This window comes from Schistocerca gregaria, chromosome 4 (genome assembly GCF_023897955.1).
Source record: "Schistocerca gregaria isolate iqSchGreg1 chromosome 4, iqSchGreg1.2, whole genome shotgun sequence".
In the NCBI taxonomy this organism is placed as follows: Eukaryota; Metazoa; Arthropoda; class Insecta; order Orthoptera; family Acrididae; genus Schistocerca; species Schistocerca gregaria.
The window spans coordinates 71443334-71587512 of NC_064923.1; the positions used below are offsets into that span (position 1 = coordinate 71443334).

Here is a 144179-nt window from a genome sequence, read left to right on the forward strand (position 1 = left end):
TAATGACTGTGACTGGCAACAATAAACTTGAAACTTCCTGGCAGATTAAAACTGTGTGCCGGACCGAGACTCGAACTCGGGACCTTTGCCTTTCACGGGCAAGTGCTCTATCGACTGAGCTACCCAAGCATGACTCACACCCCGTCCTCACAGCTTTAATTCCGCCAGTGCCTCGTCTCCCACCTTCCAAACTTCACAGAAGCTCTCCTGTGAACCTTGCACAACTAGTACTCCTGGAAGAAAGGATATTGGGGAGACATGGCTTAGCCACAGCCTGGGGGATATTTCTAGAATGAAATTTTCACTCTGCAGCAGAGTGTACGCTGATACGAAACTTCCTGGCAGATTAAAACTGTGTGCCGGACTGACACTCGAACTCGTGACCTGTTAGTTCTGCAAGGTTCGCAGGAGAGCTTCTGTGAAGTTTGGAAGGTAGGAGACGAGGTACTGGCGGAATTAAAGCTGTCAGGACGGGGCGTGAGTCGTGCTTGGGTAGCTCAGTCAGTAGAGCACTTGCCCACGAAAGGCAAAGGTCCCGAGTTCGAGTCTCGGTCCAGCACACAGTTTTAATATGCCACGAAGTTTCATATCAGCGCACACTCGACTGTAGAGTGAAAATGTCAGTCTAGAAATAATAAACTTGTTGTTTCAATTGACACCAGTAAGTCACAACAAAGGTTAAGCAAAAATGCTGGGATTAAAAGGTGATTCCATCAGATATACCTCATTTTGCTTGGACTCACAACATGTGCTGAGATTCTACAACAGATCGACATCTGTTACATTGGATGATAGTTTTGTGAATCATTTGTGTAACCCTCGTTATTGGTAAGTGTGACACAAGCTTTCTTCCAATCAGTAGGGACTGTTTTTTGTTTGAGGGATGTTCAGTATATTACTGTATAGAATCTGACAGGGGTTCCATAAATATGTCATTGTAGGTTTAGTATTTACAAAGAAATGTGAAGCAACTGTTAGAGTGATTCTGCCAGCTGACCATTATTTATTTTGTTTTTATTTACTTAACTACTAGGTTCTGTGGGACCACAAAAACTAGAACTACTTGGTCATGGAATGAGTCAGTACATGGTTTACAGAATGTTGACTAGAAAATTTAAGAATTAATAAAATATGAGAAAACTGAGTGTATAGGAATAAAAAATGCATTACATAAAACAGGTCTCAAGTGCTGCAAGGAACCCCTGTACAGAATAGGAGTGTACTGCAACGAAACCTTTCAACTTCAGTTTGAATACTTGGCGTTTCTCACCAAATTTTTTCAGTTCTGCTGGAAGCCTGTTGAACATCAAAACTACTGAATAGTGCACATCTCTCTGTACAATGCTTAAAGAAATGTTATAAAAATGTATTTTGTTTTCCTGTCTAATGTTCACTGAATGAATGTAGCAGTTTCTACTGAATGAGTCAGTACTGTCAACAAACAACAAATCCCATTATGGAACATATGTATAAGGACAGCAAAGTTCGAATTCTGAGATACCTGAACAATGGCCTACAGGCAGTTCATGAACTGACACTGCAGATCAGTCTGGGCAGAGTTACTCTAAAATAGAACCTCATAAACGGCAATGGAGTGTAAGCAAGGAAAGTAAACAAGCCTTAATCTTTCAGTGTTAGAAACTGTGGAGATCATTCATATAGTGGAGACAGTAGCATTTAGTTTCTGCACAGGTTTTGAATGTAACACTTCCAAGAAAGCATTTCATCTACCTTCAGTCCTAATAATTTAAAACTGTTGACTTCACTGACTGTTTGACCAACACTATAGCTTGTTTTTACACTGGAAACGCATTATGCACTGGAAGAACAGAATGTGGCTAAAACCATTACTAGCTTTTGGATGAATCCTTTTTCAAGCTGCAGCGTGCACACGCACACACGCATGGTGGCTGATAGCTCGCAGAGAGGCACAGCAAGTGTATGGGGTAGGAAAGCAATACATGGACACTAGCATCAGTTAGTTTATGCAGTGCATGATGACAGTGATGTGGGGGAATGGATTGGGAGTGGTGACAGAACAGATGAAGAGGAGACTGTGGGGAACAGGGTCATTGAGGTGAGAACGGAGATGGATTTAAGGGAATGATTCTGGGATGGGCCTACGAATTTGTTACCCTCCTCATCACAATGGCACTTGCATATCCATCTTCTATATATGTCCCAAAATCCATAAACCTAACAATTTTGGATTCCCCACCGTAGCTGGTTACTGTGCTCCCATTGAAAGAATCTCCACTCCTGTAGACAACACCTTCAACCAACTGCCTGTACCTTAGCCTCTCATATTAAAGATAAGAAGCACTTCCTCCTACCACCTGGATCACTACTTGCACTGTTGATGCCACCTCCCTATACATCTACATACCCTATGTCCATCACCCTGCTGACATTGAACACTACCTCTTTCAATGCTCTTCCAACTCAAAATCCTTGCCCTTATTTCTTGCAGAACTAACTACAGTAATTACATCCTCACACAACTACTTCTCTACTGAGGGGAACAAATCTGTGGCATGGCAATGGACACCGACATGGCACCCTCCTATGGCAGTCTGGTACTGGGGCATTTAGAGGAAACCTTCCTTACTTGCCAAAACCACAAACCCCTTGTCTTGTCCAGGTTCAATGATATCTTCACAAATTGGACATAGGGCCAGGTCACCCTATCCTCACTGCTCCACAGCCTGAACACCTTTTCCATTCGCTTCTTCATAAGCCCAATGTACCACCTTTCTCAGCACCGCCCTCCATCTCCCTGATGGCTCGATCCATACTGCTGTTCACATCAAGCACACTAACCATCAACAGTACCCGCATTTTTCTAGGTGTCATCACTTCCTCACTAAAAAATCAATCCCATATAGTATGGCCACCCATGGGCTTCTGCAGTGCCGAGAATTCCCTCGCTCAGTACACTGAAGGTCTCAGTAAGGCTTTCCCCCAAGCCTAGTCTCCAGACAGATTTCCTGTGCCATATCCTCACATTCCTCTAATTCTCCCTCCACCTCCAAGAACCAGCCTCACCATCACCCAATATCATCATAGACTGAAAGAACTGAACTACATCCTTCACCAGGGCTTCAGCTATTCATCATCATACCTGTAAATGAGGAACACCCTGCCTACACATCACATCCAATACCTTGACACATTGGTCATATCCAGTCCCATAATAGTCTTATCCTATCCAATCGGAGGCAGGGCCACCTGTGATAGCAACCCTGACATACACCAGTTCTGCTGCAACTTCTGCACACCATTTTACATGGCCATGACCACCAACCAACCACCCAGCCATACAAATGGCCACTACAAAACTGTGGCCAAGAACAGAATTGACTACTCAGTAACAGAACATGCTGGGCTGCTTTCCCTCGGCACCAGCTTTTCAGAGCTACATTCCTTGTAACACGTCGTTCACTCCTAAAATTGTCGTGACCTCAATCTCTGCTAACTACCTGCCCCATAAATCTCCATTTATCCTCCTTTTTATAGGTTTTCTGTGATATCCCTGAACCCTTAAGGTGAGTACCTGGATGTTTTCTTTGAAAGGACACAGCTAATTTCTCTCTCTCTCTCTCTCTCTCTCTCTCTCTCTCTCTCTCTCTCTCTCTCTCTCTCTCTCTCTGTCCCCCATTCAAGCTTGGACTCATTTATTATTACAGCGTCATAAGATATTAAATCATTATTTTATTTCCTTCTGTTCATCTGAAATGATCTTAGAAAACTACAGAATATTCAACAAAAGCTAATAATTACAAAAACAAAATTTTGATACATCATTATTCACGATCAAAAGAATCTTTAAATTCATACAGTACCAAGTGTGTGTCCAGCCTCCAAATGGTTTCTCACTGACAGGCTTCATTTCTAGCAAAGCCCTGTTGCTGAACACTTGCAGCTGCCCCTTTCAAACAAATATGTATACGACCAGTTTCATGAGTTGGTAGATGTTTTATAACAATAGCATGAGACACATTTCGGACTTGCCTGGTGGATATGGTCAAATAAGGCTCTCAGGTCTGTTGCCAGACCACATTTTGTCTCTCCTGTAATATTTCTTTGAGGCAATAGCTAGACATCGCCAAGTGGAGACTGTTGGTTTCTGCTGGCAAGTAGCAATTGCCAGTGTCCACACTGTGGTGGTCTGCTGATTTAAAAGTCAAGTTGCTTGCAGATAGAAGACAGTAGTGTGTTCAGGGCACCTCCTACTGGGAGTCAAGCTGCGGCCTGTACAGGCACCCGTAACCAATGCTTCTAAGTGTTGCAGTGGTTGGAAGCCAAACCAAAACTGATAGAAAAAGACCTCCATAACATTTTCGTGTAACTGTCATTGGGAATTGCTCTTTTCCTTTGTATCTAAGGATGGTAGTTGCAGGACTCCATGGTGCATTTAACTGGAATCTTGTGTCCCTATTTATTAGCTTATCTGCTGTGCAAATATGTATTGCCTCCTTTATCACACAGTCACAGAAAGATGAAACTGAAGGTATAATCTATGTCTTTGTGTATATTATGCAGGCCCCTGTATTAAGACAATGCTCTGCCATTGGTGTTGTATTCAGCTGGTCCAGACTTTTATGACAATGGCGTTCATCAAGTCAGTCTTGTACTGAACGGCATGTCTGTCCAATACATGTCTTTCCACATACATAAGGAATCTCATATATACCATGTTTCCTGAGGTAAAGACAGTCTTTGACAGGTCCAAACCAATTACTGTTTTGCTGGGGGCTGAACAACACATTTAATGTAGTGTCTGCTGCAGACTCTTCCAACACTTGAGGAACTACCACCAGAGAATGGCCAGGAAGTCGTGATGGTGGCTGCTACCAATTCTCACGTTGTACTGCATAATGAATCATCTTTCAGAATAGCCAAAATGTTGGAAAAGCATACACAGGTGTTGAAGCTCACCCGGCAGACTATCAGGATCAGGTGACACTTGCTTTGTAAATCAGAGTGTGGAATACACTGTCGCACTGTAAAGGGTACATATAAGTGTGTGAGAGTAGACTTTAGTTCACTCGGTGTCTGAGCATTCCGTAAGCCTTCCCTTACATAAAAATGTCCAGAAAAGGAAATGTGCCCTTCTATTGCCAAATGAATATTCAGATGGAACGAATTTACATGCTGAAGAAATACGAGTAATGTTTCGGTTCAAAAGTGCTACATCACAAATGTATCATCCAAAAGCAAGTTTTTGACTGTATTGCTTTCTCTTCGAAATCCTCCACAAGATGTTTGGTCTCCACAACAAACAAGGGGCTTCCCATGGTGACTCCATCTACTTTTTCAAAGTTCTCATGACTGAATAAAAAGTATGTTAAAGTTAGCACTTGTTTAAAGCACAACACAGTATCTCCCCCTCACATTTGCCTTTCAGTTTGAAAGAATCCTGTAAAGTAACTTTTGCAAATAACAACACAGTGCCAAATAAAGACACTTTCTCCAAGATATGCTGCATCCAAAATCCAGAGAAAGGTTACCTGATCATGCTCAGACTACAACCAATAGACTTATGTTCGGTGTCAGAATATGCTACTACACTCCGAACTGTAAATAAGGAGGTAAATTCCACATAACATTTATTTTTTGTCTTGTGTTGTATTGTGGTTGTGAGCCGTGTGGCTATGCTTCCTTTGAATTCCCAGAGTCAGTCAGTCCTTTGTTCGCTTCTGGAAAGCTATTGCGTTGCAGTGGCACATCAATTTCAGTGACTGGCCACAAGAGGGCGCAATCGACAGCACGATGGACGGAGTGATCAATGTAAGGCAGTATTGTGGAGCGGCTCTGGCTGGATGGAAGTGGCAGCAGGAGTTAGGATGCAACTGCCAGAATGGACTGGAGGATGCCCCATCAGTTTCCAGAACAAGAGGCTCATAGGTATTTGCATTCGGTTGAAGGGCATCATTGTCTACCCTGGGCGTTTTCCCACTACTTAATGACATCCTTTAACTTCTGTTATTTGGTGGAATGGCTGTAGTGCTGTAATGTCAGACATGAATTTTGATCCTGGTTACAAAATGCTGAGTGATGGCTTAGCTAGTTGTTTGCTTATGTGAATTCCCAAAAGAATGAGCCTGGATAGTGCGTCCTTGATGGCAGTTGTTTCATCTGTATTCAGTTAATCTGGAGGCCAACCTGGTGTTCTATTCACAGTATTTCCTGACATCTTCGAGGTAATGGATGCGTATCCTCTTAAACCCCACCCTTGAACTGTGCAAGTTGCTGTCTCTCCCTCCTCCTCCCTCCCTCCCCCCCCTTATTACACACACACACACACACACACACACACACACACACACACACACAGTGACATAGCGTAGTGGATTCTTCCCACTTGTTATGTTTTCTCTATGCCCAGAAATAACTTTTTTGTACTAATTTTTATCGTGTTTTCAATAAATTTATCTAGTGGCGTGTGACACACAAAAATCTCAAGATTTTATTTATACTTAATTTCACTTTAATTTATTGTTCAGGGCATTATTTTGATTGTTCTTTTTACATTGACATAATCAGTTTTCATTAGGGCATTCAAAATTAGAAAATACAGCTAACTGAAGATAGTACTATAGTTACATACCTGTGAAGCTTTGGGAGATAATCAGCATAATTCCATATAATGACCTACACCATTTGAAAGCTACACACACTGACTTCCCCGTAACATTTCAAATTACCCAGAACTAATTAGCTTCCAAAATCATTTAACTTGTAGATCAAGCAGCCCCATTTTCCATCTCAAATTTCATCACACACACTGTTAGATTCTGACCTTTGACTTTCGTTGTCTTAATTGTTCTGTATGTAATTGCATACAGTAATTTACTATAACTTGCAATATGGTGCTTCTACATGTAAATAAGGGGATCCACACTGCATAATAACAATAGTTTCCATGTATTTTTCAAAATTACTGACCAGCAACCTCCTTATGTTGGCTCTTCACATGTCATGCAAAAATATGCGCACCTACATCTACAAAACTCAAGAACTTTTAATATGTAGTAACTTCTCAATGTTTCTATGACCTAAATTAAGGGACATTTTAATTTAATTTTGTTGTGTTTAACAAGAATATACAAATTAGTGACTGTTGGACACAATGATGCTCATTATGAAATGGGTTAACTTAACTACTGAAGTGTAATCATTTTTTAACAAATTGCTATGGGATGTTGCTAAGTACAAACTGTGACTTTTTCACGTAAATTAAAACTTTCTTTTGTGCCACAACAGATCAATTAACTTCACTACTGTAATTGTAGGGCTGATCAGGTTCAGGCAAACACCATCCCACACTCATTCAGACTTTCAGCTTTGCAGTGATGAAGAGTGGGCACGAGAGCTAGGTCAAGTATTGCAGTGTGTCATGCAAAATTTTTTGATCCTCACACTCAAAGGCTTTGACAGGGTCACTAAATATATAACAGTACACGGTGTTTTATGTTTAGCCCTTTTAACTATTCATTTGTGAGGTCTCATATTGCTCTTTCTGTGAAGCCCTACCCAGAAAACTAAGTATTCTGTCACAGGCCACTTCCAAAAATACTTATTACAAGATTATATGTAGTAGTATAGGTCAAAGTTTACAGATAGTTTTCCTATCTCCAATTTTACTGATGGATACTTTATCTTTCAGGAAATGTGTCTCATATCACTGATGGATTATGAATGTTGCTTATGGTTATCCTATGAAGCTCATACACAATTAATATTCTTATTTAACTGGATAGATAAAAAATCTAGTCACCAAGTGGCAGCAGAACACACACATAAAAGACTGTTGTAATTGGCAAGCTTTCAGAGCTAGTGGCTTCCCCTTCAGGCCTAAAGAAGGAGCCGCTGGCTCTGAAAGCTTGCCAATCACAACAGTCCTATGTGAGTGAGCTGCCGCTGTTTGGTTAGTAGATTTTTTATCTATCCAGTTAAATAATTTGATCACTAATTGGTGGTTTTTTTTTTTTTGTTATACAATTGATATTCTCATAGGAACACTGAAATTGCCAGCAGAATTACTATTTCAATTCAAGAAATCTTATTTCTTCCACTTCACTAGCTATACCACCACATAAGGGATCGACTAACACCCTTCAGACAATTATATATGAGAAATGGTGTTTTATTACAACAGATTCACTATTTGTTGTGATTATGGAAATTAATTTCTCAAATACATTATTTTCTTTATTGTTTAGTTCCTGGTCTGATTCTGAAACAACTGTGCTTATATTACTGCCAAATGAAGCAGCTTTGAACTACTTAACAAAGCTAGTCAGCAGGCTGGTTAACTGGCTATCAGGTCAAGAGTTCTGAGTAACATGCCCCTTATAGTTATATCTGGTACTATATCAGGAGCTCGTGTCCAATTGGAGTCCAGTCACAGCAAACAATGAGAGGGCAGTTATTTGGCTGGAGTAGAGATGTGTTTAACTGGACAGTAAATCACAGCTTCCGATTAATTCCATGACAAAATCATGAAATAAAGTTTAAACATAATATTGTTCATAGTTTTGAACCAATACAATTCAAATTATAGTCACATAAATGCTGTTGTAAGGGGTGATGAAGAAACAGATGAGATTGTCTTTTAATGAAAGAAAGCAGATAAACAGATATGTAGATATGCGGAGGTTTAAAGAGATTAGCAGATTCTTCGTGTGAAAGCGCTTTACCTCAAGTGACTCACAGTGCATTTTTTAGAGTAATCCACCATTAAATCTCAACACACTGACATTGAAGGTTAAAAACTAAATTGAGACAGGTCTGAGGAAAAACAGTGATCCCTCAGGCTGTGGTACTATTTATTATAGTACACAAAATAAAATAAGTACATAAGTAGCAAGTGTAAAGGTAAAGCTGGTCACACTGTATTATTATGGTTCTACGTGAGGAACATTAACTTTGTGTAGTTCTAAACCATGCAGTAATATAAAATAAATATTACAAAAATCAGGTATCCTGCATATTTAGTTTTCCAGAGAGAGGAAAGTCTTAACAGCAAACTCAATTTTATTATATCAAATAGTTACCGCTCATGTTAAAAAGAAATTATGTAAAAGCAAACTCTGAGACCGTCGATTAATTACACACGAGCAACACTCGAGTATGAAGTATTCTAAACAGTGTCCTCATACAACTGTTTGTAAACTTAGTTTAATTTCATCTTTTAATTGGAACGAAAAGAAGTTACAACAGACTCCTGAATCACGTTGCAGTCTCACATTTGTAAACACAGATGTACATTGCTTGTCAACCAGTAACAGTTGTTATCCACAGTAGTGAGTGAAACTGATGACTAGAATTACAAATGGCAAATAAAAGCTCAGTTGGTGTTTTCTTGCATATTTTATTCAAGGGAAAGTACTAAGAATTCCAATTTCCTCAACGTGATCTTTGGTCACTGAAGAACGTGGGGAGCTGAATTTCCTGAAATGCATATTATGCACTATCACACCGTTCTTCTTCCAGAACTCTCATTAAAGAAATACTTCAACAAACAGTAAATCCAAAATTGAAAGCAATTTCAGTTTGGATCAAGTAATGTTAGATAACACAGCAGCTCAGATCTACAAACAGTACTGTCATAAAAATCATAAAACAAAGTTGAAATGTAGTACTTTTCACAGAAGTTAAGGCAGTTTCAAATCTCACTCGCTCACACACACACACACACACACACACACACACACACACACAGGGAAGTGGCAATGGTCTGTATTCAGACTCTCTAAACTTAAGATAAATAAGGAAAAATAAGCACCAAGATTCATAAAAAAATACTTATTCTGAATAAACATGCGTTGATGAAATACCATTACATTATCATTTCAAGATTACAATACTCTTGATAAATCATCTTGAAAACAACAGGCATGATACATATGCAATAAACTTAAAACCAGTTTAAAAGATAACTGACATTTGTGCACAACACAAGTTTACGTAATCTACACATTCGAAAATAAAAATTAATGGCCCTTCAAGTTTAGCAGTGTCCACAATTTCTATCTATGAAAGTTTTGGTTCTGCTGTAAGATAAGAAATTTTAACAGGAAGGATATCACTGCTGATGGCATTAAAAGAATGCCTATTGTCATTATGTGCAAGAACTCCAAAGTATGGCCAATTTACACCATCAAGACCATCAAGAATTGAATGTTAAATGTCACGGACCACTGAATCACACAGCAGTTCTAGCAAACAAGTTTACAATATCTGAAAATCATCTAAATGCCATTTTATGGTATTTAATCCTTTTTGTTTAACATTTCCCATGCATCATCATCCCATTTTGAATTCCAATCAGTGCCATTTTTATCTTCTGCAAAGTCAATGAGGAGACCTTCTTTTGCTCCAGATTTCTTCTTAGTCTTGCGAGTAGATGTTCCATTACTGGTCTGTGATGGTGATTGTGTTGGCGTCTGCTCCTTCACAGGGCTCCAGTTTCCCCAGTCATTTGACGATTTTGAGCTGGTCGGGCTCCTGTTATGATGGTAAGAAAGTAAAATTTTGAGTCACACAGCAGAATTACAAGTTATGTGTCTCAGTGCACACACATCTAAAGTACGAACTAACATTATGCAAAATAATTATTAAAAAAACAATCAATTCAAAACATATTGAAGCACCAATGGTGATATACAAAGTACTATTAACGCTACAGAAAGTACATCGCAAGAAGATTAGTGAAGACGTTTTGGGAATGCCTATTAGAGAAATGTATACTTTGCATATGGCTTATGAAAAATGAAAGAGATTAGGGATGCACATGCATAATCATTCTTGCATTTTAGTGTGATGCAACTCGAATTTTAAATAGTTACCATGGCTTTTTCAACGTAAAATGATGGTATTTATTAAAAGGAAGGGTGTTACTTTTTTGCCTGAGTTTATCTCATGTCTTTTTCTTATATCACAGTTCAATTGAAATCTGTATAGTTATTGCATCAAATCTAGTCTTGGCAAAGCCAGTTCCAGAAAAAAAAAAAAAAAAAAAAAAAATGCTACAAAACTTGTAAATTTAAGACCTGAAGAGTCTTCAAGTGTGTGGTACATACTTGTATGGCATGTTGTGTGCAAATTACTGGTGGTGTCAATAGGTATGCTTTGTCCTCCCTTTCCAATGTCTCAAAATAAGCTCACATATGATCAACTGTGCAAAATTCACTGGAGCCCTCTTTGAATGAAAACTTTTTCTTTTATTCTATATTTCCATTTCAACTATTCTGTCTTAAGAGAGAATCATGTTTTCTTGTTTCTGACATGAATGATGGCAACATTGTATTCTGGTATTCCAAATGAAGGTAGTTCTGGCCCATTCATCTGGGCAGACCCATCGCCTGCTTCTACAGTTGCTGAGATCGCATTTTATTGGAGAACTTGACAGCTAACAGCTTTATTACCCTGTGTAAAACAGTCCAGAAAGGCCATTTCAGTATCCGTAGAATTCTTCTATTATCATGGATTTTTTTTCCTCTCTTTACCAATATACTGTCAAACGCAAATTACAATGACAGCTGGGTGGGTCCTTGTGACAGAGGAGATGACCACGAGTCAGCAAAGTATGGTCAATGGGGAGAAGGCAAAGGACAAGAGTCCTGGCGAGGCCTGCATGGAAGACCTCTGCAGATTTTAGTGAAGCCAGAGTGAGCCTTTCTATATTCCAGGTTCCTAAAAGTTGATAGCATAATACCAATTGGAGGTCTGTTTCCGGAATACCAATCTCAAGAGTTGGTTTACCGCAGGATCCCGACATGGTCCGGGGTCCAGACAAAGGTCACTGATGACCAAGGGATGGCAATGATAACACAGCTGAGAGCTTACAAACTGCTCAAGGAGTCACTGTCAATGAGAAAGGACCCACATGATGCAGGAATGGACATGCGCAAAAGCATAGGAGATGGCTAGCAACCAAGGAACACATTTCAGCACATCCCGTTTGAGTATAAGCCAAGCCCACGTGACCTTCAACCATCAAGTCATCAGTATAGACTACTTCTGAACCCCACCTTGCATTGAGGATCGTGAAAAATTTGTGGCAGAGGGCATCAAGAGGGACTGAGTCTTTCAGACCTGGTGATAGGTCAAGAAAAAGTTGTGGCCAAGGGATGTGCCAAGGACATGTATGTGAATGGGCCCAGAGGAGAGGTGGAGGAGGAAACAACTGGAGTTCAGAGAGGAGTGACCGGATGTGGATTGTGATCATAATCCCCGATCTGGGATGACATGCCTGTGCCTTTCATATGGCACCTTGCACTTAACTTTCAGCAACACCCACACTAAAGGAGCAGAAGTAGAAGCAAAAGCAAAAGTCATCAGCATACAAGGAGGTTGTCAGTCTGCTTTGATCTTTGATGAAACCACTACTCTATCAAATGTGATGAAGAATATGTATAGGCACTAAGGTTGGATTAACCTACTTCATTACCCTATGGAATGCAATGACACCCTGATCAGAGAGATAGGTTTCGATTTCTCCCTTGGTCAGACCATTGAGCAGCCTAGGGTAAACACCATGTGAAGAATTCAGTGTTCAATAGGCCTAGACACAAACAGCACAGCTGCGGAGGAGCAAAGTTACAAGTAATTGTTGGGCTTGAAAATCAGAAATTGTCTCCAAAGGCAAATTGCCATTACACAGACGAGAGTACGATTTCACAGAGCCTGCAACTGAATCAGCACCTTTCTGAATAATACAAGGTATGATTGGAAAGTTTTAAGAATGAGCTTATAATTGTACTACATGCTACTGTGATGCATCTCCTTCAAAGTAGTCCGCTTCAGACTGAACACACTGACTCCAATAGTGTTTCCACTTTTGCAACATTCCTGGCATTTTTTTCCTGAAATGTGTTAAGGACACACTGTGTATTTGCCTGGATGTCTTCAGTCGAGTCAAATCGCTTTCCTTTCAGTGAAATTTTTTTTTAGAAAACAGGTAGAATCCACAGGACCCTATTCAGGTGAATATGGTGGTTGTGGAAGCACAGGAATTTTGAATTTGGTCAAAAATTCAACAATGGAGAAGGCACGATGAGCCAGAGAACTGTCATGGTGTAGCACCCAACTCACGAGTTTGTTAAAATTGACAGAACTGCACAGAAACTTAAACTGAGTTCATCAGCCATCTCCCTAATTCTAAGTCTATGATCAGAGCGCACTAAGTCAGAACTTTCACAACATTTTCATTCGTTTTTGAGGTGGAAGGATGGCCGGACTGTGGTTCATCTTCATATGATTCACGCCCATTTTTAAATCTGAGGAACCAGACAAAAACATTTGACTGGCTAATACAATTTTCTCCAAAAGCTGTTTTTAATAGTTTGAAAGTCTCACAAGCTGATTTCCCAGTTTTAAAACAAAATTTCACACAAACCCTTTGCTCCATTTTTATTCACGCGGACAGAATCTGGCAACAAGCCCTAACAGACCTGCACTTAATCAGCTGCCACAACGAACTGGATAAAGGAAACGCAGTTTCCTGTCTGAGGGCATTCAAAGACAAGGCAATGACTCACTGTCCACCCTCCGTGTACCTGCCCACCAAACCAGTAAGCAGTAGCAGATCCATTCTTAAAACTTTCAAATCACACCTCATGAACGCATTAACCACAGCAAAGGGCAGACCTCCTTCAGTAGATAATACCACGAGGTACTGAGATGCAGCTAGGAGAATCTTGGAATCTTCAGCCCCATTCCGTTTATGTTTAGTAGACAGACTAAGATGGTGATTGGTTCACTTCGGGAAAATCCAACACGATAGTCAGCGTCTCCAATGGCATGCTTCTTCCAACTGGGACCCTCCCTCAGAGGGGAACTCATCTACTTTACATGATTGTTCACACCTCACGTCACTTTTACCGAACTCCTGACAGAGGGACCAATTGGCAATATTGGTAGGTGACAACTCATGCAATCACCCCTCCCTGGGCCTGGCCCTTACCTGTCAATCCGAGGCTAGTAATTACACATTACCCAGTCACCTGCTACGCATCAAGCAGATGGGTTGGCCTTCAGGAGGGCAGAGGAAGAAAGAATAAACAAAGAGAAATGTCAAATACCAAAGCAGAGGACAGATAGGAGATGGAGAACCAAAGAAAGAAGGAACGAGAAAACAGTGGAGGGACTTTCCTGATACCAGGCTACTGAAATTTCAGAACACATTCCCAAAAATATCCAAGACATGTTCCCCAAGGGAGGGGAAAAAGAATAGCAGAAGGATAGACATGCAGCATCGAAAGGAAGAAGGTGCTGCAAAACCTGGGGCTCCATGGAAGCCAAGCACGACTCACCCAAGAGTGGTGAGCCCCCTGGGAGGTTCACCGTGTGGTGTGAACTGGGGCCTCAAAATGCTCTCCTTGTTGGAGAACAATTTCTTGTCTTTCCTCTCATTAGAGGATTTCAATGATTGTGACTGCTTCTATGAATCAGTTTCTAGTGAAGATGATAATCCCAAAGCCCTTTGACCAGCTGCCTGGTGCTCCTTCAGCCAATAGCTGGTATCCTGGCAAGAGAAGCCAGAGGAAGGCGATTTGTCTGCACCTGGGATGTGGGAACCAATGTCCCTGGTGGGTGGGAAGCCACTGATCTCAAATTAGGTGTGTGGGAAGCAGCAAGAGGGAACCTCCCGATCATCAGGGGGCAGGCATGATTGAGCAGCCCTGAGGGCCTACTGTAGGAGGTGTAACGGGCAGGTGTACAATTGCCAAAGAGGGTGACATCATTGCAGTTGCAGCATATGACACTGTTTCACATGCTGAGTGCAAGCACTTATATGTCCTCTTGGTATCGTGGTCTGATGTCTGTTGAGTGTCTAGGCAAAATAATTACAAAACTTGAGAAGACAGGTACCTTAGAGGTGCAATGTGGCAGAGGGAGGAAAGCAGTTGATCCAACATTTGTCAGTGATGCGGCCATGGCACTGCAACGGGTCTAGCCGTGGTGTGAAAACATGCAGTGAACAGGAAATTGCCCGAACATTGTACACACATGCAAGCACGGTACATAAAATTCTACAAGTCACATTGCAACATTGCACTGCTGTCCATACAAAAATCACCTATGTTCAGGAGTTGCTTCCTGCTGACCTGCCAGTAAGACAATGTTCACTCTGGAATTTCTTGCTTGCATGGAAGTGGACAATGAATGACCATGGAATATTCTGTGGAATGATGAAACCCATTTCCATCGCTAACGACATCTCATTACGCACAACTGCAGAATATGGGCAATGGAAAATCACCACACACACCAACCAGTACCACTTTATTCTTCAGAGGTGTCTGTTGGGTGCAGCTTGATGGTATACTTTGCTGCAGGGCTTTTTTTTCTCCGAGGAGATGAGTCCTGCTGGTTCTATTACCTGTACCATCACTGGTACACACTAAGAGTCTTGGGCAGAAACATCATTTCAATCCTCCGGCAGTGTGGTTATGTAGGTACAGTCATTTTTACGCAAGATGGCACCCCTCCGCACATTGCACAACCAGTGAAATGGCTACAAAAGAGGCATTTTGGAAATGCTACAATTATCAGCCATCATTTGCCTGAAGTCTGGTCATCCAGATCACCTGATCTTAATCCATATGATTTCTGGATGTAGGGTTATTTGAAAGATGTTGTGTTTAGTGCTACAATTATGAACACAGCTGAAGGCACGGATTGCACGACACATTCTGAACGTGACCCTGAGCCACTCTGATGTGTTGCGAAATGTGCTGTTTCTCAATTTCAACTTTGGGCTGAACATGGTGGACAGCATATTGAGCATGTCTCACACCAGTCTCACAACAATTAGAAACCAGCCTCATTTTGCTTTTTATATGGTATTTGTCCCCAGGACAATTAAAAACCGATTTTTTCCCATCAATGTCGTACAACAATTGTTGACAGCTGAACTTGCGCAGTCATGCATATTGAACAGTACAGAATGGTATAATGTCCAGCTCAAACCTTATCTGTTGTATTGCAATTCATCTGTCATTTATGGTCAATCCCATTTACGTTAAGACACTTACAGTGCCATCTACTGGTAAAATTTTCATTTTTTTTAATGTCATTTCCCTTGCACCAATAATATGCTGTTCAAATTTGATGTCATTCTGAGCAGTGGTTCTCTCTGTACAGCATTTTGAAATGATCTTTATTTAAGGCAGCCTATACTTAACTGTACATCTTTATGAGACAAAATTTGACCATTTCTCATAATAATTAAAATTAAATTAAAACAATACAGCACAGGAATTCAACTGATTCTTTACCACAAACAGTTACTGGTTCTCAAGCTGACAAAATGGTTTGCAGAAACCATGAGATGTAATGTGGCAAAATTATGCTAATTATGCTATAATCAACAATAAATAATGACCATAGATCTTTTAAGTGTTGACTTACTTTGAAAGCTGTGCCTTCTCTGAACTCCATCCCCAGTCGTCAGGCTCTGCATTTACGGAAGACTGCGTCTCCTGTTCAGATAGCAATCCAGATGCAACATTTCTTGACTGGTTATTCCTGGGAATGAAAGAGGAAAGAAAAGTAGTTTACTACTGCTGTCCTATCTAAGTAAACAAACAAGCAAAAATTTTTAGATAGTTAACAGAATTCTATAACTTTTTCTGTGAAATCATCTAAAGATATATTTTCATTGTCCAATGGGTTGATGCACTTACTTTTCTGCACAACATTTATTACTTGTCTTCATCAGTTGCCACTGTTGTGGCAGTAGTATGAAGTAGCTGGTGTAAAACAGCAGTGACACTTTCAGTAGGAGTGAAGTAGCCAGCTACCATCTATCACCCCAGAGTTTTGTAATCTACGCGTTTTGTGCATAAATTGTATTTCCTTCAGAGTTTGCCAATGAGTCTACCAGCATCCAGCTTTCCTACTCCTTGTTTTATGTGGTCACTGCATTTTAAATCACTCTGGATGCAAAACCTTAGATAGTGTATGGCTGTGACAGTTTCCAGCAACTAATCAAGTGTTTAACCAAGTACGAATAGCTCTTTCTGTCTACTTATGTGTATCATCACAATGTATTTGTTTACATTGAGGTTCACCTGTCAGTCTCTACACCAAGAAACAATATTCTGCATGTCTTCCTGCAATCCACTACAATTTTGTACCATTGTGATTTCCCTACACAATCTGCATCATTCACAAATAGACCTATGGAACTTCCAATTTATCATTATATTTATCATGAATAGTCACTTCGGTGGGGCTGAGAAAATGAGATTGGATCACAAAAGGCAGGAACAGGATACACTGCAGGAGGACGAACATGGCACAGGCCTTCCAAGCCAGAGTGAGAGTGAAGAAGAAAAAATAATCCTATAACTCTGCATTAATGCGCAGAGTTACGCACAAAAGTGTCACCCCTAATGATTTCTCCCTGTTAACAACATCCATCTGCTAAAAAGTTCTGAACCCATCACAAAGCAAATCCAGATATAGATAACTTATTTTCTTACCATTAAATAACAGTGAAAAATTGTGTGCCAGAAGTCAAGGAACATGGCACAGATCTTGTGAACAAAATGTATGATTCAAATTTCACAAGACTGCCATTTGTAGGGACCATTTTGGTGGGGACAAATACCAGAAACAGTTTTTAAAAAATGCTCCCAAGATTATTTAAGAAAGGACTAAAGATCCTGCTGAATACTGGAAATGGATCATCATATACTCGTATGCCTTGAGCACAGCCTCTACCTGCAAGGGAGGATTATTACGCCAGAGGTGGTTTTGAGGTAGTGAATAGTATGACTATTTTCCTCCTTCAGTCATGCAGCTGATGTCATTGGAGAGGGTTTGAGGTTAGCTATGCCTAAATGGTTATTAGGTAACAACAGGAGAGAGTGGTGGACTGGTCATCATTGGACTAAGTCACAGGCAGAGCTAGGTAGAGTTTCTCTCTCTCTCTCTCTCTCTCTCTCTCTCTCTCTCTCTCGCTCACTAATCTGTCCTTGCTTGGCCCAGACTGACATGATTACATGATTTTTTCTGGCTTCTTTTATCCTCTTTTTGTGTATTCTCATTTCACACTTACTCCTTTTGCCTACTTCCCAGGTTAGACAGGAACCCTACATGCCTCCTTCAGGCACTGACTGTGCATGTGCGAGCTTTACACTTGAGGAATGACAATATTCATAAGCAATTTTTCAAATCTTCTTAGTGACTTTTCACTGGTCAGCGAGTATAGGTTTACCATAACAGGCCTAAACACTATCCTGAATTTTCTGTCAGTCCAGTTTTTATTAGTAACACTAAGGCACTTCACTGCTTACCCACACAAGGGGAATTTCATGAATGCTGTTAAGACAACCTTCAGCTACTTAAAAGTTCATGTGTATAAGCAGATGAAATCACTGACAAAGTAAATTTCACCAAAAAGTCTAGCTTTGTCTCAGTATCTAAAGAGACAAACTTAAATGTTTGTCCTAGGCAGCTGAAGCAAAGCAATGTTCTGAACTATTGGAAAAAGGTTTTAAATTTCCAACAACTAAGCATAACTAAGTTTCATACTGCATATGTTCTATGCTTGTGAATTAAAATATACTTCAACAATGACAGCAATCATCTTTTGACAAAATAATTCAATTGGATATATAAAAAATCTGCTCACCAAGCAGCAGCAGAACGCACTCATAAAAGACAGTTGTAATTGGAGAGCTCTCCTTCAGGAAGAACTGAAGGGGAAGGAAGATGGATGAAGGAAAAGAAGTCTGGGAAAAGGGGTAGATTTCAGTAAAGTCACCCAGAGCCGTGGGTCAGGGGAGACTTACTGCATGCATGTTTTCAAATATCATCCAATGCAGTCCCCAACAATCAGTCTTTCCTTCTCATCCCATGTGGAAAGTCTCCCCTGAGCCATGCCTCTGGGTGACACTTCCGAAATCTACCCCTTTCCCTAGACCTCTCCAGTCATTATCCTTCACCCCACTTCTTTCCTTTCAACACTTCTGCTTGAAAAGGAGCCACTAGCTTTGGTAGCTTGTCTAGTTACAACCGTCGTGTGTGTTCTGCTACCACTTGGTGAGTAGTTTTTTTTATCTATCCAACAACATACTTATGAATATGATAGAGGGGAAACATTACACACACACACACACACACACACACACACACACACACTATAAATATGACTTACCAAACGAGAAAGCGCTGGTAGATGGACACTATAAAAAACACACATACACGCACACACACCCAAATTGCAAGCTTTCACAACCCAAAGTTGCTTCATCGGGAAAGAGAGGGAAAGACGAAAGGATGTGGGTTTTAAGGGAGAGGGTAAGGAGTCATTCCAATCCCGGGAGCGGAGAGACTTACCTTAGGGGGAAAAAAGGACAGGTATACGCTCACCCGCGCGCCCACACCCACACACCCACCCACACACAAACACACACACAAACACACACACACACACACACACACACACACACACACACACACACACACACAGATATCCATCCACACACATATACAGACACAGGCAGACATGTGTAGATGCAAAGAGGTTGGGCAGAGATGTCGGTCGAGGCGGAAATACAGAGGCAAAGATGTTATTGAATGACAGGTGATGTACGAGGGGCTGCAACTTCAAATTAGTGGAGGTTGAGGCCTGGTGGGTAATGGGAAGAGAGAGTATATTGGTGGGCAAGTTCCCATCTCCGGAGTTCTGATAGGTTGGTGTCAGTGGGAAATATCCAGATAACCCGGATGGTGTAACACTGTGCCAAGATGTGCTGGCCGTGCACCAAGGCATGTTTAGCCACAGGGTGATCCTCATTACCAACAAACACTGATGCCTGTGTCCGTTCATGCGAATGGACAGTTTGTTGCTGGTCATTCCCACAATGAAGGCTTCACAGTGTAGGCATGTCAGTAAATCACGTGGGTGCTTTCACATGTGGCTATGAGTTTGATCGTGTACACTTTCCGGGTTACAGGACTGGAGTAGGTGGTGGTGGGAGGGTGCATGGGACAGGTTTTACACCAGCAATAGTTACAAGGGTAGGAGCCACACGGTAGAGAAGGTGGTTTGGGGTTTCATAGGGATGTACCAAGAAGTTACGAAGGTTAGGTGGACCGTGGAAAGACACTCTTGGTGGAGTGGGGAGGATTTCATGAAAGATGGATCTAATTTCAGGGCAGGATTTGAGGAAGTCGTATCCCTGCTGGAGAACCACATTCAGAGTCTGATCCAGTCCCAGAAAGTATCCTCTCGTAAGTGGGGCACTTTTGGGGGTCTTCTGTGGGAGGTTCTGGGTTTGAGGGGATGTGGAAGTGGCTCTGGTTATTTGCTTTGTACCAGGTTGGGAGGGTAGTTGCGGGATGTGAAAGCTCTTTTAAGGTTATTGGTGTAATGGTTATGGGATTCAGGACTGGAGCAGATTCGTTTGCCACGAAGACCTAAGCTGTAGGGAAGGGACCGTTGGATATGGAATGGGTGTCAGCTGTCATAATGGAGGTATTGTTGCTTGTTGGTGGGTTTGATGTGGACAGATGTGTGAAGCTGGCCATTGAACAGATGGAGGTCAACGTCATCAGTGTTTGTTGGTAATGAGGATCACCCTGTGGCTAAACATGCCTTGGTGCACGGCCAGCACATCTTGGCACAGTGTTACATCATCCGGGTTATGTGGATACTTCCCACTAACACCAACCTGTCAGAACTCTGGAGATGGGAACTAGCCCTTCAGTATATCCTCTCTTCCCATTACCCACCAGGCCATGTGTGGAATGATATATATCTGTGTGTGTGTGTGTGTGTGTGTGTGTGTGTGTGTGTCCTTTTTTCCCCCCTAAGGTAAGTCTTTCAGCTCCCGGGATTGGAATGACTCCTTACCCTCTCTCTTAAAACCCACATCCTTTCGTCTTTCCCTCTCCTTCCATCTTTCCTGATGAAGCAACCTTGGGTTGTGAAAGCTTGCAATTTGTGTGTGTATATGTGTGTTTTTATTGTGTATCTACCAGCACTTTCTCGTTTGGTAAGTCACAGCATCCTTGTTTTTTATACAACAACATACTTAGATTAAAATGTCTTCCACAGGAATCAATTTGGGTTTTGCAAACGACAAATACTGTGAAACTGTTTGCTTGTTTGGATGTCTGTGAGATCCAGAACACTGTATTTGGCAGTGCAAAGATTGATGCTATGTTCCTTGACTCCCAGGAGGTATTCAATAGTTCCTCACTACTGCTTCCGGACTCAAATACAAGCTCATGGAATATGACACCAGTTTTGTGATTGAGTTCATGATTTCCTCACAAAACTGTTACATGTAAAAGTAACTTAAATAATGGAATCAGGGTCTAGTAAGAATATGAATTGGGACCATTGTTGCTCACCATACAGAGTGACAGGCAGATTTAAATACAGGCTGAGCAATCAGACAAAGTCCTCCACCAGGTATAGACACCCCCCCCCCCCCCCCACACACACACACACACACACACACAAAAATCAGTATAGACCCCCCCCTGCACCCCCCCCCCCACACACACACACACAATCTGTGCATATGTGACAACTGTCATCTCCGAGAAGTAGGACCCTAGGGCTTGGAGAGAGCTGTGCATGTGTGTTTCTTAATCTGTAATCTGATGATTGACTTTGTCTGATAGCTTAATATACTTTAAACTGTGCCTCTCTTCCACTCAATGCCTCCTCTACACAGTGAGTAGCAATTCACCCAATTCATATGGTTGTCAACAATAATTTAAAGTGTATCCCAGAGAGTGTATAGAGTTATTTATGTATGACATCAACATAATAGAAATGTCATATTTGTATCTAGAGTATCGCAGAAATGCTGAGCCAACTCGAATGGCAAACACAATAAGAGAAGCATTGTGCAGGATGCAGACTTTTACTGTTCAAATTCTGACAGGATATATTCCAAGCAGAGTAAGACAACACGTCACTTTCTCTCACACATATGTATTTCAAACTGACCATGACTAGAGCTTACTGATGGTCATTTTCGCTGTGCACTATTTGCAAATGGATCTGGAGAGGGGAAAAATAATTAGTGGGTTCTGAATAACCCTCCACCATGCACCGTAACATGACTTTTGGAATTCTGATGTAGACGTACAATATAACTTGATGTTAAAGTTAAATTACATAAAAAGTAATTGTTAAGCTCTACATAATCTTTTCTTGTGTTTCATCTGCATTTAACTCGTGTTACTGTCTTACTAAATCGATGACAATTATTGGCCAACTTTATCCATAAGTTGCATTTCTCCTGAGGCGTATGGCATACTTCAATTCCAATGCCCTCCTCATATATATACACATTTTTAATGAAAAAACCAATTACAGATAAATTGAGCAAACTGAGATACAGTAAATAAATGCCCAATTACCTAACTGAATTGCTGCCCTCAATTAGTAAGGAAGACTTCTCCGTGGATGGTTCTGGGCTAGATTCATTCTGTGGAGCTGGTGTGTTTGTTCCTGCTATATCCTTCCAACCACGGCGGCCCAGATCTCCTACCTACAACAGTCAGCACTCTCCAGTATCTGCCAGTCATAGAAACAATTCCTTTATGTGTGTATTACAAAAACTTACCTTTGTTGCTAGATTTGACACCTGAGAGCTAACATCTTCAAGCAGCTTGCCTTCCTTTACCTGATGCATAAAACATAATGATCATGCACATCAACTACACATTGTAAACAAATAAAATTGTAAATGTAATGCGCAAAGCATTAACAGCAGTGCTACTGCCCTATAAGAGCAGCTATTTTCCAGGTATGGTCTAACCCTTGCATGCCACCCATGCCCAATGAACTAAAAATATGATATTGTTCCTTACCTTTGATGAATTTCTGAATTACTACTTTTATGTCCAAACGGAAATATTACAAATTTTACATTTAACAACTACAGGTGTAACTACTAAAAAATATGTACATATACCTATAATTACAAATGTGTCCAAAAGTTATAAAAAGAAAATGAAAATCCAAATGGTAGACAACAGCTGAATAACTGCCAAGACTTCCCTCATAGACCAGAACTGTGCACTCTATACAAGAAAGGAGTACTTCATTCTTTTAAAAAGGACTTCACCCAGAAATACTGGGAAGCACCAGTGGGTTACAAGTATCATGTCCCACTCATGCTTGCACTTTTGTAATCAGCAGAGTGTAGGCTCCTGATGAAGTTACAATGTCCAACTGCAGAGATACTATGTGGAGTCAGTTTTGGAGAATAGAAACCCTGTTGACCATGAAGCAAGTCAGACTCAAACTATACTATTAGCAGAGTTGAACATGCCATTTCAAAGTTTTGACAACAATCAGACACAGGAAATGTCCAGCATGGACCAATACAAGCTCAAGCCACTCCACAACAAGACAAATGTCTAGCCTGAATTTATAACAAAATCCAACTGTCTGCAAGACAGGTATCAGTATAGTTTACAACTGCCTCGGGAACCTCAGTTTCCTGAGAAACTGTACTGAAGGCTGGTAACAACTGGTTGGTACACCAGATATTTGGTAGTATCTATCCTGCCCATGCAAGTGCATGGATGGATCTGTATAATGTAGAATCAGCATCTTCAATTAAATGAGTGTGTGGTCTTTACAGATGGAGCACAAGTTTGGATAAAACAATGTCTAGGGAGAAAACTGAGCATGTATTCATCAGAGGAATCATCCTGGAATTTGTGGTAAGCAATTTAGGAGGAATAAGGAAAAAAACAAAATCTTGGTGGCCATATGGCACACTGTACTCCACTCCTCCAAATTTGAGTCCTATGCCTTAACCACCACACTACCTCAGTCAATCATAAACCAGTGTGGACCACAAATAATAGGAAAAATGAATTCTTCGTACTTTAATACTATGGAGCCTGCTAAATGATTCCTTAACCAAATTCATCTAGAGAGAAACCAGTAGCCCCTACAATCACTGAAATGTCATGGAAAGAGACTCACTTTGTTACTATAAAGTCACACAGTGATAAAGTACTGCTGTAGGAAGACATACAGAGCTTAATACTTCCTCTCAACATAGATGAAGTACTTAACCAACCACACAGTCTTTTAGGAAGAGGTGTAGTTGGCTCAGATTTCTTCTCCAAGAATGGTAATACCAGCTGCATTAAGTATTCCTGGTGACTAAATTTCCTTCAGGTGAAGAGCACTCTGAGTAATTTCCTCTGAGTCTTATTAAAGCAAACCTGTGATGCACTGGGGAGATACATTGCAGCCCATCAGCTGTCACCAAGGACTCTGCCAGATTTCCAGACAGTTCCTTCTCAGGAATGTAACTGACTGTTAAAGTTTTTTAATGTTCTTATGGAGATATTACTCATAAGCATATGTGGCAGCTAGGGAGTAGGCAATAACTTTTTTGCTCTAGTCTTTCCATTTAAAATGCTTATATTCAGTTTCAGAATCCTTTACATGTAGTTATAAATATTGTCCAAACTGCCAATTCCCTTTTGGTTAAGCTTTGTTTGCTAATGACTGACGTGCAGCTTTGAAAATATGCCCTCATTTATTAATTGCGTGTAACTTTTGGACACTAATGTATTTTATATGAAGCTCATATTCTCTCAGCATCAGGATTATACACATGGCTTCTGCAAGCAACCATACTCTCTCTTCACATATTTGCTCATAATTTCAGTATATACAAAAATTACAGGTAGAAATTGAAGTTTTAGCAGCACTACAAAAAGTTAAAATGATAAAGTAATGAACAAACAACAAAGAATACTAAAAAAATGAAGAATCTGGCATCACAAAACGTGCACAGTGTGCTACACAGAAAGGTATTTAATAAATATGTATCTTCTTCATAGTGGGGACTACAGCCGTATATTGGCTGAATGAAGACAACATTTTTACATTTGCATTGTATATTTATTTTGAGTTTTGGGAAAATTTTCCCTTGGTTTAATAAATGTAGCCCAACAGCTAAACCCAAACTTTCTAAAGAGTTCTTAAACGTGTTTTCGGAGAGAATATAGTCATCATATTATACAACAGCAGTATAAAATGAAGACAGTATGCTACCCAGTTCCTGGTGCTGACAACTTTCCTATAATCACTGCCATTTTGCCTCTCTTTAAAAGAGAGCATTATATTCCTACATGCTATAGAATGAAAATTTCAGATGCTGCCAGACAGAACATCACTTAATCGTGTGTGGTATAACGTACCAAACAATGGTTTAGAAAAAAAATTGTTAAATATACAACACTAGCAAATTAAAAAGTACAAACCAACAAAAAATAAGAAAAAAGTAACAAAAGAACACCACAACGATTAACTTGTTATCTTAAATTTCTCTCTCAATCACTGAGAAATGAGAAAACTTTCTAATATTTAATGAACAGTCATGGAAGAGCACTTAAGGCCAATCAATATATTAACAAGTAAGAAAACTTATCATTTGTGTGATTTCTTGTAGGTTCAGGTTTTAAAATTAAAGTTAAACAACAGTAAAACACATTTGGGAAAGCATACCAAAATAGACATGAAAATGTTTTTAGGAAAATGGTTTGATTTATATAATACATCCAGCCACCAAAAGGGAGAAAAGCAGGACCAGGTTTAAAACCAAAACACCCATATACCAAACCACTATGCACCAGGATGACTGAGGGATATGCTACTGTACTCCACTGTCCAGAAAAGGAAAAACAGAAAGTCTAATCATTAATGAATAAGTATTTTTTTAGTAATAAAAATGCTTATATACAGAGCAGTTAATTCCAGTACATTTCAGTTACAAAATACATGCCATGCATTGTGCCCTGATTAGTTGATTTAACACATTAAAGAAGTCAAAGACAAGAAGTAGTTTGTAACACTTCTCAGTAGTTGCATTCTTTCTCCTTACACTTCATGTGTTAATCTCTCCTTACGCTTCATGTGTATCTCAACCTAGGTAATAAGAGCAGCCCCACCCACCCACCCCTCTCCCTCCCGTTTTCCCGTTTCCCTTCAATCTTGAAGAAACACACACACACACACACACACACACACACACACACACACACAGTCTAGCCTCGGCAGCCAGAAACAGTGGGCGCGCGGTCTAGCCTCGGCAGCCAGAAACTGTGGTCGCACGCATGTGCGTCCATATTCCCGATGTAGGTCTTACTGGCTGGAAGCTTACTTTCTGACAGTCTTTTTGTTGTGCCTATGTGTGACTCAGCATCTCCACTATATGGTGAGTAGCAACTATCCTTGTCATAATATTCCTTTTTTTAACTGTTGTTTCTGTTTGTAAGTTTCTATTGGCTCTGTGTTCAGCCTCCTTATGACAAGCATTGGCCATCTTGTCTGACTTGCAAGGAGATATCCTCAGCAGTGCAACCAACTTTTTGAAATTGTCTATACGGTATCACACTGTAGCCGTTGACCCTAGTGGGTGCTACTTTGCGAGTAATTGATGAAGAAATTTCAGAATCTTGTGTGATACTCAACAGTGTTACAAAATTTGCATTACATAATCCAGTTGCATGGTGTAATTGATAGAACAACAACTTCATATGTATGAGGTTGTGGGTTTGAATCCTCAAGAGCACAATTATTATTTTATTTTTAAATCTTTATCAAAATTATTTGAATCAAGATTTTTATTCAGTTAATTGGTTTAAATTTAATTTTCTATTTCTATTTCTCTGTCATTTTAATTGCCATATGAACTTCATTTGTTTCATTTCTTTCTTTTTATCATTTTTCCTCCAGTCAGAATTTTTGTGAATATGAATCTAATTATATTTACCTGTTACAATATTCAATTATCTGAAAATTCTGATCTATCTATATTTCTGCGAACTTGTGAAAAATATATTTTTGTTACCAGATGTGCACATTTTTTCTTTGCGCAATAATAGTCATATATACATTTAAAACATAACATAAATACCTACTGCACCTTGGACAAACTCATGCAGATGAAAATTTAAATGAAAGACGGGTTTATAAGCAAAATGAAATTAAAGCAAAATGAGAAATAGATACAATGAACGTAATAATGTGGACAAAAACACAGGATGATAAAATAGATCACATTAAATCAAAGTTAATACTCTAAATTAATTGAAAACACACTAACAGAGATTTCAAGTGGAGAAATATTGACAGGAAGAGAAATGAGAGCAATTGAAGAAGTTGGTATTATGATTATAATTATGTGACAAAAGAATGGAATTAAAAAATTACATTTAAATCAATCAATTGAACAAAATGATGATCATCATCATTTTGATAAAGATTTAAAAATGGAAAAAACTTACTGCACCTGACGAGACTCAATCCCTTACCCTCCTGCAGGTAAAGCTGTTATCTCATCCATTACACCAAGCAACCGACTATGTTTTGTGAATTTTTTTAAAACTATTATCACACAAAATTCCAAATTTTTATTTTGTCAATTACTCACAAACGAGAGCCCAACAGGTCAACAGCAATAATGTAAAGCAGATTCAGTATCTAATCTCCAAAAGAAAGAATTAACTAACTCAAATAGCTGAGGTCCTGACACCAGATGACAAAATGTAGATCCCTCGAGTTCCACGAGAACATGGTGCAGCATAAGGGCATGAACATAGATTTCTCACTTTCAATTTCTTCTCCACAGAGTTACTGAGGCATGTGAAAAAATTTTTGCTAATTTTCACATATCTTAGTAAGCATAAGCCTCAGCTATCCTTGTTATGCACACACTGTTTAAGCCATAGAGCCAATAAAAACATGATCCACTGCTAAATTATAGATCTGATTTCACAGCAAATCTCTCTTAAGGTGATAAATTTTTTTGTTAATATTAGAAATAACTTAAGAGAGGGGGAAATAACCAGATGTGTCACTCTTACTCATATCCATCATTGTAAGGACTTATTGTTGAAGTACTGTGCTTGTATGGGTAGGTGCAATTTCTCAAGCAGTCACGATAGGGAGACACGAGGGTCAAATCAGTAAAAATATATGCTGAGAGCAAGAATTGCCCATGACATATTTATGAGGTCATACACTTTACCAAATGGACTGACAGATGTCTGCATTATGAAATGGAAAATGTTAACCTTGCAGAAAGACCACAGCCATGGTTTATGCACGAGACATTATCCCATTTTCTACAAAGCATGCAACAGCATCTCATACTAATGTTTCATGGGCAATAGATTGCGAAATATGGTAACACAGCCTCACCTTTCATCAGACCTACATTCATTTGAATCTATCTGCAGTGTCATTTAAATACATTGGTAATATCCAACCCACTCACAATGTGTGGACATTACAGGAGCATGTGACACAATCGGGATGGAATCAGATGTATTTTAAAGAGCATGTGATTCACTGCGAAGAAAGCTTGTAGGATGTGTGGTAACCACATTCATTACTGTCTACAATGTTTACTTCCACATATCAGACAGATGGGAATGATAGGACCCATTGGCCATCTCAACCAGTACTGGGTTCTGAGTATATGATTTTAGGAATTTTCTAGTTTTGACAAATACTACCTTGTACAGGAATTTGAGACACTTTTTACAAACATCCTGTAGAACTAATGTAGCTTGTAGAGCTTAAAACTTCAGGCATTTATGCAGGATCATGGTAAATAATTTTAACTGCTCTCATAAAAAAGGAATTAAAGTTTCAAAAAGTGATGAACATGCAAATTGCATTTTGTAAGAGAAATGCGCGCCGTTAAAGATAACACAGGAATGACAGATTAGCTGAAAATGAAGTCTTTTGTATTTTAACCAAAATAGAAAGATTAAGATATGAATAGTATACACTTTCCTCTCTTCCAACAAAATTACAACTGTAGCAAAAATAGATTAACAGAAATAATTTACTGCTAACACACTGACAACTCTAGCAAGGTGTAAAATTAACTGTAAAGATAAAATTTAAATTAACTAAGTTTTCTCAAAATGTTCCCCTATTTATCACGAAAGGTCTAAAATCCATCAACAGCAAGATTCACTTAACAACCTCAAGGTACAATGAACTTGTCAGTGTTCCTTTTTATTATTATTTTGTTGTTGTTGTTGTTGTTGGTGGTGATGGTGGTGGTGGTTGTTGTTGTTGTAGTTTTAATTCTATGGTTTGTAGGACACAGCATGTGTAAGTTAGTTAATAAATAAATAGAAATTTGGAACAATGTATAAATTTACTAAGCATGCTTTTTGGTATAAAGCTGTGGTGCATTAGTGGTGGAGGTGGTGGTATCAAGAGCAGTAAGAACAGCTAACATATGAATGAATTTAATTTTACATATTTTTGTAAGATGGGCCTCTTTTTTCTCCTTTACAAACTTTATAGTAAAAGCTACTTCATACAAAACTGCAGGAACAAAAAATACTCAGATAATGAAATTCACAACCAGCCGAAATAACAATAAGTCTGTCTAAACAAAATAAAGTTCATTCGCCGAAGAGGAGGGTTACACTCAATTTAAGAATATTAGAACATTTTATTCTGAAATTACGACCATAACATTAGAATGTGATGGTATTTTACAAAGGCAACACCTATGATTTGTCCTATGTCTTTTTGTAAGTGGAGTTGGTTCAAACAAAGAACACTCGTGTGTGTGTGTGTCTTACAATGTTGAGTGCTAAAAAATTAGATTATGTTGGCTCTTGATACAAACAAGCCATTGTATAAATTGTAATTTATGCATGTGATTTATAGATCCAACTCGGAAGGTGTCATTCAGTTCATGGATATAAGGCAGTGAAATCAAATCCTTAGAACACTTGTTGTCACCTGCTGTACTATATTCAATTCCATCACACAGAACAATAGTGTAACTAAGTAGTGTTTACTGAAATAATACACAAAAGGCATAAGATATTGGAAAGAAAACATCACAAATGGCATTCTACAACCTTTAAAAAATAGCTTCAGGGTTAAAGAAGACAAACTGCACAATTTTCGAAGAGATATTATGATAAGAAGAAGAAGAAGAATTTCAAAATTAGAAAACAGCCTCTAAATAATGACCATTAAAAATACCCAGCAGAATACAATTATAAGATGGTCAATATCAGGGTTTTTTCCAGGGAGCATGCAAACATATGCAACCCCTTAAACATCTGAAGACTGTTTAAAAAAATATTGGTACACTTGTATCTAGTTTGTAAAATGTAATTTCTGACTTGTAAGTACATTGACAAGCTGGCGTCAATGTGCATATTTTGGGTAATCTTTGATTTGAAATCTACCTACTGAATCAATTTCTATTTGGCACTAAGCACCAGATTATTGTTTGGTCAACTAAAGCTTTGTAACAGCTGCTTTATTTGAATAAATTTTACTTGTTTAGGCAAAAATAAGTATTTTAGAGCCATACAGTGTTCCTCCTCGTCAATCTCTCATAGCACTCAGACCCTGCCTAGCTCACCTTTCCAACTTGTCACATCCCCTAAAACACCTTGCAACACCCCATTAAATCCACAGCCAAAACTATCCCAAAACACTGTTATTAACATTCCACCAAAATCCTCAGCCCCCAGAAGTTTCAGCCCTATCGAAAAGCTTCCCTTCAGCCCTACACCTAAATTTAACCATGTTGACCACCTCCTCTCTGATGACTCCATTCACATCTTTGTCCACATTAAATCCACCAACCACTAACAGCATCTGTATTTTGACAGTTGTCATTCTTTTCACACACAAAAATTCCTCCCATACAGCCTAGTCACCTGGAAATAACTTAACCTGTAGCGACAAGAACTTCCTTGCCCAGTATGTTGAAGGTCTCACAAAGGCCTTCACAGATGGGACTATCCTCCAGACCTAGCCTGCAAACAAATTTCCCATACCATATCCCTACACATCACCGATCCTCCCACTACCCCGAAGTATCAGCTACAAAGGAGTGCCCCCCCCCCCCCCCCTTTCATCACCCAGTACCACCCTGAACTGGCACAACTAAACCACATCCTTTGCCAGGGCTTTGATTATCTATCATCACTGCTGTTAAAGTAGTGTTTGTCACTCACCAACCTCCACAACATCATAGTGCCCATCCTGTGCTATTCCCAAACCCAGCCCCTTGCCACAGGATCGTATCTCTGACAAAGAACCAGGAGCAAGACCACCTCAGCCCACCCAGTCAGGCACTTCCTATTCCAGTAAAGGCTTATTGTACCCCATCAGAGACCGGGACACCTGTGTGAGCTGTTATGTCATCAGCTCAGCTACAATCATTGTGCAACTTTTGACATTGGTATGACCACCAATCAGCTGTCTACCAGGATAAATGGCCACTGCCCAATGTGGCCACACCGAACTATGGCCAACAGTGAAGTGGACCACCCTCTGGCATAACATGCAGCTCGACATAATATGCTTGATTTCAATGGCTGCTTCACAACCTGGGCCATCTGGATCTTTCCCTCCACCACCAGCTTTTTTTAACTATGCAGATGCGAGTTATCCTTACAACATATTCTCTGCTCCTGATGTCATCCCAGGGGCCTCAACCTACAGTATCCTTGTGTCCTCACACCCTTCACCTAACTGTTTCCACCCCCTCTGTCCAATCACCACCCCCTAATTCACATCCCCTCACCCTCATTGTGCTCCACTCTCTGCGCGCGCGCACGCACACACGCGCGCACGCACACACGCACACACGCACACACACGCACACACACACACACCAGTTTCTTTACCCTTCTTTGCTCCTCCCCTTTTCTGCTCCACATCCCTCCACTTCCTCCTTCCCCCACAGCCTCCTGCCACTGTACCTGGCAGCCTCCTCCTACCACCTAGCCCCTGCACACTCTGCCACACAATGCTGACTCCACTCCTCCATCCATACCCTGTTATCCCTCCCCCTTCCCTGCCCCAGTCTAAATTGCTTCTTCTGCTTGACGTGATACAGTTGCATTGTAGCCAGAGCAACTGGATATAGTGATCATGTGGGCCTAATGTGCACTTGTGTGTGTGTGTGTGTGTGTGTGTGTGTGTGTGTGTGTGTGTGTGTGTCCCCCTTTTCGGAAGAAGGCTTTGGCTGACAGATTAACGGGTAACAGTCTATCCGTTGTGCCTATCTGCAACCCAATCTGTCATTTTTAGTTCCAGTAGCAATCTATCATTCATTTACATAATATTATTCAATGAAAGTGTTGGATTGTGTTGGTAATCTGCACAGCTGAACGGAAATTAACTGATAGTCCATACTTCAATAATCATGAAAAAGGAATTTTTGATCTTACAAGCACAAAGGCATGTGTTGGATGGTGATTTAGGCTGTTATTTTGACTGTGTGGTTAGTTTTGAAGGATGAAGATGATAATGAGCCATTTTACATCCAACCTAGCAGTGTAACAATTGAAAGTTACTGATTCAAAAGTAAACAATGATGGGGAAATGGGATCATTGGTGTGTGGCGATGCGAAAGAAAATGACAGCAAAGAGCTTTCAACTGCTTGTAGCAGTGGGACAGAGGATATTCCCAAATGCTGGGATTTGGAGAAAAAACAGAAATTTTGCATTAAGTATGAATGGTTGGTGGTAAAAAGTAAAAGATTTAGCTGCAAAATTTTTAAAGAGGTTGGCAATTTGGGAACTGAAAGCACATCATGAGGGATGAATACTTCACAGCAGTGGATTTCAGTTTCTATTTGTGGAATTAGTGGAGCTGGAAAGAGATCTCGGCAAATGCTTTTTCTCTGCAAGAAAATACTGATACATAAAGACAATTCAACCATCAGCATGCAATTAAAACACTAAAAACTACAAAACTGAGAACTTTGGAAATTTCATGTACTAATGCTTTTGAAAAGGAAAAGGAAGTAATTGACAATGTATTTTGAACAAATAAGTATGTCAACAAAAATCAAGCCTTCCACAATTTTGAAACAAATTGACATGCGGAAGTTTAATGGTTTCAATAAGGGCTGCATTGTTCATTCAGTTAAAGCAGTTCATAAATAATTGCTTCTGATGTTGGAACAAGGTAGCAAAAATTCTAGTGCATGGGAACAGTAAAACTGACCTCCTTATAGTACTGTACTCAGTCAGCTGTCATCACAGATAAAGTATCTGAGAACAAAACTTCCAGATATTGATACACCGGCCAAAAATTTTTTTGGGAATTACTGAATGGCAAGATGTCACTGCTGAAGACATATGTAGTAACTGATGACTTATTAGTGAGCAATGGGGTTCAATGATGAGGTTCTGAAAATCTTGTTACAGTCTCAACTGATAAGACTTGAGTACTGCAAGCAAAGATGAAGGGTGCAATTCCTTAAGGATTCTAGATAAAGATGCTTCTAACTTAAAGAGCAGACTCAGTCATGTGGAAAAATGTTGAAGTTTCAATGATGCATTTCAAAATTGATACCAAGAGATAAAAACTGAGCAAGTCATGTACGAACAACTTAAACACATAACCCATGTTAACTTTATATTAAACCTCACACTGATGTGTGATACCCTTCAACAGTTGGCAGAACTTAGCGTGCTGACTTGCAAGCTCATGCATTACATTTTATTTGGCCCATTAGGAGATACACCAGAAAATTGAGGTATTTCTGAAAGAAAGACAGAACATGGCCCACACTACACTGGAGCCTTGGAAGCAGAAACACTTTAATGTTTAACGGTGTGAATCTCAAAAGGAGCAAGAAATAAAGGGAATCGTGTTGATGCTGTGAAGTTTTGCAAGTGCCTGGACAGGAATACGGAGAATCACCTTTTAATGTTAAAAGACACTGAAATCCCAGAATTAGCTACAGTTTCGCACGCTACCACTTGGCCATAAATACATGATGTAACTTATGGAGAAACAGAAATAAGAAACATGTGTATATGTTTTAAGCTTCATGAAAGACTAATCTTAAGAGATTTCCATGAATATCTTACTCAGAAGAAATGCCCAATGTCTGTCCTGCCCCTTTTAACACTATGGGCAGTATCCCAATTTCAATGTGAATGTGAAACAGGTTTCTCATAAATGAACTTGATCAAGACTAACAAGACCATCATTGCATCTAAATAGAACAGAACATCTTATTTTCATGAAGTTGGTTGGTCCTCCACTAAGAATTTTCAAACCTGATGACCACATGAATTCATGGTTTCAGAAAGGAAGATATCTGGTGCCTGACACGAAAAACAAGAAGCAGTATGAAGACATCAGTGATCAGCTTCTCTTTTACCAATGTGGGACTTACTTTAAGCAGATCAGCAAAATAAGACACTGCCACTGTGCTTATATTTGGGTGTTCACTTATTTTTTAAGATGTAAAATGATCAGAAGTTCTGAGTGCAGTTGACCACAAATAAATTAACCCAATGCAAATTTCATTTAACTGAATTTAAGAACCCTCAATTACAACCAAATAATTTCTGTGTCACTGACCTCTGATAATGAACCCCAGACATCTCAATCATGGCCCATTATTTTGTAACAGTACTGCTATGTCTCCGTTTAGTTCCATGTGAAGCATTTCTGGACTCTACATAATGGAAGAAAATTGTAAGATTGTGATGTTTTGTCGACTGCAACTGAGGGTAGTGCTTAAAAAAGTTTTAGAAAGTAAGCACTGTGTAAGATTAACACTTACAAGAGCATGGGGAACAACCTATTCAAAAAGATGTCTGATGAAACCAAACACAAGGATTCATAACATGTTGGACTGGGAGAACAGCAATGGGAACAAATAAAATCAAATTTTTTTAAAAATAAGAATTTACATAGTCTAAACACTAAAGTGAAGCTACAACAGAAACTTATGTTCAGCGATTATACATTCTAAGAGGGGGAGGAAAGATGCATCATGAAGGAATTACCTGCAGATTGTAATTTGCAGACACTATTTACAAGCTTAGACAAACAAATGACTACAATTTCAGAAAAAAATGGATGATTTACTCAGGAGAAAGAGCTTCACAAATTGATAAACCCAATGAAGTGTTGATCCAGTTCCAACCCTTATGCAAGAAGTTATTTGGCTTGGCATCAACCGATAAAAGTTGTTAGATGTCTACATGGGAGATTTTGTCCAATTGGTGTGACAGTGTCAAAATCCTCATCTGATTGAACGGCACTCCCGCAGAGTGCTTTATTATTTTTTTTCCCTTCAATTTGAGAGACATCTGGTGGCTTGCTGACCAAAGTAAGGTTTGACAATCATGAAGGCAAGCAGTAGAAACTCTCACTGTATGTGGGCAGGCACTATCTTGCTGAAATATGAGCCCAGGATGGCTTGCCATGAAGGGCAACAACATGGGGCATAGAAGATTGTCTATATATCGTTGTGCCGTAAGGGTATTGTGGATGACAACCAAATGGGTCCTGTTACAAAATGATATGACACCCCAAACCAGTTGTCGCGCTGTATGGCAGGTGGCAGTCAGGTCAGTATTCCACTGCTGACTGGGTCATCTCCAGACACATCCTCATTAGTCATTGGGGCCTCTCGAATCTCACTGCCTGGAGTAGAATTGTCTTCAGTGCTGAATTCCACTTCAACTGAGCCCCAATGACCAATGAAGTCTTGTCTGGAGACATCCCGGACAGCAGTGATATTCTAACCAAACTGTTACCCACTACATGGCATGTTGACCAAGGAAGATCGGCTGGGGTGCTGTACCATTTCATAGCAGGACCCCTTTTATTGACATCCACAGCACCCTTACAGCACAGCTGTATGTTTACTATATTCTATGTCCCATTTTGTTGCACTTCAAGGTATGGCATCCTGGGCTTACATTTCCGCAAGACAATGCTCATACACACATGGTGATAGTTCCTGCTGCTTGTCATCTCCTACCATGGTCACCAAGGTCACCACATCTCTCCCCAAGTGAGAATTTTTAGTGTTATGAGCACAGCCCATCAACCAGCTCAGTATTTTGATGATTTAATGTGTCAATTGGACAGAGATTAGCATGATGTCCCTCAGTAGGGCATCGAACAACTCTATCAATCAATGCCAAACTGAATAATTGCTTGCACAGTAGCAAGGGGTGGACCAAAACATTACTGACTTGTCAATTTGTGAAGCTCTTTCTCTTGAATAACTCATCCAATTATTCTTAAACTGAATCTTTTTTATGCTGTACATGTACATCATGACTACCAACTGCCATCCCACTTGGATATTTATTTCATGGAGTGTTTTTGTTTTTGTTTTAAGTCTTGGAGCATATTTCATAATAATGAAAATTCCAGTACTCACTCTGATAGGAAGTGACTCAGGCTATTCCTGGAGAGAACAAAATCATGAACTACCTCTATTAAGTACAACAGCCAGTATTTTATTTTAGCTGAAGACTAATGGAAGTACCACAGCCTGAAAGTCTGGCATAATACACAGGACATTCTATGCAGTATGGGTGTTAAATTGAATATTTTGAGATAAGGAGTCAGTGTTTGGAAATTAATATTTTAGGTAGTAGGATATCTTGAAGGAGCCATGTCGGCGAAGCACATGTTTGTAAACTGCTTGTGTTTTGTTACAAACAGCAGCCTGTTTCATCAGCATTTGTGGCACTACCTCAAAAGACAATATTAATTCATATGTGACGTGTCCACAGTGGAGACCACCACTGTTTACAGTTCATTGCCAATTCTCAAAGAGTGTTACTCATAATAGGAACTTGCAGCCATATATTCATTCTTTCATTCATTTGCAGTGCATAATAATGTTCAAATGGCTCTGAGCACTATGGGACTTAACATCTGAGGTCATCAGTCCCATCACAATGTAGTACCCAGAAATCCAAGCAAATGTCCAGAGAAACGTTTCACAATTGGAACCTAATTGGAACATATTTATCACCAAGAGTGGAAAAATCTGAGAAACTGAGTAGTTCAAGCCACAGAACTGACCGAAGTTCCCAACAGACAACTGTTCGAGTAGCACAACTCGAGGAGATTTATTGATGAGCAACATGCCTGTGAAATGGGTACTCTGCAGAATGCAGCATGGAGAATACTGATTCAGCAGAAATTAAACCTGTATCACAATCATGTGCAAACACAATGGGGCCTAATGACTTCAAAGCTAGAGTTTAGTTTTGTCACAGGATTGGCCAGCACAGCAATAACTTGTTGAACTTTCTACAATATGGATGGGACCATGTTCACCATAATGGGTGGCATTTCAGCTGCCTCAATAACTATGTGTAGAGTTATGAAAATTCAGATGCTCTTCTCATATTATCAGTACCAATTCTCTATCAGCTTGTGGGCTCAAACTGCACAAGATTAACAAAAAGACTTCATTTGTTGCCATCTCAATTTTATGATACATATTACTAGGCATTAAAGTGATGTGTGCTGCCTTACTTGTTAGAGACTGTTTCTGTTGTCTGCGAGAGATTGTGGTTTCAACACAATGGTGAACTGCACCATTTTGATGTTAATGTCTGTTGGTACCTGAATAAAAGATGCTCTTATTGTTTGATTGGTACAGGTGGTCGTATCTCAAGGGAAACATAACTGCCGAATTTCAGTATTGTATGCTTTCTCTCGCACGGTTGCAGGAAACCAAGTAAACTCTGCAAAGAGTTTTTTGGAGGGTTTAGCTGCTTATCTCACTGTACAGCAGTTAACAGGAATATTCGAGAGAATGTGGCAACATTTTATGTGCCACCATAATGATTACATGAAGACAGATAGTGGTCACTTTGAAAAGCAGCTAAAAGGCTTAAGTTATTTATGTCAACAAAAAACTTACTAACTTCCTTGTCTCAAACATCTCAATTCAAGATCCTTTACATTGTGCATAATTTTGACCGTAAAGGTTTGAGACGCCCAGTAAGAAAAACACAAAAGCCCAACAGGCCAAAACTCTACAAATGGAGAATCCAGTTTTAAGTTGCTCTTGAAACCATCAGCTGGGAGAAACTGTATAGCCTATTGGGAAGAAGCATTCTACAGCTCTTACCTTTTCACCAACAGAAACACTAATTTCAGCTACCTTCTGAGATGCAATCCCTCCAATCTTGATGGCTCCCTCCGTTGCTTTGCTTGCAATCTTGCTTGCCGAAGATGAAAATACTGACCATCCCTATAAAATAAAATGTACAGCAGCAGATTAGTAAGGCACATTTCAGCACTTTTTATCTTTACAGTTGATGACAAGTTATGTTATTAAAATTATAATTTTCCTAATCCACTACAGGAGGAGAGTGAGTGAGTGAGTGAGTGAGTGAGTGAGTGAGTGAGTGAGTGAGTGAGTCAGGCAGGCAGGGAGGGAGGGAGGGAGGGAGGGAGGGAGAGCACCAAATGGGTGTGCACACGCGCCATGCACACTGTGTGTTACAATCAACACAGATTTGTACTACTACTTGCTCAGATGACACACACAACACAATCTACAAACACAATATTCACCACGCTTGAAAACAAAATATGTGATGGTCCTTCACAATATCTTTCATTTTTGGGACAATATTTTATCTCATACTTATTTCTGTGAAACAGTTATGTATGTTATTCCTTTACCTCTAGATGCTGTACCATCTTTGAATTATAAACTTTCAGTTGTGGTCATTTTCAGCCCATAATACATTTATGTGCAATTAACATTAGGCCATCTTCTATCTAAAATGTAATACATAGGTGCCACTTCACAATGAGCATGACAATGAGCACAGCTTGAAACAAGCAGTGAAAATAAATATTAAAACTCTAGTATCAATGGTGTCTTTGTTGACCGCATGTGGCGCAATACACCCAGTTATGCAAGAGATGGCAATTTTAAACCTCGTGCCAGCATGCTGTCAGAGAGCACGCTCTTTTGTTGTTCACTGTCTCCAATGGGTGAGCGCAATGCATATATACCACTAGATGATGATGATGATGATGATGATGATGATGATGATGATGATGATGATTTCACTGCCTATGACTGACTGGCTGGTACGTCTTTTTAGCAACCACATGCTGAACTTTGTCCCAGATTCATAGAATCTACAGACTTGTTAATCTTAGTACAGGCAACTGCAGTTAGGACATAACATGGACATAGCATGACAAAATGAAGCATTACTACATGTCAGTGACTTATTGGATTGTATCAGCATTCAAGACTATTTAATTCTGTCAAGGACATTACTCACATTACTTATAGCAAAGAACCACAAAAAGGATCTACAGTAATACAAAAGACTTCTTCAATACTCAAATTCATGTAGCTACTGCCAGTTTCAATTTTTTTCATTACAACTAATCTTAAAAGAAATGGGTTGCCGAACTCAAGAGCATGACTAGGAAATGAATTTAACAGCCCTTGTGGAGCCTTATTAAAAGACAAAATGCTAAAAAAAAGGACAGAAAGAAAGACAGACAGAGACAGAATATGGACTGCAGTTCTAAAGCATCATGACATTGCTCTCACAAGTGTGCTTAAAGTAATTGAATCTCAGGAAGCGCAAATCTTAACTAAATCCGACTTTAATGTGATCTCTGCTGCAATGCTGACTGTGGACTGTTCAAAACAGCCCCAGTCTCTCAAAGCCAACACAGGCAACACATAAAAACAGCACAAGGCTCAGTCACTTCCTCAGCTCATTCAAACCTCCTGAAGTCTAATGTAAAATGTTACACAAAACAATGCTGCAAAAACTAGTTTCTCTGCCACTGAGTCAGTACCCACTCCTCGTGGCAATCCACACAGAACCCATGAATAAAAGTGTCATAATCACACAGCAAAACACATATTTTAACACTTGCATCATTCTAACCGGCTATCCTCAAATAGATGTACATCCAAATGCTTCACCAATCACATTTCACACAAAGACAGTCATCCACAAGTTGGAAGAGATAGTCACATGTAGAGTGCATATTGCAAACTGTTCACCTCTCTGCACATGCTCAACTATGAAAATCATGCCTGTGCCTCATGGCCTACTTCGAACATGCCAAAATATAGAGAGATGACTACATCAGTGTCATTCACAATAGTTCAGTCACATTCTAGTCCCAATATTTTTGGCATGGATGATTTTGATTTATTTTATGTAGATACAGACAATTTGTATGCTATTGATTCACAAATTATCCTTGCACATAATTATCACTTGTGTGAAATACAGACATTTGTTCGATGGGATATGGCCATGCAAAGAAATTTTACAAGTAAATTACTTTCAAGGACAATGAAAAACCTAAGTTTTACTGCATTAGTCTGGTACCCCATGCCATTCATGATGAATCTGCTCCTGAACTCAATAGACAGGTAAAAATCAGAGTTTTGAAAACCATTTCTGTATGTGTACGTCCTTGTGATCACAAGAAAAACCAACAGGAAGATAAGACTTTGTGCCAACTTTAAACTTACAGTTAATACTCAGTGACTGATTATTCCCTGTTTTCAGGTAGTGAGCAAGCAGCTGATTCTTCTGTGAAATTGATTTTGCCAAAGCTTACCTTCAACTTGCCCTGGATGAGGAAGCACAAATATTTATGGTTGTTAACACACAAGTTGGCCTGCATCAATACCAGCACCTTCCCATTGGAAGCGCCTCTGCTGTATTATTTTATGCTTTCTTGAACAAGTGCTGTCAAAAGTTCTGTCCTCTTCAAATCATTTAGATAATATTACTATGCGGACATACAACAGAAGTCCATCTCAAGAATTTGGTGTCTCATTTTCAAGTTTTAGCTGACAAGACTAAAGTGTAATTTACAGGAAAGTTCATTTTTCAATATTGAAATTGAATATTTGGAACACATCATCAGCACCCATGGTGCTCGTACTTTGATTAAGCATAAGCATTCAGAGGCAATACCGATATTATCTTCTCCTACAAATACACAAGAACACCAAGCTGTTCTCAGCAAAGTGACATGCAACATCAGATTCATTTCAAACGCTGTGCACGCAGCCACTCCTTTGCACTGTCTCTGGTGTAGAGATATTACTTTTAATTAGACTGGAGAATGCAAATAGTCTTTTCAGAAACTGAAGCAAACATTTCTTAGTTCTCCATGTCTTCTGCACTTTGGTCTGAAAAACCCATAGTGTTTGCAATTGATGCATTTTTTAGGGGGGGGGGGGGCAGTGTTGACTCTGACAGTTGCCAAATGGAACACATTCAGATTTAATATGTAGAGCAATGCCCAAGTCAACTAGTCAGCTGGAAAAGAAAGCTTTAGCCATAATTTACGGTGTCACAAAATTTTATAAATATCTGCAAGGTAGAAAATTTTTTCTTGTGATTGACCATAAGGCTGATTGTTCTTTTTTATCCAGCAAAAAGTGTCCATGACCATACAGCACAGAGGCTCCAAAGTCTACCAGTACAACTCTCCAATTATCAATATGAGACTCTTGATCACCCCATGGCACAGCTTGCAAAAGCAGACGTACTGTCTCACTTACCTATGGGAATCATCTGGGTTTTGATACATCAAAAGTTTCATGCCTTCAAATTAATTATTCTGATACCAAAGCACTGAAGCTTTTCCAACCAATTCTTGGCAGATCGTACATGCTACCGAACACAACGAACACTATGATTGCTGATTTGGCTAGGTTGCCCTCAATCTGGTTAGAATGCATGCAACAAACAACTGTCTCAGGCAATGGCCTGCAATCTTCTTAGCTGGAGTTTCAACAACCTTTGCCAAGGAAATGGAATTCAACATATCTGAATGGCACCATTCTATCCAGAATCTAACAGTGATGCCGAACGTATATTTGCAATTTCAGGGCTCAGATGCCCAAACTTCGCGCTTCGCACTTGAGGAAAAATACTTTGTTGTTTCCAAGCAGCTACCACATGGTGCCTGCTCAAGAGACTTTACCATCAGAACTCTTACATGGTCACCGCCACCACACACCACTGCATCTCTGTACCTTGCCACTGTCTGTACCTTGCCACTGTTTTCAATGCCAACTTCACAACGAAGTTCCACACGAAAGACAAAGTTTTCTATTGTGTCCATAACAATCCTCACAATCTGGAACACAGCATTATCACTAAGACGACTGGCCATGCTCATTATATCATTCATGGTGCATCGGGCACCCATCATCAACATCAAAGCCAACTTTGTTTTCAGGATTATAGTGAACCTGCCATAAACGTTCATTTTTCAGACACGCTGTCTGCTGTCCCCCAGCAGGCCTTTCTGTTGCCAGATTTCTAGGCACACTAGTCTTCTGGAAACTCTGGCTTGGAGATTGACCCCTGATCTCCCTTCCAGCAGCTGCTGCTGCCTCCACAGCTGCCATGACTGTCGCCATTTGCTGCAATAGTCAGTGATAAACGTGTATCAGCCATATAGGTTTCTACATCCTCAGCAGACCCAGTGCTGCACCCACCTCTGCTTTTGTACAAATGTCCTATGTCTGGTTTTTGGCAGATGTTCCCAGTGTTCGGTGAGTCAAGTGTCGGGACCCAGACTGGTTAGTGGCATCTTCTACTGTGCCACAGCCCACCCTGTCAGCAGCACTATGTCACAGATATCCTCCTTCTTGTTACCCACAACCATACCCACACAATACAACAACAGTGTGCTATTCTGAGGAGGGAGAGAGGAGGTGGGAGAGGAATGCAGTATCAATGGCACCTTTGTTTATCACATGTAGCACACCCTCACAGCTATTTTACAGGAGATAGCACTTAAATCTTCTGCCAGCAAGTTGCCAGTGAGCTTGATCTTCCATCGCTCACTGTCTCTGATAGGTGGGTGCTACACATACATGCCACCACAGGATGCTGAATTCACATGACTTTTCTGCGTGCAACTTAGATTAGCCAGTGCATCTTTTTAAGCTGCTGCACTACCACCTTCAGCCCAGATTCAATAAATCTGGAGACTTATCGACCTTAAGATGGAAGTCGCCACTGAGGAAATTTCAATGAGAAAGAACAATGCTACCAAGGATCATTACACATCAGTTTACAGTTTGATTCTTGCAAACAAGAAGACAGCAACCACCCACTATAGACAACACTATTAATTTGGAAAAATGATGCTATTTGTGTAAATAAATAGCATTATCAATAGTGACTGATGGTTGTTTTCTACTTTGCAAGAATCAACCTGCGTTTTGTACACAGTCAAAGTCTCGAAGTGTCTGTTTTGGACAAAATAACACATCAGTGACTTATCGATTGTGTTGGCATTAAAGGCAATTCCTTTTTGTCAGGAACATTACTCTCATTGTATACAATCCAGCACCACAAAAAGACATATAGCATTCCAAAATTCTGAATATTTCAGTTATTAAGTGCTCATATTATAAATAAAGCAATGGAAAATCCAGGATGGACTGTAACAATATTATGAAAAGTCTAGTTGCTATTCACCATATAGCAGAGCTGCGAAGGACTATCACAAAATGAGCTTTCAGCCAACAGATTGGTCTTTGGTCTGGCTTCAGCTGCCAGAAACTAAACTGTGCACATGTGTGTGTGTGTGTGTGTGTGTGTGTGTGTGTGTGTGTGTGTGTGTGTGTGTGTGGGAGGGGGGGGGTGTCTACTTTCAACAAAGGCCTTGTTGGCCGGAACCTCATTTTATGACAGTCCTTTTGCTGTGCCTATGTGATTCAGCATCTCCACTATATGGTGTGTAGCAACTATCCTTTTCATAATACTGTTACATTTTATAAATAAAGTTATTAAAGTGTTAACTTTCAGTAGCTGTTTTATTGCCTTCATTGACCAGTTCACTACTTAACACACACAAAAACCTGCAGCTTTAGCAGAAATAATATTTATTTCATGCAGTTCTTAATTAAATTTATTAAGAATTTAAAAACAAATGCTTAGAGAAAGGGATAGTTAAGGATGCAAAAGAGAAAAAAAATCAATTCTAAGGATGATTCCGTGATTCATGCCAGCCTACAAATCCAAAGGTTTGGTTCCCTGTAAGTCCTAGAACTTCTGTCATTTATTATTTCTTTCAACTGTGGTAATTATTTGTACAATGATAAAAATGCCTAATTACACAGCATAAGTTTGGTAAAGGTCCAAAAGAAGGCATGTTCACACCACCTCTATTAAGACCCTGCCTAATAAACAACCATAATGTTAGAAAAACACAATATAATTTGTCACTAAATTTAAATTTTTTTAAATTTATCGAGAATTTTGGAGGCTTTGCTTTATGATCAGAAGGCAGGTCTTGTGTTTAGTTAAGATGCATTACTCTTGGGACACTAACATTGTCAAAGTATCTAGAATATTTCAAGTTCATCACTTTGATTGGACGATACTTTAGGTGGATTAGTAAGTAGAAATGTTTTAGAACTGATGTGACACATCTGCAACCCTGCATGTCTTCACTCTGTACTGTACTGCACTGCACTGCACTCAAGGAGAGAAAGGCAATGAAGATGCACATGATGAGAAGTATACCACATTAGTTGAAAAACATTTCTTCTTATTAATCTACCAAAGGCATTTTACAATCAAACTGATAAAACATTCTAGATATTTAACAGTGTTGATTTCCCAGGAGCGATGTACCTGAACTGAACACTAGAACGTGATAATGGAGCCAAGCCTTTGAAGAATGATAATAATAATAACAATAACAATAGTAATAATTTTAAAAAGTTTGAAATTTGGTGACAATAACATTGCATTTTTATTTATATTTTAAATACAGATTCTGGAAACAGCCTGCCAAATATGTACATGTTAAATATTTTCCTATTTAAGTTGCTTCACGAGTCTACATAGTAACAGTATATCAACATGTCAATAATAAGCATATTATTAAAATGAGTGTCTGAAATCCATGACCAATGAAATTTAGTCAAGGAAAAAAATGGCATCATAATTTACTGGATGCTTATTAATCTAAATTAAAGATTAGATTAGATCTGCTTTTTGCTCCATAGATCCACAGGGAGGAGATCCTTAAGGATTAGAACATGCCATATAAAAATGGTGCTGTGATAGGCTTGAATCCTTCATTCACTGACAATGTGGTGAACAGTCTGGTATGGAGCCCTGCAGTCACAGGTTGGATCAGGCAGCTTCTTCTACTTAAAGAGGGCATCCCTGCATCGGCCATGGGCGGTATTCTGTTGAGAGTAGTCCAGGTCTTGTGGGGTAGGTCGAATCCACTTGGAAGTTTAGCACCTGAGAAAATGTTATGCTGGTGCACATCTATCACTGCTTCCCACTGACCTTTCCATTCTTCAAGAGGTTCGAAATCCTTAGTAACCATGTCAGCAGCATTACAGAGAGTTGGATGGCGTGATTTCAGTATTTTACGATTTAAAAGTGGCAGGTCGCTATGCATGGGTAGGTTAGAATTCCTGGAGATCTTGCGGAATTCTCTCATAGGTGCACCATGTCTGTGTAGATCAGGAGGCATTATACCGGTTAACAGTGGAAGCCAAGAAACTGGAGTAGATCTGACTGCGCCAGATATTATGCACACTGTCGTATTCAGCTGAGTATCAACAAGCCTTGCATGATGAATGTTCATCCAAACAGGTGCACAATACTCAACACATGATTACACCAAGCCAAGAACTGAAGATCACAGGAAGGTTGCTGAAGATCCCCGGGTAGTTCCGCTTAGCTTATGGAGGATGTTTTGAGTCCACAACTTTTGAGCTAAGTTAAGAAGGGTTTGTTTGAAGCATAGTGTACAATCCAGGATGACAACAAGATATTTTGGGTTCCAATTATGACGAAGAATTCTGCCTCTGAAACTTACTTCCAGTTTTACAGTCACCAACTGATTATTTAGATGGAAGCAACACACTCCTGTTTTACTCACACTTAGTTGGACTCTCCAGATTTTGAAGTAATTATCTAATGCAGACAGGTCATTGGTTAGAATCTCTTCTGTTGTCTTTCATTTTCTGGTTTTACAGCTAGAGCCAGGTCATTGGCATAGCAGTATTTTCTGGACGAAGTGTCAGGTAGATCAGATATATGTATAGGTTCAACAGTAATGGTGAGAGAACTGATCCATGAGGCAATCCGTTGTTCAGCTTCCTCTCCTTACTTATGTTGCTTCCAGTGATTACCTGGAACTTCCGATTGCTTAGCATGTTGTTAATCAGTCGAGCCATTGTTCTGCAGGGTATGACACAGAAATTTGTAGATAAGGCCTTCCCTCTACACAGTGTCAAAGGTGGCAGTTAGATCAACAAACGCCACAGATGTTTTCTGCTTCATTTGGTATCCTGACTCTATGAAGGATGTGATAGACAATACTTGGCCACAGCAGCTATGCCCTGATCTGAAGCCTGCCTGATCAACTGGAACATTCTCTAGGACAGCTCTACTTATTATGTTTTATATTAGACTTTCAAAAAGCTTGTGGCAGCAGCTAAGTAGGGCAATGGGGCAATAACTTTCTACCATGTTGCTGGGTTTGCCAGGTTTCAGAACAGATATTATCTTCACCTTTTTAAACTTCAATGGAAGTTGACGAGTCAGCAGGATGTCAGTGAAGTATTCTGCTAGCCATTTCTTAGCTTTTCCTTACATATGGATCAGGAATTCTGCATGGATACCATCGAATCCGGGCACCTTAAGAGGTCTGAGGTCCTTCAGTCCAGTGTAAATGTCAAACTGTGAAGGGATGAGTATGCTCAGATGAGAGAGACGCCATCTTTTTCAGGTTACGCAGCTGTCATCTGATATGTCTTGTATGTTTCTTGTCAGGAGGCACTCTTGAGGTAGTAATGATGTGGGAAGCAATTTGGTTTGGTGTTACTTCGGAGTTTTTTCTGCATGCTGGTGCACTTCCTCCCAGTTTTCTCAGAAGACTCCATGCTTTCCTGCTCGAGTGGGTCAAGTCCATATTTTCGACTGTTTCTGCCCATTTCTGCGTCCGAGACATGTCCAAGCTGGACAATAGTTCCATAGCTACCTCTGGGTCACCACTTTGCTGGAAGTGTCAGAACAGTGTTTCACTTTCATCATTTCATCCTGGAACATTCTTTTTGGTATCCTCTTGGCATATACTTTTTAGCTGTTGCTGATACTGCACCAATGAAGTGTTGATAGTTATTATATGATGGAGGTATCCAGTGAATGGTCTTATCAGTTCCATTGAAAACTTCATCCAGTCAGCTTTCTTGAAATTCCATCGAGCATGCAGAGTTGATTGTATGACAGGAATTGCACAGCCAATTCGTATTATTACAGGTATGTGTTGGCTGTGAGGAAAGACATCCATCACTTTCCTTGTGGCGTTGATGGGAAAGCCATTTTAGTTGCAGCTAAAAAGCATAAGTCAGGATTTGAATCCTTGTCCCAAGCAGCTGACCTGAAAGTGCCTTAATCTTTGGCATCAAACACTAGATGAATAATATTCTCTTCAACCCATTCTGCAAGCATGCTCCCATTTTCATCATTTTGAGAGTACTTCCAAAGTTCATGGTGACTATTGAAGTTGCCTATGTAAATTGCAGGATGTTCTGCTGTGTGTAGGGGGGAGGGAATCAAGCCACGTTGTTTTGTGTGGTTTTTTAAAAATTTTGTAACAGTAATACCGTGCAATTGTATTACAACTGTATGTATATCTGTCTCCTCACTTACAGAAATCAGTGGAGCTTCATTTATGTTGTTACGGACATATGTAAGAATTCCATACACCTCGTGGTAAGTTACACCAAGTGCAGAATATCCAGGAATTCGACCTCAGTTTCAGAATATTTCTTCACTGGAAACATGAGTTTCCTGAATGGCGATGACATCGATATTGTTGCCCAGCAAAAATTTTAATAGGTAGTCACACTTGCCCTGCTAATGCTTTCGTCAGTTGAATGAGTCTGATAGTTGCTCCAATGTTTCTTGTTAATGGGCTCTGAAAAGAACTGCTTCTGCTATTTAGTTGATATGTCATTGCAAGGAGATCCTATGAATAGTCTGGCTGCCTGTAATCACTGTTGCTTAATTAGCACCCACCATGAGGCACGTGTAGGGTATTTTAAGGTTAAACCTATGGACGTGAGCAACTTTCCAAGACATACTTCTGTAGTACTTACTCCATAGTGAAGTGTTGGTTTGAAATCAGTATTATGTATGACAAATTTCATTAAGGAATAAATGCACTGAGAAGCAAGAGTTATAATACCCAATTTCTTAAACGGGCCTCTGAAGGACACTCGGGTTCACACCACAATTCATAGTACACGTTTTTTTTTTACATAAATTTTAGCTTGACTTCACGAGCTGCCCCAGAACATGATCCCCCTATAACATTAAGGCATGAAAGTAGGAGAATTGTGCTAGCTTTCTTTATTTTTGTATCACCTACATCTGACAAGATCTGCATGCAAATAAAGATTTGTTTAGATGCTTTACCAGTTCCGTACTATGCTCCTCCCAGTTGAATTTATTGTCAAGCTGTAATTGCAAGAATTTAACACTTTCAACTTCTTCTCTCTGCTTGGTGACATATTTTAGGCATATATTGATGGTTGTTATCTTATGGGTGGAAGACTGCCAGTATCTTATTTTTCTGCACACCCAGTATTCTGCATCTTCACAATGTCCTCCTTTTAGATCAATGTACTGTGTCTTATTTTATATAGGCAATTTCACTTGACACTAAGTCAAACAGGGTAATATGCTGCTGCCAGCTCGCCTTGTCTGAGGTGATTAAAATTACAATAAAGAAAAAAAAACACTAAGTCAAAGGACATTACAAATTTGGTGTAAAGGACACATGTTATACCAACTGCAGTTTTACCAATGTCAAAAGAAGTATGTTGGCTTGTGAAAGGTCTTTAAGAAAGATTACTTTTCATTTTTAGCATCCCAAGTTGCTGCACACTTCTTTCCATGCAGTTCAACCTGAAGACCTTTACATGTTGCGGTCCAACCTTTTTTCAAGATGATCAACTCACACCAGGTTGCAGGTCTAGTTTGTCTCCATATATATCACCTACAATAAACTTTCAACATATTTTCCATCCAGTTCCATTGGTGACAAACAGTCCAAAACATAGTTTTCAGTCATTGACAGTAATCCAATTTCCCAATTTCAACAATACAGATACACAACATGATTATTTTAAAAACATATTAAGAAAACTACAACACACATCAAATTGACAAGACTTGGGTTATTGCACTTGGTGTATCACTGTTAGTAATTTTATTGTTATCAATGGCATCTCTGCGCCAGACCAACAAATCTCCTTTTCTTCATATCACTAATGATTACAGCAGCACAGCATGGCAACAATGTAAAGGGGGAAAAAGAAATTACTTGCATACAAAAAAGAAGAAATCTAAATTTGAGATGAAATTTTCAACCTGTTTATAATTAGCTACTCTATATCCCAATATTCAAGGAATGGCTGTTTACAACAATATAATTATCAATTAAAGATCTTATATGCTACATGCACAAATCTCTGACGACAAGGAATACATTACTCTAAGATGTGTGAGGTACGGAATTATGATATCATTTCAAATGCTGTATGTACCTCTAAAAACCAAATTACTGCAGAGGAAGAATCTGAGGTGGTAACTTTTAACACAGAATGCAAAAATTCTAATAGCCTGAGTAAAACAGAAAATGTGTCAGTTGCAAATGTTTCCCCACTATTTTCTAACTATAATTTAGAACTGTGCCAAACAGAGGTTTCAGATGGAAATTCTCCACAGTCTTCTAATAATTCTTTTATCTTCTTTAATACTGGGTGTTATAACTAACCACTTCTGGAAAATTGTTTGAAGCATTTGAAGATGAAAACCATATGAACAAACAAGTGAAAATAAAAATCAACTTACACTTGCAAGAGAGGAAACTGCAGTATCAAAGAATTCTTGAGAGCTACTACGAGGAGGTGTCTCCATAGTGTATCCAAATCCCGAGTACCGCCCACCTTGGTTTGGAGGTACACCACTGAAAATTAAAGTTAACATATAGAATTATGAATGCTACATAATTTATATGACACCCGAAAGGCCTGAGTGATATACACACAATGAAAATGTGTAGTTGAGATGTTGAGCAATTGACAGGCATGTAAACCACCTCCCTCACCCCCGCTGACACAAACACCAGCCTTCTTACTTGCACACCATTCTTAATACTACACACCTTTTTACTGTCTACTACAGTACAGAATCAAGAGCTGTATGTAAGTCTGTTAAAATGCGATCAGTTTGGCTTTAGGAAAGGCACCAGGAATAAAATAATAATTGGATCCTTTTACCGACCTCCCAGTTTAGATGATACAGTTGCTGAAAGGTTCAAAGAAAACTTGAGTTTGATTTCAAACAAGTACCCGACTCATACGTTAATAGTTGGTGGTGACTGCAAATTACCCTCAATATGTTGGCGAAAATACATGTTTAATTCTGTAGGTACGCATAAAATATCATCCGAAATTGTGCTAAACGCATTCTCTGAAAATTATTTTGAGCAGTTAGTTCATGAGCCCATGCAATAGTAAACGGTTGTGAAAACACACTTGACCTCTTAGCAACAAATAATCCCGAGTTAAAAACGAGCATCAAAAGTGATTTAGGGATTAGTGAACACAGGGTTGTCATAGCGAGACTGAATATTGTAATCCCCAAATTTTCGAAAAAGAAGCGAAAAATATACCTATTCAAAAAGCAGATAAAAATTCACTTGACACCTTCCTGAGAGACAATCTAGACTAATTCCAAATTAGGGGAGCATAAGGGAACAATTGACAGGAATGGGGGAAAGAAATACAGTAGAAGAAAAATGCGTAGCTTTGAGAGATGAAGTAGTGAAGGCAGCAGAGGATCAAGTAGGTAAAAAGACAAGAGCTAGCAGAAATCCTTGGGTAACAGAAGAAATATTAAATTTAATTGATGAAAGGAGAAAATATAAAAATGCAGTAAATGAAGCAGGCAAAAAGGAATACAAACGTCTCAAAAATGAAATCAACAGGAAGTGCAAAATGGCTAAGCAGGGATGGGTAGAGGACAACTGTAAGGATATAGCGGCTTATCTCACTAGGGGTAAGATAGATACTGCCTACAGGAAAATTAAAGAGACCTTTGGAGAATGGAAACCCAGTTCTAAGCAAAGAAGGGAAGGCGGAAAGGTGGAAGGAGTATATAGAGGGTTTATACATGAGCGATGTGCTTGAGGACAATATTATGGAAATGGAAGAGGATGTAGATGAAGATGAAATGGGAGATACGATACTGCATGAAGAGTTTGACAGGGCACTGAAAGACCCGAGTCGAAACAAGGCCCCGGGAGTAGACAACAATCCATTAGAACTACTGACGGCCTTGGGAGAGCCAGTTCTGACAAAACTCTACCAGCTGGTGAGCAAGATGTATGAGAGAGGCGAAATACCCTCAGACTTCAAGGAGAATATAACAATTCCAATTCCAAAGAAAGCATGTGTTGACAGATGCGAAAATTACTGAACAATCAGTTTCATAAGCCACAGCTGCAAAATACTAACACGAATTCTTTACAGACAAATGGAAAAACTGGTAGACGCCAGCCTCGGGAAAGATCAGTTTGGAACACATGAGGCAATACTGACCCTACGACTTATCTTAGAAGCTAGATTAAGGAAAGGCAAACCTACGTTTCTAGCATTTGTAGACTTAAAGAGAGAGCTTTTGACAATGTTGACTGGATACTCTCTTTCAAATTCTGAAGGTGGCAGGGGTAAAATACAGGGTGCGAAAGGCTATTTACAATTTGTACAGAAACCAGAAGGACATGAAAGGGAAGCAGTGGTTGTGAAGGGAGTGAGACAGGTTTGTAGCCTATCCCCGATGTTATTCAATCTGTATATGGAGCAAGCAGTAAAGGAAACAAAAGAAAAATTCGGAGTAGGTATTAAAATCCATGGAGAAGAAATAAAAACTTTGAGGTTCGCCGACGACATTGTAATTCTGTCAGAGACAGCAAAGGACTTTGAAGAGCAGTTGAACGGAATGGATAGTGTCTTGAAAGGAGGATATAAGATGAACATCAACAAAAGCAAAATGAGGATAATGGAATGTAGTCAAATTAAGTTGGGTGATGCTGAGGGAATTAGATTAGGAAATGAGACATTTAAAGTAGTAAAGGAGTTTTGCTATTTGGGGAGCAAAATAACTGATGATGGTCGAAGTAGAGAGGATGCACAATGTAGACTGGCAATGGCAAGGAAAGCGTTTCTGAAGAAGAGAAATTTGTTAACATCGAGTATAAATTTAAGTGTCAGGAAGTCGTTTCTGAAAGTATTTGTATGGAGCGTAGCCATGTATGGAAGTGAAACATGGATGAAAACTAGTTTGGACAAGAAGCGAATAGAAGCTTTTGAAATGTGGTGTTACAAAAGAATGCTGAAGATTAGATGGGTAGATCAAATAACTAATGAGGCGGCATTGAACAGAATTGGGGAGAAGAGAAGTTCGTGGCACAACTTGACTAGAAGAAGGGATCGGTTGGTAGGACATGTTCTGAGGCATTAAGGGATCACAAATTTAGTATTGGAGGGCAGCGTGGAGGGTAAAAATCATAGAGGGAGACCAAGAAATGAATACACTAAGCAGATACAGAAGGATGTAGGTTTCAGTAGGTACTGGGAGATGATGAAGCTTGCACAGGATAGAGTAGCATGGAGAGCTGCATCAAATCAGTCTCAGAACTGAAGTCCACAACAACAATGTAAGTGTAGATCAGATGTGGCTTAAATTCAAATAATTAGAACTGGCAGCAATTGAGAGATTTGTACCAAATAAACTAACAAATGACGGAGCTGATCCTCCTTGGTACACAAAATGGGTTAGAACACTGTTGCAGAAACAACGAAACAAACATGCTAAATTTAAACAGATGCAAAATCCGCAAGATTGGCCTTCTTTTACAGAAGCTCGAAATTTAGTGCCGAGTTCAATGCGAGACGCCTGTAACAGTTTCCACAACGAAACTTTTGTCTCGAAACCTGGCAGAAAAAATGCAAAGAGATTCTGGTCGTATGTGAAGAATATTAATGGCAAGAAACAATCAATGCCTTCTCTGAGCAATAACAATGGAGATACTATGTAAGACAATTCTGCCAAAGCAGAGTTATTAAACACAGCCTTCTGAAGTACCTTCACAAAAGAAAACGAAAACAATATTCCAGAATTCAAATCGAGAGCAGCTGCCAACATGAGTAACAGAAGTAAATATCCTCTGAGTAGTGAAGCAACTCAAATCACTTAATAAAAGCAGTCCTGATCCAGACTGTATACCAATTAGGTTCCTTTCGGAGTATGCTGATGCATTAGCTCAATACTTAACAATCACATACAGCCGTCCACTCGACGAACGATCCGTACCCAAAGACTGGAAAGTTGCACAGGTCACACCAATATTCAAGAAAAGTAGTAGGAGTAATCCACTAAATAACAGGCCCATTTTGTTAACGTTGATATGGAGCAGGATTTTAGAACATATATTGTGTTCGAACATTATGAATTACCTCGAAGGAAACGGTCTATTGACACACACAGTCAACATGGGTTTAGAAAACATCGTTCCTGTGAAACACAACTAGCTCTTTATTCACATGAAGTGCTGAGTGCTATTGACAAGGGATTTCAGATTGTTTCCATATTCCTGGATTTCCAGAAGGCTTTTGACACTGTACCTCAGAAGTGGCTCATAGTGATATTGCCTGCTTATGGAATATCGTCTCAATTATGTGACTGAATTTGTGATTTCCTATCGGAGAGGTCACAGTTTGTAGTAATTGACGGAAAGTCATCGAGTACAACAGAAGTAATTTCAGGCGTTCCCCAAGGTACTGTAAGGTCTTTGCTGTTCATTATCTGTATAAACAATTTGGGAGATAATCTGAGCAGCCGTCTTTGGTTGTTTGCAGATGACGCTGTCATTTATCGACTAAAAAAGTAATCGGAAGATCAAAACAAACTGCAGAATGACTTAGAAAAAATATCTGGTGTGAAAAAATGGTAGTTGACCCTAAATAACGAAAAGTGTGAGGTCATCCACATGTGTGCTAAAAGGAACTTGTTAAACTTCAGTTACACAATAAGTCAGTCTAATCTAAAAGGCATAAATTCAACTAAATACCTAGGTATTACAATTACGAACAACTTAAATTGGAAAGAACACATAGAAAATGTTTTGGGGAAGGCTAAACAAAGGCTGCATTTAATTGGTAGAACACTTAGAAAATGTAACAGACCTACTAAGGAGACTGCCTACACTACACTTGTCCGTCCTCTTTTAGAATACTGCTGTGCGATGTGGGATCCTAACCAGATAGGACTGACAGAGTACACTGAAAAAGTTCAAAGAAAGGCAGCATGTTTTGTATTATCGCAAAATATGGGAGAGAGTGTCACAGAAATGACACTGGATTTGGGCTGGAAATCATTAAAAGAAAGGCGTTTTTCGTTGCGACAGAATCTTCTCACGAAATTCCTATCACCAACTTCCTCCTCCGAATGCAAAAATATTTTGTTGACACCAACCTACATAGGGAGGAACAATCATCACAATAAAGTAAGGGAAATCAGAGCTTGTACGGAAAGATATAGGTGTTCATTCTTTCCACGCACTATATGAGATTGGAATAATATTGAATTGTGAAGGTGGTTCAATGAACACTCTGCCAGGCACGTAGATGTGATTTGCAGAGTACCCATGCAGATGTAGATGTAGATGTACAGTTCTGACACTGCAACTGATAATGGAAGCAAGACTGAGGAAAAATTTAGACTTGTTCATAGGCTTTGTAGACCTGGAAAAGGCGTTTGACCATGTACAATGGGGCAAAATATTGTAAATTTGGATAAAAGTAGGGGTAAGCTACAGGGAAAGGTGGGTAACATACAATTTGCAGAAGAACCAAAATGGAATAATAAGACTAAGAGCAAGAACGAAGTGTTGAATCTATGCATAAAAAATGGGACGACGAAAATAAAAAAAGGGTTCAAGAGTGGGATTAAAATTCAGGGTGAAAGAATATTAATAAAAAGATCTGTTGATGGCATTACCACCATCGGTGAAAGAGAAAGTGAAGAAAAATTACAGGACCTGTTGAATGGAATGAACAATCTAATGAGTGCAGAATACCGATTGAGAGTAAATTGAAGGAAGACCCAAGCAATGAGAAGCAGCAAAAATGAGAACAGCGAGGAACATAACGTTACAACTGGGGATTACAAAGTAGACTGTTAAGGAATGTGGGGAACATCAAAAGCAGACTAGCACTGGCAGAAAGGGCATTCCTGAGCAAGAGAAGTCCACTAACATCAAACACAAGTCTTAATTTGAGGAAGAAAATTCCAAGAATGTATGTTTGAAGCACAGCGTCGTATGATAGTGAGACATGGACTGTGGGGAAAACCAGAACAGAGGAGGGTCTAAGCGTTTGAGATGTGGTGCTAAATAAAAACGTTGGAAATTAAGTGGACTGACAATGTAAGGAATGAGGAGGTTCTCCGCAGAATCAGGGAGGGAAGGAATATGTGGAAAACACCTTCAAGAAAAAGGACAGGATGATAGGACATTTGTTATGGCATCAGTGGAATAACTTCCATGGTATTACAGGGAGCTGTAGAGGATGGAAATTGTAGAGGAAGACATAAACTGAAATATATCCAGCAAATAATTGAGGACATTGCCACTCTGACACAAAAAGGTTGGCACAGGAGGCAAATTCATGGTGGGCCACATCAAACCAGACAGAAGACTGATGAAGAAGAGAAACAAGAAAGTAAGTGTTAGCAACTACAAACTCTAAATGAGCTACATGGTAAACCAAACTCTAGCTGTTACAGGCCACAACACAATAACCAGATATAAATAACCCAGTAGGTAGTATGTGCTGTGATCATTCATTCTCCCCAAGAGCTTTTTCGGAGTCATGTTAGCCTCTTACATGACTGATTTATAGGAAATGCCTCATTTTAATAGCTATGAAGATTCCTAAGTTTTTCTTTAAATTTTCAAAGTATGTTGAAATAAATTATGGTACACTTCTACTAATTGATATACATTGCTTTTAAAACATAAAATAAAATAAAAAGCATATTATCAATTATTTGTTACTACTGAACCATACAATGCTTCAAATTGTTAAATACTAACAGGAAATGGATATAAATTCTAATCTCCCCCCCTCCCCCTCCCCCTCTTTCTGTCCATCTTCTTCTTCCCCCCTCTCTATCTGTTTCCTCCCCTTTTCTGCCCATCTCCTCTTCCCCCACTCTCTGATCTTGAGTCTGCTTACTGTTACTGCCAATGAATCCTGGCTTGGGAACTGTAGTCACTTAAAATGAATGGATAAATCAGCTGGGATCATTGATATATGCGGTATGAGAGACCTCTCCTGTTGCTGGATCTTTGAGGATAGCAGCTTCATAGACAGTATTTTGCTTAGTTTTAATATGCAAACATGTAGGATTACAAATTTTTGGAAGATTCACGTTATGTCCACTGTTCTAATAAGTCCATAAGCCATAAATACAACTTTCCTGTTTTATATATGTATTTTCTATGGGAGAAAATTTGTCTAATGGTTTAAATGCCCCGCTATTGCAGTTGCACATTTTCACAGTGCAGCATTTTCTTTCTCACAGTCTGTTTTACCCAAGAATCTGTATGCTGTTGTTAAAAAAATATTTAGGCTTTGTCCATCTGAGTATTTACTGGAGTAACATGTACAAATTTCAAGTAAATAGGTCAAGAACTTTTCAGGACATTTTCTTACAATATTTTCTCCTTCCGTCCACCTGGACATTTATTAGAGTATTGTGTAAATATATCGGAAAAATCAACCAAAACCTTTATAATTCTACAAACAGCATTAAACCATGTCTTGTCTTTATATAGTAGTCTGGAAGATATTAATTATTTAGCGTTCCTTTTTTATTTTTTTACAGCATGGTATTTCCTTAAAGTGGTACGGGCAATGGAACATGACAATTTCACAGTAACAATTAGTTTCTTTTTTATACACACATTTCCATCAGTTCCTCTTGCACACACTTGGAGAAAATAGTCTTGCCAAACAGCACCGTCATTAGCAAAATAATTTCTGAAAAATGCTGCTCTGCTGATGACTGACAATGTTGTGGCATATGGCAAGGACAACTTGAGGAAGGAGAAAATAAAATGCTTTTCACTTTATTTCATTACATAGAAATCCAAAATGTCACTTCACACAGACTAAATGATATTTTTCAACCTTTCTTTTATTTCATCATACTGGATACAAAGACTTCTCTCAGTCTGCTTAATTTTATTTCCCATTATACAAACATAATCAACAACTACCGAAGAATTCTTAATATTTTACCTTTCATATTTAATGTTTTCCATATTGATGTAGTCAGCAAACAAAAGTGCCCCATCATTCTTGCCCTCCCCTTTTATTCCAAACACATTTCATTTTTGTCACACAACCATCTCTCTTCTGTTGCACACGTTATTTCAGGGAGAAGTTTGAATGTATCTAATGTCAGCTCCACTGAAGTATATGTCTCTTCAATATTTTATTATTATTATTATTATTATTATTATTATTATTATTATTTTAGAAATGTCAAGGAGGTAAGACAAGGAGTAGAAATTGTCAACTAGTAATATCTTTTGTTCAACAGTAGTTTTATGAGACTAATTACCAACTGTGAAAATGTTGGTGAGTTCTCTGATTTTTACTTTTTCATAAGTATTGTTATGACCACATAAAAACTTCTGGATTTACAAAACAATCATTATGATACTGTACAGGCAACGAACATTTTAAAAATTTAACACTTTTAGCAACATTGTTTCCCATGACAGCATGTAGGTTTTTTATGCACATTTGGTACAAACTACTGAGACAAGGATAAGGACGACAGAAATTGGTGCAAAGAACATGTACACTTGATATATGGAACTAGAATAAAGGGTAAGTGAATTAATTTAGAAAAGCTATAAGGCATGAATGTATATTCATGAACTACAGATAATACTCTGTATACAAATTTGTAAAACTTAGTAGAGAAAATAAAGAAAAAAAGTGTTGGTAAGAGTTTAGACTTATAATATTCATGAAATACGGTAATAATGATGACAGAATTCTAAAAATTTCACAATCAACAGTTTTTTATGTTGAAGCTTGGGAGAAGAGGATGAAAATAGATCTTTCTTTGTTTGCATGTTCACACGCATATGCATTAATCAGTGTGTGTGTGTGTGTGTGTGTGTGTGTGTGTGTGTGTGTGTGTGTGTGTGTGTGTGTGTACACAGAAACTGGACATTATGAATGCAATATGAAAAAATCTCATTTTGGCAGATTCAATGCAGTTTTTGAAACTAAGTGCACATATGATAAACAGCTGTAAAATTTACTCACTCTGGCCGTTGCGCATTTTCATTCTGAATACGAGAAAAAAATGCTTCCTTTTGGTCATACACTGATGCAGCTGTCATGTTTTGGTAACTGCCACCACAGTCTCCAGACTCATAGGAATTACTATATTTTGTTGGTGATGCTTGCTTCTGAGCAGAAGATGTATTTGGGTCCCACGACTTGCCTTGTGCAAGAGTTGCAATCTGCCAAAACATTGAAACAAAATGTTTTATCACAAAAGGCCATGGACAGTAAGTCTTGATAGCTCACAACAAGTAAAGCATGTAGGAAAAGAAAGTAATTAATATTTCCCTTTTCATGTTCAAAAAACACAGGCCACTCATTGTCAACTGTAGACATTAAGAGTAAGAATTCATGTTGTACAATCATGTACATATCTCCCATAACAAGATTAGATGAGAATGTCAGATACAAAGTTGGAAAAAAAATTGTGCAGCCTGCATTAGGGATATACTCAGTTACTTACCCAACACATTCTCTTGGGAAAGTGTTTCCTAGGCTGATCCAAGCGATGTGCTCTCTTCAGAAGAAAGAAAAAGTGGACGAGGTTCACAACTAAAGGTCAATATCATTATAATAAATTTTCCATGTCTACGAGAATTCCATGTACAATAAATCTATTGCTTATTTCAGTAATTTTACTTAATTGGCCTCTTGTTCATTTATTTATTAAGTAGTAGCGCATAAGTTGTTGACCCAATTAACTCCTTTTTGCTTGAATTATTGGTAGGTTTCCATTTCACCAATGTCGCAGTGAGCAGGTATCTTTTGTTGCAAATGCTGTGGATGCAGACCATGGGGCCACTGCTATACAAATTAACTGTGCTATGGAATTAACACAAATTAATACAATTTGTTCCACTTCTCACTTACGTGGTATGATACAAAACAGAATTTGAGAAGGTCTCATAACTAGAATTGTATTGTTATCCAACCCAATGCTTTTTCAGTATTTCAAGATTTTTGATATCTTGATTATTCACCTTTGGTGTGTTAGTGTAGAAAGTGTCTCAAATTCAGCTAAGCAAAAAATCCGTGTATTTTTCATGTTTACTTACATATATAAGCCAATTTCAGATTTTCTTTTGTGTGTGTGTGTGTGTGTGTGTGTGTGTGTGTGTGTGTGTGTGCGCGCGCGCGCGCTGGATAGGTCCTATACGAAATTCAACTGACTAACTTTTAACTATTTGCATCATTTCTACATTATCTGTCACTTATTCTCACATACACTATGATCTATATTATGTATCTCTAAATGTTTGGGAGAATTGCTTATGATTTATAGTATATCTTCATTGTTAATAGCATTTCAGGTCCTTAGACAATTTGGAAGCAGTATCCTTGATCAGTCTTTTCCTCCCTGATTAAGTGTACCTTTACATGATTAAAAAGTATATTTCTGAAAGCTTTCATTGGCTTGTAAGCATTACAAGAAACACACCTTGTAGTAAGCTGTGAACTACAGTTGTGTATCTTGCAAACATTGGAAGCAATCTCTTTTCAAAAAATTATTGTGCTTATCACAGTGTGGCTATGAATGTGATTAATGCAATGATTTCGCTTTATTTTCTGCTCACTGACCTGTTTCTTCTAAGCCATTGCTTGAAATTTTTATGATCATAACATGAACTTAGCTCTTATGAAATGAACTGTATTGCAGTGTAATATTGTGTTTTGCATATATTATTGCTGCCATATATAACCCAACTGTAGTGATATTTTTAACATTTGTCATACATGACCACTGTTTCTGAAATTGTTACACATGTCTATTAGTGAGCATCAGCTCAACGAAAGTTCAAGGCAGTTATATTCAATAAATCCAGAAATTTTATCTGAGTTTTTCTCCTGTTATTCACACAAATATATTTCTTGGGTCTTGTCGCTTCAAATCTTAAAAGGAATTTGCAGTCCTTTTAAAGCACAAGAAATTCTGAAATTAAGACAGAAACACTGCACAAATAAAAATACAGTCTCATTGTTGATGTGCCCTTGGGAATGGGATTTGTTAGTTGCTGTTCATAAGCAGCTGGAAAAATGTCCAACTGTAGCTCCTGGGAGCTGCTTTGAATGGTTGTATTTGGCAGATCCTGTGGATATCGTCTCGTCACCTGGAAGTACAGTACCTATCAGCCCTTGACTATGAGTGGTGTGTCGAGGGGCACTGTCTGAGGTGCTGCCTTAAATTGAAACTGAGCCAGTGAGACACTTCATGTGTTGAGAAGCTTACTATGTCTCACGTCATTGGGAAGAAAGTGCAAAAAGATGGTGATGGTTGTCATCTTCAGTTGACGGGTGGATATGATATAGCTCTCAACCCTAGTCTACACTATGCAAGGCTCTTATGCTCTACAATCTACTGCATCAATTTTGAATCTAGGTACTGTAATCATCCTTTGGTCTCTCCACAATTTTAGCCTCCACACTTCCATCCATAACCAAACTGATGATTACTTAATGCTTCAGGATATGTCCTATCCATCAATCACTTCTTATAGTCAAGTTTGTGACAAATTTCTTTATTCCTGAATTAGAGTCAGTACCTCTTCATCACTTAATCTACCCATCTAGTCTTCATTCTGTTGTTGTACCCGATTTCAAAAGGTTCTATTTTGCTTATCATCCATGTTTCACTTTTGTACAAGGCTACACTTCACAAATATGTTCAGGAAAGGCTTCCTATCATCTAAATTTATATCCAATGGTAAAAATTTCTATTCTCCAGAACTGGTTTTCTTATTATTACCAGTCTGCATTTTTTATACTCCCTACTACAGCCACTGTTGCTTTTTTTGCATCTCAAATAACAAAACTAAGGTCGCTTGCTAATCTAATTACAACAGTATTCTTCTACATGTACATGATTACTCTGCAATTAAGTGCCTGGCACAGGATTCATCAAAACACCATCAAGCTATTTCTCTACCTTTCAACTCTCAAACAGCACACATGAAAAACAAAATCGCACATCTTTCTGTGTGAGCTCCGATTTTCCTTATTTTATTATGATGATCATTCCTCCGTATGTATGTGAGCATCGATGAAATATTTCCACTCACTGAGGAGAAAATTGGTGATAGAAATTTGATGAGAAGATCCTGCCTCAATGAAAAACACCTAGGTTTTAATGATTGCCACTGAAATTCATGTATTATACCCATGGCACTCCCTCCCCTACTTTGCAATAGTACAAAATGAGCTGTCCTTCTTTGGACTTTGATGCCACACATCAGTCCTACCTGATGTGCATCCCACGCTGCACAGCAATACTCCAGAAGAGGGCAGACAAGCATAGGGTAAGCAGTCTCTTTATTAGACCATTAGAGTGTTCTGCCAATAAATCACAGTCTTTAGTTTGCTATCCCCACAACATTTTCTATGTGATGATTCCAATTAAACTACAATCTGTCACCCTTGTTTTACATTTGTTTATGTTCATTGTATAAGCCGTTTTCAAGAAACTATCCATTCTGTTCAACTGTTATTTCAAGTCCTATGTCCTCTATGATAGAATTGCAGTGTCATAAGCAAACCTCAATTTTTTAATTTCTTCTTCCTTAACTGTAATTCCCATCTCCCCCCCCCCCTTTTTTTTTCACAGCCTTCTTGGTGTACACACTGAATAACATTGGCCACAGGCTACAACCTTGTCTGTCACTTCCCATCTCAACTACTGCTTTCCATTCATGCCTTTCGACTCTCAAGTATCTGAACAAGTTGTAGATTACCTTTCTTTTCTGTATTTTATCCCCACCACCTTCAGAATTTCAGTCAACATTGTCAAAAGCCTTCTATAAATCTACAAATTTTATAAATGTAAGTTTGCCTGTCTTCAATCTAAGACAGGTTGAAGAGTCAGTATGGCCTCACATGTTCTGACATTTCTTCAGAACCCAACCAGGTCTTCCACGAGGTCAGCCTCTACCAGTTTTTCCATTATTCTCTAAACAATTCATGTCCATTATCTTGCAACCATGGCTTTTTAAACTGGTGGTTTTGCAATATTCACACTTGTCAGCACATGCCTTCTTTGGAATTGGAATATAACAGTCTTCTTGACATCTGAAGGTATTTTTCCCATCTCTCATAATTTGCATACCAGGTGAAATATAGTTTTGTCTGTTTGTTCTCCTGAGGCTCTCAATAATAATAGGGGAATGTCATCTACTTCAGAGGCCTCATTTTAACTCTGATATTTCAGTGCCATGTTAAATTATTCTTGTAGCATCATTATCACCAATCACATCTTTTTTTCACTACCTCTTCTCTTTCTATAATATTTTCTTCAAATTCAATTCCCTTGCGTAGCCTTTCTATGTCTTCATGGTACCCACAGACCGAGGGTGGCTTCGTTGCCTAGCAATCTAAACATCCTGCTTCCCAGGTTTGGACTCTGCCACTGCTTCAGTTTTGAATAAAAACCACCACCAATGGCAGCCAAAAACATCTGGTATAAGAAATAACTCATGTTCTGACAATGGCCATGTCAAAGAGAGCAGATGAGTGGACAGGAGTTCAGGACAAACTCATGCACTTGCCATGGGTAAACTGAAATTTATAATTAACTAGCTGGGGGACTGACTTTCCCAGGGAGTTGATACGAGATTATGTTGCATTGTTGTTGTTGGGCGCTGATGACCACGCTGTTTAGCGCCCGTAAACCTCAAACAAACACACACACACACACACACACACACACACACACACACATGTTGCATTGTTCATCAATTTCTGTTCTTCATTTTCAATGAGGTTTACTTGCTGAAATTTATGGTCTCTGTTGGGTAGTGTTAGTAATGATCCCATGTTGTGACAGATTTTTCCTTGGATGGTAAAAATATGATCAATTTCATCTCTATTAGTGCTGATCGAAGTGACACTGAAAGAAGTCATTTAGAAGCAGGTATTGTAAGCTTTTATATTTTGAAGAAAGTGTTTTGATCTACATCTACATCCATAATCCGCAAGCCAACTGACTGTGTGTGGAGCGGGTACCTTGAGTACCTCTATCAGTTCTCCCTTCTATTCCATTCTCTTAGTGTCCGTGGAAAGACAGATTGTCGGTATGCCTCTGTGTGGGCTCCGATCTCTCTCTGATTTTATCCTAATGGTCTCTTCATGAGATATACGTAGGAGGGAGCAATGTACTACTTGACTCCTCGGTGAAGGTATGTTCTCGAAACTTCAACAAAAGCCCATACCGAGCTACTGAGCGACTCCCTTGCAGAGTCTTTCACTGGAGTTTATCATCTTCATAATGCTTTCGCACTGGTGAGCAGTATTCAAGCAGTGAGTGAACAAGTGTACTGTAACCAACTTCCTTTGTTTTCGGACTGCGTTTCCTTAGGATTCTTCCAACGAATCTCAGTCTGGCATCTGCTTTACCGGCAATTAATTTTATATGGTCATTCCATTTTAAATCACTCCTAACGCCTTCTCCCAGATAATTTATGAAATTAACTGCTTCCAGTTGCTGACCTGCTATATTGTAGCTAAATGATAAAGGATCTCTCTTTCTACGTATTCGCAGCACATTACACTTGTCTACATTGAGATTCAAATGCCATTCCCTGCACCATGCGTCAATTCGTTGCAGATCCTCCTGCATTTCACCCCTAAGGTAAGTCTTTCCGCTCCCGGGATTGGAATGACTCCTTACCCTCTCCCTTAAAACCCACATCCTTTCGTCTTTCCCTCTCCTTCCCTCTTTCCTGAAGAAGCAACCCGCCGGTTGTGAAAGCTAGAAATTCTGTGTGTGTGTTTGTGTGTTTTATTTATTGTGCCTATCTACCGGCACTTTCCCGCTTGGTAAGTCTTGAAATCTTTGTTTTTAATATATTTTTCCCATGTGGAAGTTAACAGCAACGGTCCGATGACACTCCCCTGCGGCACACATGAAATCACTCTTAATTTGGTAGACTTTCTCCATTGAGGATGACATGTTGCATTCCGTTATCTAGAAACTCTTCAATACAATCACACAATTGGTCAGATGGTCCATATGCTCTTACTTTGTCCATTAAGCGACTGTGGAGAACTGTATCAAACGCCTTGCGGAAGTCTAGAAACACGGCGTCTACCTGGGAACCGGTATCTATGGCCCTCAAGTCTCATGGACGAATAGCGCAAGCTGGATTTCAAATGATCGCCTTTTTCGAAACCCATCCTACAGAGTAGATTTCTAGTCTCCAGAAAAGTCTTTATACTCTATCATAATAAGTGTTCCAAAATTCTACAACTGATTGATGTTAGAGATATAAGTCTATAGTTCTGCACATACGTTCAACGTCCATTCTTGAAAACTGGGACGATCTGTGCCCTTTTCCAAACCTTTGGTATACTATGCTCTTCTAGAGGCCTTCGGTACACTGCTGCAAGAAGGGAGCAAGTTCCTTCGCGTACTCTGCGTAAAATCGAACTGGTATACCATCAGGTCCAGTGGCCTTTCCTCTTTTGAGCAATTTTAATTGTTTTTTCTATCCCTCTGTCATCTATTTCGATACCTACCAATTTTTCATCTGTGCAACAATCCAGAGAAGGAACTAAAGTGCAGTCTTCCTCTGTGCAACAGCTTTGGAAAAAGTCATTTAGTATTTAGGCCTTAAGTCTGTCATCCTCTGTTTCAATACCATTTTGGTCACAGAGTGTCTGGACATTTTGTTTTGATCCACCTACCACTTTGACATTAGGCCAAAATTTCTTAAGATTTTCTGCCAAGTCAGTACATAGAACTTTACTTTCGAATCCACTGAATGCCTCTCACATAGTCCTCCTCACACTATATTTCGCTTCTTGTAATTTTCATTTGTCTGTAAGGCTTTGGATATGTTTATGTTTGCTGTAAAGTTCCCTTTGCTTCCATAGCAGTTTTCTAACTCTGTTGTTGTGCCACGGTGGCTCTTTTCCATCTCTTACAATCTTGCTTGGCATGTACTCATCTAATTCATATTGTACAATGGTCTTTAAGTTTGTCCACTGATCCTCAACACTATCTGTACTTGAGGTAAAACTTTCGTGTTGAGCTGTCAAGTACTCTGAAATCTGCTTTTTGTCACTTTTGCTAAACAGAAAAATCTTCCTACCTTTTTAATATTTCTATTTGCGGCTGAAATCATCGATACTGTAACTGCTTTATGATCGCTGATTCCCTGTTCTGTGTTAACTATTTCCAATAGTTCGGGTCTGTTTGTCACCAGAAGGTCTAATATGTTACCACCACAAGTTGGTTCTCTGTTTAACTGCTCAAGGTAGTTTTCAGATAATGCACTTAAAAAGATTTCACTGGATTCTTTGTCCCTGCCACCTGTTATAAACGTTTGAGTCTCTCAGTCTATATCTGTTAAATTAAAATCTCCACCCAGAACTGTAACATGGTCGGGAAATCTACTTGAAATATTTTCCAAATTTTCCTTCAGGTGTTCTGCCACAACAGCTGCTGAGCCTGGGGGCCTATAGAGACTACCAATTACCATTTCTGAGCCTGCTTTAACCATGATCTTCACCCAAATCATTTCCCATTTCGGATCTCTGTCAATTTCCTTTGATACTATTGTACTTCTGGAGTTTTCCCAGCGATATAATGTAAAAATTCCTGTGGAGGTGCTTCCAATAATATAATATTGTCATTATTCCAGCCTGGATTTTCCATTGTTTAAACTTCTATAATAACTTTTTTCTGAGGTTTCAGATACTGTTAAAGACTGAAACCATTAAACCATACACTGAGGCGACAAAAATTATGGGTTACCTGCTAACATAGCGTTGGGCCTTCTTTTGCCTGGTGTAGTGCAGCAACTCAAAGTGGTCTGAACTTAACAAGTCATTGGAAGTTTCCTGCAGAAATATTGAGCCATGCTGTCTCTGTACCCATCCATAATTGCAAAAGTGTTGCTGGTGCAGGATTTTGTGTATAAACTGACCTCTTGTTTATGTTCCACAAATATTCAATGGGACTGATGTTTGGTGATTTGGGTGGCCAAATCATTCCTTTGAATTGTCCAGAATGTTGTTCAAACCAACCACAAACAATTGTGACCCAGTGAGATGTCTGGGAACACGAAGTCCATAAATGGCTGCAAACGGTCTCCAAGTAGCCAAACACAACCATTTGCAATCAACGATCAGTTCATTTGAAGCAGATGACCCAGTCCACTCCATGTAAACACAGCCCATACCATTATGAAGTCACCACAAGCTTGTACAGTGCCTTGTTGACAACTTGGGTCCACAGCTGCTTGGGATCTGTGCCACACACTAACCTTACCATCACCTCTTACCAAGTGAAATCGTGACTCACCTGACCAGGCCATGGTTTTCCAGTCATTTACAGTCCAATCAATATGGAACAAGCCCAAGAGAGGTGCTGTACACAATGACATGCTGTTAGTAAAGGCACTCATGTTTGTCTGCTGCCATAACCCATTAATGTCAATTTTTGCCACATGGTCCTAACAGATATCTTCATTACACATCCCACATGGACTTCTGTTGATATTTCATACAGTGTTGTTTATCTGGTAACAATGACAATTGTATGTGAATGCTGCTGCTCTCAGTTATTAACTGAAGGCCATCTGCCACTGCACTGTCTATGGTGAGAGGTAATGACTAAAAAATGGGGTTTTGGCACACTAATGACATTGTGGATCTCACAATATTCAATTCACTAATGATTTACGAAGTGGAATGTGCCATTGTCTATCTCCAACTACCATTCCACATTCGAAGTCTGTAAATTCCCATATGCAGCTATAATCACGCCAGTCACTGTTACACCTGAATCATTTGAGTGCAAATGACAGCTCCGCCAATGCACTGCCCTTTTATACCTTGTGTATGTGATACTACTGGCATCTGATCTGTATATATGCATATCGCTATTCCACAGCTTTTGTCATCTCACTGCATTTAGTGCTGTGAACTGCATCGTTTGCTGCCTTAGGAAAAATTAAACAGATAATTACTCAAACTTCATTTGTATTTTCATTCAGTTTCAGTAAAGTGGAACTTTTGGAGAAAATGGGTGAAATTTCATTATTTTTATTGTAGAAACTAAAGGTTTGCGGAAATGATGACCACATCAATTAAAAAAGTAAACCAGATATCAAAAGCATGGAGCGGAATAATATAAGCTTTGATCAAAGTATTGCAACTTCATTTTTGGGGTGGAAATTCAGTTCCTGTAAATTTGCTTAAGGGGATAGCAATTATAAGTCACTCACAAGCTGAAATTTGTTATCAAACTGCAGAAACAAAAAAATGAAGTAGCTTATGAAGTAGAAGAAACATAAAATTTTTTAGGTAAATAGCAAACTAAAAAGTGAACTGGGTTGTCAGGCAGTCAAATGCTGGAATTTCAAGGTCAAATAATGAATGAACAGTGAACTTCAGAATAGTCACGTTCAACTTCCAAAAAACCACGAATTAAAACTTCCTGTCAAGCCAGGGCAGGAAAAGTTAAGTTCTCAGGTGTAATCTGATTTATAAGTTTAGAAAATACTGTAGTTAACTTTGAAAGCCTTGATGTAACTAATGCAGTTAAGATCAATGACTAGTGTATCACACCACCCATGACTGGGGTGTAATTGCTTCTGATTACCTTTGAGTTTAGATATCCTTATCCTCGTGTTTTCACAAAAATGTTCCATATTATCAATTCTGTATTAACATTGTAAAACAGTAGAGAAAAAGAGAATATTTCACTGGAAAGAGCAGCCACAAGACTTCTTCTCCTAGTCGCAGCAGCAGCAGCAGCAGTAGATGAAGACAAAGAAGATGAAGAATGACAACATACACTATGTTATCAATAGTATCTGGACACCTGGCTGAAAACGACTTACAAGTTCTTTGTACCCTCCATCGGTAATGCTGGAATTCAATACAGTGTTGGCCCACCCTCAGCCTTGATAGCAGCTTCAACTCTCACAGGCATATGTTCAATCAGATGTTGGAAGGTTTCTTGGGAAATGGCAGCTCACTCTTCATGGAGTACTGCACTGAGGAGAGGTATCTATGTCGGTCAGTAAGGCCTGGCATGAAGTCAGCATTCCAAAACATTTCAAAGGTGTTCTATAGGACTCAGGTCAGGGCTGTGCAGACCACTCCATTAAAGGGATGTTATTGTCATGTAACTACTTCACCCCAGGCTGTGCATTATGGACAGGTGCAAGATCGTGTTGAAAGATGCAATCACCACCCTCTAATTGCTCTTGAACAGTGAGAAGCAAGAAATGGTTAAAACATCAATGTAGACCTGTACTGTGGAAGGGGTGTAATCCAGCTCCACGAAAAACACGACCACACCATAACACCACCATTTCTGAATTTTACTGTTGGCACTACACACGCTGGCAGATGACTTTCACTGGGCATTCGCCATACCCACACCCTGCCATTGGATCACCACATTGTGTACCATGATTTGTCAATCCACACAACATTTTTCCACTGTTCAATTGTCCAATGTTTATGCTCCTTACACCAAGCAAGGCGTCATACGGCATTTACTGGCGTGATGTGTGGCTTTATGAGCAGCCGCTCAACCATGAAACCCAAGTTTTCTCACCTCCCACCTAACTGTCATAGTACTTGCAGTGGATTCTGGTGCAGTCGAATTCCTGTGTGATGGTCTCAATAGATGTTAGTCTACTACACATTGCAACCCTCTTCAACTATCAGTGGTCTCTGTCAGTCAACTTTTGTGCTCTATGTGTCTCTTCATGTTTCCACTTCACTATCACATCAGAAACAGTGGACCTAGGGATGTTTAGGAGTGTGGAAATCTTGCGTACAGATGTATGACAGAAGTGACACGCAATCACCTGACCACGTTCGAAGTCCGTGAGTTCCGCGGAGCACCCCATTCTGCTCTCTCAGAATGTCTAATGACTACCGAGATCACTGATATGGAGTACCTGGCACCACCATGCGCCTAATATGAAAAACATATGTTTTGGGGGGGGGGGGGAGGGGGGGGTGTCTGGATACTTTTGATCACATAGTGTATGTGACGTTATGAGGTAATTAATTTATCTAATGGTATGCACAAGTCAATGTTCTGAGTAAAGTAGGTCACACTGATAATGAGATAAAACTTTCTTGTTTTTAAAGACTAATAGTTGTCAGAGGAAAGTGGAAGGTAATATTTAAGTTGTCAAAAACAGATAAATTTTCAGACTATTCAAAATCAATTGTACAAGGGAACTTGAAAAAGTAAGTTACACATTATTATGGTAACTTTTATTGAACACTGCACTGCCCTTCAAAAGTGACACTATTCAACATACATCACCAGGTCTCTGTAAACAATGGTCAGAAATGCTACATCACAGCCATTCACCTCTCACATAGCAACTGGTCAGACATCAGCATCAATGCGAATGGCCAACAAAGCAAAACCACAGGATACACTCCAGCAGACAACAGTCTTCAGGTTTCTTGTGCCTGCCAGACCAGCAGGTGCCAGCATGATCACTACAAGATGTCCCTGGTCCCACGGACTACTTGCCTCCATTGGGTCACATGGTTGTGAACAGACCCTGCTATGTCCTGGTACCTTCACAGTATTTTGGCTGGTGCCCAGGCTGTGACAAGCAGTCCATTCCTAACGAGTTCTGGATCAGATGCTTACAGCAGTAGCAGTTCAATCAGTATTGTCAAAGCATCAGTAGGACCTTTGACACTGTATTCCAACCAGAAACATCCTCTGTTTGGAGCAACCAGTGCCATCACCAGGCTTTGCCAAGAAATGACCTCTGCACCAGCAGCATGGTGTGGACTTTGGTATTGTCTGTCATAGTGCTGTGAGTTATTAATTTTGAAATTTCTTGGGGCCATAAGCAAAACAATCACCATACCATTCAAGTGCAATTTTAACTTGATCAAATGATGTCAATCCAAAAACTTGTTCCCAGGACGAGATCTGAGTTCAAGTGTTCGCTAATAAGTTTGTTCTGCATTGTTTACCCTTGGTTGCATTATTATTGTGCCTTCTGTGGTGTTTTACATATCAGGAATGTTCTACCAATCATTCAGTTCCTCAAAGATCTCGATGAGAGATATCTGCTCTTTGGTTTTAGAGCCATTTGTGAAAGGCTATGTTAACACCCTCATCATCAGAAATTCTGTGATTGCTGGGCATCAGTTCAACTGCATGAACACTGTCATCTGGGGTCAATGTAAATGGACTTCCTCTCCAGTCTATGGTGAAATTGCTGCACCATTTGATTGTGGCTGGACACGACACTGCATTTGGTCCATGGACAGCCAGAATTTCTGGGTGATTCGGTGTGAAACTTAGATACTTTGCTCATATGATACGCACTGCCCTGTGTATTTCATATTTGGAAAATATTTCCAGCTGGCATGCCATTCCACTTACACACTGTGATGTAACTTATATGTGATGAAGCAGAACTGTCAGCAAGAAACCAAGAACACATCATCTCTTCTGACAATGAGCTTTCTTGTTGCGCAATGTTCTTAGTATGGAACAACATGTACAGCTGGCTTCTTTAAGTCCTCTCATATGTAAAGAATCTGTTTGGGAAAGACTATCTCAATTTTTTAAACAAGTGCAGCTTGACTGGTGGGAGAAATATCTTCATGAATTTTGTACACAATTTAAAAGTAATTGGGAAAACATTACTGGTAACATATTAAATAATGTTGATTCTTGTGAAATTTTGATAGTAATAGAAAATTTGCAATTTTGGTTTTTCACTTACATTAAGGTAAAGACAGACTAATGTACATGAAAGCAGAGCTATTATTGTTTCTGTTAAAATGTTACACTGTTTTGCTAATTCATTTAAGGGAGTTACAGGCAGTAAAATGTGAAAGTAGGATTGTGTACAGCTATGGGACTGTCATAGGAAAGATACCACTGAATGTACTAGCTACTACAGTCTAAAAACTACAAAGTAAATTAATGTGTGATAAAACAAAAAACAGCACTTACACAAATGTGCCCCTAAGGGAGAACTGTAAGCATTTTTCTTTACTTTATGTTGTTAAATTAACTCTGGCTTTGCTATGTTGAGGTTTATGTTAGGATTTATGCTGTACTATAAGTAATGAAAATGGACAGGGAAATACAATAATAGTTCAGATATATGTGCCAACATCACATGCACAATGTGAGAACAGAGATAAAGTATATGAGTATATTGAAAGGGTAATTCACTATGTAAGAGGAGTTGATAATCTTATCATGGCCAGCTGGAATACGGGAGTAAGAATGAGAGAGCAGAAAGCCTAACTGAGCTCTGAAATAAATTTCAGCTAGCAATAGTGAACATATTGTCAAAAATAACAAGATAAGGAGGTATACTTGGTAAAGGTCTAGAGACACGGGAAGATTCTGACAGAAATTCTGAAAGTGAACCCAGGAGCAGATGTAGACTTGGCTCACAATTTAGTAGTAAGTTTAAGAGACTCACCTGGAAGAATCTATGTGGAAATCAGTGGGATACTGAAGTAGTGAATTAATGATGAGATTTATTGGAAGGTCTTTAATGCTATAAGTACTGCAATAATGAATACCACAAAAGGCAGTTCAGCTGAATGGGAATGGACACCTCTGTAAAGGGCAAGCATAGAAACTGGACAGACAGACATTAGTACAGGGAAGATAACTGTAAAGCAGCCCTCGGTAACCAAAGAAAATCTTCAGCTGACTGTGATAAGAAGAAAGTACAAAAATGTCCAGGGAAGTACAAGAATTTAGAAATACAAGTCACTTAAGAATTAAAAACAGCAAATGCAGGGAATCCAATGTGAAATGGCTGCATGAAAAATACGAAGAAATCTAAGAAGACATAATTGTCTGAATGAATGATTCGACATATACAATAACCTAAGCAACCTTCCATGATATCAAAAGCCAGTGAGTCAGCACTCAGAGTGGAATCTGAATTCCATTCTTAAGCCACAAATGAGACAGCAGATAGGTGCAGAGGGTACATTGAAGACGTCTGCAACTGGGAGGCCTTGTCTGATGACATGATCAAGGAAGAAATAGGTGCTTATCTGGAAGACAGAGGATCCAGTACTGGAGGCATAGTTTAACAGAGCTATGGAAGACTTGCAATCAAATAAAAAAGAAGGAATGGGCTAAATTCACTGGGAATTTCTAAAATCATTGGAGGAAGTGATAACCAAGGGACTACTCAAGAACTAGTGCACAATCATCTCAACATTCATGCTTCCAAGTTTCTGAAAGAATACTACAAAAATAATTGAAAAGAAAATTAGGATCTGTTGGATGACAATTTGACTTTTGGAAATATAAGGGCACCAGAGAGGCAGTTCTGACAGTGCAATTGAGACTGAAGAAAAACACATATTCATGGAATCTTTGACCTCAGAAATGCACTGAACAATGCATTATGTGCAAGACATTTGAAAATCTGAGAAAAATAGGAGTAAGATATAGGGAAAGATGTACAAGAGTCAAGAACGAACAATAAGAATAGATCATAAAGAATTACAAGGAATGTAGTATTTTGCACCTACAATTCAATCTATACATCAAAGACGCAATGACAAGAATAAAAGAAATGTTCAAGAGTGGGATTAAGATTCAGAGTGAAAGAACGTAAACATTAGAATTCACTAATGACATCGCTATCCTCAGTGAAATGAAGGAGAATTATAGGACCTGTTGAATGGAATGAGCAGTCTGCAATTTATTCACTAGTCAGTCAATTTCATGCAGCACTTCATCCCAGTTATGTGGAAAGCGTGAGAGAGACAATGCGTTTACTAACATGAACAAGCAACAGTGGCAACTGGCTGATTTCCAGGCATGCACTAACCCCTCACTGTTTCTGTCAGCCGAACCACAACAGTCACCACTAAAACACATGTACAAACTTTGAATGAAATGACAGGGCTGGAAAAAAGTTGATTGACCACAAAATAGGTATGCAATTCATCTGGTAAAAACAAGACGATATTGTTGAGACCTTGTGTCCTTAAGGAGGTGTAAGTAAATATCATATTCAAACCGACAATGGAAATGCCAGGTAGGAATAACCACAATATAGGAAAAGACTACTTACCACAAAGAAGACATGTTAAGTGGCAGAAAGGCACAACTAGAAGACACGTACGTAGTTTCCAGCCACAGCCTATATCAAAGAAAGAGAAAAACACACTATTCAAACACACAAGCAAGCACACCTAATGCACACATGACCACCAACTCCAGCATTTCTGGCTCAGGATGCTGGAGTTGGCAGTGATGTGTGCATTGGGTGTGTGTGAATGGTATGTGTTTATCATTTGCTGATAAAGGCTGTGGCCAAAAGCTTTACGTAGGTGTCTTAATTGTGCCATCTGCAACTTAACATATCTTCTTCACAGTATGTAGTAATATATCCTTTCCTAAAATGTTGATATTCAAATCAAAGATAGATGTGCACAACCGAAGAATTCTAGGATCCTTCGTGGAAGACACTACTTCAAAACAATCATCTCCCCAACATTCTCTTGACAGACTAATGACCCTGATCCCAGTTGGTGATCAACAGGCAAGCATTATCACACACATCCAGGATGCCTATACAAATTATACTGCCACACAGGACTATATATGCAGAATGTGAGCATATTTAGATACTGTGTGGTACTATTCCCAAAATGATTCTCAGAGGCAAGAGGGGGGGAGGTCAGAGCCAAAGGGGTGGGGGGAGGCAGTCCAAGGCAAAGGGTGGGGGGAGGCAGTAGGTGGCAAGGGGTGGGGGGCGGCAGTCAGAGGTGGGGGGGTAAGAGGTAGGTGGGGGGGGTCAGTGGCAGGTGGGGAGGGGGTGCCAGAGGCGTGTGGGGGGGGGGTCAGAGGCGTGTGGGGGGGGGGGGGGGGGTCAGAGGCGTGTGGGGGGGGGGGTCAGAGGCGTGTGGGGGGGGGGGGGTCAGAGGCATGTGGGGGGGGGGGGGGTCAGAGGCATGGGGGGGGGTCAGAGGCATGTGGGGGGGGGGGGGGGGGGTCAGAGGCAGCTGGGGGGGTCAGAGGCAGGTGGGGGGGGTCAGAGGCAGGTGGGGGGGGGCCAGAGGCAGGTGGGGGGGGTCAGAGGCAGGTGGGGGGGGTCAGAGGCAGGTGGGGGGGGTCAGAGGCAGGTGGGGGGGGTCAGAGGCAGGTGGGGGGGGGTCAGAGGCAGGTGGGGGGGGTCAGAGGCAGGTGGGGGGGTCAGAGGCAGGTGGGGGGGTCAGAGGCAGGTGGGGGGGTCAGAGGCAGGTGGGGGGGTCAGAGGCAGGTGGGGGGGTCAGGCAGGTGGGGGGGGGGGGGTCAGAGGCAGGTGGGGGGGGGGGTCAGAGGCAGGTGGGGGGGGGTCAGAGGCAGGTGGGGGGGTCAGAGGCAGGTGGGGGGGGGTCAGAGGCAGGTGGGGGGGGGTCAGAGGCAGGTGGGGGGTTTCAGAGGCAGGTGGGGGGGGTCAGAGGCAGGTGGGGGGAGGGTCAGAGGCAGGTGGGGGGAGGGTCAGAGGCAGGTGGGGGGAGGGTCAGAGGCAGGTGGGGGGAGGGTCAGAGGCAGGTGGGGGGAGGGTCAGAGGCAGGTGGGGGGAGGGTCAGAGGCAGGTGGGGGGAGGGTCAGAGGCAGGTGGGGGGAGGGTCATAGGCAGGTGGGGGGAGGGTCATAGGCAGGTGGGGGGAGGGTCATAGGCAGGTGGGGGGAGGGTCAGAGGCAGGTGGGGGGAGGGTCAGAGGCAGGTGGGGGGAGGGTCAGAGGCAGGTGGGGGGAGGGTCAGAGGCAGGTGGGGGGAGGGTCAGAGGCAGGTGGGGGGAGGGTCAGAGGCAGGTGGGGGGAGGGTCAGAGGCAGGTGGGGGGAGGGTCAGAGGCAGGTGGGGGGAGGGTCAGAGGCAGGTGGGGGGAGGGTCAGAGGCAGGTGGGGGGAGGGTCAGAGGCAGGTGGGGGGAGGGTCAGAGGCAGGTGGGGGGAGGGTCAGAGGCAGGTGGGGGGAGGGTCAGAGGCAGGTGGGGGGAGGGTCAGAGGCAGGTGGGGGGAGGGTCAGAGGCAGGTGGGGGGAGGGTCAGAGGCAGGTGGGGGGAGGGTCAGAGGCAGGTGGGGGGAGGGTCAGAGGCAGGTGGGGGGAGGGTCAGAGGCAGGTGGGGGGAGGGTCAGAGGCAGGTGGGGGGAGGGTCAGAGGCAGGTGGGGGGAGGGTCAGAGGCAGGTGGGGGGAGGGTCAGAGGCAGGTGGGGGGAGGGTCAGAGGCAGGTGGGGGGAGGGTCAGAGGCAGGTGGGGGGAGGGTCAGAGGCAGGTGGGGGGAGGGTCAGAGGCAGGTGGGGGGAGGGTCAGAGGCAGGTGGGGGGAGGGTCAGAGGCAGGTGGGGGGAGGGTCAGAGGCAGGTGGGGGGAGGGTCAGAGGCAGGTGGGGGGAGGGTCAGAGGCAGGTGGGGGGAGGGTCAGAGGCAGGTGGGGGGAGGGTCAGAGGCAGGTGGGGGGAGGGTCAGAGGCAGGTGGGGGGAGGGTCAGAGGCAGGGGAGAGGGAAGTGACAAAGAATTCTAGGGTTGATTGTGGATTCAACCCTGAACCTTTGGATTTGCTGTCTGACAACCAATTAACCACAAATCCACATTTTTTTGTAGCAGTAATTGTGCCATAGAGGAAATACAGCTCTATCTTTGCTGTTGAGTACACATGGAATTTCTTCACTCTGTGTTAAGTTTAAACAGCTCCCACTTACCACCATTTGCTTACCTTCTGTACACATACTTTCATGTAAATCACAATCTCCATCATTTCGGATTAAGAAATTTCAGTTAATGGAAAGATTGACAAACATGGAATACAAAGATGCACTCATTTTAGAAACACTGCTCAACAATGTAGTGCGTGACTTACTTTGTCTCTGTAAAGAGCAGCTGCCTTTGTATTGTACCGTCTTTGGATTGACATGCTGTCATCCCAGTCTGGTTGTGATTCAAAAAATTCTCTTGCTCTTCGATTGCCGCCAACCTAAATAAATACAATACATGAGACTCTTGTTCTGAAAACATAAGACAAATGCAGCTTATCTTTCTGAGCAACATTAAATTTCATTATTGAGAACATATACAGTCGCTGAACTGTCAGAATATGTAACTGCCATTTGAAAAAAAAAATCTGTGTTTAAGTCCCAGTACTGACAGGAGATTTTTTTTTTTCATTGGCAGTAAAACTGGAACTGGGTGCACTTGACCTTTTAAGACTGCCTGAGGAGGTGATGAATCCAAAATCATGAAGTTATAAACAGCTGGGACAATGGTTCTCTCGTCACATTCAGAGATACCACTGTCTAAAGATGACCTGGTGATCAGTCCGCAGCATGTTGTGTGCAGGTCTGGCCACAGAGTTCATTCAGTTCTTGTTAAGAACATTCACCTGGGCTGCATTTTCTTTCATTTTTGCATCATTTGTGAAATAGCAATAATCCAATAATCTGACATTTTATTCAACAAGCCATTCTTATTGGTACTGTAAAACAACTGAACAGACTGCCCCCCCACCCCCCCCCCACCCAATTTCTTCCTTCCAGAAGAGGGAAGAATAATATTATAGAATTTTGCTGTGCAAACCAAGTTTTATCCTAGGAAAAGATATCTCATCTCTGTAGCCAATCTCAACTGTTTTGTAACTTCTTATAAGCCAGTTTTGCCCCCTGCATTTCACATCATCTATTGAGTGCTACCAGGGAGAGTGAGGCAGCAAACTAGAAAGAAATACAAAGAAACAAAATTTTAATTATTGGACATAAAAACCAGCATTTGTTTTCAGGGTTTCAAAATTCCCAAATATGCAGCAAGTCGTCATACAATATACAGGGTGAATATAAAGCCTTTCACATATTACAAAAATCTATTTCTGCAGCACTACACTAGATGCACCCGAGTGGTTTGCTACAAATGGTAGATTAATTAATGATCTCTCTCTCTCTCTCTCTCTCTCTCTCTCTCTCTCTCTCTCTCTCTCCCTCTCTCTCTCCCCCCCCCCCTCCTCTTGTATGCTGCTGCCCCAATGGAATCTATGCAGAAGGTTATGCATTGTGTTTTGTGGTTTGTGGTTTCAAGAGAGATTGGCAACGTTGGCGACAAGGAAAGAAGCGATAGACCTGGAATGGATGATGATAAGAAGTGGTTATGGAAGAGATGTTGGTGAAGTCATGTAGAGACACTGAGTACCACCAAGATGCTCCTAGGGCAACAAATGGAGCACATGAAGTTATTTTGTAATTGGGAAAAAACTGTGCTCCCCTCGTACACTGACAAGATACACCAATGACAGTGTTTGTTATCTCTTAGATTTGATGAAAATGTCCAATGTCTTGCCTGAAATCATTGTAACCAATCAATACAGTAAGCGATCTTACAGCATTTCTGTTTGGAATGAGATTTATACTTGCCTGTTTCTTTATTTTAATATCTCCATTAGAAACTGGCACAAAGTATTATGTCAGATAAATAAAGATAATTCATCCTTGTGTCATCATAGGTCATCCAGAGAATCGTTGTCATTGTCATCTTTTGCCACACATTTATATTCTAATGCTGGGTAAGTATCACTTCCAAGCCTTATGGGGACAACTATTCTTGAATGCGCTACTGGCCTGAAACTAAGTGATCAAAAGAGGACTACTTTTTTCATTCACCCAGTCCCATTTTTATCCTATTATATTTCAAGCATGCATTTGTTAAATCATTTCATATTATTACACCTATTTGTTTGATCTAACTTATTTTCAAACACACACTACTCACTTTGTAAATATCTACAGTAATACTAGTTTCATCTTACACTGACCATATGTTTAAAGTCTCCTCAAATCTTCTCTTGTCTTCTAAAATTTATCATCTAAAACTTCCTCCCAATTCTGTCCTCTTCAAAGCACATCATCCTTCACCTGATCTCTCCATATTTTTTTGTTGTCTTCCAATTGGTCTTCTCCCAGGTTCTGTTCTTTCAGAGTTCTACTTAGTTCTCTTTTTCCCAAGCTCTTAACAAGACCAAACCATTTAAGTGTATTTCTCTCAAGAGTTTCTTTTAGTGGATCGATCAGCATCACATTTTGCATTGTTTCATTTTTACTCTGTCCTTAACCAGGTTCCCTTGTAGAAAGCACACTTTTACCACTTAACTTCTATTCAGAGCTTTCTTCCCCAGGTCCAACATTCTGAGCCACAGGTCAAAATTATTAGATAATACTATTTGTATGCCATGATATAACCCTTGGCAGGTATTTTCCAGTTACTAATTATTTCAAATACACAATTTTGAGCAATTTTCTATCCTCTTCGAAATTTCTTCCTTGATCTTTCTTTTCCTTATCAACTTACTTCCTATATACCTGAAAGCATCTACTCCACCCATTACAACATACATTCTCGATTTTTTCATTTTCCCTGCCAATTTTCATTACCGCACTTTTTGTTAGGCTTGTTCTCATGCCTGCTTTTCCTGTTATCCTCTATCAGGTATTTAGTTATTCCAATTTTTGTTCATTGTCTTCCCACGTCATCAAATCATCTGCACATGCTATGACTTTTGTATCTAATCCTTGCTGAACTTTCCTTATGATGTCGCCCTACCAATACTGAAGAGCACAGCTGAGAGCACACATCCTTGTCAAACTCCTCTGCCTGTTCTAAACCGTTCCGACTTTTTGTCATTTATCATGACCCAATTCAGGAATTTGTTATACATGTTTACAATTCTAAGTTGCATACCTTTTGACAGTTCCAATCATTTAGAAACTTGCCATCTCTCTTCACTTCTAACAGTGTCTTAAACATTTTTTGAATCTATGAATGAATGTACAATGTCTTTCACAAATTCCCATCTCTTCTCTACAACCCATCTAGGTGTAAATATGGGACGTATAGTTAATCTTCCACAGCCAAGACCTTGTTGTTGGCTCCTAATTGTGGTTCTATCTTGTTCTTGATTTTCTGTAAAATTATCTTTTCGTATGTCTTCATGCTCAGTACAGTTAGTCAGAAACCCTTTTACTCAGAAATGGGTATAGACATATCAAGTTTAAGTTTATGCCACAAATTAAGGTCCATTGACCCTTAGTGATGTAAATATTGAAGTTTCTAAGTCAAAGCAAACAAAAGATTTATGTCACATACTTTGATACTTGCAAACTCCAGGTCATCAAACCTGTAGGGTACTTCCTATTGACCAAGAATTATGAAAGACAAGGTTTCACAATGCAGCTACGGGAAAAAATGAAAATAGTGTTAACTTGTATTTATATCACACAAAAATTATTTCGTTTGTCATTTGTTATCCGACTTCAAACATAAAATAAAAACATTATTTAAACTCTTTGAATTCCCAGGAACAATACCTTGCCAGTATTAATATCAAGCAAAATTTATCTAGATTCTTGATTCCCACACTAGGGGATGAACTGTCAATAAACATAATTAAGTTTGTACAGAACCCTGAGAGTGGGAGCTCTACTTGCCCATTATTCTATAAAACCATTCTTTGACATTTTTAAATTCTAAAACCGCTTTCTCTTCATCTGTCAAGCAAATGCTGATATACAGTGTTCCTATGCCACACCGTTTAATCACACTTAAGCATAAACATCACAATACAGATGCATTCTGCATGACTAAAGAATTCTGGAAAGCCTTTGATGGTCATGGGTCATTCCATGTCAAGTGGCCTACGAGTCCCTTGCTCGATCATATGAAATTTTTACAGGATGTACATATAGACCTTACATGAAGCACTGCCAAATTACAGCTTCATAAGTAGTATGGTGGGGCCACATGCCACCTTTTTGCAAAGGCTTGTTTTTTGACATTGCGACTAAAACGAATAAATTATCGGCTTAGTTGTACCATTATTCAGGATCTAAGAGACCTGTCGCACTGACACTTTGTGATTCTGTTCAACTTTTTGGATACAATAGCTTAATTGTAGTACTTATTGTCAAACTATGGTAAATTCATCATAGTGTGCTATCAAAGTGGCTCATACATCCTGTCGTACCAAATTTTGACTATACTTTATTGCCTTGTATATACTGAAAGAATAACTTTCTGAAGCTGATACTTTAGTTATCTGCAACCTGTCAGCATGTCATAAAGCTCTATTTTGGAGACAGATCAGTTTAGTGTCAACAATGGAGTTTGGTAACATGCTTCAACAATCAGTTCAAGAGTGTTCAGATGTTGTGTGTGCCTTTTTAAATGATGTAACGTGTGTTGTCATTACTGGATAAACCTCTTTTTTTCGGCGAGTAAAAATTATTTCAAGGTATGGGGTGACTCTTTAGAAACATTTATCAGGTTATTTAATTTTTTTCTGTTTATTCTCAAGGAAGTTCCCATTACCTATGATTGTGTAATATTTTTCAGTTGGAAATATACAGCACTTCTACTTTATCTAATATTGAAACAAACTGCAACTGGAAGCATAAATTTAATTATAGTGTAATGGATATCAGCGAGGTTTCATTACCATGTGTCATTGGCCTTGCAGATAATTCTTCATGTCATCTGAAAACATAACACATCAACAATGCTTCATTCCAATTAAAGAATGTTCTGTAGAGTAACAGGAATTAATAAACCAAAGAAGTGAGATATGTCTTACTGAAATGCACAAATATGCTTTCATCACAAAGCAATACTTGTGGGCCAATATGACTTTCTACAGAGATCTTGTTGTAATCCTTTTGGTGCAAAGAACCATTCCGTTAAAAAGGTTTTACGGATTGTCAATGTGAAAACAGCAAAACAATTGCAAGCCTTGACTAAGAGCAATGTGAAACCTGGTGAGAAGATCTGTCCAACTTCCAGAAAACAATTTTCAGCACAGAAAGCAGAAAAATCAGTCAACTTCAAACCAGTGAGAAGATGAAGCACATCCAGAAATATCAATCGATTCCAGTCTATCTGCTTTTGGGGTCTCCCCTCTAAAATTTCAGATAGTATCAAAAAGGGATGTGAAAGGTTACGCAAAATTAAAAATAAGCGAAGCTCAAGACGCAATTGCGAATAACATTGCTGCTGCTGGAGGATTCATCCCAAAACTCTTCAAACACCTAGTACAAGCAAGGCATGTCCTGATTGTGAAGATTATAAGCAGCTGATTAAATAATTGAAAGAGAAATTGCAATTGTCAAGATAGCCTCAAAAATTCCAAATACTTACATTAGTACCACAAAGCTGGACTATAAGAGAGACACTGCAAGAATTTGGTGTTTCAGAGAGGATCGTAAAAGCAGCAGGCAGAAAATGGTGTATTAGCTCTGCCAAAGAACAAGTTGGCAAGATGATTCCAGATGCCGTAAAAGAAAGAGAGGTAACATTTTTTCAGAATGAAGAATGTAGCTGAATTTGTCCATGTAAGAGAGACTGTATCAATTAGAATAGGAGGAAAGAAAGCTTTGATGCAAAAATAGCTTCTACTGACTAATTTGAAAGAAATGTTTGCTGCATATCTACTTCAGCATGGACCTGAAATAGGATTTTCCAAATTTTGCGAACTGAGGCCAAAATGGTGCATCACTGTGGGTGCTGCAGGAACCCACTCAGTGTGTTTGCACTTTACACCAAAATGTGAAACCGATGCTTGCAAGCACTCTAATTAAAGAAGATTATAAGAGTCTGATTGCTAAAACAGTGTGTGATTTGGAATCCAAGGACTGCATGCTTCATCACTGTGAAATATGACCAGGAAAAGAACTACTGGAACAGTTTTTAGATAGTAGTTTTGAAGACAGTGATCCAGATGATACCATTGAGTTCAAACAGTGGGTGCACACTGATAGAGATACATTAGAAACCAAGCAGATGACCACTGAGGATTTTATTGAAGATCTGATTTCAAAAACTGACAAACTTTCCACTCATCATGTTGCAAAGCACCAGAGCAAGCACCTAAAATGCATAAAAGAAAGCTGTAAGCCAACTGAACTCATCATATTAATGGACTTCGCTGAAAATTATTCCTTCATTGTCCAGGATGCAGCTCAAGGTTTTAACTGGAATAACAGCCAAGCAACTTTACACCCAATTGTTGTATACTTCAGAAATAACTTGGAAATCAGCAGCATCAGCTACTGTATAATAAGAGACAGCCTGAAACATGATGCAATCTCTCTACATGCTTTTATAGCAAAATTAATAGAAGATCTAAAGTGTCTCCTTAGAAAAGTCACACACATTTACTACTTCAGTGATGTGTCAGCAGCGCAATACAAAAGCTTCAAAAATTTTCTAAATCTCTGCCACTATCAAAATTACTTTGGAATCTCAGCTGAATGGAGCTTTTTTGCTACAAGCCATGGAAAATCTCTATGTGATGGAATTGGAGGAACAGTAATGTGCCTGGCAGCAAGAGCAAACCTTCAAAGACCAACTGAGGACCAGATTTTGACACCAACTGATTTGTTTAAATACTGTACAAAGAATATCGGAGAAATCCAATTCATTTTTGTTTCAAAAGAAGAAACTGAAACCTTAAAAACTGAGCAGGACGCAAGGTTCACAAATGGTTGCACAGTATCAGCAACAAGAGAGAATCACCATTTTGTGCCATTAAATGAAAAGCAAGTGTGTATTAGAAGAGTATCCAATGATACTATTTTTTTGTGACAAATGTTGATCAAAGTCAAGCAACAGTTTCATTTCAAATATTACAGCCTTACAACTGGGCCAATACATTGCCTCTATATATGATGGAAAATGGTGGATTGGTGATGTGTCTGAAGTTTCAGAAGAAGAAAATGATGTTTTAGTCAGTATCATGCACCCCAATGGACCTGCACATTCATTCTATTGGCCAGCTAGGTAGGATGCTTGTTGGATTCCAAATCAACACATTATTTCTGTCATTCCAGTTCCATCAGCAACAAGAATGGGCCAACATTATAGCTTGTTAGAATCAACTGTAATTGCTATTTGTAACAAATTTCAGCAAATGAATTAACAAGAACTGAAATATTTGGCTTGGGAACCATAAAGAGTACAACTGGTACATATATTTTTTAATGTAATATAAATGCAAGTTTATTTGGTACGACATGATTTATGGGCCACTTTGACAGCACACTATAATGATTTTACCGTAGTTTGGCCTTTTGTTTTACAGCTATGATATTGTACCCAAAAAGTTGAACAGGATCACAAAGTTTCAGCATGACAGGTCTCTCAGATCCTGAGTATTGGTAAATCAAGGTTGATCATTTATTCATTTAAGTCCCAATGTCAAGTAATGTAATGTAAAGAAAATATACATTTATTTGTTCTTAAATGCCAAAGTCTCCAAAATAAAAACAGCTCTATCTGATCAAACAAGGTGAGCTCTTTTCAATGGTGCTGAGAAAAATCAAATTTGAGTGATCCTTTTTGAGATATGAACTTTTGAAAGTGAGCCAAAATTGACTAAATTTTTTAACACACTTTGAACTTCGGAAACTCAATTGTTATTTGAGCAATCTAGGTGCCACTTGCAGAGCTTTATGACATGCTGGCAGGCTGCAGATAACTAAAGTATTAGCTTCAGAAAGTTACTTTTTCAGTAGATACAAGGCAAAGTATAGCCAAAATTTGGTATGACAAGATTTATCAGCCACTCTGATAGCACACTGTGATGAATTAACCATAGTTTGACCTTTTGTACTACAACAAGCTACTGTACCCAAAAAGTTGAATAGAATCACAAAGTTTCGGCATGACAGGTCTCAGATACTGAACAATGGTAAAACAAAGTTGATCATTTATTCATTTCAGTTGCATGTTAAAAAAAAAACAAGCCTTTATGAAAAGGTGGCTAGTGGTCCCATCATACTACTTCTGAAACTGTAATTTGGCAGTGCTGCATCCTGTAAAAATTTCATCAAAATTTGAGATGGTCGAGTGGGGAGCTTGTCTAAATTTAGGCCATTTGACATAGAATGATCCTCATGTAAAATTAATGTGTTAATTAAAAACCCACTCAAACACCCATTAAGAAAAATATGGACTTGATATATAGGGCGATTTAGCCAAGACATACACATCAAATATTTCTGGAACCATCTGAGACATAATTTGTTTCCAAACATGAATTGTAACAAAAACTTTGATGCTACTTTACAAGCCTCTGAATAACAATTACAAGACCTTTTTGTAACCAGGGATGGTTCACAAGTTGTGAAAGTTATCAGCTAGAAGATAGCACCTCGAGACAGATGCTTTTTTTTTTAAGTTTGTTTCTACATGCACATTACAGAAAGCAATCTTGAGAATATCCTCAGAAGCAATAGGCAATTATGGAGTGACAATTAATAAAATTTTCTGGGCTGTTATGCTGGGGTCAAACAGATTTCACCTTAAAACCCAATGTACCATCCCCGTCTGTGGAGGACATTTTCAACAGGGATCACAGCTTTTTTGAAGGTCCGATTCAGACTCTGGCTCACTACTGACAACAGCAAAATTCCGTTTCCACATAATGGTGTGAAGAGTTTTGAATTGTCAACTGCCATCGTCTGCTGTTGCTATCACACCATGGTGGAAGACTGGTGCACGTCATCTTCAGTACCAGAATACAGGTATCATTCAATTTCACACTCTCCTCCTCCTCCTCACTGAAATTCCTGGAGTGATGGAAACGAATTCCTGCTTTCTTCAGCAGTTGGTAGGCGCCATTGGCCAGTTTTAGGTGATCATGTATCTTCCGGGTGGGTTTGTAGATTACCACAATGTTCTGCTTTTTCCAAAAATTTTCTTGATTTGCTAGTTTTCAAGAAAGAAGATGGGAGTTTGGATCACATGGTTCCCAAAAACCCACACACAAGCAGACTGTTACCTACATTAAAATGCAACGCTCAAGAACGGTTATTCATTCACTAAGGTGAAAAGAGCATCAAGACTACTGCATAGAAATCATACTAGTGCTCAAGCACTGGGGAAATCTGAAGTTTTCCTGCCTTTCATTAAGGACATTACTGACTGCATAGGAAAAAGCTTGAAAAAGTGGAACATCACGATAATCTACAAACCCGCCCAGAAATTACATGGTCACCTAAAATCAGCAAAGATGCTCGCCAACTGCTGCAGTCATTCTCAGGAGAAATGGTCCACAACATACCATGATAAGAGGGACCCGTACACTCGTGGAACATAATAAGTGATTTAAATGTGCATGTAGGCCCAAAAGTGCCCTCTTGTGTGACAACACTCACCCGGTGCAGAGCCATCATACTAATGGAAATGTGTGACCAAGTGCCACTATGCCTCACCAACATCACAGGGTGAAATATTGGCATGTGAAAGCATTTGAACAGAGCAGAATGATAGGTCTGTGTGAGATGGGTTTGTCACTCAGTGGCTCATACAGGGCAGGCTGGTTCAACAGAGCCACATGTGGAACCAGTGAAGAGGAGGAGGTCTTACACAGCATCGATTGTGTGTGTTTGGATTTTACAGGTGCTCAATGGTGAGGTTACCAGAGCCTTTGCACACATTAAAGCAAAATAAATGTAGATAAAATTCTAAAATTGTTGCACATTTATGCACGCAGATTGACCACACAAAACACTGGCATGCTGAGTGGCAAAATGTAGTGTTTACAGACAAGTTCCACTTCAACTTGTCCGACAATGATAGTCTTCTTCGTAGAATGGCTTGTCTGATTTCCTGACATGTCACCCACTGAATAGGTCACAGATATTATAGGTCGGCAACTTCATTCAGGTCCTCCTGCAGGCACAATTGATGCTCTGTGGACATGTCCAACTGTGTGGCAGAGTATTCCCCAAGAAGCATATTCACATATTCTGATTCCATGCAACAACTTCTAGTAGCTCTGGCTGCAGCATGTAGTACAGCGACTCTATACTGAATTTCCACATTCACCATGTATGTACAGGTCTGTAATACTAATCGTGTGTAGTTCATGCCCTAATAAAAAGGTGAAATACATTTCGTTCACATCACATCTCTCTGTCTTGGTGTTTCACTTTTTCCAAACAGTAGTGTAGTTTCTCACTTATCCTGCTGTCACCTGGAATGGCAAAGTCAATTATCTACAATTTCTTTTTCTTTTTTTTTTTTTTCTTCACATTGTGATATCTAGTGTCTGGAGTCAGAAGTTCCACAGAAATTTAACATGTTCATTACCACCAACTTTTTCTGGTTTGTGGTCCTACAAGATTCTTAGCACTGACAGATGGCAATTTTCCAGTTCCAGTGGATCATTCATGCCTAATCATTGTGCCTCTGCTTATAATTGGACTGAGCAACCTTCTACAACAGCTCTAGATATGATCAGTTGTTTCATGAGCTTCTTTGCATAGTGTGCACGTTGAGTATCTCAATTTTTGCATTGATGGCATTAGTTCTGAAGGCTGCTTCTTGTGCAGTAAAAATTTTTCGTTCAGTCTTCTTCTTTAGAGTTCTGTTGGTCATTCAAGACCAGATCTTTATCTTTTTGTCTTCAATTCTCTCCAAAAACTGCTTATGCAATGCTTTATTGTGCAGGCTGTCCATCTGGATTTGGTGCACAGCTTTTTTGTACTGATTTTTAGTTTCCTGTACTTTGAGAACCTTTCTGTTGTTGACTTCGATCACCACTGATTCTTTGCTATATTTCACAAAGTCTGGCAATGCCCGGTCCCTTCTTCCACTGTCTGCCTCGCTTGCAACAGTCCTCTACTGACTGCTTTTCTGGGCAAGCATGGCCTATCATCACAGCAAGGCTGGAAATGTGGTGAAGTGTCATGAATTTCCATGTTTTCCTATTCAGATTATCCAGCTCTATGTATATGCAGTTCACAAAGCCTGCAGCATATCGGAGGATGATTATGGCCCAGATGTTGAAGGCCTTGAAGGTGTAGGTATCATTAAATTTGCTTTTCAAAATTTCCCTGGCCCTTTCAGTATACCCTTGACCACACTTTGTACATGCTCATGGGTGATACCTACTGGAAAATGCCTTGGTATTTTTAAGGTTCAGGTTGGTAGCTCTTGATGGTTTGTCCATTTGGCATTTCAATTATTATTGAATATTATGTAAATGAAAGAGGACGTAGATGAAGATGAAATCTGAGATATGATACTGTGAGAAGAGTTTGACAGAGCACTGAAAGACCTAAGTCGAAACAAGGCCCCGGGAGTAGACAACATTCCATTAGAACTACTGATAGCCTTAGGAGAGCGAGCCCTGACAAAACTACCATCTGGTGAGCAAGATGTACGAGGCAGGCGAAATACTCGTCGACTTCAAGAAGAATATAATATTTCAAATCCCAAAGAAAGCAGGTGTTGACAGACGTGAAAATTACCGAACTATCAGTTTAAAAAGCCACGGCTGCACAATACAAACACAAATTCTTTACAGATGAATAAAAAACTGGTAAAAATCGTCCTTGGGGAAGATCAGCTTGGATTCCATAGAAATGTTGGAACACGTGAGGCAATACTGACCTTACGACTTATCTTAGAAAATAAATTAACGAAAGGCAAACCTATGTAGACTTAGAAAAAGCTTTTGACAATGTTGATGGAATACTCTCTTTCAAATTCTGAACGTGACAGGGGTAAAATATAGGGAGCGAAAGACTATTTACAATTTGTACAGGAACCAGATGGTAGTTATAAGAGTCGAGGGACACGAAAGGGAAGCTGTGGTTGGGAAGGGAGTGAGACAGGGTTGTAGCCTATCCCCGATATTATTCAATCTGTATATTGAGCAAGCAGTAAAGGAAACAAAAGAAAAAAATCGGAATAGGTATTAAAATCCATGGAGAAGAAGTAAAAACTTTGATGTTTGCCGATGACATTGTAATTCTGTCAGAGACAGCAAAGGACTTGGAAGAGCAGTTGAACGGAATGGATAATGTCTTGAAAGGAGGATATAAGATGAACATCAACAAAAGCAAAATGAGGATAATGGAATGTAGTCGAATTAAGTCGGTGATGCTGAGGGAACTAGATTAGGAAATGAGACACTTAAAGTAGTAAAGGAGTTTTGCTATTTGGGGAGCAAAATAACTGATGATGATCGAAGTAGAGAGGATACACAATGTAGACTGGCAATGGCAAGGAAAGCGTTTCTGAAAAAGAGAAACTTGTTAACATCGAGTATAGATTTAAGTGTCAGGCAGCCGTTTCTGAAAGTATTTGTGTGGAGTGTAGCCATGTATGGAAGTGACGATAAATAGTTTAGACAAGAAGAGAATAGAAGCTTTCGAAATGTGGTGCTACAGAATAATGCTGAAGATTAGATGGGTGGATCACATAACTAATGAAGAGGTATTGAACAGAACTGAGGAGAAAAGAAATGTGTGGTACAATGTGACTAGAAGAAGGGCTCGGTTGGGAGGACATATTCTGAAGCACCAAGGGATCACCAATTTAGCATTGGAGGGCAGTGTGGAGGGCAAAAATCATAGAGGGAGACCAAGAGATGAATACACTAAACAGATTCAAAAGGATGTAGGTTGCAGTAGGTACTTGGAGATGAAGGAGCTTGCACAGGATAGAGTAGCATGGAGAGCTGCATCAAACCAGTCTCTGGACTGAAGACCACAACAACAAACAAAGTATTTCTATATAGAAATACGCCTTTTCAGATAGAAAGGAAAAACCATTACACCAGAACACTTTCAATAATTCAAGCATCAATAGCTGTTTACTTTGAAAAGCTGTTACTTCCACAGAAAGTGACAGTGTCTCTGGTGTAAGGCAGTGGAGCATTGTTTGCATTTAAACAGCTTCCACACCAACATCATATCTCACTTCACAAGTAGATTAATCATTAGAATTTAAGGAGACACACAGAGAGATCTGTCACCACATACCATTGCATCAGGGCAACAGCTTTTTTTTTATTTTTTTTTAACAATTGAAGAATTACCTTTAATTATAAAGTAACTTTTACAAATTGAGAGATCGGGTGGGGGGGGGGGGGGGGGGGTGCAATAGATTGCAGGATTCAAAACACCTGACTACATAAATGGAATTTGCTGGAGGTGTTTATGAACATTTTCCTCTATCATTACAATTCTATTGCTGTTGCTTATCTAATTTTGTACCATATCTCAAAATTAAACGAGCCCCTTTCCAATCAGCAATCCTCTATTTGGTTAGCACCAATCTATCCTAATGTGTAGCGTAGGTGTTATTTCAATGTTTGGTTACACTTTTTTGAGCTTAAGTTCTAAATACTGTATTTTTCTCCGAACTATTTATCAAATTTTTTACAGTGAAACACAGCTGAGTTTGCCTCAGGTATGCAACAGGAATCACTACAGATCGATTTGCAAAATAAGATGATATCAAAATGGGAGTGCACATCACCTACTGAGGAACTTACAATTTGTCTGCATGAAAACAACTTGTGAATCTTCAATGATCCTGGAATTATTTGAGGCAAATATGTTTTTATATGTATGAGGTAATCCACAACAACACTATGAGTACGTAACATGCCTCATACAACTGAATTAACTTTCCATTAGTGCAGGAAGAAGAAAAAGTTACTGACGAGTGGATACATATAATGAAGACTACAGCAAGTGTGACCCAATAAAACCGAGAAAGAGCAGTTCATCTTTATAGTCTGGCATTACTAGCTACTTTTTTTGCACAACGCTTTGTCACAATTTGTGTACACATACGATTAAATACCTCTAACACAGTTAAAAACAACAGACAGATTCATGTACAGCAGAATAACACAAGTAAGTAACAAAGAAATAGCTTTGTAAAAATAGTAAAATGTGTAACAATCACTCCTGCGACAGTCACCTTCATTTTTTCAAGCTCAATATCCTTCCACTTATCCATACTAATGGACCGCACAAATGACAGATGTACTCCCAGTCCTCTGTGTTTTCCAGAGCATTCTAAACAAATCCATATTCCATATGTCACAGAGGCCCATTGTGGATTGTGAGTTCCACACTCAAAACATTTCTGAAAAAATGGTACACATGAAAAATAATTAAAAATCTGTTATTACTTTGCTGCAAACTTTTTACGACGCAAGGACTTACACTTACCGAATTCTCGTCAATCGGTTTCAGTTCAGATAGAACTCTGCGGGTTCTAGGACTGGCCATATTTACACTCAAATTCACACTACAATGGACATAACATTTCAAATCTCACACAAAACTACAACACCACACACTACAAACATTCCTGGGGTTAAACCTAACCCCCAATCAATCCCAACACAGAGTTGTCAACTTTCAATAGCAGACATGATTGACGTGTACTGGATCAACGATGTACGCTGCAGATGCTTCGTGCAGAGATGACATACTCAGAGTGTATAGCCCGGTCCACACGCAACGATCTGTCTGCGCAGACATTGGCGCAGATGTCTGTACATGCAAAAGATCGCTGCAAATATGGTGTGTTCACACGACACAAACCCCAATCTACTACTCGCCCCCCATCTGTCGGTGTAGAAAAGCAATATCCGTGGCAAGCGACTACGCTCCCCGTAAACGTCAAAAGTTTAATTCAGTTATTTTGAAATATAGAATTGGAGGAAGTTCTGTTGTGGTCTGTGTTCGCAATTTGTGTTGCAAAAAACATTCAGACCAACCGCAGGAAACAGAGAAGGCGGTCAAAATGGTGTAGACAGTGGTTGCTAAAGCGAAAGCAGTTTTCTCACGTACACTTACTGCGAGAGTTGCAGGGCGAACCTGTTTTGTTTTACATTACCTAGTGTTCCATTTCCTGGCACATTGACACTCCAATTTCATCTTCAATTGTACTCCTGCTTCGTCTTGGCGTTTCCTGATCACTAAGAAAGTCAAGCAGATCAAAATACCATAACGTTGGCTGGTATACTTGATCTACTCTTACACCAGATCTTCTAGATTTCTGAAGTTTGGACAACTCTTTTCGGTAAACACTTCGCTGACAGACTTAATTTACTTGACTTGCCTTCATGAACTTATCCTTTAGGACAGCGTAAATAGTTTCACATGTGTTGGGTATTATTTTACTCAGCGCTTGTTTCGATATTACAGTTGAAAATTCCAAATCCTTGTAGCCCCTTCCTGTTGCTCGGAATCTTAATGTTACCGCCAGCCGTCCATCAGGAGAAATTGCCCTTCTCATAATATGAGGGGTTACAAGCTTTAAGAGATAATTATAAGTTTAGACATCCATTCGCAAATATTTTCGCCAGTTCGCAACGATTTTTTTTTTATTACCGTTTCTCTGTTTGCCGAGGCGTCAACTGCCCGCAATTTTTCAATTACAGCCTTGTATGCTGCTGTCTTTTTGTCTCGGTCATTATATTCTTTACTCTTAATCTGCCACAAACATTGGTGGTTTCTATATATCTCAATGAATTCACTTACAAACTCTCGAGAATACTGACGAGTATCAGCCATTTTAATGCCCTATGCGCACAAATTCAAACACTAGACTGAGCAAACAGCTGTTTCGCGCCAGATTTTCGGCGATCTCCTCTCCACACGCTCCAACTTGTCTGCGCAGATGTGATTTGAGCCCACAGATTTGAGAAGTTTCGCTCAAACCTCTAACTCCAACTTCCAGGTTTGCACACACCTCAGCTTGGTGCAAATCTTCTGTCCACACCCAACGATCTGTCTGCGCAGATGTGATGTGCGCAAACATTTGCGCAGACAGATCGTTGCGTGTGGACGGGTCTTATGTATTTCAAGGAGTTTGTTCTGCACGTCTGCCATTCCTGTTTTATTCTAACAGCCCTGATTTAGGGGAAAGGTTGAAAGACAGACCCGCAGAATCTACAACTGATTCATACGCCAGCAAAGCAAAACATTGCAGGTGGTTAGCACTACAAATGAGCACCAGTTAGCTATATTTCGTTAAAGGACAAAAGAGGAAATTTTATAGTCAAGAACTGAGACTGCTGTGGTCAACTTCGGCGCACCAGTGTAGAAGTTGTGATAGATTCAGCTAAGTTAAAAAATTAACACATTCGCACGTTTATTTGTATATACAGAGTGTGGCAAATATTCTCACTGATTAAAAGTTAAAATATAATACAGTCGGGCCAAAATAAAAAAAAAACTTTATTAACATGAATTACAACTGTACAGAGGGAATTCTGCATTTTAGACTGCTTCACTCAAGTGGCATCCTTCACTATCAACGCATGTCGAAAGCGACTTCACAAATCCTGTATGATTCTAAAGAGCTTTTCTTGAGGAGTAAGACCTATTTCTTCCTGTATTACATTTCTCAGGGGTGGCAGAATTTTGGGCCAGTGTTTGAACACATCAATATAAGATGCCCCTTCGGAAAAAGTCGCAGCATGTAATGTCCGGTGATTGTCATGACTCGATGTGAAGAAATTAAGCGTCCAGGAAATAGCTGCCTCTGACCAATCTGCAGCGCATTGAATCTTGATGCACAAGAAGTGTTGATCATATAAGAGTATTCTCTTCAAAACAGTAAGGACCAATTATCCTGACTCTTCCAACGAGGCGCCATATAGTAACTCAGTCGTTTAGGGTTTTCATGACGATCACGAGGATACAATCCCCTCCAACATCGGAAATTGTGACAATAAAAACGTCTCTATAAGGGATACCGATAAGTGTATTCATTACTGCAAAGGTCCACAACATCTTCAGGCCCATTTTGAAGGACATTTACATGCGACCTCACACGATTGTGGGAATCATGTTCAAACAACTGATGAAGAGCACCCATCTTGCACAGATGAATTTGTAAGTCCTGTTGCAAAATTCGGCACGTGCATAAATCAGATAACTGAACAACTCTAGAGTGTTTTAGAGAAGATCTCTTTGAAGACTTCTTAAATGAACGCAAACTGCATTAATTTTTACTGGAGTTCGAACGCTTTGCAGCCTTCCCCCACTTTTTTTTTTTTTTTTTTTGAACCGTTTCGCTACTTGCTTTAATGTCTGACTATGGCATCACATGCAAACAAAACATTCCGCACCTTAAACATCATTCACGTTAATACGGTTTCATTGCTTTGAACCGTCTGTTTTTATTTGATCTTTAAATTAGGGAAGATATTTTGCCACATCCTTTATAAGCAGAATTTCCTCTGTGTGAGACCATGTGCGCCAGAGTCTTGTACTGATTCGAAGTTAGTACAATTACAGATTCGAATATTTTACTGTTCACGTTGCTTCCGCATTGTCTTTCATTAACTGTGTCCATACTTGATCATCGTAATACATTGTGAAATTTCAAACTTTGCAAGTACCATGAAACAACACGTACTGTTATCAGCAGTTGTAGACATAACTTAAATTGTGCTCTGTTTGAATATTTGCCAACAGTAGGCATCATTGTACAATTATGTGAGAAATTAGTTTATATTTTATAATTTTTGGATGCTGTATTTTTGAAATTTTTCATCACTTATGACTGTTGTGAATAACTGACTTTGTAACAAATTAACATTTGTGATTTACATTCATGATCAAAGAATACTTCACCCTGAATTCCAGAGAAGCTATCATTGCAACGCACAGAAGCTACTTCGTAGTAAATTGATGTTTTTGATCTGGTTATTGTAATGCATACTACAACTAACACATCGTTTTATATCTAGTTTTTTTCCTGTCAAGAGGAGGGTATGTTAACCAACATTTGCTGTAAATTTACCCTATTCTCGAATTTGTTAGCTACTGAAAATTCAAAAGTTTTGAGAAAGTAGTAATTTTTATTATAGATTTTTCTGTTGCCTTAATAGACGTCTCGTTTTGAGGACTAATTGCTTCAGCTGTCAAAGGAAATTTGTAATATTTTTTGCTTAACAGACAAAAAGATAATCATCATGTTTTGTTTAGAGTTATTTACTTACTTTCCTGTAAAACATTTCACCAGCCACAATTCTGTCACACTATGAATACTTTTCTCGAACATGGTAGGAGTTGGCTGACATTAACAATCAGCCAGAAGTCGCCATAACTACTGTCAAATGTCTGTCAGCTTCTGTGAGTCAGTGTTTTGGGTGAGCTGCCCAGAGTGGTGTACCAGAGATAGCAAAGAAACCTGACGTTCCTTCGTGGTTGCCTCAATCAACATGTTGAAGAGTCTATTTCAGCAGCTGTTGAGGAAAAGGATGCAATTAACTGCTGCCGTTCTAAACAAACAGTCTACAAGACCATCGAGAACATCGAATTTGCTACAACAGCTGGAGACAAGAAGAATCATATTCCAGTTAAGTCTGTCGCTGCACAAGCGCTGCTGGATGGTCCTGCTGTTTTCGTCAGTTGCAGACTTAATTTTAGTTTAGATATAAATGATTCATTTGGTCATGGTAACGGATGGTTTACCGTAGCCATTGTTCGTGGTGGTACTGGAGTACCAAATGTTCCTGGACTTGAAAGTTTTGTTGACAGAGACATTATTGCTTTTCGCACTTACTATTCTTGTCATGTGTGCTCCAAGTTCGTACTTGGATTCTCCTGTGGATTCTGATTTTTGTGAGGGAAGTATAGATCTATCATCCATTTGACTATGAGTGGAATGTCACTGGCAGGGCTGGGTTGCCCTGTATGGGGGAGACAGGGAGTCAGGGTGTTATACTGATACCCCAAACCAACAAGTTCAATGTGCTGTCTTTAACTGAAACTGAGCTAGTGGGATTCACTTCATTTGTTGGGAAACCTGCAGTTGCCTGCTTAAGAGAAGGTAAACGCGAAAGGGCAGAGGTCTGTTAATCGTCAGAAGTTCAAATATACAATGAATAATGTAGTTCTTAGAGAAATGGCAGCAAGGGATGGGAATGGGCACAAGGCACAGACAGTGTGTACACCTGGTGGCCTCACTTGATATGTTGGAGAGGCTATTCCAGCAGACATTAAGAAAACAGGATGCAGTCAACTGCGGATTGTGGCTCATGTCGAAACAAATTATGCTTGTCATCTGTGCTCCTAGGTCATACATGGACCATGCCAACAACTGGAAGACAAGGCTGAGTGCAAACAGCCTTGCACATGGAGTTTCAAAGAATTGAGCATGGGCAACTAATGCTGAATCATGTGAAAGACTTGAACCAGAGACTTCAGAGGTTCTAACAAGCCAGGTTGCGACTTCCTGAATTTGAGCCATAGGGTTGAAAACTTTTAGAGTCTCCCTAAATTGGTTAGGTGGGCATGACACATCAAAGGCTGCTACTGTGTGTGCGATGCACACTGGGATTTTTTAGATTAGGAACTCTCCACCAAACCCAGGTAATAATAGCTGTAGGAAACCCAGAAGAATTAGTGTAAGATCAAAATGTGTGCCCATCACAAGTGAGAGTCTTAAAATGCTAGTAGGATTCGAAACAAATTGAAAGAGTTTAGAGCGCTCATGGAAAGCAGTGCAGATCACAAAATGTAGTTGCAGAAAGCTGATTAAAACCTGAACTTAACAGCCGTTAGTTTCTCGGGGAAAATTTAAGCATATGTATCGCAGAATAGGCTTCTGTGAAATGGAGATGGTGTATTTGTCACAATAGATAAGAAACTGAAATCTACCAAGATAGAAATTGAAGCTGATTGTCAAATTGTTTGGGCAAAGCTGAGTGTCCAAGGTGGACACAAAATTGTAATTGGATCACCTCCTGAGGTAGTTAGCAAGTTTCGTGATCCATGTATCATTTTGCATTATAGATTGTGATAATGTGGAATGAGTCATTTTACATTCACATCGCAAATTAATTTCTACACATGATTACATTTTGAACATTTATTACTTTTTTTAAAAAGGAAAAAGGATATACAGACAATGTGATTTAGTAGGTCTTACGTATCACCTTTTCCACATTGTGGTAACAGAATCACTTCTACAGAATAGAATGATGTCAAGGAGAAGCTTTCTCAGTTATTTTTCAAACTGTACTTTGCTGTCTGTTAGACATTTTATATCACTGGGTAAGTGGTCAAAAATTTTTGTTATAACATTGTGCACTCCTTTTTGTGCTAAAGACAACCTTAATGTGGAATAATGGATGTCATTTTCCTTCTGATATTGTAATTATGTACATTAAATTTCCTTTTGAACTTTAGTGGATTATTTATAATAAACTTCATGAGTGAATATGTATAATGTGAAGCAGTAGAAAGAATGACCGACTCCTTAGACAGATGTCTTTTAGATGATAGCGTGCGAGCATAGTGGCAAGAGATTCAGGTACTTTGTAAACAATAATTCTGGATTGAAATAATAACAATAATATAACAAATTAACTTTATGGTTTGTTATGAAAGATCCCTTTTGTTAGAATACAATACTTTACTTCATTTATTAATATTTTTCTTTCACAGGGTGTACATAAAGTCCAGGATCACTTTCAATTTTTTGTTGCACAAGAACCAAACATTGCACTGATATAATACATATCTCATTTTGAAGAGAACCCCTGAAAGTTCTTTTTCACGTATGCTGCCACAGCGTAGTTTTGGTAATTTGCTGATAGTCAGTGCTAGTAACAAACATGGAGAGTTCAGGTGCGGAACGAGCTTTCTGTTGGTTGGAGTTCGACAAAAACAAGTGTGCTAAAGTTCTTCAGCGAATGTTTAGAACCCAGTACGGTAAGAAGCCACCAACAAGTAAAGCCATTTACCACTGACACAAAATATTCGTTATGACGGGTGCCCGGCAAAGAGAAGCGGACGTCCCAGTATGAGCGAAGTGAATGTGGAGTATGTACGAGAGACATTCATAAAGAGTTCGAAGAAATCAATGTATTGTGCATCCAGTGAACTCGAAATGGCTCCAATGACAGTGTGGAAAGTCTTGCTACAGAAGCTGTCTATGAAACCATTCAAATTGGAGCTAGTGCAGAAGCGCAATGATGGCGACAAAGACAAGCGTTTTGAGTTCTGTTCACAGTTGCAACAACTGAATGAGGATGGGGATGACATTGTTGATCGCTTAATTTTTAGCGACAAAGCCACATTTCACACTAATGGGAAAGTGAACAGGTATAACTGTCTAATCTGGAGTACAAAGCATCCACACAAATGGATTGAATTTGAGTGTGATTCCCCAAAGGTGCCATCGAAAACTGTACAGGCTATTCTTCGTCGTCGAGAGCACTGTCACTGGATATTCCTACATGGACATGCTGCAGCAATGGCTGATGCCTCAAATGCAATCAGACTCGCTGTTCATCGTCAGCAGGATAGGGCTAAACCCCTTTTCATTGTGAAGTTCGTGGGTATTTGAACACAGAGCTGCCACATCGATAGATCGGCCATGCGACACAAGAGGACAGATGTTTCATGAAATGGCTTCCCCAATCACATGATCCACTCCATGTGACCTTTTTCTGTGGGGAAGTGATGGCCACAATCGAAGATGCCATGCTCGGATGGGTATGGCAAGAATTCAATTAACGTATTGGTGTCTGCCAGTCACTCACGGTTCGCATATCTAATGTTTGTAAAATAAACTTTCAGTTTTCCTTCAAAATGCAATACATATGACGTCTGTACAATGTTTGGTTCTTGTAAAATAAATAATTGAAAGTTTTCCCAGACTTTATGTACACCCTGTATTTACAAAAGTACATGCTTATCATGATATATCTCACAGTATTTTTTACAAAGCTATTTTTTATATATAATAATTTGCAAAGCTGTATTTTTGTTTTCTGTCTTTCTATATACAGTGTTTATATTTCGTACGCTATTTACATTTAATCAAAGGTTTTCTTTCAATGAACTGAGGCTATCAGCGGCAAAAAAAAAAAGAAGAAAACACACACACAAATATATTCAGGTGTAGGCATGGTATGCAGTTATGTACATGGTATATAGTGCATAGTATACACACACATAGTGTGCAATCTTACCATCTGTAAACTCTCTCTCTCTCTCTCTCTCTCTCTCTCTCTCTCTCTCTCTCTCTCTCTCTCTCTCTCTCTCACCCTCTTCCTCTCCCTCTCTGTTTCTGGCTGTCTCTCTCTCTCTTATGCACACACACACACACACACACACACACACACACACAAACAACTATAACTAGCGGTTCACCCAGTTATTCCCCACACAGGCATACTTTCTGGAGCTTCCCTAAAATATCTTCTAGCCAGTGTACATTAGTGTTCATGTGTTCAGTTATACCCTAGCATATTCACCTAAATCAGGAATCTCAAACTCCTGCCCAGCTTTCACTGCATGCTCATACTCCGCATCTGCAGCAGTGCGTAATATGCATATCTCCCTGATGCATCATCTCAACAAGTTTCTGGAGAGACACTCGCATGAAGCGAATAAAGCCAGGAAGTGGATCACTATATTTGTAGTGAATCTCTTGGAAGAAGAAACTTACTGTACTGTGGTGTCAGAGATGACAACCCAGAATCACCCAACTCCAGAACGAGAGTGTGGATATCATACCTACTCAAATTGTTAAAGAAAATGGGTAAGGCCATGGCAGTTGGTACTTCAAGTTGCATAAATCATGACCTACACAGAAGAACTTCTCTCTCAGATGACAGTTGCCACTACAGGGAGTTTCTTGACCTCTGTCCACTAGCAAGCCCCAAATATGACAATTAACTGCCTGTTCATAAAATCCATCATTTCCCTGTGAGACAGTCATGGAAGCATTGTCGTGATAATTCCAATGAACTTTGCATGTAAGTGTTTGGAGCTGAGAGAGCACCCATCTCACAGGATTATCCCCAACATATGATTCGAATTTTTTGCAAGAGCATACACCTCAATAAAATAGTGAATATGGTACATACCAGTCTATGAAGGTGGTTTGGGAAGTGGAGGGGTTACTTTCACAATGAGCCACAGGAACTAGGAGCCTTTCCATGTCACGTTATACAAGGGCATCACTGCTGCTAAGGAGCATTCTTAATATTTAAGAACTTTTATACTTGGAAGGCATTTCCACACACATTAGTTCTTGGCACAAGCTACCAATGAGGTGCCTTTCAAAATACTTTCTTTTGGTAGAGTTGAGATACCAATGACAAAAATATCTTGCACATTTCCTTGTACTGGATTGAGCAGAAAATAGATAGGACTCTCTTTTGATCTATGGATAGTGTTGCTTGTGACCTGCAGGGAACAGCAACAAATGAACACATTTATAGTGCTAATTTATAAAAGTAGAGGGGTCCAACTACTTTATCATTTACATTTATGTTGTGCACAGTGTGCTCATGGGCCTTATCTTCTGGCTTATCAGATGATATAATTTGTGAGTTCTTACTCATTCTCTAAGAACAAGAAAAAAATCATCGACTTTTATCTAAATTTCATGATAAGAGTAGAAAATTTGACGAAATAGCATAAATTCTCTAAAAATCAGAATTTAATAACAAAGACAAGGTAGACAGAGGCAAACGTACACAAAAACAATTGTTTTTACACCATTTTGCAAGCATTTCCCCAGTTTTCGATCATTTCCACCATCTTTTGAGCATTTTTACCAGTTTTCAAGCATTTCACTTTTCTTTAAATGGGTATTGGCAAACATTTAATCGATTTTCACCATATTTAGTTGAAATTTGATGAGTTTTTTCTAATTATAAGAAAGTGAGCTAGAACATACAAGTTATATACCGTAGGTATAATATAAAAGATTGTCGACATGAACAAGAAAAACAAAAATTGTGAAAGTTAAATAATTTTAAAAATGCAAAATGTTCCATACCATACACGTGCCACTCTCCAACAGATTTCAAGCAACCAACCTTCTTTATATCAGCTGAGTATTGGATTACCTCTGAATTAACACAGTGCTCCATTGATTTGGAGTGAAACATGCCACTTGTCTTTAGAACAGGGTCAGTACCCACCCCTTGGTGATGAAAATGATACAGAAGCAAGGATAGGAAGTGTTTAGCAAAATGGCTAGCACTCTCCACACTACTACTATGGCCAGTCCATTTCGTCAGTGCTTGTACACAGTTTGGCTGAGTTAAAAAAGCTCAGCCCTTCTGTATACAATTAGTTATGAGAAAAAAGTTGGTTTGAGTACATTTAATAAATTATAAAATAATTAGTGTATTATCATAAATAACGAAGGAAAATATATGACAACACATTGTTCTTACCATTTCTCTGGAACAGTGATGAACATGGCATAAATTAAGAGAAAACTGAAAATGTAATAAAAATTTACTTGGCTAAGTAGCTCCCAGAGAGCACTAACACATGTTAATTCATACAATTAACAAATGGCACCACTGCAGCTCAAACCCTCTCAGTCGAAGATTTCAGAAGTTAGACATGTGACTTGCATTGTCTGCCTTAAGGTGCATCAAATTTATTTTTGTTATGACTTCATTACTTTAATACATAATTGAATTCTGATTGCATTTTTGGATAGAGCTAAAACCTCTAAAAACTCTACATGCAATACATGGAAGTAAGTGAAGTTGCCGCCCAGCTTGCATTTGTTAATTTCTTGCCCAAAGATTAACCGATTTAAAACGTTTAAAACGCTAACATAAGCAGCATAAAAGAGCTGTTCAGAAAAACAATAAACAACAAAATATAAATAATAAAGAAGAAGCTATCGTCTTCTGTTAAACATAGTAAATTTTTCAGTTTTTGTTTCCCTCTTTTCTTGAAAACGCGTATAAGAAATATAGAAAAGCTCAGAAAAATAAGCAATAATATTTTTGTTTTTTGTTGTATTTACTTAACAATTTTTGGTTAATACCCTATGCTGAGCATCAAATGCGAGATTTTTCTTTCAACGTAATTACATAAGGAAGTGTATCAGCTGGTGTACTAGCAATGAAAGTAGCACAAAATTTCGTTGTCGTTTTTTGTGTAGCTACTATATGTTGATCATATAGATATGGTGATTTGTTATGAATTTATACGATTTTTGTCAACATCCTCTTTTAGTTGTGAAACTTGCTTAAAATCACGAAATGCCTCATCAGCTTTGAGATAAATTCCTAATCTTATTATGGAAATAGTTCATTTTTCCATCTTTCAGATATTATGTGCGAAGTTTAACATTATCATATGTTCATGAACCAATCAAGTGGTGATTCTTACAATCTGTCTGAAATACAACAAATGCAGAATAAGGCAAATCAAACTCCACTGAGCTATAGTTATATGTGGCATGTAACTCGAAAATGTTTTCCCATTTAATACACAAACCTCAAAGTTCATAGAAAGATATTCGTATTTTAGGACCTTTCAACATAAACTGCTCAAAACAATTATGGGATCAATTAAGATATCATACACAATAGACATATGGTAACATATTTTACTCAGATATCGGTTAAATAGTAATTTGAGTGTGATACGGTACGAAATTTTGCTGTCTAAACTCTTTACTTGAGGTTTACATGGCGTTTATGTAGAGCGAGGCACCATGGGGCTACCATAATAGTGAAACAGATATTCTCGTTGCCCTCTAATGTGGTGTGTGATCACCTCAGATGGTCAGTACAGTTGCACACCTGTGTGGCATGGACAGTACGTTGTTATCAACCAGCTCTCGAGGGATATTTGGCCATTCTTCCATGGGTGAAATGCCCAGATCTGTAAACATTGTGGAAGATGCTGGCCTGGCTGCAATGTGTCTGCCAAGTGCATCCCAGACATGCTCCATTGGGTTTAAGTGATCAAACTGGGCAATCGATGCATTCAATTCCCTCAGCTTCAAGCACATTGTCCACCAGTGCAGCTCTGTGGGGACGAGCGTTATCGTCCACCAGAAGGAAACCATTTTCCATGGCATCAGCGTAGGGCACAACAAAAGGTCGAAGGATCTCGTCTCTACACCTCTGAGCAGTGAAAGTGCCAATTCTGAACGGCATAGAGGTCTGAAAGTACGGCAATACTGACTCCTGTCTACACCATTAGTCCACGATCATGATATGGTGATGTTTCCTGCACAGAAGCAGTATTGTTCCGAGTTCACATTCTCTCCAGATGAGGGAATATCGATATTCTAGCTCAGCACAAAATCTAGACTCATCTGTGAACAGCACCCTGCGCCATGCATTACAACTCCACCCAGTTTCTGAGGGCTAAACGGTATCGTGGTTTTAATGGAACACACACCATAGGCCTCTGTGCGTAGAGGCCACATTTCCAAAGGTGATTTTGGACTGTTTTTTAGATATTGACCCCCCTGTTGGTGCGTGGAGGATACGTTGCAGCTGAGTTGCATTCAGCCTCCTGTCTCAAGAGCTGTTAACTGGAGATAGCAGTCATCTCTTGCTGATGTTACCCATAGACGACCTTCACCTTGATTTCTTTTAACGATTTCTGTCGTCTGAAATCGCGTCCAGGTCCTGGAAATTACACTTTGGGACACTCCAATAGCTGCAGGCACCTCCCTCTGTGTCTGTCTGGCTTCCAGCCGTCCTATGGCTCTCCATGCCATAGCTTCGAGAAAGTCACCTTGTCACTGCAGTGCACTGCCTGCTCACTACACTATCTGAACCCACCTGCTTGTGTAATTAGTTTGGTAGAGTAAATACAAGTCACACCAACCTCCTCTGTAGCAACTTTCCGTTATTATCACTATCTCTATGACTTTAATGTTGTTGTCTCCACTCCATAGAACCGACAGAAAGGCGTCAAATCATTTTAGTCCATTCTGCCGATGACAATACTTCAGAACCTTGATATCTCAACTGATCCCCTAATTATTTTGAGAAGTGTATTTTCTCATTTTTCAAGCTCAAACTCAGGTTAATTTAACAAATAGAACTTGAATTTCAATATTTTCAACTAGGGTTTTACCTTAGTCTAGACGAGTATCTTCAATTACAATTCCACATTTACCATAATCGTTGCGTCTAAGTATAGGATCATTTGTACTTGAGCTCCAAGTGAAACATAAGGTAAAATCACCTTATGCAACACATCTTTGTAATCTTTAATAAATTCCACAAGCATTTCCAGTCGATAAAGTACTTTATTTTCATGTATTTTATCTAAACATTGTTAGGTATATGACATTCATTGCTTTTTATTAGGAAGAGATGAAGTTAAATGCAGTAAAATTGCTGATGAAATAAATGGATGTCCGTTTAATTAGTCAAATAGCTCTGATACATAGTTATCAATTAATTTTCTATTAGATTTTCAAACATATGTTTGATAATGTTTTCCAACGACCTGAACAAGCCTAAAGCACATATACAATGGTGTATGATTATGATGAACCCAATTATTGCCAATTTCAACATTAATTTCAGTCTGCATATTAAGAATATTTAAGTGGCATATTTTTTATTTTTCTCATTCAGAGAAAATGTGTTAAGACTGAAACGTATTAATGCACTTCTAAAATAATGTTATAGCAGCACCAATGAAGTCAATATCTTTATGATTTTCATCAATGATAGTTATTTCTTTGTCCTGAATTTTATCATGAATTGTGGTAAATAAAGGATAATATGGTTCACAAATGATAGGTACACTAAATTCTTCAATATGTTTAAATGAGGCAAAAATATCAGTTTCTTGATGTATGTGATCAGTACATATTACATACATTCCATCAGCGAAATCAATTTAATTAATTCAGATTACATAATTTTTGGAACAAAATTAGTGATATTATTTTCATTACTAAACCCTAACACACTTGTAATTATTTTACATCCATGTACTATTTAACATCAGCACAAATAGTAACTATATAAACATTCTTCAGCTTCAATGTGTATCTTAGGGTTTTTGTCAGGAATGTACTTTTCTAAACCTTTCAAATTATATCGATCAATTATAGTTGTTTCTCCATCAAAAAGCTATTTATTATTTTTTATGTAACATGTGGAGTAAAAATGTTGTAAAAACACAGATCACTGCAATATTTCTTTTAGTACTGATATCTCTTATAGGTACAATCAATCTTTCCTTGTGCGCAGACGAATTACCACTTAATTGAAATAATCTACTCACTTAAACCTAATTCATTACTATTAATTAAATAAAAACAGTCTGGAGTCAACAATCAACAATTGCCTAGCAGAAATGAAAAAATGAACACCCCAAACTTTTACCTAGCTCAATTTAATGAGAAATAACACAATTAAGGGGTAGAAAAACGAGACTAATGGTGGTTAATTATAGTTTAGTCTCACATGGGTTAAACTGGAATAAAATGAATCATTTATGTGACTATCTTAAAAACGTATTTCAACAAAAGTGTCAACATATTATGAAATATAAAAATATCTGAATGCAAAATAAAGTGGAGATTGCCACTTTATTGAAAATAAGGACGAAATTATAGTATTAGATAAAGGTTAGTATAGTCCAGTAGTGTTTTCAATGATTTCATTCTTCATAATCAGAATGTTGTTAGAGAATATTTTCCTAGAGTTAGATGTAAAGGAATAGATTGTTTTTAATTAGATCCAACATGTTCAAAGACACCAGTGTAATTAGTCAGATTTTCTAAACAAATTTAAACATATTTACCAAGTGTTTGTTGTGGAGATGTAAAATTTGATGATTAAAAGAAGTGTAGAAAATATTGGAATGAGAAACAGTTCACGTTTTATATGATAGATGTTACAAGGAAAAACTGGGATGGAAAATAAATAAGAAAGATTTACAAACAGCATGAACATAAACATCAAAAATTAAACATAAAACATTTAATCATTACTAACGTTTTTAAGTTAATTAAATCTTGGCAAAATATTAACAGTATGAGCCAGATGATGTTCAACAAGCTAAACAGAATAGATAAAATTTGAACATTTTGGCCATGGAAGAAACAACCAGGCACAGAATATGAGATACATAAAAGATAAAATCTTTCTGTTCTTTGTGCCATGGAAGTAGATAAAGAAGAAGTTGATGGTTTAGCTGATAAAATTCTGAAAACTACTGAAGGAACAGAGAAGTTGAAAAGTGAATGGTTCCTTATCATCACCATCTAGAAGGATTTGGTGATGTAACACCTATTACACAGTTTGATTATACGTTAAGTGAATCACAAATATAGAATGTATTGAATAAATATGAAGAAGAGTATAAAAAAGAAATAGTTAAAAATAAAGGACACAAGATTAAAAATATAAATATAGATGAACATCTGTTGAAGCATATTAACAATAGTGAAGTCTTGGATTAAGACCTCTTGGTATGTTTAAGTAAGTTAATTTACTGCTATAGTTCTCTAGCCATAAATTGATAATTGATAGAATAAGTTGTAATGGTACAGATGGAATGACGAATTTTTAATTAAAAACACATTATTATGGAAGTTTTGAGTAGAAAATTTGATACTGTTGATTAATCAAGTTATGCAAAATATATTGTTCGATTCTGGAGCACTACATTTTGATAAAAACCCTAGTAAAGTAAAATCAATTAAATGTATTAAATGCAATAATATTGATAAAAAATTATTTTTCAAGTCAATGTCACATTTGCAACAGATGATTCGCCAGCAAATTCAGATTCTTCACAAGATGGGAAGATGAGTAAAACATTGATAAAAAGTATATAGAAACATCAATTGAATATGTTTGGTGAATGATGTTAGAGAAGTAATTGATAGGTTAATTGTAATTCATAGTGAGGAATTGGCTGGAAGTAGATTTTTTGGAATTCTGAATAATATAAGTAAACACTTTGTTTAACAAAATTTCAATTTGAAGTGCTCCTGCCAAGCTATAATTATTGTGGTCCTAAGCAGAGTTAGAACAATGGTCAGCATGTGGAGATCAAGGTATAAATCCTTTAGATGGTGCATGTAAAAACAGTGATTTGTCTTTAGAGATCATAAGAATTTCTAACGTAGATACCAAGTTGACAAAAAAAATCAACTAGCTGCAAAAGATAGAGTTCACAGTTCTGCTGCTCCATTTGGAGATAACATAACGCCAGCTGCACTTAGAGCAATAATGTAAGGAAAAAGAACGAGCGGTATGGGTATTACAAAACATTAAACCTATATAAACTTCAGTGTTTATTATTCTTGGCTACCAATTGGCAAGACCAAAGTGAAAGCAATTAAAATAAAACTCAATAATAATAAACTACATGCACTGATATTTATTTAACTGATGCTCAAAAGAGAAAGAGAGATAACATTAAGTGTACCTGTTATGACTAACGAAAAACAAAGGAGGAACAGGTTTAACACAACATGAAGATGGATTTTTTTTCCAGTTTTACTAGCACCATTAGCAGCAGTTGGTTCATTCGCAAGGGGGCAGCAGTGATTGCAAAATCAATTCATCTCAAACAAAAGAATGATGTAAAGTTAGAAGAACAGAAACAATTTAGTTTAGCATTAGGAAAGAAGGATTCATCACATGAAAATGTTGCTAAAAGTATATGGTACATGTCCTGATACATTAAGTAATTTTGATATAAGGAAACTCATTCAGAAATTAGAAATTAAATACTGTCTTGGTCTTCCTATGATTGAGAAATTACCAAATAACCCAAAAATGTTGTATGTGAGATAATAAATTTAGGTGTCTTCGATAATTTTGGTACACATTGGAATTGCTGTCATAAGAATAACGATAAGAAATTCGTGCTTGATTCATGCAGTGGTTAGATACCTACGAAAATTGCCAAATATTGTAGAAAAATTAGCTATACTACATTGTTGAGAGTATGTATAACTTCTGGCTGTTAGATGCAGTCACTTGTGTATATTCATACCAAAATATTGTCAGATAATTATAAATTTTATGATGTTTTGACTGAAATCAATGAAAATTTATGGAAATAACAAAAATTGTCAAAGAAGTGGAAAAATCAAAACCTTCATCCTCATGAAGAATAACTAAACATGGAAGACAGAGAATTGAAGATATTTGTGCAGCATGTAAAATAAAAAAGTGCATATTTGTTAAAAAATTGTAAATATTCGTGAACAAATTATTAAATAATTACATATTCCACTGAGAAAAATATTTAAATAAAAAATCTTACTTGTCTTGGTGCTGATGATTTATGACAAGCAGATTTAATAGAAAATGTTTCCTAGAACTTTAAAGGACATGTGAAATAAATGTAGGGTATTAATATTTATTGACTGGTATTGATGTGTTTTAAAAATTTTCTTGGTCTATAGCAGTTAGGAATAAAACTGGCGAAATGTTTGCTGATACCTTTCAAATAATATTGAAAGTAAGAACTCTGACAAATGTACAAGCTGATAATGCAAATTAATTTTACAACAAATAATTCCTAAGCTTTATGAAGAAATACCCCATAAACCATTTCTCATCTTTTTCAGAATTAGAAGTATCTGATGTTCAAAGATTTAACATAACATTACAAAAAACGTAAAAGATTGCTGTGCAACATAATTACAAGTGGGTTGACTCAGTTATAAGACTGGTTGATAAATACATTAACACAAAGCACAGGACCACAAAAATTAAGCCAAAATACATAACCAAAGAAAATGAAAATGATTTATTACAAGCTGTGTATGTTACAAATGTTGTAGGCACTAATCCTGAATATAAAATAAGTGACAAATTTAAATGTATCAACTGAAACGACTTTTTGAAGAAGGTTACACTGGAAACTAGTCAGTAGAAATTTTTGAAATTGAAGATTTTTGTAAATCCAGCGATGTACAACTTTCTTGTATAGTGAAGAAGGGGGAAGAAATATTTATGAAGACGAATTACAAAAAAAACCAATTACCCAGATGCATAACTTGTTGAGCAAGTTTTGAGAAAGAAAGGCATTAAAGTTTATGTCAAATTCTTGGGGTTTGATTAAAAAAGATAAAAATATTTCACAAATTGTTTGGTACATAAATGAACAGCCAACAATGAAAAAGTCTGCACTTTTATTTTTTCTGTCTCTATGTTTTCCTGACAATGATGTCTCGATAGATCAGCCTGAGTTTTACAGTAGTCTCGACTTTCAATAGCAACTCGTGTTCTTAAACACATTCCAAGATTTTTGAGATTTTTGACATATTAAAATATCCAAGTGGTACTTTTTTAAATTGTTATAAGCTGTAATTTGAGCTTCATTATGTGTGTGTTCATACTCTAAAATTAGTGGTCATCGCCCATTATTTTGATGTAATGTAGAGTATAATTATTAGCTGATTGTACTACATTATGTTTAATATTCGAATAACTATCGGCTAAACAAAGGATACCACATACTTTTGCGACATGTGCCTAGGGAAAGTTCATAATTATTACTCCTAATGAAATGATATATTTTAACATATTTGTTGATTCAGCTTGTCTAGACTCCATTTACATATGTACCATATTTATACATATTTTTAAACTTTTTCTTTCATTTTTGGCTCCATAGTTAATGAATATAATCCATGTTCATTACAATAATACTGACTCACTTTATCTTATGATTTTTATTTTAAGATTACGGTTAAGCCTGGTTCATTAATACCTATAGTGTTATTTAGCATATTAGAGAGTGTGACTGAATCAGTCATCTCCATATCATTATATTTATTTCGTTCAGATTCTCGTCAACATTTCAATGGGGCAACAAGTCATTCGTACTGCAATTTTTATAACAATTACAATGTTTTTTCTCTAGAAAATTTTCAGGAGATAAAAAGTACCCTTCCATGTATAAACCCAGTCCTAAAATTGCTCAGCTAATTACATTGTTGACTTCATAAATAATTAATATAAGCCAGGTCCATTCACAAAATTTGTATTATTTGTATTTTTTAAAGGGGGAACAATTTGGTCCTATTGATATTTTCATATATTTTTGATATTTTTACCTTCATCATCAATGTGTTTAAATGCTATGTCTACCTTGTTGGGTGACTAATCCACTCGTCCAAAGTCTTGAATAAGAATTATAACCTTTATCTGTTTAAAATTGCAGGGTCCTTATTTTTGGACTCAGGAATTTTCTTATTTTTATTGTCACAGGTGCTCATCACAGTTGTAATATCATCACAAAGGTAATGCTGAGGTGTATACTTTTTACAATAAGCCAGTCTGATGAATATTTATGATATCATTAATCAACTGTTCTTGTATATTGATATTCTAAATATTGAAATAGTTACGATAACAAACAATGTTCGAACTTTCTTTCTTTGGCAAAATTTTGTTAAATGGGAAGGTAACCAAGTCTGTACACTTTTTCATAATATCGATGTCTATCTTTAAAACTGTTCAGTTTTGTTGAAGTTTTTTCTTTGGTATCTAATGACAGGATATTTAAATCCATAGTTATCAGCACATAATCTTTAAAAAAATAAAAGATGATTTTAAGTTCTTATTAAATGTTTGTGGGATAAAATCAGTTAATAGTCTATGTAGTTCATTATTTTCATGTAAAATTTCTATAGAATTATTGATTGTTTCGTTAATGTTTTCTGTATGTTACATTAATTTTAATTGTATCACTTCCATTTCTAATTCTATTATCATCAATTTTATTTCTTTTATTTGCTATTTATATAAATTTAGTAATTCTTTTCCACTCCGATATTCCCCAAGTTCAGTAACAGATGTAAAACTTCAATCGTAATCCATTTTTTTTAGGTTTTAGCTTCTTCCTGTTTTGATGATAAAATTATAGAATATAAACTGGGTTTGTTCATAAATACAGTGTTTTTTGTGTGTTATAAAGGGAATTCGCAGGAATACATCTTGTTTTAAAAATTTCCTAACAGAATATTGTCATCTCCATAAACATTTGTATTTTTATATTCCAATATATTATCGGCTAATAGTGCTAATAGTAAACTGCAGGAGCGTCTATAGAAAGGTCCCAGAACTGTTCTCATTAATAAACGGTCACAACGCCCATATAGTACTAGGGACAGAAAGTTGGCTGAAACCACATGTAAACAGTAATGAAATCGTAACTCAGATTGGAATGTATACCACAGAGACAGGCTGGACAGTGAAGGGGGAGGCGTGTTTATAGCGATAAGAAGTGCAATAGTATCGAAGGAAATTGACGGAGATTCGAATTGTGAAATGATTTGGGTGAAGGTCACGGTTAAAGCAGGCTCAGACATGGTAATTGGATGTCTCTATAGGCCCGCGGGCTCAGCAGCTGTTGTGGCTCAGCACCTGAAGAATAATTTGGAAAATATTTCGAGTAGATTTCCCCACCATGTTATAGTTCTGGGTGGAGATTTTAATTTGCTGGATATAGACTGGGAGACTCAAACGTTCATAACGGGTGGCAGGGACAAAGTATCAAGTGAAATATTTTTAAGTGCTTTATCTGAAAACTACCTTGAGCAGTTAAACAGAGAACCGACTCGTGGCGATAACATATTAGACCTTCTGGTGACAAACAGACCCGAACTATTTGATTCAGTTAACGCAGAACAGGGAATCAGCGATCATAAAGCGGTTACTGCATCGATGATTTCAGCCGTAAATAGAAATATTGAAAAAGTTAGGAAGATTTTTCTGTTTAGCAAAAGTGACAAAAAGCAGATTACAGAGTACCTGACGGCTCAACACAAAAGTTTTGTCTCAAGTACAGATAGTGTTGAGGATCAGTGGACAAAGTTCAAAACCATCGTACAATATGCGTTAGATGAGTATGTGACAAGCAAGATCGTAAGAGACGGAAAAGAGCCACCGTGGTACAACAACCGAGTTAGAAAACTGCTGCGGAAGCAAAGGGAAGTTAACAGCAAACATAAACATAGCCAAAGCCTTGCAGACAAACAAAAATTAAGCGAAGGGAAATGTAGTGTGAGGAGGGCTATGCGAGAGGTTTTCAATGAAATTGAAAATAAAGTTCTACGTACTGACTTGGCAGAAAATCCTAAGAAATTTTGGTCCTATGTCAAAGCGGTAGGTGGATCAAAACAAAATGTCCAGACACTCTGTGACCAAAAAAAGTATTGAAACAGAGGATGACAGACTAAAGGCCGAAATAATAAATGTCTTCTTCCAAAACTGTTTCACAGAGGAAGACTGCACTGTGCTTCCTTCTCTAGATTGTCGCACAGTTGACAAAATGATAGATATCGAAGTAGACGACACAGAGATAGAGAAACAATTAAGATCGCTAAAAAGAGGAAAGGCCGCTGGTCCTGATGGGATACCAGTTCGATTTTACACAGAGTACGCGAAGGAACTTGCCCCCCTTCTTGCAGCGGTGTACCGTAGGTCTCTAGAAGAGCGAAGCGTTCCAAAGGATTGGAAAAGGGCATAGGTCATCCCACAGTTCAAGAAAGGACGTCGAACAGATGTGCAGAACTATAGACCTATATCTCTAACGTCGATCAGTTGTAGAATTTTGGAACACGCATTATGATCGAGTATAATGTCTTTTCTGGAGACTAGAAATGTACTCTGTAGGAATCAGCATGGGTTTCGAAAAAGACGGTCGTGTGAAACCCAGCTCGCGCTATTCGTCCACGAGACTCAGAGGGCCTTAGACACGGGTTCACAGGTAGATGCCGTGTTTCTTGACTTCCGCAAGGCGTTTGACACAGTTCCCCACAGTCGTTTAATGAACAAAGTAAGAGCATACGGACTATCAGATCAATTGTGTGATTGGATTGAGGAGTTCCTAGATAACAGAACGCAGCATGTCATTCTCAATGGAGAGAAGTCTTCCGAAGTAAGAGTGATTTCAGGTATTCCACAGGGGAGTGTCATAGTACCGTTGCTATTGAGAATATACATAAATGACCTGGTGGATGACATCAGGAGTTCACTGAGGCTTTTTGCAGATGATGCTGTGGTGTATTGAGAGGTTGCAACAATGGAAAATTGTACTGAAATGCAGGAGGATCTGCAGCGAATTGACGCATGGTGCACGGTATGGCAATTGAATCTCAATGTAGACAAGTGTAATGTGATGCGAATACATAGAAAGATAGGTCCCTTATCATTTAGCTAGAAAATAGCAGGTCAGCAAATGGAAGCAGTTAATTCCATAAATTATCTGGGAGTACGCATTAGGAGTGATTTAAAATGGAATGATCATATAAAGTTGATCATCAGTAAAGCAGATGCCAGACTGAGATTCATTGGAAGAATCCTAAGGAAATGCAATCCGACAACAAAGGAAGTAGGTTACAGTACGCTTCTTCGCCCACTGCTTGAATACTGCTCAGCAGTGTGGGATCCGTACCAGATAGGGTTGATAGAAGAAATAGAGAAGATCCAATGGAGAGCAGCGTGCTTCGTTACAGGATCATTTAGTAATCGCGAAAGCGTTACGGAGATGATAGATAAACTCCAGTGGACGACTCTGCAGGAGAGACGCTCAGTAGCTCGGTACGGGCTTTTGTTAAAGTTTCGAGAACATACCTTCACTGAAAAGTCAAGCAGTATATTGCTCCCTCCCACGTATATCTCGCGAAGAGACCATGAGGATAAAATCAGAGAGATTAGAGCCCACACAGAAGCATGCCGACAATCCTTCTTTTCACGTACAATACGAGACTGGAATAGAAGGGAGAACCGATAGAGGTACTCAGGGTACCCTCCGCCACACACCGTCAGGTGGCTTGCGGAGTATGGATGTAGATGTAGATGTATATATCAGCAGCTTCTTTACGACGTCTACGAATGAATCAACATAATACAAAAACTTTTTATCAGTGACACATGTTTTTCTTTAATCTTATCAATTTTTTCTTGTTCCATTTTTTATTTTAATAAATACAATCTGGGCACATTAATAAATACTGTAAGTGTTTGTATAATTAAACAGGGGAGAAATTTGTTCCTCCCTATATTTTCATACACTGATAAGCCGGAACGTTATAACCAATAGCCGATACATCCACGTGTGGTACGGATAACAGCAGCGACGCATCATGACATCAAAGGAGTGAGGCCTTGATAGGTTGCTAGAGGGAGCTGGCAACATGTGTCCATAAACAACTCATCTAATTTCTGTAAATTCCAGGGAGAAGGCAGAAGAGCTCTGACGCTTTGACCATCATGATGTCTTCCATGAGCTCCACTGGACCCATGGTTGGCAACATGAATGTTTCCTAGAGCATGAAGGAGCTGTTGCGGAGTTTAGTCCATCCCTCAGTGAAGCCGTCAAAGAGCTCTTCCATTGGAAGACAACTGATTCACCCCTTTACATTGCTATGATGAAGAAGGTATTGTGATTCATGAGACCATGCAACATTCTGTGACTGAACTGATATTCAGTGCCAGTGGTCACATGCCTATTTCAATCATTGTTGCTATTGTCATTCTGTTAACATTGGCAAATGCATGGGTCTGTGGAGGCCAATCGTGATTGGTGCCCTGTGTGTTCAGACAAACCTCTACTCTGCCCAGCTTTAAAGTCTTGTGTTAGACCCACCACAGTTCGCCGCCTGTACTGTTTTACCAGTCTGCCTAGCCTACGACATCTGACGGTTGTAATGAGGGAATTCATCTTGATTTCACCATCTGATGAACACACTACAGCACTCCTTGAACATCTGAGAAGTTTCCGAAATGCTCATACCGAGCCTCTGTCCCATCACAAACTGTCCTTGGTGAAACTCAGATAAGCCACATGACTTCCCCATTTCACACATGGAAACATGCTCACTGACACTATATGCACCATGTATACATCTGACTATCAGTTATTCCTCACCAAGTGATACCGCTATTGCCTGAATGGATTTACATTGATAGTAGATCAGTGGTCATAATGTTCTGCTGATCAATGTATATTTCTTGATATTTTCCCCTAACATGTTAAATGATTGCTTCCTTTCTATTTTCGAATTCTCAAATTTCAGCTAGATCTTTTCATTGTCTGTTAAAAAATTCATAATTAATTAATATAACCAAGGTTTATTAATAACGGTTTTATCATATGGTATATGTGGTAAGGGGACGATTTATTCGTGCAGAAATTTTTATAACAATTACAATGTTTTTCACTAGCATATGAGGCAAGTTTGCAGAGGAGGCTTCAGTTCTCTAACATATTCTTGTAATGCACATCAACATTTTTGGCTTCTTAATTAATGAATATATTCCATCTTCATTGATATGCATATTAGCAAGTGTGAACAAATTGGTCATAGCAATATCTTTATATTTTTTGATAGGAATGGAATGATACTATTTAAATCATCATATGTTACTAATTTTTATAGTAAATGGAACTGATTAAATAGAAGAAGTGTAGAAGCTGTGAAATGGACAAGCCAACTGATAATTTCAATTGTGGAATTTCAAATGTAGAAAAGATGGAACAGCAAATATGTAAACAATCTTTTAATGAATATCGTAAAAACAATGTATACGATAACATCAATACCTCAAAGAGTGTGTATGTCGAATTTTTTCTTCATTCCATTTCCTTGGAAGACCAAAACCTTGATATTTGTAAGATCAAAGTATATCAAAGTTTTTGGAAGCCTTAAGGAGGACAGATTTTACCTCTGTACATCGTAGTTCAGTGCACAAAAGCTCTTTGTATCGAAGTCGCTTCTATATATCTAAGCCTTTTATATGATACCTTTGTACATTAAAATGCATGCAAATAGGAGAATCTCAGTCCCTCCCTTTCTTTGATGTGTCAGAGAGATACGCATCACATGGCAGTTCCTATGTCCTTAGTGTAATTGCGACTTTAGGGAGTGTTTGTCTTGATTGAATGTGAGCTATAAGTGTCAGTCATGGGCTCTAAGAGGAAATGTCTGACAGTCGCTAAAAAGCAAAAGTTAATTGTTTAAGTGAAAGGAGGTGTGGAGAGAAATAAAGATATAGCTGCAGCACTTGGGATTCCAGCAAGCACACTATCGACAGTAATCAAGAATGAAGAGCGTGGGATTACCACAGATGAAGGGACAGATCGGAAACGACAACGAAAACCTGAGTTTCCAGATTAGAAGAGTGTCTATCACAGTGGTTCCGAAAGCAGAGGAAGAATAAAGTGAACACTGGTGGACTTATTTTGAAAGAAAGGGCAGATTATTTTTACAGCAACGTTGGGATACGCGTAATGGGTGATTACACGAAAACACATGCTATCGTTTTCCGAAAAGGAAAAACTTTGTTATGAGTGCAAGCTTGAATTGCAGAGGGCCCTTCAAGATTACAAACAGGATGATGAATTTAACGCACATTTAATATGACTGGTATAAGGAAACTCAAGCATTTATGATTGTAAAACCTAAGAAACCGCGATGTTTTTTCTACTGTAAGTCGTTCCCTTTGGAGTACACTGCGGGAAAGAAAGCTTGGATGACTTCAGAAGTGTTTTCCAACTACTCAAAGGATTTTGATACGAAAATGACTCATGAAAATTGAAAAGTTATGTTGTTTGTGGACAGCTGCAATGCACACAATGCTAGCTTCCCATTACAATCTGTAACAGTACAATTTTTACCATCTAACACTACGACGAAATTGCAGCTTTTAGATCAAGGAAAAATCAAGAACGCTAAAGAGAACTATAGATATGAAGTGGTCTGAATGACAGGCTGCAATATTGATTATTACTGAAGGATGAAAGATTGGGTTTAACATCCCATCGACATTGAGGTCGTTGGAGATGAAGCACTAACTCGGACTGTGTCAAGGATGGAGAAGGAACTCGGCTGTGTCCTTTGAAGGGAACATCATGGCATTTGCCTGGAGCCTTTTATGGAAATCATGAGAAACGTAAATCTGTTGAATGGTCGTTTGTCTGAATGTGAGTCCAGTGTAGTAACCACTGCGCTACCTAGCTTTTTTATGATGATAACCCACAACAACTATGATTTTATATGCTATGAGACTGCTAGATGAAGCGTGGAGAAACGTGAGAAAGCAAACGATCGTCATTTGTTTGCAAACGTGTGGATTTTCGACGATATATGAAGTTTAGCAGCTGGTGGGTTTAATACTTAAGCACGTAAAATCTTAGACTACTTTATGGGAATTTTGATTGAAGTTTTTATTTCATACAGTAGTTAGAGTGAATACTCCATATCAGTATCCTCAAGTCATAATAAACAAAAGTGGTGACTAGTATCAATACTGCTCATGTTCATTTTGAAGATTTCATGGATGCGGACAATGATGTTATAGTAGCAGGATCGCTAACAGGAACCGACTTTTTTTTGCTCTGTGAAGACAGAAAACAGAAAAGATGGTGGCAAACATGACCAAAAGTAAGTTGAGAAGAGTGGGAGGGGGAGATCGAAGAGGCACCGCCAGTGACAGTCAGGGAGGCCAAAGCGGCTCTTGGCATGATCAGATCATATATGGAGAAGCGTGAAGGGGTACTGGATGAATTATTTATTTATGCATTTATTTTACCTGGCAAGATTAGGGCCTTCAGGCCCTCTCTTACACATAACCAGGCATACTCAGATTGAACGAGTTACAGTTTCTACATAACATTAAGGAAATATAGCCTATTATGCAGTATTGATGTTAAAGAAAAAAATAGATATTATAACAGTAGTACAATGATAATTATAACAATAAAAAATAATTATAACAATCAAGAATAATAATAATAATAATGATAATAATAATAATAATAATAATAATGACTATGTATATGAAATTAAACATACTTTTCTTTTCTGAATGTCAGTCTCATTGTTAGTTGGGAATTTTCTCGTTATGTTCTTGCAGCTTGTGAGTTATTCTCATCGAGCAGAGACATAAGACGACAGAATGGGGTGAAAGAGATATATAAGAGGTAGATAGGTTAGAGGAAGAGAAATAGAACGGTGAAATTCGAAGCTGTGATGGAGAGGAGAAAGAAAGAGATGGGAGGGGCACAACAATGGTGGCTATACCGTCCCTAATATGTAAGTCTTGAGTTCCCTCTTGAATGTTGAGTAGTTCTGGATAAGACGAAGATCACAGGGGAGCATGTTCCATAGTCGTATGGCTGAGATGGAGAATGACACAGAGAAAGATTTTGTGTTATGTAAAGGTACTGCCAAGATGATAGACGTATCCGATCTGGTGTTGCGATTGTGGAATGATGATAGGTGTTTAATGTGAGAAGATAAGTATTGGGGGCACCAGTGGCTAAGAAATCGATGAAGTAAGCACATCGTGTGGAGATCGCATGCCTTATGTGGGCGTATCCAACCTAGCTGGGAGTATGAAGGACTGATATGATCATACAACCGAATATTGCACACGTATCTAACGCAAGCATTCACCACTAGCTCGAGGCATCTAGAGTTTTCACTATTTGTGCTGTGTTAAACTACATCGCAGTAGTAAAGATTAGGCAAGACTAGTGTTTGGACTAATTTTTGTTTAACATGGGTTGGAAATATTTTTCTAAATTTTTGAATTGCATGTAGGGAGGAGAGCGATTTCCGACAAGCTGTGATTGTTTGTTCTTCCCAGTTTAGGTGTTCATCCAAGATTATTCCAAGGTCTTTTACTGTTTTTTGGTATGGTAGTTGGGTACCATTGAGGAGTATTTTAGGAACTGTTTCGCGAAAGTACCGGCTGATTAACTTTGGATGAGATATAAGTATGACCTGGGATTTCTTGGGTTTTAGTTTCAGACCTAGGTTCTGTGCCCATCGGGAAACAGAGCAAAGATCTGCGTTCATACTCGCTACTGCACCAATAATGTTTTTGGGGCTTGCACTTATGTACAGTTGGATGTCGTCGGCATAAAGATGGTAGTTGCAGGAGTGAATCACTGAAGAAATATCATTAATGTACAGTGAGAAGAGTAGTGGACCAAGGACGGAGCCTTGGGGAACTCCAGAGCGCACGCTTTTCCATGATGACTTTTCCGACCCACAAATGACTTGTTGACTTCTGTTCTTGAGGTAGCTGTCGAACCAGTGTATTGCGCTGTTTGAGAAATTCAGCTGTTTCATTTTAATTAGTAATATATCGAAGTCAACTGTGTCAAAAGCCTTGCTAAAGTCATGCAGTGTTAGGATAGTAGCTTCACGTCTGTCCATAGCATGTTTAATGTCATCAGTTACTTTGATTAATGCGGTTGCTGTACTATGGTGCTTTCGAAAGCCTGACTGATATTCGTCATGGATGTTATGAGTTTTGAGGTAATCCATCAGCTGTTCATGGACGATGTACTCTAGTGCTTTAGAAATTGCAGGTAGTATGCTGATCGGCCTGTAGTCACCTGACGACTTAGGGTTGTCAGTCTTGGGTATAGGCTGAATTAAACTTTGCTTTCACTCAGTAGGATATGTACTACTGACAAGAGACAGGTTGAAGATGTCTGTGATAACTGGAATAATAGTGTCTACGACGTTCTTAATGATGCCAATGCTCACTTCATTTCCTACTGCCTCAGAAAAGATTCTCATAATTGCCTTGTGTACTGTGCCTGTAGCGACATGTTTTAGGAAAAACTTGTCTCTCGAGAGATTGATATCTTGAGACTGATAATTTGTCGCTACATGGCAGTTTACAGCTGTTGAGAATAAATCGTTTAATTCTTCTGCAGACGCTTGATAAACAGTGTCAGATCTTCGCTTCCCTATACCGAAACTGCGCAGCTTTTACCACAGTGCAGCAGGTTTTGATATGCCGCATACGACAGAGCCGGCATGTCTGATTTCGGCATTCCTCACGCTTTGCTTGATTCTGTTTCGGAGTTTCCTATAAGCTTCGTACGCCTCGGGAGTTGGGTTACGCTTGAAGGCCCTATGAGCAGCATCACGTTTATTCATTAACTGGCGTAATGCAGTGGTGAGCCACGGAGCGGGAGCTTTCTTTACCTTGACAGTGCGTTGAGGAGCATGTTTATCAAGCAGTGCAATAATTTTGCGACATAACTGCCGAATTTTTCCGTCTAAAGTCGGTTCATTGCTTATATCATGCCAAGGGATGTCTGAGCAATCCTTTTGAAGAGCGTCATGGTTAACATTTTTTAAGTTTCTGTAGGTTACCAGGTGAGATTTTTCTTTGGTAGTATGCATTGAGTAATTTAAGAATATCACGTCATGAGCAGAGAGTCCCGGAGAGAATGTCTGATTGGAGCGGATTATTTTATCTGGTCGCTTTGTTGCTATTATATGATGTGTTCTCAGCTATTATAATCACAGATAATTATAATCACAGGTAATCAGAAGTTTAAAGAAAATCAAAACTGCAGATTACTTTTAGAGTCAATAAATTCTGGAAACTTTTACATACTTAGTGCTTATTATTTTACTGAATCTAAATTATTTATAATGAAACTATTTAATTTTAAAGTTATAAATGGTTGTCCATTTCAGAACAAATAAAACAATATGCATAACAAGGTTTCTTTTTTATATTACCAAAACAAAAAGAGGCCTATATCACACACAAATGCAAATAAATCACTGTAGACAGTAATAAAAAAATAGTGGATTGTAAACTATTTTTTTCGGAAACTTCATTGTATGCAACCCTCGATACACTGAATTAATTTTGCGTTCCCTAGAGATTCATTATTAAGGAGTTTGGCTGTAATAATGAGTTCTTTGTGTATGTGAAAAATATATTCCTTTACATTGTTATAAAAATCACTTAAAAAGAATTTGTAATGATGTGCATTGTAACATATTATTACCAATGACAAATGGTGATGAGCACAAATTGGAAATGAAGGCACAACCAAAAGGTGGAATAATTGTCAAGTAATTAAAAATCGATTGTTTTTAGTCAAATCAGTCTTCTAAGGACAAACATTCTAATAGATATAAGAACTGTTTTATTACTTCATTTTTTTATTTTACGCATCAAGTTCTATAGGATCACATTGGGCAGAAAATCTCCATCCTCCTGGAACATGTCAGTTCATAAACGTACAACAGGAAAGTAATAACAGATAAAATAAAATGTTTATGAATCCTAAAAAGACACAAGCTACAAGTTTATGTAAATGCAGTCAACAATTTAACACAGAAATCATTATTTTTTAAGGAACTACTTAACAGAATAGAAGGAGTGTGCCATGAGGAAACTCTTCAGTCTATATTTGAAAGCACATGCGTTACTGGTAAAATTTTTGAATTCTTGTGGCAGCATTTTGGAAATGGATGCAGCAGAATACTGCATCCTTTCAGCACAAGAGTAAATGAAGTTCAATCCAAATGCAGACTGTACTTGTGCCTAGTATTAACCAGCGGCGTAGCGTGAGGGGAGACTTTGAGACTCATTCTCCTCTGTATTCGTCCTTAAAAAAGCTAAAATAGTAATTCATTAGAGAAATATAAACAAATTTCTACTAAGAGCACTAAATGTGCGAAGAAATCAGTTTTGTAGCCCGCGCTGCCGCACCCTGTGTATTGTTTTGTATCTGCCTACTTCAGACTCGACTGCTCTCAGTCTCTGCCTCCCTTCCCTTACCTGGCGCCAGCCAGGGTGGCCGAGCGGTTCTGGGCGCTACAGTCTGGAACCGCGCGACCGCTACGGTCGCAGTTTCGAATCCTGCCTCGGGCATGTATGTGTATGATGTCCTTAGGTTAGTTAGGTTTAAGTAATTCATAGTTCTAGGGGACTGATGACCTCAGAAGTTGAGTCCCATAGTGCTCAGGCCCATTTGAACCTTACCTGGCTGTGTTAGTTGCATTCTCGGCTCCACTCCACTTCCTCTTTTACTACGAAAGCGAACAGTCATGCGGTTTGTGTTCATATTCATTCTTGTGTGAATTTAGTGCATATTTTCGTTGTGTTGCCAACATGAGTGAGCCAGCAACTGAACACCTTATAGAATCTTTATTAAAATGCCTTTTTCTACATTAACGTATGAAAAAAGTGCGAATTGAAGGACAAACGACCTAATTTTATACTCTGTGTAGTTTTAAGTGAAGCCAAACAAAAAGGCACTTTTCAGACAGCCTAGTACGAAAAGTATGCTTGGCTGACTGCGAATGCAGTTAATAACTGATTATATTGTTACATCTGTCTTCTGTTTGGTGATGAAAAGGAATGATGCAATGAGGGCATTTGTGCAGTAAAGAACTTTGACAGGGAAGCACAAAAGCACCAGATATCAAAATGTCACCTGCAGAACAAAGAATCATTTCAGTTATTGAGCAAAACTAGAACTGAACACGCCCTTTCTGAAGCCGTCCGTCTGACAGCAATAAAATACAACAAACAAGTTGTATCCACCAGGAATGTATTGGCTCGTCTTATTCGCGCAATTTTATTTCTTTGTAGACATGAACTAGCCTTTCGCGGACATCCAGAAGACGAATCCTCCAGCAACAAAGGTTACTATCTGGAATTGTTGGATTTACTAGCTTAAGGAGAGCAATTAATCTGAGACTTTCTGTCATCATCTTCAAGCTTTAAACGAACTTCTCCAGATATACAGAATGATGTAATAGAAATGATAACTCTGGCTGTTAATGAGAAAATAAAATCTGAAATTCAGAACTGCAATTTCATTTCGATTCAAGTTGATGAAACATTAGACGTGTCATGCAAGAGTCAAATGAGTATAATATTCAGGTACTGTAATGCAGAAAAGATTCGTTGCATTTTACAATGTTTCTGGAAATAAAACTGCTGGAAGTTTGTCAAACATTATTCATGCAGTATTGAAAGAATAGAATGTGGAAGTAAAAGTGGTTGGTCAGACATATGATGGCGCTTCAGTAATGGCGGGCAGAGAAAGAGGACTACAACATATGGTGAAGCAGTTCTGTCCCTGTGCTCTGTTTATTCATTGCTATGCACACCAACTGAATTTGGTACTGTTACAGGCCTCCAAAATCATATGACAAGTACGCATGATTGTAAGTGATCTTACTGAATTCCATTCGTTTCCCAGCAAATCGTCAAAACGAACTATATTGCTAACTGGGAAAGGATTTAAATTGCCATATGCAAGCAACAGCCATGTGGGATTAGCCGAGCGGTCTTAGGCGCTGCAGTCATGGGCTGTGAGGCTGATTCCGGCAGAGGTTCGAGTCCTCCCTCGGGCATGGGTGTGTATGTTTGTCCTTAGGATAATTTAAGTTAAGTAGTGTGTAAGCTTAGGGACTGATGACCTTAGCAGATAAGTCCCATAAGATTTCACACACCTTTGAACAATTTTTTGTAAGCAATACTCGCTGGAACTTTTGTTCCAGGGCAGTTTCAACAACATCTAGTCATTCCTCAGGGCTATATAGTGTTTTTATTATATATTTGATGACCCAGAATCTTTGAGCTGTGCTGTGGGAACGAATCGGCGGATGGGTGATCCTACGTTTGTCTACTAGCTTTGCTTCTGCCGAGGGTGCTTAGTTTATGTTGATCATCTGTCTAATGTTCTTCATTCAAAATCTGTCATAATAACTGCTTGCCACGACCAAATAAGAATTTTTTGAGAAACTTACGACAATTAAGAATGGAAACATTCGTTGATGAATGCATTGAATGCAACTAGTGTTTGAATGGCAACTTACCATTGTGTGATACTTAAAAGACATCCCTCAGGGCCCTAAAGTATGAGATACTGGATTTGCAAATTGTTTGGATGGAAAGAAAATTTCAAGACATTCCACAAATTCAGTTTATTGAACTTTTGAACGAAAAGTGTTTCCCGAACTATCAAAAAGAATTCCCAGAGTGGAAACTGCTTCAATTCTTAGAACAGTACCCTTTTTTCAAACAAGAACAACTTTAAAATGAACTGTGTAAAATATACGCTGATGAGAAAAAACACTCATCTCCCAGAATCCTCTTAAAGTTCATTCTCAACAATGATTTAGACTCCGTTTATGAAGAAACAACGAAGTTCCTGCGTTTGGTTTTGGCCCTACCCGCAACTACAGTAAGCAGTTTACGAAGCGTGAGTACTCTTAAACAAATGACCGAGCGAAGTGGCGCAGTGGTTAGCACACTGGACTCGCATTTGGGAGGACGACGGTTCAATCCCGTCACTGGCCATCGTGATTTAGGTTTTCCTTGATTTCCCTAAATCGTTTCAGGCAAATGCCGGGATGGTTCCCTTGAAAGGGCACTGCCGATTTCCTTCCCAATCCTTCCCTACCCCGAGCTTGCGCTCTGTCTCTAATGACCTCGTTGTCGACGGGACGTTAAACACTAACCACCACCACCACTCTTAAATAAGTGAAGAATTATTTAAGAAATTCAATGTCCAACATCCGGCTGTCGTTTTAGCAATAGAAAAGACACTACTTGGAGAGCTCTCCAGTGATCAGATCTTTGTAGACCGAGTTATAGACTTATTCGTGGAAAGAAAAGACATGTGAATTGCACTTGTGTACAAGAAAATATAAGTGCTTCTTCTCTTGCTACTGGAGTTCTACAAATTTGTCTTTGTTTCTTTAACAAGTTATTATTATTATTATTATTATTATTATTATTATTATTATTATTATTATTATTATTATTATTAGTGGTGGTGGTAGTGGTAGTGGTAGTAACTGTAGTAGTAGTAGTAGCTGTTGTTGTTTGATGCATTTTGTTTCATTTGTTTAAATTATTGTACTATTTTGTGTCCCTATAATAAATGCAAAGTCTCCCCACCCTTTACAACCACACTATGCCACTGGTATTAGCTGAGTGAAATCTGCTAATTCTTGGGCGTAAGCTGATGTTTTTAACAAGAAACGAGAGTAAAAAATTCTGACGCCAATGTCATATGAACAGAAGTCGACCAGAGCCTCATGAACTTCAACCATTTATTGCTTGAACCGCCTGTTTCTATGCCACAAATACCCTCTAAGAATGGGAAGAGTTACCCGAAAATATCGTTCCATATGTCATAAACATATGAAAATAAGTAAGTAGACTATTTTTTGTGTCATAGTATCACATACTTTGGACACTGTTCTAATAGTAAAAATGCAGCATTAAGTCTTTGAACAAGATCATGCTTTCCATGACACTTTACTATCTATACGTCTAGAAATTTGAACCCTTCAGTCTCACTAATCATATGCCCATTCTATGTAATTAGAATGTCATTTTTTGTTTGATAGTGTGTTACAAGCTGTAAAAACCAAGTCTTTCTGTGATTTAGCGTTAGTTTAGTTACTACAGGCCATGAACTTAGGTCTCAAACTGCACTACTTGAAACAGTCTCAACATTGCACACATCTTTTACTACTAACCTAGTGTCATCAGCAAACAGAAATATTTTAGGATCACCTATAATACTAGATGGCAATCGTTTATATAAATAAGGAACTCGAGTGATCCCAGCACTGATCCCTGGGGCACACCATCCCCCCTCCCCACTTGGACCATAGCCATTCTTGATACTGTGGAGAATGACCGTTTGCTGTCTGTCCTCAAAGTAAGACATGAACCAATTGTGAGCTGCTCCCCATATTTTATAGTGGCCCAACTTCTGGTGCAATATTTTGTGATCAACATAATCAAAGGGCTTATATAGATCCAAAAAGATGCCTAGTGCTACAGATATTTTGTTTAATCTATATAGTACATTTGACACCCAATTATGTGAATTGAAATGATCTGTTACCCTTACATACACAGCCTTTCCTATAAATTTAGTAGTAGGTCTACAACTGCCTACATTATCCCTTTCTCTCTTTACTACTGAGTACTTTAATCATTCAGGAAACTGGCCATTCCTAAATGAAAACTTAAAAATATGTCTGTGCTTGTGCAGCATAGTACTTTAGTATTCTGCTAGATACCCTGCCATATCCATGAAGGCTTCCGTGATTTAATTATTGATTCATTGTCTCCCTTGTCAGTATCAGAACAAAAGCGTGCCGCAATTGTTTAAATATTACACACGGCAATCATTTCCCAACAAATTATTTAAATAAACAAAATTCCACAATCTGCAATCGATTTCCCAGCAATCAATATTTCCAGAATTGGGCAGTATCCACAAACGAAAATTGTCCCACACAAAAGCATAGTGATAGAGCAGTTTGACAGAGTGAGAAGAGACCTATTTGAACAACAGAGGCCTGACCTGAAGCAGTCACAGTCACAGAATATCAAAAGTGGCATAATGAGTAATAGAGAGTCTTGTAACACTAAAGAGCAAGGGAGAGGATGCTATGTGTAGCTGGTATCCTCTTTCTACAACACAAATGCATCATGGGTTAATATGGTTCTTTATTTAAATAAACAGCAAGTTGTTACTTAACTTGAATAAGAGTCCATGTTCTCATTAGTAATAACCCTCTTGCAGACAATATCCTCAATCCTGCTATCCCAGTATTTCAGCAGTCTCACTGCTATTCCCTAATGTGAACATTATATCTGTTGTAGCCTGTGATGTGAGCTTATAGTCTGGGAGACGAGTCTTTGGTATTGACAGCTCGGTAGCGTCTTTCCGTTGCCCAGAGACCGCAAGCAGGCAGCCAATGACGGCCTGACTATGAGCGGGTAGCAAGGGCCACGTTGCCGCTCTGAAACCCAGTCGCGCGCGCTTATTAAACTTACCAGTGTTCGCGTGCAGGCGGTGCGGTCGTTCGTCGTTTGTCTGAAGTTGAATTCGCAGTTTATTTCGTTTTTGTTGTTTTTAGTGTTTCTTTGTTTATGTTTCGTTGTAAACAATGTCTAGTACGGCGGGTAGTACCAGCCCAACACAAGAAGTGAAACGGAGGGAGAAAAGTGTGCTACACACCCAGGCCAGTGAATTCGTGTGCTCTGTGAGGGATTACTTTGTGGAAGAAAAGGACAAAGGTAGACCCTTAATTCCTGTTGTTCAGGTTGTGAAGAGAACTGCAGCAGCATTGAAGATAAGTAAGAACACTTGTAAAGATAGGGAAAGAACAATATAGTGTAGATTGTGACGAGAGTGGCACAACAAAGCTGCACACACCAAGAAAGAAGCTACCGAGAAATAAGCAGGTGACAGCTTTGGACTATTTTCAGAAAGACGCTATTCGCCGTCATATATACAGCTATTATAAGAGAAGGGAACATCCCACTCTATCTAAATTACTGGTGTCGCTTCAGAAAGACAATCTTTTCAAAGGGAGTAAATTTTTATTGCGTACAGTGTTGAAAGACATAGGCTTCAGCTATTTACTGTTTAACGGACGCAAAATATTAATGGAAAGGACAGATGTAGTTGCATGGCGGTGCAGATTTCTGCGCAGAATCATGGGTGAGAAATGCGAAAGTATAGTGTGGTTAGATGAAACTTGGGTCAATGCCAGCCATTATTTACGTAGAGGCTGGAATGATGGAACGCCTGAGGGGACAATGGCAGTGCCTGTTGGCAAAGGAGGGCGTGTTATTGTCTTACATGCAGGAACATCGAAAGGTTTTGTGCCAAACTGCTTGAAAATGTTTAGGTCAAAAACAGAGATTACCATGAAGAAATGAACAGTGTGGTATTTCAAGAATGGTTCGAGACATCGCTTATGACGAATCTGAGAAGTCCATCAGTGATTTTTATGGATAATGCGCCTTATCATTCCGTTGTTCACGATAACGCACCAACCTTGACAACAAAAAAAGACGATATCATTCAGTGATTGAAACGGCGAAAAGTAGATTTCTGAGAAGATTTAAGGAAGGCAGAACTGCTCGAAATTGTGGCACAAAAGAAACCCCAATTTCCAACATATGTAACTGACGAGATTGCTAAAAGGCACGGGCATGAAATCGTTCGGCTTCCTCCATACCACTGTCCCTTCAATGCAATCGAAGGAGTATGGGGGCAGATAAAAAATTACATTGCTGCAAACAATAAAAAATTCACGATCTCTGGAGTGGAAACTCTCCTTCCAGCAGCTATCAATAAAGTGACAAGCGAGACGTGGGCTAAAATTGTAAACAGCACTGCAAGTGCCATCAGAGAGGCGGGCAAAACCGAAGGGGTTGTGGAAGAATGCATCGAAAATTTAATTATACATCTGGGAGAGAGCAGTGATATTTCGAGTAGTGCTGAGGAAGACAATGCCAAATCAGATTCTGACAGTGATGTGAGTGGTGCTTTTCCATTACAGTAACTACAACGTATTCAGGAATGTAAGGAGGGAGTTTATATCGATCTACAAGCAGATCATCATATTGTGAGTACTTTCTTCAGATTATAACTCTTAATACACTGACCAATTATTCTGTAGCTTGTAGTAGAACAAATTAATAATTCTAATACTTAACAATGGAAACCAAAACTGCTAATGTTCAACAACTTGCGAAAATAGTTTCCATTTCAGTTGTGAAGTTTAACAAATAACTTTATTATGTTTCAGCATCATAGATACTTGTACTAAATAGCTCTTATCGGTTTTCGAGTTAATATATTTCAAGCATCAACTTTAAATAAATTCACGTGTACCAATACAACTTGTATTTTGTCTCGCTTTTATTTCTGCTGCTAGAGAATGCGTGTAGCAGACAGGGCGCCACGTGCTGTGAGCCACGTTCGGCAACAGCGAGGCTCTCCAGTCCGTGGCAGTGGCCTAAATGCATGCTATAGAGAGGGAGTTAGCGGTATGTTTCTTGCAGATGTGTCTCTGGGTTTGGTTTTAATTAATTAATTTGATATCAAAAGTGTGTTCATACTGGCTTTGGGTTTCTTGCAGGTTACCTTCAAACTTCTGCCATAGTATCCACGTAAAGTAGTTGTTATTAGCATTACCAGTTCAACTAACCTTCCTTCACTCATAAGTTGTACAGCTCGAGAAAGGTCGACCTTTGGCATCTTTCTATTAATAATTTCCATTCTAGTATAAGGCAAACGATAAATTGTTCACAACAAGGAATGAGCATCTTATTGTCTTGTTTTCTACTTGAATGATGGCTTGTACCTGACTCTAAAGTCGCTACATACATCCATGTATGGCTCACACAATTCTACAGTTTTGAAATGGTATTTTTTCTGACTTACTCACCTGACAAATGCACTTAAATAGGTCATAGTCTGTAATGGATACACTAGCACTGATATCAATAAATACATTCACAGGCATACTGTGTATGTTTCCTTTCATTGTGGCTTGTAGCAACTATGCATTGCTCTGACTGCACTTTCTCAGATTAGCACCGTTCTTCTTTCTGATCCAACTCTACATTGTATCTGAACATGGATATATTTACATACTGAATGCCCACTTTCATGCTCCCATGACCACATGCAGAAGTCTTACATAGGTTGTGTGGAGTTCGACTTCCAATGTACTTGGTTGTGGGTCATCCACACCATTTCTACACTGTGAGATTGATGCATCTGTTGCAGTACCTCAATTTGTGGCAGTAGCCATTGCGGTTGTTGATTAGGAGCTGGCATTGGTATAACGTTAATGTCAATCACAGGATGGTTCCTATCCTGTGCCCTTTGGTTTGAATGCCATTTTGCTGGCCCTGCGTTTTGTCCTTGTTCATTCACCTGTCCCTTATTCCTCAGTCGAAATGAGATGTCGTAGCCCACTTCATTTCTCCTCTTTCTATTAAAATTATTGCTTCCATTCTTAAACAGATTCCTGTTGGAATTATTATCGATATTACTTCCATAATGTCCTTGACTTCTGTGCCAATTTTGGTGGTAGCCATTGGCCCAGGTGCAGAAATCACTGTCTCTTTGAGTAGTATGTTAAAGCCCTTTCTGACGCACTTTTGATATCAAACTGAAATCAAATGAGTTATGCAAATTAGTTAATTGATCAACTAATGATGTCATAGGTTTTCTCCAGCCAGCACATCAGTCAGTTTCCTTACCACTCATTTCCCATCCTACCCTCTTCTCTCCATCCCCCTCGCCTCCACCACCTACCAGTCCCATCGCCCCTGGAAATGGCGCTAAACTGGTTCCGTCTGTCTTGAGCTGGGATGATCAATATACTATTTATTTAAACAATTTCACCATGTTTCTTTATTTAAACAATTAGGAATGCCACCAGCAGAGGACATCCCAACACTACCAGAAAAAAAAATCGTGTAGTCGTGGGAGGATCTCAAGACAATAGGCTAATGTATCATCGATCACATATCATAAACAATGTAAGGCATTGGAATACTGTTTAAACAATTTGCAGGATATGAGACAGTATTAAATATTGTTTACTTAACAAGTTTGCAGGGATGGAATTTACACAGTTTATTTATTTATTTTTAAAATCACAACAGAGCTCGATACTGACAATGTCACACAAATGATGTTAAAAAATCCACAGTACGACTCGAAACTAACTGCAGGCAGGCTCATACTCTACAAAGAGCGCCCTCTTTCACCTGCAACTCGAAATAAATATCTCTGTGAGTCTAAATAGGATGTTCACCAATTTTGAGTTTTAGCTGCTTGTTTGAAGGCACTGTCAAAAATGTTCATCACATGCCTGAAATGCTGAGTGGGCTTTGTTTATATTTGCTGCTGGAGTCAGTGATGTTAAGGCACTTCTTTTTTACTTTCCTCACTTTTCGAAGCGCAATGGCGTCCAAGCACAGACGGGAAAATCGGAACAACTCTATGTCTAAACCCACAACAAATCGCGAAAAAAACACAGACACACAGCAGATCGAATGTCTATAAAGTTCTCCTAGAATTTGAAGCACTGTTCTAAAGACAATGTCCTGCAACTGCTGGTCTGTAGATGTTCTAAAGCCACAATGATGTGCAGGGGACAGCATCCCACATGTCCGAACCGGAGGAGGCTGGTTTGCCTGGACTTGTCTATGAACACTCAAAAAAAAAAAAAAAAAATCACTTCACTTTCTGACGTCACGGAACTTTCTGTAGCTACCTTGCTTGGGCGCCATCATGTCTAAACCAATCTGAAGAGACTCTTTTGCCCCCCACAAATGATGTCTTGTGGCTCAATGAGGTCATGGAACTTTGTGTGAATGGAGCATTCTGATTCGTTCTTACTTCATTTACCCGCCAAATTACTGCTGCCGAAGTGGGAACACTGTCCACAACTTTCTGCAGACGAACAAATTACGAAAATTTTAGCGACAAACTATTTTCGACAGATCTAAAAAAACATTCGGCAGCCATATTGCACTGACAGTTAAACCCTGCAAAAGTGGTCTGCACATCCTGAAATCGGAAACTATAGCCAAAGACACTTCATCAATTACACTGCTCTGCTATTGTCGAGGTAGCTTAAATTTTTCGGAGTGAAGCCGATCTCTACCTCAAACGGTTGTACCACTATACTATATCGTGGTAGTAAATACAAATCGTATCCTGCACCACACCAAATCATCACCTCTGCATCTGCATATACCTATCGACTACTAGTCATGCATAAATATGCCACGATGACAGACAGATCACAAGAAACATTAACACTTTCACCATATGTACTGAGCACTAGGTATTCTTCGTGAGGTCGATTGTTCATCCACCATGGTCAACGGCCAACGGTCACAAGTCAACTGCCCCTTACAAGTGCGCGATCAGGGCGCCCTCCACGGACAGCAAGCAATTTCCAAACTGGTGTACAAAGGCTGTGCTGGTTCCTCCAGCACAAAGGCGTCCGCTAATGGTACTGTTTCTGGTCTGGCTTGCTTGATGCCATGGTTTCTGCAACGAGTTGCGATCATCTCCATGCTCTGGTATTACAACTACATTTAGTTTCTGAGCTCTGTCGATGGGAAATGCTTCATCAATAGTAAACCATAGTTTATTGGAGAGTAACTTACAGGGGGAATATGTTTCTTGCATTCTAATATTAACAGCATTGCATTCTGCATGGGTAGTAGATAGGAAACCGCACAGTGTGTTACTGGTAATGTACACATCTTTTCCTGCTTCCATGAGGTACTGGATAACAGTTGCCAGAAAGCATATGCATTGTATTCAGAATCGAAAGTCACTAGTGGAACACATACTTGATTATGGAATAAGAAGAGAAAGCATAAATGCTACATTCGAAAGTGCACTTTATGCAGAAATAACCCAACAACATCAAACAAACTTATAAATGCTGCAGTACTCGTAAACTAAGATCTATTCGTGAATTACTTTTGAATAACAAAAGCCAATTTCGAGTACTTATAAAAGTGAGATGCTAAAAAACTATACTCAAAAATTAGAGATGCAGTCTTATCTAGAGTGAATCTAAAAGTGACTTTTCAATATTCGACATCTGGTGATTATCTGTCGTCGTTCAATTATTTATATCACATTTTCGAAAGTGCAGTGGAAGACGTATTGTGTGATGTTAGAAGCTATTTAAGATGCTCCAAAGACTAATTAAAAGCTAATATTTTCATTCTTGCACACAACATCAGACAACAGGACGAAACGTTAAAGGTCTTCTACATTGAACTTAGGAGTTGTGCTAGCATTGTTACTTTCTTTTGCTAAGGCACTCGGCACGTGTTAGAGCGCTGAAGTTGCCAGTACTAGAATCTGAATGTACTGCCAGTTTCGTTATTTGTAGAGTTAAGTAAACTATAGTGAAACTACAAATCAGCTATCACTAATAATTTAATAATACTTTCTTACACAAGAAACGTATCTGTGCATCATATAACGGAAACGTCCTATATTTTCATCACATTAATTAATCATAATGCACTCATGACTGCAATAGCAAAACGTTGAGCTACCGGCAACTTAGGTACTTGAAACTGAACGAATGGTTGAAGCAAGGCAATGTGGAATTAAGCATTTTGTTTCAAATTGACAACCTCAGCGAAAAATAATAGACCATTTTAATTGATCAACAAACCTTAGCATGAGAAAAATCAGTCTTGGAAAAGACCAATTTATTTAAAAAATGACTTCAACGTTCTGCAAGACACATAAGGCCAATGTACATTGTCACATCACATCACATCGAAACATTCCACAGTCCATATCAAATGACAGCATTCGCACAGGCTGTCAATGTACCGTCACGTCACGTCACGTCACGTCACGTCACGTCACGTCACGTCAAGGTTCTCGTGAAGAAACTTTTGATGATGTCGTCGTATCCTAACATCGGAAGTTAACCTATTTTCGCCACGCCCACACATGTTACAATATTGGATTTTGATCTTTTGTGTCTTCTTAAACTGTGCTTTGTCATTGTGTTTTAGGAAAGGCAGTTTAACGTCCCGCCGACATCAAGGTCATTAGAGAATTATTGTGTTTTGCTTTCGTGGCACATCCCAATTGTTCCATAACTACTTGATTATTTTTCCAATAGGTGTTCTTCCACAAGTAAGTTCAGATTTGTGACAGCTGAAAATTATTTAGGTTTTACAATAACAGAACACATCAGACAACCACACTATATATAAATGAGAACACAAAAATATGATGCACTTTTCATTAAATAACATTTTCAGTGAAAAACTCACCTCTAATGATGAAAGAAAATATAGTACTTCATGATGTTACAGGTTATGTAAGAAGAAAATGTAATGATTACGTAAACAGGCTCTATTTATTCTAGTACAAATATTATTTTTTGGTGTGTTTTTATGTACATAATTTCCCTAGAAAATAATTATAATGTTTTGTAATGTTTCACTCCTCAGTACTTTACCACACAAAACTGATCCAGAATTTTGTTTTTACCATTAATAAACTTCTGTTAGTCCTTAATTCTGATAGTAAACTATTACATATCGTCACTCTCACAACTTTGTGCTAGGCTAAGTGAATTAATATGATGTGTTACGACATGATGGACAGTGTGAATACATCCTCAAGTGAGGCCAGACATGCCATAAGTTTTAACTATTTTTCCAGCAACTGGGAGGAATTTCTGAAAGTCTCTAAAGTTCTAGATTTTCAGAAACAAGTAGCAATCGTTAGAAAATGAACTTACAACTGGAAAAATAGTAATGAAAAACTGGTTATCAGCTGCAACTGCAACTTGCTATGGTAACATGGCTGCACCAGCTATAGTCAAAGACCATACTATTGAATTAAAAACATTAAGTGCGAGATATAACAATGCAGCATTTGCACTCCAAGGCATAGCAAAGCACCGATTTACTCTCACTCTTTCACTTACATCTTGTTTGTAGGAGAATAAGGAAATGGAAAGTTACAGTTAATTCACAGTTCTTTTGTTACAATCCAAAACAGGAATGTAAATTCAATCATTCATTGTCGTTAAAGTATAAGTGTTTCAAGGCCAGAAGAAGTGAACATGAACCACAACACTTTATTTGTCCTCCAGCAGACATGTTTAGCAATTTGAACTGACAGTATGCACCCAGATTTTGATTGCATAAAACGACCAGAGGGTAAAATGAATTCACCAAATTTGATTCAGATTTTAGTGAAAATTTGGATGGAGTGGGTTGCCCAGCTCATATTATTAATAGTGACATTGAGAAAAGCTCGGATAGCTCAAGTGTAGATTTAGAGTGTGATGTTTTCAAGCTGTACAATCACTTTTCTACACATACACTAAAAACTAAGAAACGCAAGCAGTATATTGAATTTGTAGAAATTAGTTACAAGAGCTTATTCATCACAGTAAAGCCAAATGGTTATATCTGTTCCCTGCAATTGACGGAATACTTGAACTGTGTGAGGCTTTAAAAGTATACTTTTGTCAACATCCAGTGCTCCTGATGTTGTAAAGATTTTGAAAAGAATTTGAGTTAGGCTTATTTTTATCAGTTACATTCGTTAATGTCTGTTTTTTAGCATGGGATGAAACAACTTGACAATGAACAAATAGCCACTGCTGATATGACTACAGTATTAGCTACTGGTTGTTCTCAACAACGAATTGGAGAGTAATTTCATGTCACTAAACACGAAAAAAACATTGATAAATTCTACACAGGCGGGCCTCAATAAAGAAGTTAATAATTTTGAGCAGGTGGCTTTCAGCTTATGACGAATATATGGAATGTTTAAATAAGAAGTATGTATTATTTCCAATATTCAAACGTTTTAGCGAGTTAAACTTAAATGATACAGTCTGAAAGGATGATGTACAAAAGTGTGTATAATTCTTAAGAAATAATCACATTGTTATAGATGATGTAAAGTGTGGTGAGGTACCCTATGTGAACCAGTTTTTGTGACAACATAGCTCTAAAACTGGGAAATTATCTTGTAACGATAAATGGTTCAGATATTTCACTGGCAGCAATCATGAGGACTTCCATTCTAAACTGATGAAATTACTTCAGTATTTTTTTGCTATTGCTGCATAACATGCTTATGTTGAAAGGGTATTTTCAATAAAAAAAACTCAATGAATAGATGAAAGTAACAGATTACCTACTGACTCAGTCAAAGGTATTCTTTCATTAAGCTTAATTTTAAAAATTTCAGCCATGTGGAATTTATTGATTATATTTCAAACAAGCTAAAAGTTTTGCATTAGATTAGTTATTTAGAGAATTATAAGTGAATATTGTTGATTATCCCAATTACTAAAGCATTTTTCAGAATTTTAAGAAAATATTGAAGTATATGCCAATGGGTATACATAAATAGCATTTAAATTACAACTTCACATTACTTTGCATTGACACATAATGTCATCGATTTTCAAACTACCTACATTTTTAACATTGTGTTCTACATTTCCATTAAATAATCTGGTAATCCTAACACAAAACTAATGTGGTGCCACAGCTTAGGGTTTTTTGTGGGATCATGAGCTACTGTTCACACAGGATGCCACATATTCTATATAGATGCACAGCTTTTAGTATGGCCTTAATTGGAGTCATGTAGGCTAGTATGAGTGCTACATGCTGGCTATGGCATTAGAACTGGAAGACGAAACTGAAATGTTGGATCATAAAAAGAGATTTTACAGGAATAAACCAGGGTCCATAAACACATTTATAAAAGATGTAACACTCAGAGATGAAAATGCCATCTGCAGTAGCAAACTAAACAACTGGTGGCATGTAAATATGACCTGCAGATGCGCCACTCTCCCAAGACTTTATAATCTTACTGAATTCATTTTACAGACGTTTTGAATTACTAATTTTTAGTTTTACAGCTGCCACATTGCACACAGGAGCCATTTCCTGCATAGAATCCACAATTCATACAACGCTTGGTCTTACAAATCATGAAGTTTGTATGATTCGATTATGGGTTACATTAATTAAGTTTATTTATTTATCCATCTAAAAATGTTTTAAGATTGTGGGATACATGATTGGTTTGCAAGCATGCCCCCATCCCCCCTGCCCTCCTCCCCACCACTCACACACATACACACTGCTACAGGAAATCAAACATACGTTGTTGTAGTTGTGTTTCCAGAAGCTGCAAAAATGTATCTGCCATCCACTTCATTCAGTTTTTTCGGAAATAAAAATGAAAACACAATGAAATCGAATAGATAACAGCAGCAATTACTCTACAATAACTGCAACAGAATGCTCGTAATTCGAAATACTGCCACCAGGGGGCAGTGGTGGAAAGAAAGTGCCACAACAAAGTAAAACCAAGTTGAACTTTTTGTGTCATGACAGAAGTTGCGTTTCTTAAGTTGGGCCACTAAAAACTGGGAATCAACACATGGAACTGCAGTATGATACTACTTGTGGTTGCACTTTAGTTGCTTGTGTGAACTTAGCTTTATGGTAGTCCACAGTAGTTTACAGTGGTTCTACAGCTAAAGTATGACGCTGCAGTCACAGTGGTCACAGTGGCACTGGTATTGGTGGATTGAGCTGATGACCGACATCGTCCAAAGAAGGCCATCGTTTTCAAATCAGTACACCACTATGTGCACCATCACAATGTAGCCAATCTCATCGACCGAACGTACAGATTTCGGACAATAATCGATTCAATACAAATCAGTTTTTCTTCAGTCATAATGACTGATAAGGTAAGGAATGAGGAGGTTCTACGCAGAATCGGAGAGGAAAGGAATATGTGGAAAACACTGATAAGGAGAAGGGACAGGATGATAGGACATCTGCTAAGACATGAGGGTATGACTTCCATGGTACTAGAGGGAGCTGTAGAGGGCAAAAACTGTAGAGGTAGACAGAGATTGGAATACGTCAAGCAAATAATGGAGGACGTAGGTTGCAAGCGCTACTCTGAGATGAAGAGGTTAGCACAGGAAAGGAATTCGTGGCGGGCCGCATCAAACCAATCAGTAGACTGATGACCAAAAAAAAAATGTCCAACACGACACGAACATAGACTCTAAGAAATTGCTAAGTTTAGTTAGAGAAGTAGTTTGTGGTACCCTGAGAATGAAAAATATAATTGGGATATAACTGGGAATTTATGGACTGAAATGGATGGTTTACAATAATGTAAAATCTTTATCAGAAATTTTAGATGTATGATACAATATAATCTCGAAAAATAATTTGTTCAAGTGATGACTGAAATTACTTTTTGGGTTGTGGTAGGTCTACATTAGCTGTCTACAAATTATTGTTACTGCTTACTGGCGTTTTTGTGCTAGTGGGCTGGTTAATTTGTTGCATGAAGTGGTTTGCAAATAGAGTATAGTGTACATATGTGTTTCCACTTTATAGTGCTTTAGGTGTTCAGAGTATCTTATTCCAGACTTTGTCTTTCACACATATTCTGAATGACACTCATTGAATGTTAACTAACATATGTCTGCACAACTTCAAATAAATTCAACAAAACAGATTTCGAGGGCTTGAAGAGGTGTGATTTGAGCTCTATTTAAAAAATCTGATACTCAAATTAACATCAATGGATCACCAATTTAGTATAGGAGGGCAGCGTGGAGGGTAAAAATCGTAGAGGGAGACCAAGAGATGAATACAGCAAGCAGGTTCAGAAGGATGTAGTTGGCAGTAGGTACTTGGAGATGAAGAAGCTTGCACAGGATAGAGTAGCTTGGAGAGCTGCATCAGTCTCAGGACTGAAGACCACCACAACAACAACTCACATTAAAGAATCAACTCCGACTCAACTGCAACTACAAGTGGCACTTCAATATTTGACATCTGGCAATTACATCTTTCCATTAACTAGGCCTATGCTCCATTGTAAAAAGTACAGTTTCAAAGTTTTTGTATGATATGTTGGGTGCCATTTACGATGCCCTAAGTACTAATTTTTAGACTAATATTTTCACTCTTGCACCCCAAATACTACATTTTTTAATTTATTCTATATCGAATTTTGGAGCTATGTTTCATGCAAGTGCTCTAAACGACTTTCTATCATAGTCGATTTTCTTCATTAAAAACTACACTGCTATCAGAAATCTTGTTACGTTCTTTCTCAAATCCGCTGGGCAAGTGTTCAAAGTGCAGTGAAATTAATAGTACTAAAAACTGAGTAAACCTATTGCAAGTATTGTGTTAATATTCACTGTTTATAGAATGAAGTGAGCAGCTGTGAAACCACAAATCTACCTGTTATTAAGCAATTAATACTTGCTTACTCACACATAAATTTTATCCATTCTTCATTAATAGAAACATCTACTTTCACTACGTAAATTAGGCATTATGTACTGATAAGGTCACTGGCAAAACCTTTATACACCGAAGTCGCCACTGCAGCATAATAAACTGTACTCCAAATAACATGTTTTCGAGAGATCCCTAGGGCAGTGAATAACTGGAACTCCATGGGTATATATCGAAACACGTACAATTACAGTAACTGAAGACAGAGTGCATGTTCGTTTCGAGATAGATGTAACTCATTTGTCATCTTTTTAATAGCAAACGCCTTATTGCAGCTTTCATCTCCAAGCACAGAGCGTCATAGCATCCATCCCATCTCTGGAAGTTAAAATCTAGCCTAATTGCTTCACAGGATAGGTTCTAACCAAAAATAATCTGCTTGACTCACTAAAACCAGATACGCGGGATCTAACGCACAGTGATCATGCTGTTGCCCCATGTCTTCAGGCAACCTCTGGCGACGGCGTCTGATGACCATCGTCGGTGCCACTGAGAACGCAGCCTGAGCAGAGCATACACCGAGTACAGGCTAACTATCTCTTCTCAGCTGCTCGTGCGCAGTAATACAGGTTTTCTGGCACTCTTTGCAACTGCTGAAACGAACCTCAGTAAATCCATTGACTGAAAACATTCACATGATCATGACTAGTCGAGAGCGTCATTCGAACGAACCTAGTGACATCACTGAGAAAAAACCATTTTGTGCCTTGTTCTATTTGTATGGTCGGTGGGTATTTTAAAAGGTAATATGATATGGTGTGTGTTTTACTGGTGATTTGATAATTTTAATAGCAAACAATTTTGTTTATGTTCAGATTGTTGTTTAACTTGTATTAATGGGAGTACAGACTCTGTATTAGAATTGTGAGACATGTTATATTGTGCAATGAGCCCAGTAATTCCCCCCTTTCTCTGCTCTTGCTTCCGCTGTTTGTTTGAACTGGCGTGTGTGTCGTAATTCCTACTAGTCAGCTTGTTGGTCTTGTGCTAGCAGTATCTCACTGTTTCACCAGGCTACTAGATTGAAGGTTTGATATAGTTATTAATCTGTGCTGCTTTTATTTTACTAAAATTAGTAAGTGGTTGAGTAAAGCAAGTGATAGTGTGAAATACGTGGATAATCTGCATGCTCCTCCTGCATTTCCTGTTTCACTTAATTTATCTGATGCTCCTAATTTATACAGTGAGTTTATTGAAAAGGACCTCTACCTCAACATATTGTATGAATGAAAAATCAAAAAAATCCAAAAGAAACAGATTTTTGTGATATCTGGTCTAAGCTTGTCTGAGTACACTGACTGGTTAGTTATAGAAGAGCAAATAATGGAGTGACGGACACGATTTGGGGCACTGCAGTGTATGTGACAGAGTTTTAACAGCGCATAAGTCTGAAACTTTGATGCACACAACGTCTTTCAAACACATTAATCAAAATCAAAGTGTTGCATCTACTTCTAATATATCTACAATGCAAAATAGTACTACCTACAGCATAAAAAGGGCAGAAATGAAATTAACAGGACTTGTTACTGCCAGTAATTTACAATTCAATACCTTGGATATATTGATTCCTCTTTGTAAGGATGTCAGAAACGACATTCGCTCAGAAGATTGCTTTAAAGCATGTGAAATCTTCAAGTGTTACTGAGACTGTGTTCGGGAAGAGTCCTTGTATGATGAAGTGAGACATCCAGATACTTTCTTTCAGTGCTGATGGATGAAACTACTGGTCTAACTGTTATAAAGCAATCTTCATTAACAGTTGTGTATTTTCATCAGATACTGCTGAACCTTATCCAAGAAAATAGTAGATTCTTTAAACTCAGAGAGCATTAATCTTGATAAACTCGTTGGCTTTAGGTCAGACACGGCAAATGTCATGATCGTAGAGCATTATTCAGTTTTTTCGAGGCTGAAAAGAAACTTCCCACATGTAGCGTATATTAAACGCTCATGTTACATGATTCATCTTTTTGCTTCAAAAACACGCTTATAAATTCCAAGAGACGTCAATGATTTGCCGAAAAACTTAGGTTCTCATTTCAGTTGACGTTTTGTTAGGAGAGAGAGAGAGACATTTAAAGAATTTCAAGTGTTTTTCGTACTGAAATACATATTATTCCATGTCCTTGAGCAACTTGATAGTTGTCTGTCAAATCAAGTCCGAATAAGGTGCTGGAACAGCATAAAGCACATAATGTCTGCCTTCGAAATTTTGTCATAGAAGATCCATCTTCAACTACAGAACATATGCCTTCACCTACAGATAATGTATTTACTTTGGCATATTTGCAGTTCATGTCGTCTCCTCTATTTTGCCTTTTCCAATGCTGTGATGGAACAAGTGTTAGTATGCCTAAGAACTCATAAGGACAGACTTTAAACTTAAACAGTAGCTGCACTGATGGCTGCGAAATAGGGGAGAGAAGGCGAAGAAAATGAGGGATACAGTGAAAAGCAGTGTATGGCATTGCTCAGGGCCAAGAAATGTCTCTGCAACTATTTTTGAAATGGACGGTATTTTGAATAAAATCGGTCTGTTTTACGATCCTGGGTGCAAAATTTAATTGATAGGCATTGGTGACACTGGTAGCTTGTTTACTTAAAGGAGACAAGAATTCTAATCTCCTTTCATACTTTGCTTGTTTCTTTTATTTAATAGTTGCTATGTTCTATATCTACATCTACATGACTACTCTGCAATTCACATTTAAGTGCTTGGCAGAGGGTTCATCAAACCACAATCATCTATCTCTCTACCATTCCACTCCTGAACAGCGGGCGGGAAAAACGAACACCTAAACCTTTCTGTTCGAGCTCTGATTTCTCTTATTTTATTTTGATGATCATTCCTACCTATGTTGGTTGGGCTCAACAAAATATTTTCGCATTCAGAAGAGAAAGTTGGTGACTGAAATTTCGTAAAAAGATCTCGCCGCAACAAAAAACGTCTTTCCTGTAATGACTTCCATCCCAATTCACGTATCATATCTGCCACACTCTCTTCCCTATTATGTGAAAATGCAAAACGAGCTAACCTTTTTTGCACCCTTCCGATGTCCTCCATCAATCCCACCTGGTAAGGATCCCACACTGCACAGCAATATTCTAACAGAGGACAAACGAGTGTAGTGTAAGCTGTCTCTTTAGTGGACTTGTTGCATCTTCTAAGTGTCCTGCCAATGAAACGCAACCTTTGGCTTACCTTCTCCACAATATTATCTATGAGGTCTTTCCAACTGAAGTTGTTCGTAATTCTTACACCCAGGTACTTAGTTGAATTGACAGCCTTGAGAATTGTACTATTATCGAGTAATCGAATTCCAACGGATTTCTTTTGGAACTCATGTGGATCACCTCACACTTTTCATTATTTAGCGTCAACTGCCACCTGCCACACCATACAGCAATCTTTTCTTATTCGCTTTGCAACTGATACTGGTCTTCGGATGACCTTACTAGCCGGTAAATTACAGCATCATCTGCGAAACAACCTAAGAGAAAAGCTCCGATTGTCACCCAGGTCATTTATATAGATCAGGAACTGCAGAGGTGCCAGGACGCTTCCCTGGGGAACACCTGATATCACTTCAGTTTTACTCGATGAATTGCCGTCTATTACTACGAACTGCGACCTTCCTGACAGGAAATCACGGATCCAGTCACACAACTGAGACGATACCCCATAGGCCCACAGCTTGATTAGAAGTCGCTTGTGAGGAACGGTGTCAAAAGCTTTCCAGAAATCTAGAAATACGGAATGAACTTGAGATCCCTTGTCGATAGCAGTCATTACTTCGTGCGAATAAAGAGCTAGCTGCGTTGCACAAGAACGATGTTTTCTGAAACCATGCTGATTACGTATTAATAGATCGTTCCCTTCGAGGGAACCTTGTACCCCATGAGTTGCTGGTTGGCAACTATTGGTAGTCTGCAGGTGGCAAAATGCACCATCTTTGAGCTGCAGCTAGTTAGATGTGGCACCACATGGGGTACAAGGCTGTACCAACAGGGCCGGCCCCTGGAGGTAGTAACAAGGAGTGTTACCACATGTTGGAATCCTTTTATAATCTTTAATGTCTTCAGGAACAACTATTAATGAATGAAACAAGTCCTTAAATTACGATCATTGTGTCAAAGAACTTGTCATCATGACTGTTCTTGGCACATAGCGTGCCATTTGGTACATACTCTAATGCATCATTCAACAGGCCGATGTATGTTGACAGTACGTATGCTGTTTGACTGTTTGTGAGATCTTCTCTTCGAGGGCCTTCCATAGATACACCACAAAGAGAACTTCAGTTACATGATTTAGCCATCAGTCTCTGCAGCTGGAAAAACTGCTTATCCCTTTTCATAGTTTTAAAAGAAACTAACAGAGAGTTTGGACAGAGAATTCAAGAATCTCTTTATGAATCGGCAGATGTTCTTGTGATGGCATCTAAATCTGGTAAGCTAACATCTGAACATGTCAAAATTATTTGACAAATGATATCCTTCCCAGATCAGGAGAAAATGCATTCAATTCTTGCACATGGTGTAAAAGAGCATTATGTTGTAAAAGAGCATTATGTTGCTGATTATCATTACAGAAACAGTTTTGTATCACAACAATGGATTACTTATTTTCAATCAATGAAATATACATATGTGACACGGTAAACTAAAAATGAAAAAAGTTAAAATTTAATGTAACAGCTTAAAACAAACCAAAATAAGTAAAACAAATAATTAGAATAACAATGAACATTTTAATTAGATCTGTTGGATATACTCTGATAACACACTGTATACAACTTATTTTCCAAAAACAGTATTACAGGAAACAGCTTCATTACACATGGATGTACATCATGTGAAAGCTGCTTTGTGTTGTAACAAAAGTTTTCATTTTCCAAAATATGACCTTAATGGACGGTAAATTGCAGCATAATCTGCGAACAACCTAAGAGAACTGCTCAGATTGTCACCCAGGTCATTTATACAGATCAGGAACAGCAGAGGTCCCAGGACGCTTCCCTGAGGAACACCTGATATCACTTCAGTTTTACTCGATGATTTGCCGTCTATTACTACGAACTGCGACCTTCCTGACAGGAAATCACGAATCCAGTCGCACAACTGAGACGATACCCCATAGGCTCGCAGCTTGATACGAAGTTGCTTGTGAGGAACGGTGTCAAAAGCTTTTCGGAAATCTAGAAATACGGAATCAACTTGAGATCCCCTGTCGATAAAGGCCATTACTTCATCCGAATAAAGAGCTAGCTGCGTTGCACAAGAACGATGTTTTCTGAAACCATGCTGATTACGTATCAATAGATCGTTCCCTTCGAGGCGAGTCGTAATGTTTGAATACAGTATATGCCTCAAAACTCTACTGCAAACCGACGTCAATGATATAGGTCTGTAGTTGGATGGATTATTCCTACTACCCTTCTTAAACACTGGTGCGACCTGCGCAATTTTCCAATCTGTTGGTACAGATCTATCGGTTGTATATGAGTGCTAAGTAGGGAGCTATTGTATCAGCGTAATCTGAAAGGAACCTAATCGGTATACAATCTGGACCTGAAGACTTGCCCATATCAAGAGATTTGAGTTGCTTAGCAATCCCTAAGGTATCTACTTCTAAGAAGCTCATGCTAGCAGCTGTTTGTGTTTCAAATTCTGGAATATTCCATTTGTCTTCTCCGGTAAAGGAAGTTTGGAAAACTGTGTTCAATGACTCCGCTTTTGCGGCACAGTCGTCGGTAACAGTACCATCAGCACTGCGCAACGAAGGTATTGACTGCATCTTGCCGCTTGTGTACTTTACATACGATCAGAATTTCTGATTTTCTACCAAATTTCGAGACAATGTTTCATTGTAGAACCTATTAAAGGCATTTCGCATTACACCGAAATATGCGTTTAACTCGGTTTCAGTCTGAAGCAGTTGGTTTTCTCACAGCTCGAGCAGCTTTATTGACTGCAAAACTTATGTCTGGACGAGTTGCTATTGAGAGATACATAAGGCATCCAATTGCCTCGCTGTAAGGAACGGAAGACGAAATTGCTTTTGTTTTATTCTCATCATTTTCTTCATATCCAATTGAAGTTAAATTCATGTTAGATTCTGCCATCCGAAATCTTTCCAGTATTTCTTTTGTTTACTTTTCTTGACTTATCATAATTGCTCCATTTTCATTTTGTTTTATTTTTATGGCAAGAAAATTGTCAAGAGCCCCGAATGTTATATCAAATTCACAAGTGTACAGAAATGCTGTTATTTCTTTGTCACTGCCAGGAATTAGGCTGTCATCAGCATAAATAGATACATAAAGTCTTTTTTCATTGCATTTGCGATAAAACAAACAAGGATCTGCAACACTGTTATGAAAACCTGCTTTCTCCATAACTCCCATAAACTGTTTGTTCCAGCAGTGTGGTGCTTGTTTAAGTCCATAGAGACTCAGTTTCAGGAAACACACTTGATGTGTACTATCTTCAGAGCCTTCTGGTTGTTCCATGTATACTTCACCTTGAAGTATTCGTTTCAAAAATGCCATCTTCAACACCAGTTTTTTTGAAGCAGCTACCGCTAGCAAAACTCTAATAGTGTCGTAACGTGCAACAGGACTAAATGTATTTTGATAATCTGTTCCTGCTTGCTGACTATGTCCTTTAGGATCTAATAGGGCTTTGAAGCGTGTGTTTGCATCAGCTGAAACTTTTCGACATAGAACCCAACGATTTTGTAATACTTTGGCATTCATAGGACGTTTAACTACCACCCAAGTCTTGTTTCTCCAATTTTCTTTCTCATTCGACTGTAATACATAAGAAAAACAGTTTGG

The 144179-nt window shown here is 38.8% G+C and overlaps 1 protein-coding gene across 2 annotated transcripts; it reads right to left on the reverse strand.

Moving 5' to 3' along the window:
- Nucleotides 1–9795: 9795 nt before the first annotated feature.
- LOC126365799 (ADP-ribosylation factor GTPase-activating protein 1) lies at nt 9796–90692 on the reverse strand. Of its 2 annotated transcripts, none has more exons than XM_050008382.1 (10): nt 90299–90692; nt 90045–90212; nt 76153–76266; nt 58297–58496; nt 49736–49850; nt 37975–38064; nt 22611–22670; nt 22405–22535; nt 16423–16539; nt 9796–10512 (listed from the first exon to the last, which is right to left on the reverse strand). In XM_050008382.1, the coding sequence occupies exons 1-10, from the start codon at nt 90356–90358 to the stop codon at nt 10278–10280; spliced, it is 1290 nt and encodes a 429-aa protein (XP_049864339.1). In that variant the 5' UTR covers nt 90359–90692; the 3' UTR covers nt 9796–10277. The 2 variants fall into 2 exon arrangements, with proteins under 2 accessions (XP_049864339.1, XP_049864338.1); XM_050008381.1 differs by having other exon boundaries at nt 37942–38064; nt 90299–90687.
- Nucleotides 90693–144179: the final 53487 nt, after the last annotated feature.

Excerpts from the sequence above, each read along its gene's own strand:
- LOC126365799 (XM_050008381.1), bottom strand. The coding sequence starts at position 90,358 with ATGGCCAGTCCTAGAACCCGCAGAGTTCTATCTGAACTGAAACCGATT. Across the intron at positions 58,497-76,152 it reads CTGCTCTTTACAGAGACAAA|ATTGCAACTCTTGCACAAGG; the intron begins GTAAGTCACGCA and ends ATGTTTTGGCAG. Across the intron at positions 16,540-22,404 it reads GAGGGCAGCAATTCAGTTAG|GAATAACCAGTCAAGAAATG; the intron begins GTAATTGGGCAT and ends TTTCATTCCCAG.